At 44.4% G+C, this 144,179-nt stretch overlaps 1 protein-coding gene across 1 annotated transcript; it reads left to right on the plus strand.

Annotated features, from left to right (window-relative positions):
* Nucleotides 1–4,790: 4,790 nt before the first annotated feature.
* On the plus strand, nucleotides 4,791–95,788 carry LOC144500915 (nucleophosmin-like). Its single transcript, XM_078224418.1, has 10 exons — nucleotides 4,791–4,877; nucleotides 7,351–7,433; nucleotides 17,008–17,127; nucleotides 25,477–25,570; nucleotides 31,926–32,047; nucleotides 34,268–34,407; nucleotides 36,320–36,407; nucleotides 90,726–90,836; nucleotides 92,436–92,510; nucleotides 94,178–95,788. The coding sequence occupies exons 1-10, from the start codon at nucleotides 4,820–4,822 to the stop codon at nucleotides 94,226–94,228; spliced, it is 942 nt and encodes a 313-aa protein (XP_078080544.1). The 5' UTR covers nucleotides 4,791–4,819; the 3' UTR covers nucleotides 94,229–95,788.
* The last annotated feature ends 48,391 nt before the right edge of the window (nucleotides 95,789–144,179 follow it).

Here is a 144,179-nt window from a genome sequence, read left to right on the forward strand (position 1 = left end):
CCGGATCATCGACACGGATGCCATCATCTCACGTGAGAACACCATCTACCAGGTACACGGTACCTACCCTTGCAACTCGGCCAACGTTGTCTACCTGATACGCTGCAGGAAAGGATGTCCCGAGGCATGGCACATTGGGGAAACCATGCAGATGCTACGACAACGGATGAACGAACACCGCTCAACAATCACCAGGCAAGACTGTTCTCTTCCTGTGGGGGAGCACTTCAGCAGTCACGGGCATTCGGCTTCTGATCTTCGGGTAAGCGTTCTCCAAGGCGGCCTTCACGACACGTGACAGCGCAAAGTCGCTGAGCAGAAACTGATAGCCAAGTTCCGCACACATGAGGATGGCCTAAACCGAGATGTTGGCTTTATGTCCCACTATCAGTAACCCCCACAGCTTGCCCCCTGGACTTGCTGGCTGTCCTGTCTGGAGACAATACACCTCTCTTTAACCTGTGCTTAATGCTCCCTCCTCCACTCACATTGTCTGTATCTTTAAGACCTGGTCGGCTGTAGAGATTTGCATTCTAATCAATATTCTGTAACTTGATTTTGTGTCTCTGTGCACTGTTTGAGAGCAAATTTCCACTCCATCTGACGAAGGAGCAGCGCTCCGAAAGCTAATGGTATTTGCTACCAAATAAACCTGTTGGACTTTAACCTGGTGTTGTTAAAACTGTTACTGTGTTTACCCCAGTCCAACGCCGGCATCTCCACATCATGACTGATATCAGCAAGCATCATTGCAGGCAGGACGGGAAAATTTGAAGAGTCATGCCCATCGCTGGCAGAGCTGGTAAATCCCTGCCAGAGTTACTGGATTGGTGAAACCTTTTGATTTCAATGGAGTAAACCTCGGTTGGGGCGGTGAAGCCAGACTTCCTCCCCTTCATGGGATATAGGCATACCCATCCCTGATTGACTGATTTGATTTGATTTATTATTGTCACATGAATTGGTATACAGTGAAAAGTATTGTTTCTTGTGCACTATGCAGACAAAGCATACCATTCATAGAGTACATGGAGAGAAGGAAAGATATGGGGCCCAAACCTGCTCATAATACTCCAAATATGTCCTGACCTGGTCTGGTCTATGTGTGACTCCAGATCCACAGCAATGTGATTGAATCATAACTGATCTGGCAAGTCACTCAGTTCAAGGAAAGTTAAGGATGGGAACAAATGCTGGCCTTGCAACATTACATAATAGAATAAACTTTAAAAATGAAAGAATGTGCAGGCTTACAGGGAGACGGTGATAAGTGAATTGCTAATTTGGGAAACTGGTATGGATACAATGGGCCGAGTGGCCTTCTTCTGTGCTCTAATAATTCTGTGAATCCTCAGGTGTTGCCTCACCTACTGTGCATTTCCAACATTTTCTGATTTTGTTTCAGATTTCCAGAATCCCCATTACTTTACTTGTGTTTTCAACAGACATCTTTTCTGGGCTCAATGTCAAATTGTGTCTGATAATGTGTCCGTGGAACAGCTTGAGATATGAGGCACCGTTGCGTATTTTTAAAAAATTCCTTTTTTGATGAGTTGTGGGTATTGCTGGCAAGGTCAACATTTGTACTCGACTCAAGAACAGCTTCTTTCCTGCTGCCACCAGACTTTCGAATGGACCTACCTCGCACCAAGTTGATCTTTCTCTACACCCTAGCTATGATTGTAACACTACTTTCTGCACTCTCTCCTTTCCTTCTCTATGTATGGTGTGCTTTGTATGGCATGCAAGAAACAATATTTTTCACTGTGTACTAATACATGTGACAAGAATCGAGGGATTGAGTTTAGGAGTCCGGGGATAATGATGCAGCTATATAAGACCCTCGTCAGACCCCACTTGGAGTACTGTGCTCAGTTCTGGTCGCCTCATTACAGGAAGGATGTGGAAAAGATTGAAAGGGTGCAGAGGAGATTTACAAGGATGTTGCCTGGATTGAGTGGCATGCCTTATGAGGATAGGCTGAGGGAGCTCGGTCTTTTCTCCTTGGAGAGACGTAGGATGAGAGGAGACCTAATAGAGGTATATAAGATGTTGAGAGGCATAGATCAGGTGGACTCTCAGAGGCTTTTTCCCAGGGTGGAAATGGCTGCTACGAGAGGACACAGGTTTAAAGTGCTGGGGGGTAGGTACAGGGGAAATGTTAGGGGTAAGTTTTTCACACAGAGGGTGGTGGGCGAGTGGAATCGGCTGCCGTCAGTGGTGGTGGAGACAAACTCAATAGGGATTTTTAAGAGACTCCTGGATGAGTACATGAGACTTAATAGGATGGAGGGTTATAGGTAGGCCTAGAAGATAGGGATATGTTCGGCACAACTTGTGGGGCCGAAGGGCCTGTTTTGTGCTATAGTTTTCTATGTTTCTAAGAATAAATCAAATCAAAACAAATCAGAATCAAAGCCAACTTCCCTTTAACTTAGTGGCTTGCTAGACCAATTTCAGAGGGCACTGTTGCTGGAATCACATGTAGGCCAGACCAGCTAAGGGTGGCAGATTTCCTTCCCTAAATGCTATTCGCGAACCAGGTGGATTTTGAACAATAATCGATAATAGTTGTCACAGACTCACAGAATTGTTACAGTGCAGCAAGCCATTCGGCCCATTGTGTCTGCACCGGCTCACCGAATGAGCAACCAGCCCAGTGCCAATCTTCTGCTTTCACGCTGTAATCCTGTACGTTCTTCCTTTTCAGATAACAGTCTAATTGTGTTTTGAATGCTTCAATTGAACATGCCTCCACCACACTCTCAAGCAATGCATTCCTGACCTTAACCACTGTCTGTGTTAAAAAAATTCCTCAAGTCACCGCTATATCATGTCATCATGAGACAAGCTTTCAATACAGATTTTATTCATTTGAATTAAATTCCACCAGCTTCTGTGGTGGGATTTAGTCCCCTGTTCCAAGAGCATTAGACTCGCCCAAGAAGAATCATATTGGATCATATTAGCCCCTTACTATACTCCTTATACACCTATGAATGTGTGGCCAAATTTCCCTCCAACTCGATTTTCAAGTTTGCTGATGACACCACCACAGTGGGTCGGATCTCAAACAATGATGAGACGGAGTACAGGAAAGAGATAGAGACTGGGCTAATCAACTGGTCCAACGACATTAATCTCTCCCTCAATGTCAACAAAACAAAGGAGATAGTCATCGACTTCAGGAAACATAGTGGAGAACATGCCCCTGTCTACATCAAGGGGGATGAAGTAGAAATGGTTGAGAGCTTCAAGTTTCTCGGTGTCCAGATCACCAATAACCTGCCCTGGTCCCTCCACGCCAATGCTATAGTTAAGAAAGCCCTCCAACACCCCTACTTTCTTAGTCGGCTAAGGAAATTTAGCATGTCCATTACGACTCTCACCAACGTTTACAGATGCACCATAGCAAGCATCCTTTCTGGTTTTTTTTCACAGCTTTCGTATGGCTCCTCCTCTGGCTCCCACGCACCCCGGACATACTCTCTTCCACCTTCTTCTGTCGGGAAAATGATATGGAGATGCCAGCGTTGGACTGGGGTGAACACAGTAAGAAGTCTCACAACACCAGGTTAAAGTCCAACAGGTTTATTTGGTAGCAAATACCATAAGCTTTCGGAGCACTGCTCCTTTGCACTGTTTGAGAGCACATTTCCACTCCATCTGACGAAGGAGCAGTGCTCCGAAAGTTTATGGTATTTGCTACCAAATAAACCTGTTGGATTTTAACCTGGTGTTGTGAGACTTCTTACTGGGAAAATGATACACAGGTCTGAGGTCATGTACCAACCGACTCAAGAACAGCTTCTTCCCTGCTGCCATTGGACTTTTGAATGTACCTTCAGTTGATCTTTCTCTATACCCTAGCTATAATTGTAAAACTACATTTAGCACCCTCTCCTTTCCTTCTCCCCTATGTACTCTATGAACGGTATGCTTTGTCTGTATAGCATACAAGAAACAATACTTTTCACTGTATCCCAATAATAAATCAAACCAAATCAAATGGACTTGAAACGTTAACTCTGCGTTTCTCTCCACAGATGCTGTTAGACCTGTTGGGTTTTTCCAGCAGTTTCTGGATAAAGAGTCCAGAGATAGGCGGCATGGTGGCACAGTGGTTAGCAGTGCTGCCTCACAGCTCCAGAGACCTGGGTTCGATTCCCAGCTTGGGTCATTGTCTGTGTGGAGTTTGCATGTTCTCCCCATGTCTGCGTGGGTTTCCTCCGGGTGCTCCGGTTTCCTCCCACACTCCAAAGATGTGCGGGTTAGGTGCATTGGCCACGCTAAATTGCCCCTTAATGTCCCGGGATGCGTAGGTTGGAAGGATTAGCGAGGTAAACGTGTGTGGCTACGGGGATAGGACCTCGGTGGGATTGTTGGTGCAGACTCAATGGGCCGAATGGCCTCCTTCTGTGCTGTAAGGGTTTCTATGATCTATGATTCCATAGCAGCCCTACACAATGCTTCCTATTGCATAACCCAAAGCAATGCTGCTTCTTGAGCGTTTGCACAACTTGTCAATCAAATATATGATTGACAGGTGTTTGGCACGCGCTGATTGGACAATCCTGCCGTCAATCACATGATCTCGCGCAGGCCGGTGCCGCCCGTCCCTCCGCTGGGTGAAGCTCACCTATTGGTCAGCGCCGCTGTCACTCAGACACGAGGACCCGCCTCCAGCGCTCAGTCTCGCCGCCCATTGGTGAACTTGCGGCGGCGTCGCCCGATTGGCCGGTCTGGCGGAGCGGCGAGGGGATGATTGGCTGCGGCGGTTGTCAGTCATTTCTGGGCGGCGGCGGAGCGCGAGCGGCTGATGGAGGAGCGCAAGGTGTCGGTGTCGGAGCTGCTCAACTCCAGCGTCTACCTGTTCGGTAAGAGGAGGAATGGAGCAGGGGCTTGGCATCATGGCTGGTCACCAACCCAATACTCCCCCTGGCAACCCCACCAAGACCCCTCCCACCTAGGCCAACAGGCCAAACACTCCCCGGGGTCAACAACCCACCCCCTCAGGCCAACAGGCCAAACACCTCCCCCCCCATAGGTCAACAGCCCAAACCCCCCACCACCAGGTCAGCAGGCCAAACCACCCCACCCCAGCCCCCCAGGATCAACAACCCACCCCCTCAGGCCAACAGGCCAAACACCACCCCCCCCCCCCATAGGTCAACAGCCCAAACCACCCACCCCCACCACCAGGTCAGCAGGCCAAACCACCCCACCCCTTTTTTTGCAGGTCAGCAACCCATCTCCCCCCCCCCCCCCAATAGGTCAACAGGCCAAACCACTCCCTGCCCTGAGGTCAACAGCCCAAACCCCCACCCCCACCACCAGGTCAACAGCCCAAGCCCCCCACCCCCACCACCAGGTCAGCAGGCCAAACCACTCCCTCCCTCCCTCCCTCCACCCCCCCCCCCATCCACCTTTTGCAGGTCAACAGCCCAATCCCCTCCCCCCAGGTCAACATACCAAACCTCCCCCCACCCAGGTCAACAGCCCCCCCACACCCAGGTCAACAGCCCACATTCCTCCCCCCCCCCCCCCCATCACTGCTCAATTTCTCTATGGTGGCACGGTGCACAATGGTTAGCACTGCTGCCCCACAGCACCAGTGGCCCTGGTCTCGATTCCCAGCTTGTGTCACTGTCTGTGTGGAGTCTGCACGTTCTCCTTGTGTCTGCGTGGGTTTCCTCCAGGTGTTCCGGTTTTTCCTCCCACAGTCTGACAGACGTGCTGGTTAGGTGCATTGACCCAAACAGGTGTTCGTCGGAGTGTGGCGACGAGGTGAACTTCACAGTAACTTCATTGCAGTGTTAATGTAAGCCTTACTTGTGACTAATAAATAATAAGTAAATTTTTTACAACGTAACTCATTTTAGGTGGCCTATAAACATCCACAAATGATATCTTTCCTACTTGGCTTTATCCAAAATGAGCTAAGATCATTTCCCATTACCGTACTAATAACATTCTAATTAACAGAGCTTCCCCATTTCTTTTTACTAGCTTCCAAGCTTTTCAAATACCTTTTAATAGTCATGTCCCAGACTTGGTCCCCTTGTAACCACGTGTCTGTGACTACTATAAGGCCATGTATGTTTTACTTCTCTAAGCCATCTACTCTATTTTGTGATGAATGCTGTGCATATTCAGATACCGAGTCTTTTACGTTTGTCTTTGCAATCTCCGGCCTTATCTGTTGATGCACTCTTCAGTTTTATCAATGTCTCATCCTGCCAGGCTCTGGTTATTTTTACAAAAAATCGGTAATCTGCTCCATTACCTCAGTTGTTCCCTGTAATTTACCACATCTTCTCTCACCTGATCTCTTCCTCCTCCCGACATTGAGTGTGGAGCAGGAAGCAACTGCTGCAACCGTAGTTATACAACTTGCAAGAACACTTGATGCCAGCACAATTCAGATGAACATTGTGCCAACAGTGCAGTTCCCACTTTGCCCAGTTTTGGTGCCAGTTGAAAAAGTATGGCATGTGACATGTTTTACTTTATGTCGCGTTATTGGTAGCAGTACCATATTAAGTCTGAAGACACACCCTGACATACCTCTTTGAATCTTCCTATGTTCCTCAAATTGTTTCTCACACACTGAGTACTCCAAGCCAGACTTCCACCAGAATAGCATATCTGGGGGCTCCTTGTTCCTTAAATCACATAGTCCCATCAGTCCTGTTTCCTTTACAAGCATCCTGCTCGGATGTTAACACAAACAAGGATCACCCTGCTCTTCTTCGCAGTGGCTGCTTCCCACTCCACACACTAGTGAGTTCTTTGTCTCTGTCTCCCTCGGTCTTACAAAGCAACTGCCCCAGGTGTGAACCCTGGTACTTGATTTTAAGTAGATTTTGGTTACAGATCACATGGGCTTGTCTCCTTTCATGTCTTCCTTGTCAGCATTGGCTTAGTTACAGCTTGAATGTAAAGTGACTCACTTGTCCTCGCTCATAAAAGTTCCCATGGCACTATTTTTAAGAAAAGCAGGAAATTTCTCCCCGTTTACCTCGTCAACATTTACCTCTCATCCACCATCATCACGCTGCTTTTTGTGAAATTAGCTGCCATGTTTCCCACCTTGCCATGGTGACTACACTTCAGAAATTCTTCATTGGCTAGAAAACGGATTGTACTGGGGTTATGACAGGCACAATAGAAAGGCATATTTATTTTTGCGAAACATTTACACAAGCAACGTGTAAATACTTAGCCTGTGATTTAAACATGTCCATCTGCTTTCCCAACCCCCCCTCAAAGTTTTGGAATCAGCAAAAACATTTTGCATGCATGTTGGAAATGAGTTATCAAATTTAATTTTCCTGTTTGATTATTCAGGATGTGTGTTGGAGGAAGGAAAGAAGGAATACAAATTCCAGCTACATGATGATAAGATGGTGCACCAACTTATCCTGAGGACGGTGAGTAGAAACGTCGAAGATAGGAGGAGGCTATTCGGCCCTTCGAGTCTGCTCCGCCATTCATTACGATCATGGCTGATCTTTCCAACTCAATAGCCTAATCCTGCTTTCTCCCCATAACCTTTAATCCCATTCGCCCCAAGTGCTATACCTAGCCATCTCTTGAATACATTCAATGTTTTGGCATCAACTACTTCCTGTGGTAATGAATTCCACAGGCTCACCACTCTTTGGGTGAAGAAATGTCTCCTCATCACTATCCTAAATGGTCTACCCTGAATCCTCAGACTGTGACCCCTGGTTCTGTACTCCCTCACCATCGGGAACATCCTCCCTGCATCTACCCTGTCTAGTCCTGTGAGAATTTTATAAGTCTCTGAGATCCTCCCCCTCATTCATCTGAACTCCAGCGAAAACAATCCTAACCTAGTCAATCTCGTCAGTATCCTGCACTGTTGTGTATGTTGTACGTCTAGCCCTGTACAAACTCCTGCAGTGGGTGCTCTTAAAACCCTGTCACGGCTGGGGAACTCTTTAAAACCCTGCCATGCTGGTAGACGTATGCTGCTAGTTTCACTGCAACGGGACACTGACAACAATTCTGAAATGTGATGCAATGCATAGAATTTTAATCTGGTGCCGTTCGGCCACTGTACTTGAACCTCGCGTTCGTGCCATGTCGGTCCAAGGTATGTGCAGCTGGGACTAGGCTGTTGCTCGCCCTCACTTTGTCTAGGTTGTTTTCTGTTGCTCCTTTTCTCCCTGCTGCTATTCTGCAGGCCACTAGGTTTCTCTGCTGCTGCTCTAGGCACATTTTGTCTTCCACCAGGAATATTGCACAGGAACCATTCAAATTGCTTAATTAGAGACTTCAAGTCTCTTTTTTGCACTTTGTTATCTTTTAGCCAGAGGCTGTTTGTGCCATTTTTCTGGCTAGACGTTAACAGCTATTGATATTCTGACTCACCATCTCTCACTCTTGAGACCTTAAATTTGCAGCAGACTCTTTAATTTTATATGATTTTAAAGATGCCTTTGGATAATGAAGGGAAATGTGTGTAAATCGTGCACTTCAAAGATGATATAAACACCATTACAGAAAATAAAACACTGCTCTCATTCACCTTTTAGAGGTTGTTTTTAACTTTTAACTGTTTCCCAAAAGCTTGCCACGTATTTTATTTGTAAAAATAAGTTTTATAACAATTGCACTTCCTGTTGAAAATGACACGAGACGTTTTGGAGGGAGAAGAAACGGTTGAGCCAGAGGAGGAGATATTAGATCAGGTGACTTCATATAATCCCTACAGCACAGAAGGAGGCCATTCGGCCCATCGAGCTTGCACCGACCACGATCCCATCCAGCTGTTATCCCTGTAGTCCCACATATTTACCCTGCTAGTTCACCTGACACTAAGGGCAAGCTGGCATGGACAATCCACCTAAGCTGCACATCTTTTGAGTGTGGGGGGAAACCAGAGCACCTGGAGGAAACCCACGCAGACACGGGGAGAATGTGCAAACTCCACACAGACAGTTGAACTCGGGTCGCTGGTGCTCTGAGGCAGCAGTGCTAACCACTGTGCAACTGTATAAGCTCAGTCAGGGTTAAGTTTTGGGAAAGAGTCTTGGAGGAGGAGGGAATGGGGCTTGGTGCAGGTTGTGATTTGCAGAATAAAGTTTTAGACGAGCTCAAGTTTATCGAGCAATAATATTAATGGTAATGTTATTGATCATGTTTAGTTTTTTCTGTTTCACGGTTTTGCTTTGTTGGTTATTCTTAGCCATATGCTATGGTTTTGATATGGCAAGTCCTCAGCTCCTTTCCCTTCTGTAACAGAATGAAAATGTTGGGAATTCCTCCTTTTGTTATGCCTAAAATCATTATTGAAAAGTCTAACAAGGATCAATAGACTAGCCAACAGCAGAGCCAAAATGAGGAGCAAACAGAAGTGGAGCAATATAGTGGCTTCAACACATTATGGATGCACTGAAGGCCTTGAATGCTACAGTATTTGTGTGAAGGAGCTGGATCACAGTGGCATAAGGGATTAAAAAAGAACTTTGTTAACTTCTAACTCAGAGAGTGGTGAGAATGTGCAAATCAATATCTTCTGAAGTATTTGAAGCAAATGGTCTGAATGCATCTGAGAGAAAAGAATGGAAGGATATGCCAGTGGGGTTAGATGAAGTAGGAAGGGATGAGGCAGATATGCAGCATCAGTGCTGGCACCTACTGGGCTGAGTAGCCTGTTTTGTGCTGGAATTCTATGCAAGGGGATTGCAATTCTGTCAAAACCAGATGTTCTGACAGATCAGTGACCTGAGCAGAATAGCAAGTGTTGAAGGACGGTCCTTTTCAGTTATTGGTGGTGAGGTTATAGGTGTATGGTCACACTACATCCATAATACAGCTTGTTCTTGAGGGAGGAGAAGCACTCCAGGCTTGAAATATTGAAACTCTCCATTGTGAGCTGAAGACCTTCCTGATTAAAGAATTCCACATTCAAGAAGCTGATTGCCTCTCTGACTAGTGTCTGCTAAATAATGATCAGGGTGCATTTCATGGAGTTATTGGAAATTGTATTGCTGCTTTATTGTCTGAGGTGTGTGGCTACACTGAAGCTGGGAAGTGTCTGTCTATCACTGGTGTCCAATAAATAAAGGAGGATAATGTTGCATTTTTGGACAATCATAAAAAAGTTTAAAGTTTGTTTATTTATTAGTCACAAGTAGTCTTACATTAACATTGCAATGAAGTTACTGTGAAAATCCCCTAGTTGCCATGCTCCGGCGCCTGTTTGGGTACACTGAGGGAAAATTTGGCATGGCCAATTCATGTACATCTTTGGAGTGTGGGAGGAAACCAGAGCACCCGGAGGAAACCCACGCCAGACACGGGGAAAATGTGCAAACTCCACACAGTGACCCAAGCCAGGAATCGAACCCAGGTCCCTGGCGCTATGAGGCAGCAGTGCGAACCACTAGGAGTAGGGCCTGGGTGGGATTGTGGTCGGTGCAGACTCGATGGGTCGAATGGCCTCTTTCACATGGTCTGGAATGGGGGGGTGGGGGTAAGTTAATAGGTTGTAATGAACAAAGCATCGTAGCTGTGAGGGACAGCTCGGTGGATAGGATATTGGTATGTAGATAGGCTGGAAAATTGGGCGGGGATCCTGGATTCAGGATTCAATCCTGGACCGGGGAGCGGCGCGGGCTTGGAGGGCCGAAGGGCCTGTTCCTGTGCTGTATTGTTCTTTGTTCTTTGTTCTTTGTTGTTCTGTACTGTAGGGTTTCTATGATTTCTATCAATCATGGTGTTCATTAGGAAATTATTAGTTGCTACCAGATCTAATTCTGGTCAGCTAGATGACACAATGAGGTGCCATTCCAATCACTTGGAATAAGAAAGGGCGGCACGGTGACACAGTGGTTAGCACTGCTGCCTCTCAGCATTAAGGACCTGGGCGCAAATCGTGGCTTGGGTCACTGTCTGTGTGGAGTTTGCACATTCTCCCCGTGTCTGCATGGGTTTCCTCCGGGTGCTCTGGTTTCCTCCCACAGTCCAAAGATGTGTGGGTTAGGTGGATAGGCCATGGTAAATTGCCCCTTCGTGTCAGGGGCAAATGCATGGGGTTATAGGGATAGGACCTTGGTGGGATTGTGGTCGGTGCAGACTTGATAGTCACTGTAGGATTCTATGAACCTAAACTTTTCTCCTATCCCAGTGAAATTGCCATAGTCTCAGCTATTTACAATCTAGAATGATGACTTGGACAAAGAGTTTGCTGACGATACAAAATTAGGTGGAAATGTAAGTTGAGGAGGACATGGAAGTGTGAAACTTAAAAATCTTGTTCCGAGAGACTTTGGTATGCTCATTAAAGGAACTCGAGTTAGCATGCAGGTACATCAAGCAATTAGGGAGGCAAATGGCATGTCGGCCTTTATGGCACAGGGATCGGAGTACAGGAATTCCACCCCCAACCAGGGGAAACATCCTTCCTGCCAAGCCCTATAAGAATTTTTTTACACTTCCATGAGATCACTTCCAATTTTTCTAAACTCTAAACCATGGATCACGATCTCTCGAGGGAACGAGATTTTGGGGTTGCAAGTTCCCAGAGCATATTGATAGCTGTGGAGTGAAAACTCTGCCTACAACTGGTTTCGAGATCCCATGATGCACACAGCCAATCTCCCCCACCCAGGCTCATGGTTCGCTAGAAGGGAGTTACCAAGTGTCCCAACAGGCATCCACATCGGCTTTGATGGGACAGTACATTAGGGAGAGAGGATATGCTACAGGGTTAAGAGTTATTTTGGTGATTACCAGCAACTTGCAGTTCACACTGGAGGAATTGTTTAATAAGAGCTTCGACATCCAGCGATGAGATTTACTAGACTAGTACCAAGAACAGGCGAGTTTACATCAACGGGGATGAAGTGGAAATGTTTGACTTCAACGGTTGATACGTGATCTCAGACTTTGTATCTTTTTCCTGATGGAAGAAAATATGTCTGGGGTGCTTGTTTCTGCTGGCTGCTTTTCAGGGGCAGTGTCAACGGGCGAGAGGCTGGTTTGCGTGATGGACAGGTTCAAGTTTCTAGGTGACCTGATCGCCAACAACCTGGAGTGTGGTGACATGGGGATTTTCACAGTAACTTCATTGCAGTGTTAATGTAAGCCTACTTGCGACAGTAATAAACTTAAAAACACTCAGAACCCAGATGGGGCGCATATGGACCCCTGGCTCAGGTTGCCCACCACTGCTCTGAAGTTACATTTCTTGTGTCTAAAGTGCAGACCTTCCACTCGCCTGTGAACTCTACTTTTGCTCATTCACTTACAGACTAGAACCCTGTCGATATTTTTATTCTCCCCTCCTCGCCTGAAGAGGAGTGACTACTTGAAAGGGGCTTGGCCTAGGGGACCATCTCCCTGTGCTGCCACGTCCAACTTGGCTCAGTTTGTGGCATTTTTCTCCTGCATGTGTTAGAGGACTGTTAGCTCCAGTTGCTGTACATTGGCAGACTGTTAATGACCAGAGAGTTGCATTATCAAGAGCTACCTGTCTCAAAACCCTGTGTTTGTAAGCATGAAGTTAGAAGTATAACATCGACTTCAGGAGGTGCAGTGGTGGACATGCCCCTGTCTGCATCAACAGAGATGAAGTGGAAATGGCCAAGAGCTTCAAGTGTCCAGATCACCAACAACTTGACCTGTTCCTTTCACGCCAGTGCAATATTTCAGAAAGCCCACCAACGCCTCTACTTCCTCAGGAGGCTAAGGAAATTTAGCATGTCTGCTACAACTCTCTCCAAGTTTTACAGATGCACCATAGAAAGCATTTTTTCTGGTTATATCACAGCTTGGTATGGTTCCTGCCCTGCCCAAGACTGTAAGAAACTACAAAGGGTCATGAATGTAGCCCAGTCCATCACTCAAACCAGCCTCCCATCCATTGACTCCTTTGATACTGCCCCGGAAAGCAGCCAGCAGAAACAAGGACCCCACACACCCCAGACATATTTTCTTCCGTCAGGAAAAAGATACAAAAGTCTGAGGTCACGTACCAACCAACTCGAGAACAGCTTCTTCCCTGCTGCCATCAGACTTTTGAATGGACCTACCTCCCATTAAATTGATCTTTCTCTACACCCTAGCTATGATTGTAATGCATTCTGCATTCTCTCCTTTCCTTCTCTATGAACAGTATGCTTTGTCTGTAAAGTGTGCAGGAAAGAATACTTTTCACTGTATACAAATATATATGTCAAATGAAAAAAATCTTATGAGGAAAGGTTAGGTCTGTATCCACTGGGATTTAGAATAGATCAAAACTGTTAAGATCCTGAGGGGTATTGGCAGGGTGGATGTGGAGAGGATGTTTCCTCTTGTGGGAGAATCCAGGACAAGGGGTCACTTTCTAAAAATAAAAGGTCGCTGTTTAAAATCGAGATGAGAACAAAGAACAATACAGCACAGGAACAGGCCCTTCGGCCCTCCAAGCCCGCGCCGCTCCCTGGTCCAAACGAGACCATTCTTTTGTATCCCTCCATTCCCACTCCGTTCATGTGGCTATCTAGATAAGTCTTAAACGTTCCCAGTGTGTCCGCCTCCACCACCTTGCCCGGCAGCGCATTCCAAGCCCCAGGCCCCCACCACCCTCTGTGTAAAATACGTCCTTCTGTCTCTCCTCATAACTAAGTCCTTCCATACCAGGCAACATCCTGGTAAACCTCCTCTGCACTTTCTCTAAAGCCTCCACGTCCTTCTGGTAGTGTGGCGACCAGAACAGGGCGCAGTATTCCAAATGCAGCCGAACCAATGTTCTATACAACTGCAACATCAGACCCCAACTTTTATACTCTATGCCCTGTCCTATAAAGGCAAGCATGCCATATGCCTTATTCACTACCTTCTCCACCTGTGACGTCACCTTCAAAGATCTGTGGGCTTGCACACCCAGGTCCCGCTGCGTATCTACACCCTTTATGGTTCTGCCATTTATCGTATAGCTCCCCACTACGTTAGTTCTACCAAAATGCATCACTTCGCATTTATCTGGATTGAACTCCATCTGCCATTTCTTTGCCCAAATTTCCAGCCTATCTATATCCTTCTGTAGCCTCTGACAATGTTCCTCACTATCTGCAAGTCCAACCATTTTCGTGTCGTCCGCAAACTTACTGGTCACCCCAGTTACACCTTCTTCCAGATCGTTTATATAAATCACAAACAGCAGAGGTCCCAATACAGAGCCCTGCGGAACACCACTAGTCACAGGCATCCAGCCGGCAGAAATCTTTTCTCTGAGGGCCGTATGTCTCTGGAATTCTGTTCCTCCAAAAGGCAGTGGAAGCAGAGTCTTTGAATATTTTCAAGACAGAGCTAGCTGGAATCTAGCTCTGTTATCCGAGGGAGGCAAGAATGTAGGGATGAAGTTGAAATGACCTTATTGAATGGTGGAGCAGGCTCATAGGGCCTGGTGGCCTTATTCTCTCCTAGTTCATATGAAGAGTTTGACAGTTACAAGTGAAAAGCAAGAAGGTAAAAAGTGTTATAAATACAACAAAGCTTCCCTTGAGGGCAAGTTCAGGACCATTTCAATCAAATCTGAAGAAAAGCTAAAATGCCTCACTCATTGCTGCCCAGCGAAAGCATGAAGCCAAATAAGTCGAAGTGACACTTGGAGACCGTTCGCAAGGAATGCATTGGGAAACCACCGTAATTTTTCCACCCTCAAAGGTGAGCTTTCACAGCAACAATTGAACTGTATGAACGCCTTGACCATCTCTGAAAAAGCTCAGTGTTTTGAGGTGAGCTTTCTGATTGCACAGGTCAAGAAGCCTCACCAATGCCTCTACTTTCACAGAAGACTAAGGAAATTTGGCATGTCAGCTATAACTTATAGTCACAGAGGTTTGCAGCATGGAAACAGGCCCTTCGGCCCAACTTGTCCATGCTGCCCTTTTTTAAAACCCCCTAAGCTAATCCCAATTGCCTGCATTTGGCCCATATCCCTCTATATACCCATCGTATCCATGTAACTGTCTAAATGCTTTTTAAAAGACAAAATTGTACCCGCCTCTACTACTATCTCTGGCAGCTTGTTCCAGACACTCGCCACCCTCTGTTTGAAAAAATTGCCCCTCTGGACACTTTTGTATCACTTCCCTCGCACCTTAAACCAACTTTTACAGAGGCACCATAGAAAACCTTCCTTCTGGTTGTATCACAGCTTGGTATGGCTCCTGCTCTGCCCAAGACCGCAAGAAACTACATAAGGTTGTGAATGAAGCCCAGTCCATCACGCAAGCCAGCCTCCCATCCATTGACTCGGTCTGCACTTCCCGCTGCCTCGGAAAAGCAGCCAGCATAATTAAGGATCCCACGCACCCTGGACATGCTCTCTTCCACCTTCTTCTGTCGGGAAAAAGATACAGAAGTCTGAGGTCATGTACCAACTGACTGGAGCATGCAAGAAACAATACTTTTCACTGTAAACTAACACGTGACAAATCAAATCAAAGATGATCACAGGAACTTAATTTTACCTGCACAAATCAAAATGGTAATAATGTTTGCAACAGTCCCCTTCTCAAACAACATTGAGGCAATTGCAGCTGATCAGAAATCCATTCTGCAACTCCTGAAATACATTGTCATTTTTTATGTTCTTTTGTTTTAAGATGGGACCACACCAGGAAAATTTTGGGAAGCACTGATCTGAAGTGACACTTCCAGTGCAGTACCGACAGAAGAGAGGTATCCGCTCAGGTGGATGTAACAGATTCATTGATTTTTCCAGTAAACTGCCTGTCTTTTCTCCCTTAACCAACGCCACCAAAAATCTTGGGCTGCACAGTGGTTAGCACTGCTGCCTCATAGCACCAGGAAGCCGAGTTCAATTCCGGCCTCTGGTGACTGCTTGTGTGGAGTTTGCACGTTCTCCCCGTGTCTGCGTAGGTTTCCTCCGGGTGCTCCGGTTTCCTCTCACTCTGAAGATGTGAGGGTTAGGTGGATTGGCCATGTTAAATTGCCCCATGGTGTCTGGCGGATTAGCAGAGTAAAATGGTGGACTGCACCTGGTTTATCACTTCTGTATTGATCAACATCTGTTGTGGCTATAGAGAAACCGATTGGTGCATAGCAGCCCTTTCCGCAGCTGGCACTGATGAATGGCATTGGTGTTTTCCTTCCAGAAGGTTGGCTTTTATTTTACTGATGTCGTAACTAAATGACACCACTAGATGGTGTCTTGTACACAAGTTTGGGCAATTTAAATAAATAATGAAATAAATCGACTGGAGATCGTCTGTTTTGATCTTGTGCCTGGAATATTTCTTTTGTCTCCAAAGATGAACTTGGAAGAAATGAACTGGTAGACATCATTTGAAATATCTTTATTGCTTGTCAGTGGAAAGTCAGTGTCATAGGGTCATAGTGGTTTACAGCATGGAAACAGGCCCTTCGGCCCAACTGCTGCCCTTTTTTTAAACCGCTGAGCTAGTCCCAATTGTCCGCGTTTGGCCCATATCCCTCTATACCCATGTAACTATCTAAATGCTTTTTAAAAGACAAAATTGTACCCGCCTCTACTACCACCACTGGCAGCTTGTTCCAGACACTCACCACCTTCTGTGTGAAAAAATTGCCCCTCTGGACCCTTTTGTATCTCTCCCCTCTCACCTTAAACCTATGCCCTCTAGTTTTAGACTCCTCTATCTTTGGGAAAAGATATTGACTATCTAGCTGATCTGTGCCCTTCGTTATTTTACAGGCCTCTATAAGATCGCCCCTCAGCCTCCTATGCTCCAGAGAAAAACGGTCCCAGTCTATCCAGCCTCTCCTTTATAACTCAAACCATCAAGTCCCGGTAGCATCCTAGTTCATCTTTTCTGCACTCTTTCTAGCTTAATAATATCCTTTCTATAATAAGGTGACCAGAACTGTACACAGTATTCTAAGTGTAACTTTACCAATGTCTTGTACAACTTCAACACAATGTCCCAACTCCTGTATTCAATGTTCTGACCAATGAAACCTCGGTTTATTTTCTGGTGGCAGGTATGTGTGGGTCCCGAAACGAAGGATGAGCTGCACGTCATTGAGTTGGAGGCGATGAACCCGAATGGGAAAATGATCAGGGTTCCTTTGACATCTCTGAAACCATCCATTCTAACTACAGTAAGTGCCTTCATATTCGCTCAGGCAGTTGCATTGAAAACAATTGGGGTTAGGAGATGGGATGTTCGCAAAGGCAAACAAATTTGTGGGGAGGGGAAAGTTTGTCCGTCGTCTGATATTTGTTCAACAGTAACTAATTACAGTGAAACTGAGCACGTCAACAGTTAGGTTTGCCACCTCAGGAACCCATTCGATATCTGTGGTGAGTGAATAGGTTAAATGTAACTAAAGCATATTGTTCACTTGGCTCAGTCATCGCACCTTCGCCTCTGAACCAGACGGTAATGGATTCAAACTCTACACGAGCTATGATACAGACTGATGATTCAATGCATCCCGTCGGGAGTACTGCATCATTGGGCAGAATTGTCTGATTGCTCAGATAGCAAGATCTTTGGTGAACAAGGCTAGGAGAGTTTTTGTGCTGTTCTGGCCAATTAGAACCATAGAACCATAGAAAATTACAGCTCAGAAACAGGCCTTTTGGCCCTTCTTGTCTGTGCCGAACCATTTTTTGCCTAGTCCCACTGACCTGCACTTGGACCATATCCCTCCACACCCCTCTCATTCATGAACCCGTCCAAGTTTTTCTTAAATGTTAAAAGTGACCCCGCATTTACCACTTTATTCGGCAGCTCATTCCACACTCCCACCACTCTCTGCGTGAAGAAGCCCCCCCTAATATTCCCTTTAAACTTTTCTCCTTTCACCCTTAACCCATGCCCTCTGGTTTTTTTCTCCCCTAGCCTCAGCGGAAAAAGCCTGCTTGCATTCACTCTATCTATAACCCATCAAAATCTTATACACCTCTATCAAATCTCCCCTCAATCTTCTACGCTCCAGGGAATAAAGTCCCAACCTATTCAATCTCTCTCTGTAACTCAGCTTCTCAAGTCCCGGCAACATCCTTGTTAGCTCTAATTAACGAGTTATTCATTCTTTTATTGCTTGTGGGGTCTTACTGTATGAAAGCTGACCAGGTTTTCTGTATTAAAAGTACTTAGTGGCACAGTGGTTAGCACTGCTGTCTCACAGCGCCAGGGACCCGAGTTCAATTCCAGCCCCGGGTCACTGGCTGTGTGGAGTTTGCATGTTCTCCCCGTGTCTGCGTGGGTTTCTTCCGGGTGTTCCCGATTCCTCCCACAGTCCAAAGATATGTGGGTTAGGTTAATTGGCCATGCTAAATTAACCCTCGTGTCAGGGGGATTAGCAGGGTAAATGTGTGGGATTACAGGAATAGGGCCTGGGTGGGATTGTGGTCGGCGCAGACTCGATGGGCCAAACGGCCTCCTTCTGCACTGTAGGGATTCTATGTGACTTCTGTGTGCTGCCTCATAGCACCAGGGACCCGGGTTCGATTCCCAGCTTGAGTCACTGTCTGTGCGGAGTCTGCATGTTCTCCCCTGCGTGGTTTCCCCCGGGTGCCCCGGTTTCCTCCGAAAGGCGTGCTGCTCAGGTGCATTGACCATGCTAAATTCTCCCTCTGTGTACCCAAAACAGGTGCTGCAGTGTGGCAATTAGGGGATTTTCACAGTAACTTCATTGCTGTGTTAATGTAAGCGTGTTTGTGACACTTACAATGAACTGGGGTTGTCAAAATGGGGGTGGGGGAGGGGTGGGGCACTGTCACTGGACGAATGACCCAGAAGCCCAGGTTGATGCCCTGGGGCCACAGGTTTAAATCCCACCACAGCAGCCGGTGGAATTTCAATTTGATTAAGAAACCTGGAATTAAAAGCTATCCTCAATAATAGTGACCGCGAAACCATTGTTGTAAAAACCCACTTGGTTCAGCGGTATTAAGAAAACCTGCTGTGCTTACCTGGTCTGATCCACGTGTAACTACCCACAGCAATGTGGTTGATTCTGAAATGGCCCAGCAAGCCACTCAGTTTTGATTTGATTTATTATTGTCACGTGTATTAACATACAGTGAAAAGTATTGTTTCTTGCGTGCTATGCAGACAAAACACACGATTCATAGAGAAGGAAACGCGAGAGTGCAGAATGTACAGTCTCAGCTAGGGTGTAGAGAAAGATCAACTTAATGCGAGGTAAGTCCATTCAAAAGTCTGACAGCAGCAAGGAAGAAGCTGTTCTTGAGTCGGTTGGTACATGACCTCAGACTTTTGTATCTTTTTCCCGAAGGAAGAAGGTGGAAGAGAGAATGTCCGGGGTGCGTAGGGTCCCTAATTATGCTGGCTGCTTTTCCGAGGCAGTTGGAAGTGTAGACAGAGTCAATGGATGGGAGGCTGGTTTGCGTGATGGGATTGGGCTACATTCATGACCTTTTGTAGCTGTATCAATTCATTACAGAAAAGCTAATGTTTTTTATGTATTCGTGGGACATGGGCATCGCTGGCCGGCCAGCATTAATTACCCATCCCTAGTTGCCCTTGAGAAGGTGGTGGTGAGGTGACGTCTTGAACCGCTGCAGTCCATGGGCAGTGGGTTGATCCACAATGCCATTAGGGAGGGAATTCCAAGATTTTGACCCAGCGACTGGGAAAGAACAGCGATATATTTCCGAGTCAGGATGGTGAGTGGCTTGGGAGGGGAACTACAAGTTCCCCTCCATGCAGATACATGGGTGTTCACATGTATCTGCTTGGAGGGGAACTGCCCTGTAATCATCTGTTGCCCTTAAAGTAAAGTAAAAGTAAAGTTTATTTATTAGTCACAAGGCTTACATTAACAGTGCAATGAAGTTACCGTGAAATTTCCCTCGTTGCCACAGTCCAAAATCTGTTCAGATCAATGTACCTAACCAGCACGTCCTTCAGAATGTGGGAGGAAACCGGAGCACCCGGAGGAAACCCACGCAGACACGGGGAGAAGGTGCAGACTTCACACAGACAGTGACCTAAGCTGGGAATCGAACACCGGTCCCTGATGCTGTGAAGCAGCAGTGCTAACCACTGTGCTACCGTGCCACCCTCAGTTATGTCAACACATTACAGAAAAGTTAATTTTTTAATGCATACCTGGCACATGGGCGTCGCTTGCTGGCCAGCATTTATTGCCCATCCCTAGTTGCCCTTGAGAAGTTGGTGAGCTTGTCCTTCTAGGTGGAAGTGGTCATGGGTTTGGAAGATGAATATAGAATTAAACTAGACTGGACACTTGATTTTTGACTTGGGCACCAGAAACAACAATGATACACCAGCACCATCGACCCTGTAAAGTGTTCCTTATTGACGTCAGAGAACTTGTGGGGCGGGACGTGAATGTGTGTGGAAGGGATGCCAGTCAAGTGGGTTGCTTTGTCCTTTGTTGGAGCCGCACTCATCCAGGCAGGTGGTGAGTATTCCATCATCGGGGGAGTTGGGTAGCTCAGTTGGCTGGATGGCTGGTTCGCAGTGCTGGTTCAACTCCCGTACTGGCTGAGGTTATTCAAGAAGGTCTGCCTTCTCAACCTTGCCCCTCACCTGAGGTGTGGTAATCCCCAGGTTAAAATCACCACCTGTCAGTTCTCCCCTTTGACGGGAAGAGCAGACTCTGGTCATCTAGGACTATGGTGATTTTAGTTTTACTTATTCCATCGTACTCCTGACTTGTGCCTTTATAGTGGACAGCTTTGGGAAGTCAGAAGGTGAATTACTCGCTGCAACATTCCTGCCTCCGACCTTCACTTGTTGTATTTATATGGCGAGTCCAGTTCAGTTACTTGTCAATGGTAACCCACAAGATGTTGATAGTGGATGTTGCGGGGTTCTCTGAAGACTAGGTATCACCAAAATCTTCAGCCAATACAAAGACTCACGAAAGCCAATGTCCTGATTAAACACTTATCTTTATTCACCAATGATCAATGGGAGAATGAGCATTGGGTAATCCAACAAAACAAAGGAGATTGGCATCAACTTCAGGAAGCGTGAAGGAGAACATGCTCCTGTCTACATCAATGGGGGCGAAGTGTCCAGATCAGTTGTATCGCAGCTTGGTATGGCTCCTGCTCTGCCCAAGACTACAAGAAACTACAAAAGGTCATGAATATAACCTAATCCATCACGCAAACCAGCCTCCCATCCGTTGACTCTGTCTACACTTCCCGCTGCCTCGGCAAAGCAGCCAGCGTAATTAAGGACCCCACGCACCCGGGACATTCTCTCTTCCATCTTCTTCCGTTGGGAAAAAGATACAAAAATCTGAGGTCACTTACCAACCGACTCAAGAACAGCTTCTTCCCTGCTGCCATCAGACTTTTGAATTGACTTAGCTTGCATTAAGTTGATCTTTCTCTACACCCTAGCTATGATTGTAACACTACATTCTACATTCTCTTGTTTCCTTCTCTATGAATGTTATGCTTTGTCTCTATAGTGCGCAAGAAACAATACTTTTCACTGTTAGTACATGTGACGATAATAAATTCAATCAATGCTTCTACAAGAGAAGGCCTTGGGCATTCCAACACCACTCTGAGGTTACTATGTAAGAGTCAATTATACATTTCTCAAGTTTACATTTCCCGCCTTCTGTTAGTTATGAGGCTGGAAAGCTCATTTCCAGTGAATCTAGTCTCTAAATCATAGACTGTCGCCCATTTTACCTTTCATTTCCTTCGATTTTTCACTTTCCTCAAACTATTTAGTACACATGAAGGAGAAATGATGCTCACTATTGTCATATGCCCCTTTTGGGACACAGCTTTCCACAACAGAGTAACTTTCATCATCATCTTCATCCCATATTAATTGAGAAATTACAATTATAATAATGTATAGTCATCTTGGATTTCAAAAAAGAAAATCTTGATTAATCAACCTCATTGAATGCTATTTTTATTCTTTCATGGGATGTGAACTTCGCTGTCGAGGCCAGTGTTTTTATTGTCCATCCCTAATTGCCCTCAAGGCAGTTGTGAGCCACCACCTTGAACCGCCAAACAGTCGGGTAACAGAGTAGACAGTGACAGTGCAGTTGCTGGATTTCAGAAAGCTTTAATAAGGCTCCCCGTAAGAGACCACTGAATAACGTCAGATAATGTGGAGTCGGGGGACAAGTGATGGAATGGATGGCTTAATTGGCTTGAAGAAAAAAAGCAGCATTAGTGTAAAACAATGCTTCCCAAACATTTTTTTCTGCTGTGATCCCATTTTCAGGCTTCACACTTAGTGCAATCCCAGAGTAAAAATTGTCTGAAGAGGGTAGAAGAGTTGTTGAGTGGGGTAGGGTTTCATCACCAGGGATACAGGCACAAAAAAGTAACTAAGTCGCCTTCCATTTTATAATTTCATAAGTTCATAAGATCTAGGAGCAGAATTAAGCCATTCGGCCCATCGAGTCGGCTCTGCCATTCGATCATGGCTGATATGCTCCTCATCCCCATTTTCCTGCCTTCTCCCATAACCCTTCAACCCATTACCAATTAAAAATCTGTCTAACTCCTCAAATTTACCCACTGTCCCGGCATCCACCACACTTTGGGGTAGCAAATTCCACAGATTCATAACCCTTTGGGAGAAGTAGTTTCTCCTCAACTGTTTTAAATTTGCTACCCCTTATCCTAAGACTATGACCTCTCTTCCTAGAATGCTCCATAAGAGGAAGCATCTGCTCCACATCTACTTTATCCATACCTTTTATCATCTTGTATACCTCAATTTGATGATCTCTCGTTCTTCTAAATTCCAGAGAACATAGGCCTCAACTGTTCAATCTCTCTTCATACAACAAAACCCTTATCCTGGAATCAATCTAGTCAACCTCCTCCTGAACTGCCTCCAATGTCACCACATGTTTCCTCATATGGGGTCCAAAACTATGCACAATACTCTAGGTGCATGTCTTGTATGCAAGCTCTGGTGTTGGCAATTGGGCCTTGGAGCTCAGTGGATTACACCATGTCCAGAGGCAACAATAAGTGCGCATATTTAAAAGAGCCTTGTAGCTGATCCCAAGACTGTCATATCTCTATCTCTGCCCGGGGGGGGGGGGGGGGTGGTGGTGGCACGACCCACAGTTTGCGAACCCCTGGAATAAAGGGTATTTATTCAGGATGGCAGAAGATGGGAAATTAAATTTGACAGGGATCAGTTCTGTTCACAATTGACATTAATGGGAACACAATTTCTAAATCTGCAGATGAGATCAAATTGGGGTGGGTTGTACGGGGGTGGTCATGGAAGGGTTTAGCCAATATTGAGGAGTACTGCAACAAATTATATGTGGACATCAATAAATTTTCAGAATGGACAAATAATTGGCTAATGAAGTTCAACACACAGATGTGAAGCAGTAGATTTTCGTAGGAAGAATAGGGATGTGACTTATTGTTGGGAATGTGCAAGTCTAGGTAGGGTCGAGAAACAAAGGGATGTTGGGTGCATAAATGCGTCACGAAAAGTTCCAATCACAGGTAACCAAGGCCTTTAAAAAAGCGCAGTAAGAAGTCTCACAACACCAGGCTAAAGTCCAAAAGCTTGTAATTCCAAATAAATCCGTTGGACTTTAACCTGGTATTGTGAAACTTCTTACTGTGCCCACCCCAGTTCAGTGCCGGCATCTTCACATGACAGCTACCATTGATACTTTAAAAAAGCAAGTCAAATACTAAACTTTAGTCCAGAGGATTAGAATTGTAAAATAGGCAGGTTATGCTAAACCTATGTCAAATCTTGGTTATTCCATGCTTAGTTCTGTGCATAATTCCTGTTGCCATATTATAAAAAGAATATCGAAGCATTGAGAGAGGGTGCAGAGAAGATTGACAATAATGTTACCAGAAATTGTATGCATATCTGTAAAGGTCAAATCCGTTCCCTTTTGAGAAAGGAATGATCTAATAGAGGACTTTAAAATTATGAAAGCGTTTGAGTGGATATGGGGAGAATATTTCCTCTTGTGCGGAATGAGAAAACTGGAGGCCGTCCATATCAGTCACCAAGAAATCCAATTGGGAATTTAGCAGCAACAGTGATGAGAATGTGGAACAAGCTACAACAGGGAATGGTTGAAATGAATAATGTAAATGCATTTAAAAGGAATATAGATAAGTATATGAGGGAGAAAGGAACAGAGGATTATGCTGGATTTAATGGAGGAAAGATGGGAGGAGGCTTGAGTGTGGCATAAATGAACTGGTTGGTCAAATGACCTGTTTCTGTGCTGCATATCCCATGTAACCATATGCATATGACAACTCTGGATTTCTCCCCACACTTCAGCTCACATGCTAACTGCAGTCTTTCTAATCTTGCTATAGTTGAGGTCGGTTAACTTGACACAAGTTCAAATTTCAAGATCAAATTTGGGAACCTCCTGCTTTGTAGCCTGCAGAGGAAGTTATGTCGGCTTGTGATGAGCATGGACCTCATTAGGTGCAGAGTAATAAATACTTGAATGCATATTATAAGCGTGCATTTACCCTAATTGCTCTTGATATGGTTACTGTTCAAGGCAGTGCATCAATGTGAATTTAGCGGTGAGCCTGAAGGGAATGTGCAATGGTGGTACATTGGGTAAATGAACAACCGGTTGAAACACAAAATGCTGAGCACCCTGTTCGGGATCTTGATCAATTGGGCCAATGGGCTGACAAATGGCAGATGAAGTTTAATTTAGATAAATGCGAGGTGATGCATTTTGGTAGATTGAACCAGGGCAGGACTTACTCAGTTAATGGTAGGGCGTTGGGGAGAGTTATAGAACAAAGAGATCTCTGGGTACAGGTTCATAACTTCTTGAAAGTGGAGTCACAGGTGGACAGAGTGGTGAAGAAGACATTCGGCATGCTTGGTTTCATTGGTCAGAACATTGAATACAGAAGTTGGGATGTCTTGTTGAAGTAAGGCCACACTTGGAATACTGTGTACAGTTCTGGTCACCATATTATAGAAAGGATATTATTAAACTAGAAAGAGTGCAGCAAAGATTTACTAGGATGTTACCGGGACTGGATTGTTTGAGTTATAAGGAGAGGCTGGGACTTTTTTCTCTGGAGCGTAGGAGGCTTAGGGGTGACCTTGTAGAGGTCTATAAAATAATGAGGGGCATAGATCAGCTGGATAGTCAATATCTTTTCCCAAAGGTAGGGGAGTCTAAAACTAGAGGGCATAGGTTTAAGGTGAGAGGGAAGAGATACAAAAGTGTCCAGAGGGGCAATTCTTTCTCAGAGGGTGGTGAGCGTCTGGAACAAGCTGCTAGAGGTAGTAGTAGAGGCGGGTACAATTTTGTCTTTTAAAAAGCATTTAGACAGTTACATGCATAAGATGGGTATAGAGGGATATGGGCCAAACGCTGGCAATTGGGACTCGCTTGGGTTTAAAAAAAGGAGTGGCATGGACAAGTTGGGCCGAAGGGCCTGTTTCCATGCTGTAAACCTCTATGACTTGTCTTATATTCCAGACTGTTCTGGGAGGATTTGAGGTGACTCCTCCGGTCTGTTTACGTCTGAAGACTGGTTCTGGTCCTATCTACATCAGCGGAGAGCACATTGTTGGTGAGTTTCCACATTGGGCAGCTTTGAAAACCATCATAAACTTCCGTAAGATTGAATAATCTTTGAACTTTGTCTCTGCATAGTAGATACTGAATGAGCTGAACATTTTTGAAACCTGCATGTCTGTTATATATTGAATGTTTGTTTGGACTAAGCATGAGATTATGGTCCTCAAACGAAATAAAATGCTTAATTTATTTTCTGTCTGCTGGCTGTCTTAAATGCCGTTTCAATAACTTGATGAAATGGTGGAGTATTCTCACTTGAGCAGTGGATTAACAGTTAACCTGTTACCCATGGAACATGCTTAAGATTCCAGCACAGATTGATTTAGGATGAAAGTCTTGTCGTTCGACCTCCAGGCTCAAAGAGACGCTGTAGGACCAGGACCCTTCACCTCAAGGCCTCTGTACACAAGGAGAGCTTCACAAAACTGAGACCCTGGGGGGAAATCTTGCCTCAGATATTGATAGTATCAGGAATAATCTTGGTAAGTGTGTCTGCATGTTTATGTATCTATCGTAAACTATTCGAGTATGTAACTTCATGATAGTACAAGAAAGCTTTGTACAACCAAAGCCTATCCATTTATCTGTCAGTGTGAATGTCAATCAAGCAATACATGCCTTTGTAATGTAAGTTCATGGTGTAATTGTTGACTTTCATTTTCTGGCTACAGATTGGCCTGGATGTGATGCAAACACGTCTTGAGGAACAGTTGGCCCCAGTGCATCCGCCATACCTAGCACCATTGCTGGAGAAACTTACACCAGTCTGATCTACTTCAACACAAGCACTTAAAGTTATGAGGATGAGCCATGCACAATGGGGAAACTGGTGTGATTCAGCATCTTTTACGATCTGAAGGGCCCTTGCACAGGTGACGATGAACTGGTTTGCGGAGAAGGATTTTGAGCCATCGGTGGGATCTCAATACAAGCTTTAGAAAACTTTATTGTGTCCAAGTATTGGTAAACTGCACAGTAAGGTGCTTGCTGAAGAATGCAAGAACTGCCAGATATCATAGGAGATGGAGCTGTAAAATCAAACCTAGCAGGATCTTGTTCTGCTTCCACAACTGACACTGGGGCCCATAACGGGCATAGGTTTTATGTGTTGGGTATCTTTCAGGTTTTTCTCAGAGTTGTACTTCAAACGACAACAGAGAGCCTGAAAGCAACACGACTACTCTAGTATCATCTCCAAGCCATGTATTTATTCGACTGAGCAGAAGAAAAGACAAGTACCCCAGAATCTATTATACAGCCATTGTGGAGATGAAGTCCGTTTTCTGCTATATCACTTAATTACAAGGAACATAAAAAGAACCAATTGAACACTAACTCAGTGAGTGCATTGACTTTGAAGCAGAGGTCTAAAATATGTCAAAATATTTGTAAATAAACATAATTGCACTAAATATTCTGATGGTTTCATTATTCTGTAGAATTGGTTCAAACTACTTTATGTGCAGAAAACATGAATTTTTGAGGCAATTTTCTATTCCACTGTCTCAATAGATACAAAGTGCCATATATATTAAAGCAGACTAAAATAATTTATCTAATCCATTTGAATGCAAAAAGCATTAAACCATATCCTGGTGGATATGGGAGTATTTCCTGCATCAGGATGAGGTGTTTGGTAAATTTGAGGTTTCGGTGCAGTACAATCAGGTCCTACCTTTCACCTGAACTGATCCAGGACAGGAGTGCTGAAGTTCTCCCGAATGCATGTGCAGAATCCAACATCCTAGGAATGTCTCAAAGGAAAGAGCTGGTTGTACGTTAAGTAGTAGAGGAACAATTCTTTCTTGTTAAAGTTTTTGGATGATGAGAAAAGGAGAGCTCTTTAATAGGAAAAAGAATTAAAAGGGTTAGTTGTAAAGATAAAAGCAAAATACTGCGGATGATTGTTTAATTGAAACAAAAACAGAAAATGCTCTGACGAAGGGTCATCCTGACTTGAAACGTTGGCTCTATTCTCTCCCCACAGATGCTGTCAGATCTAGTAAGATTTTCCAGCATTTTCTGATAGGGAGAAGTAATGTCTGGAATGCTCTGCCTGGGGAGGTGGTGGGAGTGGGTACGATAGTGGCATTTAAGGAGCAACTAGATGAATACATGAATATAAAATATTCTATAAAATAATGAGGGGCATAGACAAGATAGATAATATCTTTCCCCAAAGGTAGGGGAGTCTAAAACTAGAGGGCATAGGTTTAAGATGAGAGGGGAGAGATACAAAAGTGTCCAGAGGGGCAATTTTTACTCAGAGGGTGGAGAGTGTCTGGAACAAGCTGCCAGAGGTAGTAGTAGAGGCAGGTACAATTTTATCTTTTAAAAAGCATTTAGATACAGTGCAGCCCCGTTTTAACGTGATGGTTGGGGTCCATAAAATGTTATCGCAAATGTTATCGGGGTTGCGCTAAATCACTCAACCGGAAATAGCAAAAAAAGGGTCCATCGCGCGATCGCGTCATATCCGATTTCACGCTAAATTGGGGCGCGTAAAATTGGGGTTCCACTGTAGTTACATGGGTACGATGGGTATAGAGGGATATACCCATATATGGATCAAATGCGGGCAATTGGGATTAGCTTAGGGGTTTTAAAACAAAAGGGCAGCATGGACAAGTTGGGCCGAAGGGCTTGTTTCCATGCTGCAAACCTCTATGACTCTATCTGTGAATAGAATGGGAATGGAATAATGCAGACTCTTAAGTGCATACGGTTTTAGTTTAGGCAGGCATCATGATCAACGCAGACTTGGAGGGCCGAAGGGCCTGTTCCTGAGCTGTTCTTTGTTCTGTTAGTTGTAAAGATGCTTTTTGACAGAGAACTTTGCATTGACGTCTTCTCTGTGTTGTGGGGGGCCGGGGGGAGAAAGAGAGAGAAATCAAAATCACTTCCAGCTGCAGAGACATATTGTGAAGTACCTGTATAGTCAATTGTAATGTAAATGAAATTTGGCAGCCCAAATGCACACACTAAGATCTCACTTGGTATCTTATTAATGGCTGTTGGTTGTAAGAATAATGGACAAGACCTTGCGTAGTGCCATTTGGCTTTATGATGACCTGGGTATACTTATGTGGATATATTTTGTTGTATGCTTTAGCTTCTCAGTTTTGCATTGCCTTTCTTAATGTAATTCTAATCTTTGACCATCACCTTGCTGCTGCCAATCTTTAATTTCCTTCAGCACTAATGTCAAATGTTATGTGTTTGCTGATCTATGAAGTGCCTTGGGTTACTTTATGCTGAAGGTGCCAGATATAGATACACATGATTGCAAGACTACTTTTGATATCCTAGCTTGTATCCTGTAATGGGTCTTGAGAATACGATCTTTGATCTCGTGATTGCTACCAACTGAACCAAACTAGCAGATGCATGTAATATACTTAAGCGCAATGGTATTTTAAAATTCAGGAATATGGGTAGAAAGGACAATGTTACATAAAGGTCGTTACAGTACTATAAGTATATGTTGTGTTTCAGCTTGAGATGAACCTTCTTGCCTTGAAGATGCATCGTCTGTGCAGTAGATCATATAGGGTAGACAATGGCCTAGTTGTATTATCACGAGACTATTAATCCAACTAATGTTCTGGGGACCCGAGTTCAAATCCCACCATGGCAGATGATGGAATTTGAATTCAATAAAAAAAATCGGGAATTAAGAATCTACTGATGACCATGAAACCATTGCCGATTGTCCGAAAAACCCATCTGGTTCACTAATGTCCTTTAGGGAAGGAAATCGGCCATCCTTGCCTGGTCTGACCTACATGTAACTCCAGAGAGACAGCAATGGGTTGACTGCTCTCTGAAATGGCCCAGCAAGCCACCCAGTTCAAGGGCAACCAGGGATGGGCAATAAATGCTGGCCAGCCAGCGATGCCCATGCCCCACGAATGAATAAAAAATATATAGATCATAGATGTTTTGAGTAGTATTCTTCAAGGTCAGTGTATTTGTGTGTTGTGCAGAAGCTTAAGAATTACAAATGAATTGATTGTATTGCTCCAGGCAAATTGCTCACTACGGTGAGAGATTCAAGCACCAGGAAACTCGTGTTTTTTAAAATGAGGAAACTAGGAGTAAGTAGGTGGAACATTTTCGCAGAGTATGGAGGGAAGGTGATTGAAACTATTTCTTCGGCATATTTGCATAATTAGAAGCTATTTCGAGAAGAGCTGTAATTGTGGAAAGTGTAGTGATGTGTTTATTTTCAATATTCTCATAAATTGGGCACCATTAAGGCCAATCCTAGTTAAACTCAAAAAAGTGTAGAGTCTTGCAACTACTGCGGTCTGCATGGTGAAGGTACTCCTGTTGATGCTGGTTGGTAGGGAGTTCCAGGATTTTGATCCAGCAATGATGAAGTAATAGTGACACATTTTGAAGTCTGAATGTGTGGTGCTATTCTCATACGAGGCACTGGCCTAGTGGTATTATCGCCAGACTATTAAGTCAGAAACTCAGCCAATGTTCTGGGGACCCGGGTTTGAATCCCATTCAGGCAGGTGGTAGAATTTGAATTCAATAAAAAAAATCTGGAATTACGTATCTGCTGATGACCATGAAACCATTGTCGATTGTCAGTAAAAGCTATCTCGCTTACTAATGTCCTTTAGGGAAGGAAATCTGCCACCCTTACCCGATCTGGCCAACATGTGACTCCAGAGCTACAGCAATGTGGTTGACTCTCAACTGCCCTCCGAGGGCAACTAGGTGTGGGCAGTAAATGCTGGCCAGCCAGCGATGCCCAATTCCCATGAATGAATTTTTAAAAACTGCTTCGCTTGTTTTACAGGTGGTGGAGGCCACTGGTTTGGGAGGTTTTTATTTTACACAGCGAGTGGTTAGGATCTGGAAAGCACTGGCTGAGAATGTGATTGAGGCAGGTTCGATTATGTGGCTTTCAAAGGAAAATTAGATAACTTTGTAAAGAGAAAAAAAAAGGATTATGGAGAAAAAGGTTGGAAAGTGGGATGAGGTGAATTGTCCTTGCTGAGAGCCAGGACCAGAGAAGTTGGCTCTTGATTAGCTCCTGATGCAGAGATGTTCATGCAGTTCCTTTCCTCCGCCAGTTTAAATACATAAACTACCCCTGAATGGCAGGGTTAATCTTTGTGGAATATAGAAAACAGATGAATCACAAATAATCAAATAATACACGTGATAGATTGTCAGGGAAGAGGTTCTGAGAAAGAGTAAAACAAGTGATGCTCATTTGGAGAGCCAGTGTAGACACAATAGGTCAATTGGCTTCCTGCGTCGTCATAATTCTAGGATTCACATAGAATTTACAATGCATAAACAAGCAATTGAGCACCAGGGACCTGGGTTCAATTCCCGGCTTGGGTCACTGTCTGTGTGGAGTTTGCACGTCCTCCCTGTGTCTGTGTGGGTTTCCTCCGGGTGCTTCGGTTTCCTTCCACATTGCAAGGTTGTGCAGGTTAGGTTGAATGGCAATGCTAAATTGACTCTTCGGGTCGGGTGGATTAGCAGGGGTTACAGGAATAGGGCCTGGGTGGGATTGTGGTTGGTGCAGGCTCGATGGGTCAAGTTGGCTCCAAATGGTGTTTCTGCTCCCCACAAGCCTTCTCTCACCCTACTTTATCTAGTCCTTTGGTGTACCCTTCTAGTCGTCTTTGTTCATCTAACATCCCTTTAAATGCAGCTATGCTATTTACCTTAAGTATCGAATTTACCATTCGGTAAAGAAATCTATCCCGAATCCCTTATCAGAGCCATTCATCTTTGGGGCTTCTAGCTTCGGACACCATCATAAGTGGAAACATTTTTTCTATGTCTACCGTACAAATCCCTTTGTAATTTTAAAGACTTCAATCCGGTCACCTCTCGGCCATCCTTTTTTTCTCCTACAGGAAAATACTCCAACCTGATGATGATGGTGGCACGGTGGTTAGCACTGCTGCCTCAGTGCCAGGGACCCGGGCTCAATTCCAACCATGGGTCACTGTCTGTGCGGAGTCTGCATGTTCTCTCTGTGTCGATGTGGGTTTCTTCCGGGTGCTCCGGTTTCCAGTCCAAAGATATGCGGCTTAAGTTGATTGACCATGCTAAATTGCATGGATTATACATGGAGTTATGGGAATAGTGCCAGGATGGGATTGTTGTCGGTGCAGGCTTGATGGGCCGAATGTCCTCCTTCTGCACTGTAGGGATTCTATGATAAGTCTAACTTCTCAATTGTGGTATTACCCTTGTAACTTTATTTCAAAATAGTGCAGCTGTGCTTTGAATGATTTTGTATTGCATAGATCTCAATATTTAAATACGCACATACATATATATATATATATATATTTTAATATTTGCAGGTTCACCTGACTCTGACTCTGATTCCGAGTCTGAATCTGAAGACAATCATCAGGTAAAATCGCCTGTGAAGAAGCAACCTGCTGTGCTTGCGTCATCTCCCACCATACTGCACCCTGCGAAGGTATGGAGCAAAGGAGAATTTAGGAATATGTTTGGAGCCTCGTCTGGTGATGCAATGGTAAATTTTCATAGTAACTTCATTGCAGTGTTAATGTAAGCTGACTTGTGACACTAATAATAAATAAAAAATAATAAAAATATCAAAGCTCTAGATGCGAGATCTGAACTTGTCAGTGATTTATAAATGCAATCTCAAGACCTACAAACCTTAGTACAATGTTGTTTACTGAGAGGCTACTACCTGTGTGGGATGAGCAATGGCATTGGTTTTTGGTTAAATTCCAGGATGTTTCATGTGTCCCGGGAGTTTTAAATGATGTTTCATAGAATTATCCATCACTGGGGGAGGCCATATGGCCCGTTAAATCTGTGCTGGCTTAGGAAAGGGTTGACATACCTGCACACCTCTACTGCTGGCCCCTTGAACATCATCTGTTTTAATCCCTCCGTAATTGGTGGCCATGCCTTCAGCTACCTGGTTCCTAAATTCTAGCATTCACTCAGTAAACCTTCCCTACCCCTCTCTTCCTCTCTTCTCCTTTTGATCAAACTTTTCGTCACCTTCCCTAATATCTTTAGCTCAGTGTTAAATTTTGCTTTATAACACTCCCTTGAAGTGCCCCTTGAATTAGAACAAAGAAAATTACAGCACAGGAACAGGCCCTTCGGCCCTCCAAGCCTGCACCGACCATGCTGCCCGACTGAACTAAAGCCCCCTACCCTTCCAGGGACCATATACCTCCATTCCCATCCTGTTCATGTATTTGTCCAGACGCCCCTTAAAAGTAACTGCTATCTGCTTCCACTACCTCCCCTGGCAGCGAGTTCCAGGCACCCACCACCCTCTGTGTAAAAAAAAAAACTTATCTCGTACATCTCTTTTAAACCTTGCCCCTCGCATCTTAAACCTGTGCCCCCCAGTAATTGACTTTTCCACCCTGGGAAAAAGCTTCTGACTATCCACTCTGTCCATACCCCTCATAATCTTGTAGACTTCTATCAGGTCACCCCTCAACCTCCATAGAAATTGTTTTATTGTGTTAAAGGTGCTATATGTTGTATGTTGCTGTGTCTCTTCCCACCTTCCTTTGGGGACGTGATGGCGCCGTAGTATTTCCATTGGACAAGTAATCTAGATTGCAGGGCAAGATCTGGGATCCAGGTTCGAATCCCACCATGGCAGATGGTAAAATCTGGAAGTAAAAGTCTAATGATAACCATGAAACCATTGTCGATTGTCATAAAGACCCATCTGGTTCACTGATATCCTTTAGGGAAGGAAATCTGCTATCCTTACCTGGTCTGGCTTACATGTGACCATGATGTGAAGATGCTGGCGTTGGACTGGGGTAAACACAATAAGAAGTCTCACAACACCAGGTTAAAGTCCAACAGGTTTATTTGGTAGCAAATACCATTGGTGTTGTGAGACTTCTTACTGTGTTTACATGTGACCCACAGCACTATGGTTCACTTTCAAATAACCGTATAAGCATACCTTCTATTCCTTTTTCCTTTCTGAAACTATCTAGTTTCCTTTTAAATGCATCCATAATACTCATTTCAACTACTCCATGTGGTAGCAAGATTACTTATCACACACCGGGTAAAGGCATTTCTCCCAAGCTCCTTAATGGATTTATTCATCGGTGCCTTATGTTCTTGGTCCCCTTCAACCGCACCATCCAAACCCTCTACTCCCCAGAAGGACAAGGGCAGCAGATGCATGGGAACGCCACCATCTGCAAGTTCCCTCCAAGCCCCACACTATCCTCACTTGGAAATGTATCACAGTTGCTTCACTGTTGGTGGATCCTGGTACTCCCTTCCTAACAGTGGGTAGTTCAAGAAGGCAGGTCACCACCACATTCTCGAGGGCAATTAGGACAAATTAAAAATGCTGACCTACCCAGTGATGCCCATTTCCTGTGAAAGAATAAAAGTGGCAACAATTCTGTCTGTACTATCGAACCCCTTCATAATATTAAAGATTTCTGTTAGGTGACTTTTAAATCTTTTTTGAGAGAAAATAACCCGACTGTTCGGTCTACCAAATGAGATGTAATTTTTTTATTTAATTAACTCTGTTTATGAAGCTGCCATGGACCTTGACTTTCTCTCTCATTCTTCTCACCCAAAACCCAGATATTTTCCATTTAATACTTTGTCCTGTTCTTGAAGCTGCTGCCAGCTCTGGCTGTCATCTCTTTTGTGTTTGTAGAAAAAGGCAAAGTTAGAAGAGTTAACAAAAGACAAGATGAACGATAAAGGTAAAACTGATGAAGATGATGATGATGATGACGCAGATGATGAGGATGAAGATGATGATGATGACGATGATGATGACGATGACGATGATGAGTAAGTTGTTCACCCCTTCCTCCATTACTAACCAAACTGAACTGATGTGGCTCGTTTCCGATGAGCAGCAGTTCAAACACTAGCCTATAATATTATTATTGTGGGGAGACTAGTACATTTATTATCAAGAGGACAATTATTCTGAGGTGTATAGTCCTGCAGCGTTCTATTGTTGGCCATTGCATTGGTTCGCACATGTAGACATATGGTCAACATTCAGTGGCCAGTTTCAGCACCTTCGCTATCTGCTAATGAGTTTGAATAGGTTGTTTACAGATTGAATAGATACCACAGGAGTGTTGTGAGCCAAAATCTAATTGAATGTTTTCCAGTTCTGAACATACGAGTATACTAAATTGACACAGGCCAGCTGATCTGGGCACAGAATTCTTACAGAAGTCTGACCAGCAGCCTGTTCATATTTAGAATGCATTGAATTCTCAGGATAAAGAAATTGAATTGGCTCCAATGGGGGATTTGACCAACTCCTATTTTGTGCAAGATAGAAACATGAGCAGATTTGCAGATTCCTTCTGAACCCCAAGACTGGAAGTAGCTCCTTTTTAATTATTATTTTGAATGTGGCGTGATACATCTGACAGTCTTATCCTTCTGGGCATTTGTTCTGTGCCTGGAAACTGCAAGGAGCAAGGAAACAAGAGGCATGATTTTATTTCAGATGGATACAAAGTAATGTCTGAGTGGTGTTTAATTATTAAATGGCAATAGCTTTTGATTTGATTTATTATTGTCACATTAATATACAGTAAAAAGTATTGTTTCTTAAGCGCTATACAGACAAAGCATACCGTTCATAGAGAAGGAAAGGAGAGAGTACAGAATGTAGTGTTACAGTCATAGCTAAGGTGTAGAAAAAGATCAAGTTAGTGCATGGTAGGTCCATTCAAAAGTCTGATGGCAGCAGAGAATAAGCTGTTCTTGAGTCGGTTGATACATGACCTCAGACTTTTGTATCATTTTCCTGACAGGAGAAAGTGCAGGAGAGTATGTCCAAGGTGCGTGGGGTCCTTAATTATGCTGGCTGCTTTGCTGAGGCAGCGGGAAGTGTAGACAGAGTCAGTGGATGGGAGGCTGGTTTGCTTGATGGATTGGGCTACTATTGAGAAAACTATTAATAATTATTGAGTAAAATAGGTGGAGTGTGCTATCGCAAGTGGATTAATCAAGAAGTGAGGAATTCCACACTAAAAACAGAAAATGCTGGAAAAAACTCAGCAACATCTGCGGAGAGAGAGAGAGTTGACGTTTTGAGTCCATATGACTCTCATTATAAGTTCTGAAGAGGTCTTAAGGACTCGCAACGTTAATTCTATTTCTCTCTCCCCAGATGCAGCTGGACCTGCTGAGTGTTTTCAGCATTTACTGGTTATATTTCAGATCTCCAGCATTGACAGTATTTTTGCCTTTATTTGCGGAACTCCTCAGTTTTGAGAACTTGAAAGGAAATGACGTAGAGTCAGGAGACAATATCAAGAATTTGGGGTTGCATTTTGTTGGACCAAAAGTACTGGATGGTTTCAACACTGAGACGGTAAGAAGGAACGTTAGAGGAATTACATGAGGTTTGCTGAAACAAACATTGTGTAAAGCTGCTAAACAAAAAGTAAAGTTCTGTGGATGCTGCAAATCTGAAATGAAAATGGAAAGTGTTGGAAACATTCAGCAGATCAGGCAGCTTCTGTGGAGAGGGAAACCATGTAATATTTCAGTTCTGAGGATATTCATCGACCTGAAACATTTCTCTCCGCATCGATGCTGTCTGATCATCTGTGTTTCTCCAGCATTTTGTTTTGTTAATAATTCCATGTAAGCAGTACTGGAGCTTCTAAATGCAGTATGTATTAGGTATTATTTACTGAACTTTGCCTAAATTTTACATGTTGTGTTCCAGGGAAGAGGAGGAGGAAGATGATGACGACGACGACGATGATGATGAGGAAGATGAGATTACAAAGACTCCCGTGAGAACATCAGTTAAAGTGAGTTAAAATCACACTTTATGTGGTCTGTTTAATATAGGTAATTGTTGCTGCTTCTACCATCAAAGGAAAGGTTGAGGAAAAAGAAAGATTGAGGATTGCAGTGATTGAAGCACAGCTTTTGCCAACTTCCTGTCCTCCTCCTCATTATGGAGTGCCGGGGCGGCACACAGCGCCAGGGACCCGGGTTCGATTCCCAGCTTGGGTCACTGTGCGGATTTTGCATGTTCTTCCCATGTCTGCATGGGGTCTCCGGGCTAAAGGAGCCACACTCAAATGCAGCCAAACTATTGATGATGTGGCTGGACTTGAGGCACCTTGAACGTGGCAGGGGACAATTTTTTCCAGTTGGTGCAGAATAGATCATTTTTGGATCCGATTTTTAAAAGATTTATGGGATGTGGGCGCTGCTGACTCGGCCAGCATTTATTGCCCATCCCTAGTTGCTGCCTTCATGAACCGCTGCAGCCCCTGAGGCAGTGTAACTCCCACAGTCCTTTTCCAATTGCTCAGGATTGTGAAGGGGCTTGACGGAATTGATCCAGGTGCATTACGTTCACTGTGGTTGAAGGGTCGAGACGCAAGGAGGCACAATTGTTTTTTTTTAAGAAAATGTAAAGTTTAAAATTTGTTTGTTCGTGTCACAAGTAGGCTTACATTAACACTGCAGTGAAGTTGCTGTGAGAATCCCCGAGTCAACACAGATGGAGATTTACAAGGATGTTGCCTGGATTGAGTGGCATGCCTTATGAAGATAGGCTGAGGGAGCTCGGTCTTTTCTCCTTGGAGAGACGAAGGATGAGAGGAGACCTAATAGAGGAGTATAAGATGTTGAGAGGCATAGATCGGGTGGACTCTCAGAGGCTTTTTCCCAGGGTGGAAATATCTGCTACGAGAGGACACAGGTTTAAGGTGCTGGGGGGTAGGTACAGGGGAGATGTTAGGGGTAAGTTTTTCACAGAGGGTGGTGGGCGAGTGGAATCGGCTGCCGTCAGTGGTGGTGGAGGGGAACTCAATAGGGTCTTTTAAGAGACTCCTGGATGAGTACATGGAGCTTAATAGGATGGAGGGTTATAGGTAGGTCTAGAAGGTAGGGATGTGTTCGGCACAACTTGTGGGCCCAAGGGCCTGTTTGTGCTGTAGTTTTTCTATGTTCTAACACACTCCAGCGCCTGTTCGGGTACACTGAGGGAGAATTTAGCATGGCCAATGCACCTAACCAGCACGTCTTTCGGACTGTGGGAGGAAACCGGAGCTCCCGGAGGAAACCCAAACAGACGTGGGGAGAACGTGCAAACTCCGCACAGATAGTGACCCAAGACACAATCAAACCGGGGTCCCTGGTGCTGAGAGGCGGCAGTGCTAACCACTGTGCCACTCAATATGTAGGTTGTTCCTTAAGTGTGTGTTTAGGGAGAAAATGAACAAGATTTGCAAACTTAGCCAGTCATTTTATTTATAACTTTAACCACAAGGAAACAACTAATTTGATATCATTGGGCTTAATACTTGATTTTCAGTATACTGTTTTGCACCATGCTGCCACTAGGTGGGGAGGTATGACTCTGAAACCACCATGTCTGACTGGAGATCTAGAAGTGTGTGTGACATCAGGAAATTTCTGTAAAGCCTTTTTGGGGATCTGAATTGGGATCAGTCAATCTGCTTGAACTTGTTTGAATTTGTTCAGTCTGGGTCACTTAGAAATTTGCATAAACTTGCTTTTTTCTCCCTTTCTGCCCACGGGCAGTACGGTGGCACAGTCTCACAGCGCCAGGAACCTGGGTTCGATTCCCGGTTTGGGTCACTGTCTGTGGAGTTTGTGCATTTTCCCCGTGACTGCATGGGCTTCCTCCGGGTGCTCCAGTTTCCTCCCACACTCTGAAAACTGTGTTGGTCAGGTGGATTGGCCATGCTAAATTCTCCCTCAATGCACCCGATCAGTGTGGCAACTAGGGGATTTTCACAGTAACTTCATTGCAGTGTTAATATAAGCCTACTTGTGACTAATAAATAAATAAGCTTTCTCTCCCTTTCTCTTCCATTCCCTGATTATTTTAATAACTTTATAGGTCAGATTATTATTAAGGTGGACACATTGGAGGGCCCAAGGGCCTGTTCCTTTGCTGTACTGTTCATTGTTATGCAACCGCCCTGAAAATGTATGTACTTAACACCCGGTAATATATTTTGCTGCCCGTGTGCATCATTTGCCTGTAGTGGCTCAGTGAGCGGCACCCTGAACTCTGATTCAGAAATCTGTGGGTTTAAGCCCCATTGCAGAGGCATTATTCACGTTGACTCTCCGTTGTAGCACTGAGGGAATGCAGAACTGTCAGAGGTTCTGCTTTTCAGGTGAGATGTTGCACAGGAGTTCCTTGTGCCTTTTCAGATAGCCATAAGATCCCTTGGCGACATTTCAAAATAGAGCAAGAGTTCTTCCCCTGTGCTCTGGCTGATTATTTATCGTAAGAAGTCTCACAACACCAGGTTAAAGTCCAACAGGTTTATTTGGTAGCAAATAAACCTGTTGGACTTTAACCTGGTGTTGTGAGACTTCTTACTGTGTTCACCCCAGTCCAACGCCGGCATCTCCACATCATGATTATTTATCATCAAATAATCTGTTTTATTATCACATAACTGTCTGAGGGGCTATGTTGGGCACAGGATGGCTGTCACGTCTACTACAGCAGAATAGTGACTGGTAGGTTGGCTCTGAAACTGATTGGGATGTCCTCAGATTGCGAAAGACACTATATGAATGCAAGTCTTTTATTTTTCTTTTGATTGGGGGATAGTCGGAAATCATGTTCTAACCACTTGCTGTTTAATTTGCATCCCTTCTGTGGAGAAAAGTAACTATTTGAGCCAGCAGATTTTTGTTTCCGCTTACTGTAGTCTATTACACAAATGTCTACGTTGTGTGGCCACCTCACTTTTTCGAATCCCTCCCTCTCCATCCCACCATCAGTACCCTTCCTTCCTGTGGGAAATTAGCTAGCCTCTACTGTGTGTAGTCACTTATCAGTTGGCCTGATCGCTACCGTCTTTTCAATGTCTATGTCATACGGATACAATGGATGTACCGGCACTGCCTTGTGCACCACAGAAAAGGCACAAAGGGCCAGTCTGGTGTTCCCTGTATTGCGAACGTTGAGCTTCATTGCATGATGATTTTTCAACTCTGGTTGCAGAGAGGAGAAGCACGTTTTGTCATGCGCGCACCTCTTGGGAAGCAATGTGATCATCCATTGTTGGAGGATGTGTCGAAGGGAAAGATGGGAAATTCGCTGTTGTGGGATTTGAGCACATGCTGATCTCTGGACGAAGAGTAGGGAGGGAAACCTCAGCTGATGGTGCATTCTGAAGTTATTGCGAGGGGAATTTAATACCAAAGTAGAGAAGTTAGACTTCAGTATGCGGGGCATTGCTGAAACTACACCTGGCGTGCTGTGCATGGTATTGGTCTCCTTATTTAAGGAAGGTAAATAAGTGCATTGGAAACGATTCCGAGAGAAGGTTTACCAGATTAATACTTGGAATTGGTGGATTGATTTATGAAAAACGGTGGACAGGCTAGGCCAGGCTGGAGTTCCAAAAGGTCAGCGGCGACTTGATTGGAACATGTAAGGATAGTGAGGGGTTTTACAGGATGGTGTGGAAAGGATGTTTCCTCTTCTGGGAGAATTTAAAAATAGGGGGTTGCCCATTTTAAGACAGATGAGAATTTTTTTTTCTCCAATGGCTGAGAGTCTTTGGAACTCTTTTTTCCTCAAATGGTGATGGAAGCATAGTCCTTGAATATTCTGAAGCAGAGCTGGATAGATTCTTGAAAAGGGGGTGAAAGGTTATCTGGGCTAGGTGGGAATGTGGAGTTGAGGGGGGAGGGTGCGGTGGGCAACCAGGAGAATAACCAAATTATTCCACAAATTGGAAAGAGTTGGAGATGGTGAATAAACGAAGGTGCATCAAATAGTGATTTAAGTAATGCCAAGTGGTGATATGATTATTCGCATTGTTTAATTTAATTTTCTTTCCGAGGTAGGCAGGGAGCTTCATTATCTTAGATTAAGAAACCTGTAGGTTGTGACAAATGCATGATGGAACAGTCTGGCTGTTCCATAGGGTCTTTTGTTTCCTTGTTTCCTTTTAGACTCATGTTCTTGTGTAAAGCTTTGGTGTTATATGTAAGAGAAAGCAAAGATGTAGTGAGAGTGGGGGCTCAGCAGTGTAGAGGTCCTGGCCTCAGCGGCCCAAAGTCACTTTGCAAACAAATAATTATTTTTGAAATGTGACCAGTGTTGCAATGTTAGAGACATGATGGTTAAACATGATGGACAGGAAGGTCTCCGAAGCAGCAATGGAATAATTGACTCATGACCTTGTTTTTAATTGTTGGTTGAATGATGCTGTGGAATCTTTAATGCGTAAGGAGGCAGATGGGGCCTGAGCTCAACATCCTATCTGAAAAGCAGAACTTCTGGCATGTGGCAGTACTGCATTTGAGTGTTGGCCTGGGTTATGTTCTTGAGTCTCTGGAAGGGAGGAACGTATGATCTTGTGACTCAGACTAGAGGTGCTACCTGTGAGTCGAGCCTGGCACCTGAATTAGAGTCGGAGGGAGTGGCGTCAGTCTCAACCAAGTGTGACGGAAGCGTATGTGGGTTGAAACACTTGGTGCTGAGGATCAACAAGACAGGAAAGCTCAGATGAGCACCCAACGTTACTGTGTCAATAAGAGAGGTGAGAAAAGCTTATTGCTCATCTCTCTTAAGCTTTGCCATTCTTCTGAAGCTTCACAGTGACCCTGGTTCTCAGGCTGAAACATGACTCCAGAAACATCCAGGGCGATTATATAATGAATAAGCGTAGCGCTTATGTTTGCAGCTTCTGTTTCCCTCCCTTATCCCTCCACTCGCCCAAAAGATGGAATCCCGCACACAAACAAATAAGAGGGGTCGCAGGGAGCGCTTTGATCTAAGGTTGGCTCTGCTGCAACACAGAACACCTTTTTTTCCCCCCCTCTTTCTGCTACATTCGTGCGTTAATCTCTTGAGTTGAAAATAAAAAGCCCAGGTGCACAGAGAGGCCAACAAAAGCACCAGTTGGAAGTGAATGTAGCCATGTCATCAGCTGGGGAGAAGGAAAAGAAAACATCCTTTGTTCAGGTGGACCTTTTTTTTTCTTGGCATGGCGAACTACTGAGGAATTACTGACTGAAAGCAAAGGAGAGATTACAAAGCTGGGCCCATATGATTAAATTCAAAACCACATATTTCAACAGGTTGAGAGCTTGTCTCAAGTTAAATGATTGAAACATACAATTTAGACTCGGCAGGACATGCTATTAGCTTTTTTTCTTCACATGCTCTAATAGCCGTTTCTTGCGCTCTACCTTTTACTTCAGACATTTTTAAAAATTAAACTGATAATAATTTAACTTTAATTTACTCTTAGCTTTGTTATTTATGAATCCGTAAAGAGAGCATTAATTTGCGTTTAAATCACACTTTTCACCACCTCACAATGTCCCAGACACTTGCAGCCAGTGAAGTACTTTAGAAGTGTAGTCACTATTGTAATGTAGGAAATGAGTTAGCCAATTTACACACAGCAAGCTCTCTCAAACAGCAATGCAACGATGGAGAATTTCCCATCACTTTTTCAAATAATGTCGTAAGATCCTTTACATCCATATGAGAGGGTAAATAGGGCATCCCGTTTGTCTTATATGAGAGAACGGATTCCCTGTACTGGGAGAGCGTGCCTAGATTTTGTGCTCATTAATAAACTTTTATCAGTAAAAATATTTTATTTGTCTTGGTGTGATTGATGCACTTTAGTGGGTGAGTGGGGTTGGCAGGCTCTTTAACAGAAAGTGTCTCCCTTTAAGGTTTGCGGGGCAGTGGTGTAGTGGTATTGTCATTGGACTACTAATCCATAGACCCAGGGTAATGTTCAGGGGACCCAGGTTTAAATCCCACCATGGCAGGTAGTGGTATTTGAATTCCATAAAAAATCTGGATTATCACGGATGACCATTAACCCATTGTCGTAAAAGCCCATCTGATTCACTAATGTCCTTTAGGGAAGCAAATCTGTCATTCTTACCTAGTCTGACCTATGTGACTCCAGATCCACAGTAAAGTGGTTGACTCTTAAATGCCCTCAGAGGCAGGCAATAAATGTTGGCCCAGCCAGCAATGCCCACATCCCACAAACAAATAAAAAAGAACTTGAATCTTATACAGTTAGATTCAAGAGTTGCGAAGCTCCACATCTGGCTTCATGATTCTGAAGCATTCTGATTCTTGACCTTCAAACTAGGGACAGGTTCATTTTTGGCTCACTTTCTTCCCTTTTCTCTTGGTTATTTCTGCCATCTTCTCAAAGCACTGATTGATTCATGGTGTGACTGATGCCAACCAACCTTGTTCGGCCAAGTACCTGTTGCTAGCTATTCAAAAGAAAGAGTGATGGAGTCCGACCCTCTTGTGTTCTGGGCAACATTGACCTTATTACAGTGAGCTTGAACAGTGGATGTTGGTGCATTGTTCCACTTTGGATAGCATCACACCCAACTTAATGTTTTACAAAGGTGTATTTTATAGATGGGCTCACTTGGCAGCAAGCAGAGGATGGAATCCTGGCTCCCAGCTAGCCTGAAAATGCTGCAGCCGTCCTATTGCTACTCCTGTTAGGGTCAGCCAGCTCACTGATAAAACTTGGCCTCTGAAATGCATGATTTAGTACCACACCAGGCGATGCATTTGTTAATAATTGCCGTTTTTTAATTCATTCTGGTAGGACCAGCATTTATTTTACATCCCTAATTGCCCTTGATAGATGTTGGTGAGATGCCGCCTTGAATTGCTGCAGTCCGTATGGTGTAAGTACACCCATAATGCTGTGAGGAAGGTAATTCCAAAATTTTAATCCACCGACAGTGAAGGAACGGTGATATAGTTCCAAGTCAGGATGGTGTGTGGTTTCAGAGGGGAATTTGCAGGTGGTAATTTACCATGCATCAGCTGCCCTGGTCCTTCTAGATGATATAAAGATAATGGGTTTAGAGGATGCTGCTGAAGAAGTCTTGCTGTGTCACTACAGTATATCTTGATTTGATTTATTATTGTCATGTATTAGTATACAGGGAAAAGTATTGTTTGTGCTATACAGACAAAGCATACCGTTCATAGAAAAGGAAAGGGGGCAGAATGTAGTGTTACAGTCCTAGCTGGGGTGTAGAGAAAGGTAAACTTAGTGTGAGGTAAGTCCATTCAAAGATCTGATGCAGCAGGGAAGAAGCTGTTCTTGAATCGGTTGGATTGTGACCTCAGACTTTTGTATCATTTTCCCAACGGAAGAAGGTGGAAGAGAGAATTTCCGGGGTGTGTGGGGTCCTTAATTATGCTGGCTGCTTTACCAAGGCAGCGGGAAGTGTAGACAGAGTCAATGGATGGGAGGCTGATTTGAGTGATGGATTGGGCTACATTCACAACCTTTTGTAATTTCTTACAGTCTTGGGATGAGTGAAGTTCCTTGTAATGGAGAAAATCTCCATTACAAGGGAGGAAGTGTTAGGTTTTTTAGGGAATATAAAGACTGACAAATCCCCAGGGCCTGATGGAATCTATCCAAGGCTGCTCAGGGAGACGAGAGATGAAATCGCTGGGCCTCTGACGCAAATCTTTGTCTCGTCACTGGACATAGGTGAGGTGCTTACCCCAGTCCAACGCCGGCATCTCCACATCATAGGTGAGGTCCCAGAGGATTGGAGGATAGCTAATGTGATCCCGTTATTTAAGAAGGGTAGGAAGGATAACCCGGGAAATTATAGGCCGGTGAGCTTGACGTCCGTGGTCGGGAAGTTGTTGGAGAAGATTCTTCGAGATAGGATGTATGCGCATTTAGAAAGGAATAAACTCATTAACGATAGTCAGCATGGTTTTGTGAGAGGGAGGTCATGCCTCACTAACCTGGTGGAGTTTTTTGAAGAAGTGACTAGAATGGTTGACGAGGGAAGGGACGTGGATGTCGTCTATATGGACTTTAGTAAAGCGTTTGACAAAGTCCCTCATGGTAGGTTGGTGCAAAGGGGTGGATCTCATGGGATAAAGGGGGAGGTGGCTAGATGGGTGGAGAACTGGCTTGGTCACAGAAGACAGAAGGTGGTAGTGGAAGGGTCTTTTTCCGGCTGGATGCCTGTGACTAGTGGTGTTCGCAGGGCTTTGTATTGGGACCTCTGCTGTTTGTGATTTATATAAACGATCTGGAAGAAGGTGTAACTGGGGTGATCAGTAAGTTTGCGGCCGACACGAAAATGGCTGGACTTGCTGGAAATTTGGGCAAAGAAATGGCAGATGGAGTTCAATCCAGATAAATGCGAAGTGATTCATTTTGGTAGAATTAACGTGGGGGGGAGCTATACGATAAATGGCAGAACCATAAAGGGTGTAGATACTCAGAGGGACCTGGGTGTGCAAGTCCACAGATCCTTGAAGGTGACATCACAGGTGGAGAAGGTAGTGAAGAAGGCATATGGCATGCTTGCCTTTATAGGATGGGGCATAGAGAATAAAAGGTGGGGTCTGATGTTGCAGTTGTAAAGAACGTTGGTTCGGCCGCATTTGGAATACTGCGCCCAGTTCTGGTCGCCACACTACCAGAAGTACGTGGAGGCTTTAGAGAGAGTGCAGAGGAAGTTTACCAGGATGTTGCCTGGTATGGAAGGGCTTAGTTATGAGGAGAGATTAGGTAAACTGGGGTTGTTCTCACTGAAAAGACGGAGGATGAGGGGTGACCTAATAGAGGTGTATAAAATTATGAAAGGCATCGATAAGGTGAACGGTGGGAGCTTTTTCCCAGGTCGGTGGTGATGTTCACGAGGGGGTCATAGGTTCAAGATGAAGGGGGGGGGAGATTTAACATGGATATCAGAAAGACGTATTTTACACAGAGGGTGGTGGGGGCCTGGAATGCGCTGCCAGGCAAGGTGGTGGAGGCGGACACACTGGGAATGTTTAAGACTTATCTAGATAACCACATGAACGGAGTGGGAATGGAGGGATACAAAAGAATGGTCTAGTTTGGACCAGGGAGCGGCGTGGCCTTGGAGGGCCGAAGGACCTGTTCCTGTGCTGTATTGTTCTTTGTTCTTTGTTCAAGCTGTGATGCACCATAGAAAGCATTCTTTCTGGTTGTATCTGTAAAAGTTGATGAGAGTCGTAGCTGACATGCCAAATTCCCTTAGTCTTCTGAGAAAGTAGAGGCGTTGATGAGCTTTCTTAACTATAGTGTCAGCATGGGGGACCCGGACAGGTTGTTGGTGATCTGGACACCTATAAACTTGAAGCTCTTGACCATTTCTACTACTTCTGCATTGATGTGGACAGGGGCATGTTCTCCACTACACTTCCTGAAGTCGATGATAATCTCCTTCATTTTGTTGACATTGAGGGAGAGATTATTTTCACCACACCAGTTCACCAGATTCTCTATCTTGTGGATGATGCACACTGCTGCCACTGTGGACTGGCATTGAAAGTAGTGAATGGGGTACAAATCAATCCTTCTTCCTGGTCCTGGATAGTGTCAATCTTCTTGAATCCACAATTTCTAGTTAAGGGAATTGAATATGTATTCGAAAAATAACATTTGAAGGGCAGGGATATGGGCTGGGGAATGAGATGAAGTGGAATTTTTTTTTTTGAGGTGGTACAGACATTACGGATTGAATGATCATGAGTTCCTCATAATTCTGATTCTAAAGCAGCTGCTGTAATTTTTTTAATATGCCCACTCAGTTTTGTAATGTGTGAATTTTTGAAAACACTGACGACATTTCAAAATATTTTATTGCAGTAAAGTGATTTGGGATTTCCTAAGGCATGAAGGATTCTAGATGTTTGCTCTTAATGCAATTGTAGATTCTGTCTTTAAATGAGGGATTTATCCTTTCAGTTCATTTACCCAGTTTGGGTATCTCTATTATTGTCCATCCCAATTTTTAAAAAATTCTTTTACTGGATGTGTTTTGCTGGCTACACCAGCATTTATTGCCCATCTCTAATTGCCTCTTAGAAGGCTGTTCATAGTGCTGTCAGGGAGCGAGTTGCAGGATTTTGACCCAGCGACAATGGAGGAACAGCAATATATTTCCAAGTGAGGATAGTGTGCTGCTTAGAGGGGAACCTTCAGATGGTGGTGTTCCCATGTATCTGCTGCCTTTGCCCTTTGGAGTGGTAAGAGGCCGCAAGTTTAGAAGGTGTTTTCGCAGCAGCCTGTGTGAGTTGCTGCAATGCATCTTGTCGATGATCCACATTGCTACCTCTGTGTATCAGTGGTAGAGCGACTGAATGTTTTCAAGTGATGGTGGGGTGTTCATCAAGCTTGGATTGTGGTCGGCTTCTCGATGTTAGAGCCACACTTATTCAGGAAGAGGATTTTCCATCACACTCCTGATTTGTGCCTTGTCAATGGTGGGCAGACTTAAAAAATCTGATCTATAAGATTAGAAAAGGTTACGTTTCCCCTGAAAAATCAAGCTTGGATGAATTCAGCTCCAACAAAATTCAAGAAGCTTGACACCACCTAGAACTAAGCAGCAAGTTTGATTGGCACCCCATCCAATTAATCGCTGTAATGGCGGGATTGTTGTATGAGGAGAGATTGAGGAGACTGGGCCTGTATTCCCCAGAAGTTTGGCGAATAAGGGCAATCTCATAGAAACTTACAAAATATCTATAGAATATGGATATGATGTTTGTGAGTCTAAAACCAGGATAAAGGTTAAGCCATTTAAGACTGAGATGAGGAGTTTGTTCACTTGGAGGATGAAACATAGAAGATAGGAGGAGGCAATTTGGCCCTTCGAGTCTGCTCCACCATTCATTACGATCATGGCTAATCATCCAACTCAATAGCCTAATCCTGCTTTTTCCCCATAACTTTTGATCCCATTCGTCCCAAGTGCTATATCCAGCCACCTCTTGAATACATTCAATGTTTTAGCATCAGCTACTTACTGTGGTAATGAATTCCACAGGCTCACCACTCTTTTTGGGTGAAGAAATGTCTCCTCACCTCCATCCTAAATGGATGATGAATCTTTGGCATTCTCTACCCCCAGAGGGCTTTAGAAGCTCTATCATTGAGCATGTTCAGACAGAAATCGATAGATTTCTAGAGTCTAATGACATCTAGATATGCAGAGAGTGTGGGAAAGTGACTTTGAGGTAGATGATCAATCATGATTTAATTGAATGGCGGAGCAGGCTTGAAGGGCTAAATGGCCTACTTTTTTCTGTTCCTATATTCCTATGTTTCATCCACTATGTTAAATATTTATTCCCTCCACTGCTGATGACGTTGAAAAGGTGATGATGAGCTGCCTATTGAACTCCTGTAGACCGTGTGAAGTTACACCCACAGTGCTATTGGATAGGGAGTTTCAGGATTTTGATCGATGGGTGATGTATTTCTAAGTCAGGTTGGTGTGCAACTTGGAAAGGGACTTGCAGGTCGGGGTGTTTATATGCCGTTAACCGCTCTTGTCCTTCTAGGTGATAGAAGCATTGGATTTGGAAGGCGGTGTCGGAGGAACCTTAGCAAGTTGCTGCAATGCATTCTGTCGATTGTAAATCCTACAGCTATGGGGCACCAACATGTACCAATGGTGCTATAAGCACAAGTAGCAGCGATGTGGTGATAATGGTGATGAGTGGGTGCTTTAATATTCAAGAATTGAAAGTGTTCAGAAAAGATCAGAAAGAAGGAAAAGGAAGATGGATGCCAGTACTAATTAAGGATGGCATTAAAGTGTTGGAAAGAGGGGAATCCTCAAGGGGGTAAGGGAAAAATCTAGTTGGTCACAGTTGGGAAGCAAAAAAGGTTACAATCGAACGACTGATTAGTAATATATCGACCTCCAAATAGTAAGAGAGAAATAGAGCAAATCTACAGAGAAATCAGATGTGCCAAAAACTAGTGGTGATATTACAATAAAAGAGAAGGCGATGGCCTCAGTGGTATTATCCCTAGACTATTAATCCAGAAACTCGACGAATGTTCAAGGGACCTGGGTTTGAATCGCGCCACAGCAGATAATAGAATTTGAGTTTAATAATAAAAATCTGGAATTGGTGATCTACTGGTAACCATGAAACCATTGTCGATTGTGGGAAGAAACCATGTCCTTTCGGGAAGGAAAACTGCTGTCCTTACCTGGTCTGGCCCACATGGGACTCCAGAGCCACAGCAATGTGGTTGACTCTCGACTGCCCTCAAATGGCAGCTAGGAATGTGCAATAAATGCTGGTCAGCCAGCTATGACCATGTCCCATGAATAAATAAAAAAGAAATATTGACTAATAGTCCAAATATTAAATGGGGTAATGTTAAAGGGTGAACGGTGGAAGGAATATCTGAAATGTGTTCAAGAGACCTTTCTTGATGACTGCCACCTTGGTGCAACGGAAAAGAGGCATTGTTGGACCTGGTGCTGGAGCATGAGGTGGACCAAAAGCCTGTGAGGGAGCACTTGCGTAAGAGTGATCATTGTATCATACCATAAGTTTTAGATTAGTAATGGAGAAGAGCAAAGAACAATCCAATATAGAATTTCTAAATTGGAAGAACTGGATAATTTCAACAGAATGAGTAGGGATCTAGTCAGGATAAAATGGAAGCAGAGACTGACAAGAAAAGATGTAACAGAACAGTGGATGAACTTTAAGGAAGAGATGCTTAAGGTACATTCCTGCAAGGGTGAAAGATATGGGAGCCAAAAGCAGGGTTCCTTGGAAATGAGGGAGATTGTGATAAAACAAAAAAAGAGGGTGTGATGCATGTCAGGTGAATTCTTCAAGAGAGCCAGTTCAAGCACGGTAGGTTGTGAGAAGAAATGAAGAGGAATAAGACTGGCAAAGAGAGAATATGAGAAAATGGCAGTGAGCATAAAAGGAACCAAAATTCTTCCCCCGGCATGTCAACAGTAAGCAGGTAACGTTCGAGACAGAGGGCAGAGCAAAACTAAAATACTTGCTGAGTTCTTTGTATCGGTATTTACAAAGGAAGAAGAATCTGGTACAATATTGGTCGAAGCAGAGATTGTAGAGTTGATGGGGTAAACGTTGAGAGGTGGGAGGTACTGGAAAGGCTGGCAATGATTCAAGTGGATAAGCTACCTGGTCCGGGTGGCTTGCATCCCAGGTTGTGGGGCTAACGGAAGGACTTGCCATAATCTCCCAATCATTTCTAGATATGGTGGAGGTGCCAGAGAATTGGAGAGTGGCAATGTGGCATCCTCACAACTACAGGTTAGTTATTTTAGCATCAATGGTGGTTAGGTTTTTGAAAACATTAATCGGGGGAAAATTGATACCCATTTGAGAGATTTCAGTTAGCTCATTAATTGAGCTGTCATAGATTTAAAAGGTAGATCATGCTGGTCTAATCTAATTTAATCTAATAGGATTTATAATCACCTAGAAAGGAATAATTTGATTAGGGATAGTCAGCACGGTTTTGTGAAGGGTAGGTCATGCCTCACAAACCTTATTGAGTTCTTTGAGAAGATGACCAAAGAGGTGGATGAGGGTAAAGCAGTTGATGTGGTGTATATGGATTTCAGCAAAGCGTTTGATAAGGTTCCCCATGGTAAGCTTTTGCAGAAAATCCGGACACATGGGATTGAGGGTGATTTAGTGGTTTGGATCAGGAATTGGCTAGCTGTAAGAAAACAAAGGGTGGTGGTTGATGGGAAATATTCATCCTGGAGTTCAGTTACTAGTGGTGTATTGCAAGGATCTGTTTTGGTGCCATTGCAGTGTCATTTTTATTAATGACTTGGATGAGGGCGTGGAAGGATGGATTAGTAAATTTGCGGATGACACAAAAGTCGGTGGAGTTGTAGACAGTGCGGAGGGAAGTGGCAGGTTACAGAGGGACATAGATAAGCTGCAGAGCCGGGGCTGAGGTGGCAAATGGAGATTAATGCGGAAAAGTGTGAGGTGATTCACTTTGGAAGGAGTAACAGGAATACAGAGTACTGGGCTAATGGTAAGATACTTGGTAGTGTGGATGAACAGAGGGATCTGGGTGTCCATGTGCATAGATCCCTGAAAGTTGGCACCCAGGTTGATAGGGTTGTTAAGAAGGTGTACGGTGTGTTAGCTTTTATTGGTAGAGGGATTGAGTTTCGGAGCCAGGAGGTCATGCTGCAACTGTACAAAACTCTGGTGTGGCCGCATTTGGAGTATTGCGTACAGTTCTGGTCGCTGTATTATAGGAAAGATGTGGAAGTGTTGGAAAGGGTGCAGAGGAGATTTACCAGGATGGTGCCTGGTATGGTGGGAAAATCGTCTGAGGAAAGGCTGAGGGGCTTGAGGTTGTTTTCGTTAGAGAGAAGAAGGTTAAGAGGTGACTTAATAGAGGCATACAAGATGATCAGAGGATCAGATAGGGTGGATAGTGAGAGCCTTTTTCCTCGGATGGTGATGGCTAGCACGAGGGGACATAGCTTTAAATTGAGGGGGTGAGAGATAGAGGACAGATGTTAGAGGTAGGTTCTTTACTCAGAGAGTAGTAAGGGCGTGGAATGCCCTGCCTGCAGCAGTGGTGGACTTGTCAACGTTGAGAGCGTTCAAGTGGTTCTTGGATAAACATATGGATGATATTGGAATAGTGTAGATTAGAGGGGCTTTAGATTGGTACCACTGGTCGGCGCAACATCAAGGGCCGAAGGACCTGTACTGCGCTGTAATGTTCTATGATACAAAGACTAGGGCACACCGATTTAAGATTTTTGGCAAGAGGTGCAGGGAAAATCTTTTACGCATCAGTTAATAATGACTTGGAACCAGTCGACGAGGGCGATGGAAGAAGATACTGTCAGTGATTTTGCATGGAAATTGGATGGTACTTGAAGGAAATAAATTTGCAGAGTGCAAGGATAGAGTCGAGGAATGGGACTGCCTGGATTTGCTCTATGGAGAGCTTGCATAAACTCAACGGGGCAAAAGGCCTCTGCTGTGTTGTAAACGACCATGTGATTCTATGATTTTACCTTCCAAAGTGGATGTGCTTTGCTTTTTCCAGCATTCTTAGCAAGTTGAACTAACTAGATTGATTCTGTGCGCTGTCTGGAATATCCAAAATCAGCTGCCCAGGGTATTCGTTATTCCACATGTCTACTTTCCCACAAAAGCAACAGAACATGGATTCCATCATTTACTCCCTTTAGGAAAGGTTTGCCGATACCCCTAATCAGACAAGACTCCAGAGTCTGCACATTCCTGCTGTTCAAGCCTACCCTGCTGTTCTGCACAGACAGCCTTGATGCATCAGTTCCAGCACCAAAGCAATTCTCACTCGGTTTTCCATTAGCCAGATAGTGTGTGATGTGGGATATGAACCAACAAATTATTCAAAGTCTTGGAATATTTAGTCTCAACAGCATAAAGATTTATTTAATCTAAAAAGAAAGTGGATTTCCAGAGATGCATGGAGCTATTAGATTACAGTAAAAGCGTTAGCGCTGGACAATAAACAATGTACATATCATCATGAAACGTCACAATTTTCATTCAGTAGATCTTGATCATTTTACTGTCAATGTCTAGGTGTTTAAGATAAAACATCTTTAACGTGGCATGTTTCGAGTTTAAATTTAACCTAGTTTGAATTTTACAACAGCACAAAAATTTACTCATCTCTTTTCCTTTCTTCGTGCACAACCCATCTCGCTTCCTGACACAGGCTAAGGGTCAAAGCTCATTGGGTAGGACACAATAGATTGAACAGAGTAGGAGAGAAGGGAAACTATGTCAAGCAGCAGCCCTTGGGATACCAAGGTTGCATTCTGTGGAAGAGTCTGGCTGCAGCAGGGAGGAAAACCTGAGGATGGTAAGGCATGCCATTGTTTTGTAGTCCTGAGGAATACAGTTCCTGAATTTTGACACTCCAGTGAGTTAAAATCTCAGCTGTTAGAGTAGAGCAGGAGATGTGCTCATCATGATTTCTAATTGGTGGATGCAGGGAGGATCAAAGCAAGCCAGGAAATAAAAGCACAAATAGTGACTGAAAGTAGAATAAAAATTAAACAAAGTCATGCAGCACAGAAAAGGCCCATCGAGCCTGCACCGTCAAGAACTAAAGTCGTATTAATCCCATTTTCCAGCACTTGTCCCAAATCCTTGAATGTTATTAACCCCTCAAGTAAGGATAACAGCTGCTTCCTATTCACCCTGTTCATACCCCACATAATTTTATACACCTCCCCTTAGCCTTCCCTGCTCTTACAAACATCTTGATCTCAGGATATCCCAAAGTGGTCAAAATTAATGAATTAGCTTTGTAGTGTAGTCATTATCCTGCAGACAAATGCACAGTGATTAGCACTGCTGCTTCAGCGCCAGGGACTGGGTTCGATTCCCGGCTTGGGTAACTGTCTGTGCGGCGTCTGCACGTTCTCCCCGTGTCTGCATGGGTTTCCTCTGGGTGCTCCAGTTTTCTCCCACAGTCCGAAAGACGTATTGGTTAGATGCATTGGCCATTCTAAATTCTCCCTCCGGTAAACTGAAGAGGTGCCGGAGTGTGGCAACTAGGAGATTTTCGCAGTAACTTCATTGCAGTGATAATGTAAGCCTACTTGTGACACTAATAAAATAAATTTTAAACTTGACAGCCAATTTGTACATTGCGGGATCGCGCAGATAAATGATCAGTTTATCTGCTTTAATAATGTTCACGGTGAGACATGTGTCGCAATAATAAATTCAACTCTCAGGCTTGCAAGTGACGAATGGCTAGTTAGATGCAATGCTGCAGGCGTGTCCCAGCAAAGAGTCAGTATGTTGAAGGGAGGAGCAAAGGGGAGAATATCATCAGGCGTTCTCCATGCCTTCACCCTTCCCTATCTCTCTAACCTTCGACAACCCCCAAGCTCCTTCAATTTTGACTCTTCTACATCCCTGATTTTTTTCTTTCTTCCTTTGCACTAATGGAGGAGCATTCAGCTGTCTTGCTCCTAAGCTCTGGATTTCCCTCCTTAAATCTCTCTGCCTTGCTACCTTTCTCTTGTCCTTTAAGACTCTCCTTAAACCTGCCTCTTTGATCAGGGCTGTTTTCTTTTGTGGATTGGTGTCAAACTTTAACACTCCTTTGAAGTGCTTTGGGATGTGTGATTATGTTTGTTCCGCTATTTGTGGAGAATTTTTAAAAATGAGGTTAGAAATCTGCACACGTTTAGACTTTAGTTTCTGTCTCTGTCCTCTCTGTCAAACTCTTTAATTTTGTTAAGAAAAACAACTGGGGTCTATAAATGTACAGTACACTATCTGACATCCGATCCACCTCATGGCTACTTTGACAAATCCATTCTATTCAATGCAGATTATAGCCCAAGTAAATGAGAGAGGAGGGTTTATAAACACATTTTTATGCTTCGTGAAAGTATTTCAAAAATATCTAGTTATAAAGTTAATCCCCACACAAGTGTTTGCAGTAATCCACCTTTCTACCACCCCCTCCCCCACAAATGCCAAAAAAGGTGTTTTGATCTTTTTATTTTAATCTTCTTTCTTTTCAAATGAAATCTTTCTAAAGGAGATACCAGCAAAGGTCAAAGCTGAGCCTAAGCTTGATTCGAAACAGAATAGTACACCTGGGCAGGCAGGCACACCCACTGTCAAGGCACAGCGCTAGGTAAATGCAGTAGAATTCCCTAATTTTCATCCCTTTTTTCTCATGTTTTATGTTTTTGTCACTCCTCATAATCACCCCTGGTGAACTTCTCGAGGAATTCTCATTAAGATGGGTATAAACCAAAGTAAAGTTTATTTATTAGTCACAAGTAGGCTTACATTCACACTGTAATTAAGTTACTACGAAAATCCCCTAGTCGCCACAGTCCAACGCCTGTTCGGGTACACAGAGAATTTAGCATGGCCAATGTACCTAAGCAGCGCGTCTTTCGGACTGAGAATAAACCGGAGCACCCATGAGAAACCCACACAGACACGGGTAGAATGTGCAAACTCCACACAGACAGTGACCTAAGCCAGGAATTGAACCCGGGTCCCTGGCGTTGCGAAGCAGCAGTGCTAACCACTGTGCCACCTTGCCGCCCCAAAAGCCTTCGTGCTTTTCTGCGATCTTGTCGTTAACCCTCATATTTTGATTTGATTTATTATTGTCACATATATTGGGATACAGTGAAAACTATTCTAGGTAGTGTAGCATACGCAATCAGACACAAATGCCAGAATTCTACCACCCAGCCCGTCACATAACAGGAGCGGGCGAGGGGTGGACAGTAGATTTTCCGGTCTCTGGTCAAGCGAGGTCGTAAAATTCTGTCCAAAGTATCCCAGGGGAAATTAAATAAATATTTATGTTTGCTCATTCTTCTTTTCTTCTCCCTCTCCTCTCTTTCCACTTCCTCTGTCAATTCCTGACTTTTGTTGAGAGTACAGTTCCACAGGCACTGCCAAGTCTTTGGCAAATTAATGAATGCCGAATCTTTATAAGCAAGCTTGAAACCATAGTGATGTTGAGTAATTGTTTTTTGAGGTTACCCTCTGTTATCTTACTCGAGCAAACATTGTTCACTGGTGAGCTTTGACGGTAAAATGTTCAGTGTGTTTCAATATCAACAAAACAAAGGAGATTGTCATCAACTTCAGGAAGCGTAAAGGAGAACATGCCCCTGTCTACATCAAGGGGACGAAGTAGAAAGAGTTGAGAGCTTCAAGTTTTTAAGTATCCAGATCGCCAGCAACCTGTCCTGGTCCCCCCATGCCGACACTATAGTTAAGAAAGCCCACCAACACCTCGACTTTCTCGGAAGACTAAGGAAATTTGCCATGTCAGCTACAACTGTCACCAACATCTACAGATGCACCATAGAAAGCTTTCTTTCTGGTTGAATCATAGCTTGGTATGGCTCCTGCTCTGCCCAAGACCGCAAGGAACTACAAAAGGTCGTGAATGTAGCCCAATCCATCACGCAAACAAGCCTCCCATCCATTGACTCATTCTACACTTCCTGCTGCCTCGGCAAAGCAGCCAGAATAATTAAGGACCCCATGCACCCCGGACGTTTTCTCTTCCACCACCTTCCATCAGGAAAAAGATACAAAAGTCTGAGGTTACATACCAACCAATTCAAGAACAGCTTCTTCCCTGCTGCCATCAGACTTTTGAATGGACTTACCTTGCATTAAATTGATCTTTCTCTACACCCTAGCTATGACTGTAACACTACATTCTGCACACTCTCGTTTCCTTCCCTATGAACTTATAGCGCGCACGAAACAATACTTTTCACTGTATGTTAATATATGTGACAATAATAAATCAAATCAAAATAAAAGGACATCGACTCAGACAGGTTGGCAACAAGTACAGAAGGCCCTCTTAACAGAACTGCAGAAACATGATTAAAATACATTTCATAAAGGCACATAAAGGAATAATAGTAAAATGGACTATTATTTAAATTGTTTCCTTCTCTATGAACGGTATGCTTTGTCGGTATAGCGCGCAAGAAACAATACACTATGTTAATACATGTGACAAATCAAATCAAAAAAAAAATCCCTGTCTCCCACCCAAACCCCGTGACCTGTTCCGGATCCCTTCCCCCTTTCTCAGAATCTGTCTGAATGCCACATCAAACGAGGCAGGTAGCCCAACATTAAGATCGCCGTTCGAGTGAGCTGCCTGTTGAAGTGAGATCAGCAACTTGTATGTGCATCAGGCTTGAGCAATTTTCATTGTTCCTAAGGCCTTTCAGTTCAGGTGCTTGCTGGTTGCACAGTAACCAGTCTGGGTACAGTCTAATTTCTGGGCCCAAGTGCCAGTCGGACATTTTGAACTTTGCGAATGTCACAGCTGAACCTGATTCTGTTCTTCCCCCAACAACAATATTCGCATTATCCAGCAGTAAAGTCAGGGGTGCAAGAACAGGTAACCTGGCTGATTTTTACTCGGACCTGCTTGATTTTAATTCTCACTGCAGTCAATCCACAATGTCAATTCTAAGCCCAGTCTCTTTGATTGTGTTTGTATTTTAATGCTGAAACTTGAAGGAATTCTCACCAGAGTTCCTGTTATCCGGACTGACACTGACACTACAGTGCAGTGCTGAGGCGGTGCTGCACTTTCCAAGGTGCTGTCTTGCAGATGAAATATTAAACTGTGGCCCTGTCTGCCCCCTCGGGTAGACAGAAAAGATCTCGTGCCACTCTCTTAAAGAAGATGAGGCGAGTTTCCCCAGATGTCCTGGCCAATGTTTGTACTTCAACTGGCACCACTAAAACAGATTGTGACTTGTTTGTGGGATCTTGCTGTGACCAAATTGGCTGCTGAGTTTTGTATATCTCAGCAGCACCGCCTACACTTCGAAAGTACTTAAATCCAGGGCTTGGTTACGTAAATGAAGACTGGCACGCCCATACTTGACTGAAGGAGAGGTGCATTATCAGAAGTGCCGAATTTCAGCTGAGTTGTTAAAGCAAGGCCCCATCTGCCTGGTCGATGCATTGCGCTACTTGAAAGAAGAGCTGGGGTGTTATCACCGATATCCTGGTTACCCGTCGATCAAAGTCTGCTGGTTGTTTTCAAAAAAAGTGTTATATAACTGCAAGCCTTTTTCCCCTCTAAATAACTAACACATTTTGGAATGTCCAGAGGTCACAAAACGGTACCATGTAGATGCAAGTGTGTGTTTTTATAATGTTTAAGATAGCATTGATATCTGGTGGGTGCTGTAACTTTAAAATAAGGCAGTGGCTCGTGCGATGTGTCATCGAGTAACAACTAAATACGTTACAGGGTTGTGATTGCCAGCCGGCATTTAATCCTGTTTGAAAAGTGTTTTTTTTGTGTGTCTGTGGAGAAATTGTGGGAAGCTGGCTGCAGGCGAAACCATGTGTTGACTGCTCCGAAGTGTCTCTAAGCTGCCTGAAAGCCACAGAAAGAAAAGAATAATTACCATGACTTGGAAGGACAGTGTTATAGTGAACCTGTTTTATTTTTTAAAAAACTAGTTTAATGGCAGGTAGGAATATTTAAAGTTTAAATTCATGCTCGCATTATTTTGCATATATTTTAAGGTGATTTTATTTTAAAAAGAAAGGCTTCTCTTTATACAGTGTCTTTCACAACCTCAGCATTGCGAAACACTTCGCGGCCAATTATATAGTTTTTCAAAGCATAATCACTGATGCAATGTAGGAGACACAGGAGACAACAATTTGCAAACAGCAAGGCCCCATAAACTAATGAAGTAATCACCAAATAATCTTTGTTGGTGATACCAGTTGAGGTAAGTATTGATAGGGCACAGGGTTTAATGTCTCATTCGAAAGACAGCACCTCCGACAGTGCAGCACTCCTTCAGTACCGCATTGGCAGAGTCAAGAACAAAGAACAATACAGCACAGGAACAGGCCCTTCGGCCCTCCAAGCCTGTGCCGCTCCCTGGTCCAAACTAGACCATTCTTTTGTATCCCTCCATTCCCACTCCGTTCATATGGCTGTCTAGATAAGTCTTAAACGTTCCCAGTGTGTCCGCCTCCACCACCTTGCCTGGCAGCGCATTCCAGGCCCCCACCACCCTCTGTGTAAAATATGTCCATCTGATATCTGTGTTAAACCTCCCCCCGCCCCTTCACCTTGAACCTATGACCCCTCGTGAACGTCACCACCGACCTGGGGAAAAGCTTCCCACCGTTCACCCTATCTATGCCTTTCATAAATTTATACACCTCTATTAAGTCTCCCCTCATCCTCCATCTTTCCAGGGAGAACAACCCCAGTTTATATGGATTTCAGTAAGGCATTTGACAAAGTCCCACATGGCAGGTTGGTTAAGAAGGTTAAGGCTCATGGGATACAAGGAGAAGTGGCTAGATGGGTGGAGAACTGGCTTGGCCATAGGAGACAGAGGGTAGGGGTCGAAGGGTCTTTTTCCGGCTGGAGGTCTGTGACCAGTGGTGTTCCGCAGGGCTCTGTACTGGGACCTCTGCTATTTGTGATATATATAAATGATTTGGAAGAAGGTGTAACTGGTGTTATCAGCAAGTTTGCGGATGACACGAAGATGGCTGGAATTGCGGATAGTGAAGAGCATTGTCAGGCAATACAGCAGGATATAGATAGGCTGGAAAATTGGACGGAGAGGTGGCAGATGGAGTTTAATCCGGATAAATGCGAAGTGATGCATTTTGGAAGAAATAATGTAGGGAGGAGTTATACAATAAATGGCAGAGTCATCAGGAGTATAGAAACACAGAGGGACCTAGGTATGCAAGTCCACAAATCCTTGAAGGTGGCAACACAGGTGGAGAAGGTGGTGAAGAAGGCATATGGTATGCTTGCCTTTATAGGACGGGGTATAGAGTATAAAAGCTGGAGTCTGATGATGCAGCTGTATAGAACGCTGGTTAGGCCACATTTGGAGTACTGCATCCAGTTCTGGTCGCCGCACTACCAGAAGGACGTGGAGGCATTGGAGAGAGTGCAGAGAAGGTTTACCAGGATGTTGCCTGGTATGGAGGGTCTTAGCTATGAGGAGAGATTGGGTAGACTGGGGTTGTTCTCCTTGGAAAGACGGAGAATGAGGGGAGATCTAATAGAGGTATACAAGATTATGAAGGATATAGATAGGGTGAACAGTGGGAAGCTTTTTCCCAGGTCGGAGGTGACGATCATGAGGGGTCACGGGCTCAAGCTGAGAGGGGCGAAGTATAACTCAGACATCAGAGGGACGTTTTTTACACAGAGGGTGGTGGGGGCCTGGAATGCGCTGCCAAGTAGGGTGGTGGAGGCAGGCACGCTGACATCGTTTAAGACTTACCTGGATAGTCACATGAGCAGCCTGGGAATGGAGGGATACAAACGATTGGTCTAGTTGGACCAAGGAGCGGCACAGGCTTGGAGGGCCGAAGGGCCTGTTTCCTGTGCTGTACTGTTCTTTGTTCTTTGTTCTTTACCCAATCTCTCCTCATAACTAAGCCCCTCCATACCAGGTAACATCCTGGTAAACCTCCTCTGTACTCTCTCCAAAGCCTCCACGTCCTTCTGGTAGTGTGGCGACCAGAACTGGACGCAGTATTCCAAATGCGGCCGAACCAACGTTCTATACATCTGCAACATCAGACCCCAACTTTTATACTCTATGCCCCGTCCTATAAAGGCAAGCATGCCATATGCCTCCTTCACCACCTTCTCCACCTGTGACGTCACTTTCAAGGATCTGTGGACTTGCACACCCGGGTCCCTCTGCGTATCTACACCCTTTATGGTTCTGCCATTTATCATATAGCTCCTCCCTACATTATTTCTACCAAAATGCATCACTTCGCATTTATCAGGATTGAACTCCATCTGCCATTTCTTTGCCCAAATTTCCAGCCTATCTATATCCTTCTGTAGCTTCTGACTATGCTCCTCACTATCTGCAAGTCCTGCCAATTTTGTGTCGTCCCCAAACTTACTGATCACCCCAGTTACACCTTCTTCCAGATCGTTTATATAAATCACAAACAGCAGAGGTCCCAATACAGAGCCCTGCGGAACACCACTAGTCACAGGCCTCCAGCCGGAAAAAGACCCTTCCACTACCACCCTCTGTCTTCTGTGACCAAGCCAGTTCTCCACCCATCTAGCCACCTCCCCCTTTATCCCATGAGACCCAACCTTTTTCACCAGCCTACCATGAGGGACTTTGTCAAACGCTTTACTAAAGTCCATATAGACGACATCCACGGCCCTTCCCTCGTCAACCATTTTGGTCACTTCTTCAAAAAACTCCACCAGGTTAGTGAGGCATGACCTCCCTCTCACAAAACCATGCTGACTGTCGTTAATGAGTTTATTCCTTTCTAAATGCGCATACATCCTATCTCTAAGAATCTTCTCCAACAACTTCCCCACCACTGACGTCAAGCTCACCGGCCTATAATTACCCGGGTTATTTTTCCTACCCTTAAATAACTTGAGCAACTTGAGCACGCAACCTTCTGACTCACAGCTGAGCTTGTTGGCCAGTGAGCCACAGCTGATACTCTTGAATGGATCTTGGAGCTCTCCACCAATAAAGGTAACCAAGCTTTAACTTTTCAAAACTCAGATCCAGGAAATTCAAACAAGACAAGAAGAATGAAAAAACAATAAGACCTGGAACTGACTGATACTGGTCTGAACTGGAGTTCCATTTGAAGGCCTGCGGGACCACTACCAGTCATTTCCAAGTTTTACTGATTTTCTTTCCTTCAGTGTTGTGTAGCGAATAAGAAGTAAGGTGCAACTATGGCAGTGGTTTGGGGGGCTAGTTTTTTTTATTTGTGGAACATCGGCATCGCTGGCTGACCACCGTTATTGCCCGTCCCTAGTCGCCTTTGAACTAAGTGGCTTGCGAGGCCATTTCAGAGTGCAGTCAAGAGTCACGTAGGCCAGACCAGATAAAGATGGCAGATTTCCTCCCCTAAAGGACATTAGTGAACCAGATGGGTTTTTCTGACAATCGACAATGGGTTCGTGGTCATCAGTAGATTCTTAATTTCTGATTTTCTTTTAAATTGAATTCCAATTCCACCATCTGCCATAGCGGGATTTGAATCTGGGTCCCCAGAATATTAGCTGAGTGTCTGGATTAATAGTCTAGTGATAATGTCACTAGGCCAGCACCTCCCCTGAGGCACAATCTCAGTTCACTGGTTAAAAGAAATATTGTGACAGCAAAGAAGTAATTGCTGGTTAATGTTATACCAGTTGATCACAGTTAGGGGCAGCATAGCAGAATGGATTGTTTGGGTGCCTGGTTCCAATTTATGGAATAAGTAATTATAACATGGTGTTCAACTATTGGTTGTGAATAGTTTGGAAAGATGGGTTTTTTGTAACATTCTGAAAAGGTATTAAAACATCGTCCCCAGTTCTCCTCTTAGACAGTCATGTGTTGCAGACCAGGAAGTCCCACTTTCAGTTTTGGTCTGCGTTGATCTATCTGCCCTCACATTGTTCAGTTAAGACCTAGAAAGCAAAAAATGATGGAAATGCTGTGAGCCAGGCAGCATCTATGGAGAGAGAGGACAATGGAATTGGCCCCAACTCATCTGGGACTAGGGAAAGTGATTAAAAACTGACTCCACTCTTGCCCCTGATTACTATCTCATGATTTGTGTCCCTGTTTGTGTGGTTTTCAGTCTGTGTTGGTCAGGTTCAGATGTGACAACTTCCGCAGTCAAATAGTCTCAGCATTGAGTGCACAGCTTCACATGAAGGAGCATCCCACTCAGGCATCTGCAATGTTAATTCTAAGCCAAGTCTCCTTGCGCTCTTTGAGAGATTGGGGATGGAGGGAACTTGTGTGGGGTGGGTTGAGAGTAAGCAATGTATATATTTACAGCATTTGACAAAATTAATGCAAGAATTATTACACTGTCAATTTCTATATTCCCAATGAATCAGTTCCCAACTAATGACCAATGATGGCAACTGTGACAAGGAAGTATATCATCCTTGCCCAGCCTGATCTACAGGTGACTCTAGACACCCAGTGATATGGTTGACTTGAGGTTGCCCTCTGAAATGGCCGAGCAAACACTCTGCTGTATTCAAGAAGGCAGCTTGCTACCACCTTCTTGGCAATTAGGGATGGGCAATTAACATTGGCTTTGTCAGTGACACCCACAGCCTGTAAATGAATTTTGTTTAAGAAGTACCTTGCAAGTGAAAAGATTCTTCAGGTTTGTTTGGAGAAGCCTCGCTGGCTGTGACGAGGCACTTGCCGTGCAGTAAGTTAAACTCAATGTGCTTCCTTGACCCTTATTAACCTTTTGACAAACATTACTAGGTCTCTGTGACTTGTGCAGAGTTTGATGTGTGGTTCGGGTTGTGGTGACCTGTAATCACTCATGGTTCATTCATACATGGCTCTCGGTTACAAAGATGGAGCAGATCACCGTGGTTAGGGTCTGCTGTAGAATGCATTCCATTCTTCAGATTCATCTAGTCGTGGGTCGCCCCTTCCCCAAAAAAGAAACAAACAAAAAAAGCAGCCTGACTTGCACAAAAAGGCTTTGAAAAGTGTCTCTTCCTCCCTTTCATTCATAGTAGAAACCTTACAGCGCTGAAGGAGGCTGTTAAGCCTATCATATCTGTGATATCTCTTGAAAGAGCAATTAAGCTACAATCCCACATCTCTGCCTTCTGGTCAGCTTGTGTGGGTGCCGCATTTAAGAACCATTGCTAAATTGACCCTAGTGTCAGGGGGATTAGCAGGGTAAATGTGTGGGGTTACAGGAATAGGGCCTGGGTGGGATTGTGGTCGGTGCAGACTCGATGGGCCAAATGGCAGCCTCCTTTACTGTAGGGATTTTATGAGCTTACTTTTTAAAATTTTCTATGGAAAAGTTTAAGTTTATTGATTAGTGTCACAAGTAGGCTTACATTGTAATGAAGTTACTGTAAAAATCCCCTAGTCACCACACTCCGGCGCCTGTTCGGGTACACTGAGGGAGAATTTAGCATGGCCAATGCACCTAATCAGCACATCTTTCGGACGGTGGGAGGAAACCGGAGCACCCGGAGGAAACCCATGCAGACACTGGGAGAGTGTGCAGACTCCGCACAGACAGTGACCCATAAGACATAGGAGCTGAATTAGGCCACTCGGCCCATTGAGTCTGCTCCACCATTCAATCATGGCTGATATTTTTCTCATTCCCATTCTCCTGCCTTTTCCCCATAACCCCTGATCCCCTTATTAATCAAGAACCTATCTATCTCTGTCTTAAAGACACTCAATGACCTGGCCTCCACAGCCTTCTGCGGCAAAGAGTTCCACAGATTCACCACTCTCTGGCTGAAGAAATTCCTCTTCATCTCTGTTTAAAGGATCGTCCCTTTAGCCTGAGGTTGTGCCCTCTGGTTCAAGTTTTTCCTGCAAGTGGAAACATCGTCTCCATGTCCACTCTATCCAGGCCTCGCAATATCCTATAAGTTTCAATAAGATCCCCTCTCATCCTTCTAAACTCCAAAGAGTACAGACCCAGAGTCCTCAACTGTTCCTCATACGGCAAGCTCTTCATTCCAGGGATCATTTTTGTGAACCTCCTCTGGATCGTTTCCAAGGCCAGCAGATTACATATGGGGTCCAAAACTGCTCACAATACTCCAAATGGGGTCTAACCAGAGCCTTACACAGCCTCACAAGTACATCCCTGCCCTTGTATTCTTGTACCCAAGCCAGGAATCGAACCCTTTCGCCATCCTTTTAGATAAAGCGTCCAGATCCTGAGTATTTTCTGTTTCTCAAGTCGAGTTGTAATCGATGGCCCTGTGGTTGAAACACTGCAGCGAGTTAAACCAAATCTAAACGGGTAACGTAGCTGACATCAGCTACTTGAGTGGGTGCTGCATTTAAGAACCATTGTGCATTTTTTTAAATATACAACCCTATGGAAAAGGAGACAAAGCCTGTGCTTTACAATACTTTAGAATTTCTTTGTGAAGTCTGCATTTTAATTGGGGGTAGAAAAGGTGCTTCCTGGCTGCTTAGTGCATAAAGGTAGCTACAGTGCTGAGTCATACAAAACAGATAGTCTCTGCTTGCTTGCGCAGTTGAGGTGCAACCGTTCATCCCTCAATGCATAAGTACATAAGAAATAGGAGCAGGAGTAGGCCATCTAGCCCCTCGAGCCTGCCCCGCCATTCAATAAGATCATGGCTGATCTGATAGTGGTTTAGTTCCACTTACCCGCCCGCTCCCCATAACCCTTAATTCCCTTATTGATCGGAAATCTATCTACCTGTGTCTTAAACATATTTAACGAGGTAGCCTCCACTGCTTCAATGGGCAGAGAATTCCAGAGATTCACTACCCTCTGAGAGAAGAAGTTCCTCCTCAACTCTGTCCTAAACTGACTCCCCCTTATATTGAGACTGTGTCCTCTAGTTCTTGATTCCTTTCTAAGTGGAAAGAATCTCTCTGCCTCTACCCTGTCTAGCCCCTTCATTATCTTATATGTCTCTATAAGATCTCCCCTCAGCCTTCTAAACTCCAACGAGTACAGACCCAATCTACTCAATCTCTCCTCATAAGCTAACCCCCTCATCTCCGGTATCAACCTGGTGAACCTTCTTTGTACTCCCTCCAAGGCCAATACATCCTTCCGCAAATAAGGGGACCAAAATTGCACACAGTACTCCAGTTGTGGCCTCACCAGTATCTTGTACAATTGCAGCAAGACCTCCCTGCTTCTATACTCCATCCCCTTTGCGATAAAGGCCAACATTCCATTTGCCTTCTTAATCACCTGCTGCACCTGCAGACTGAGTTTTTGCGATTCATGCACAAGGACCCCCAGGTCCCTCTGCACAGTAGCGTGTTGTAATTTTTCACCATTTAAATAATAGTCCATGAACTGATGAGTAGTGTTATCAGCTACTATTTTCAACCGGGCTCATTAGCAGTTAATTGTGCAAAGGCTTAAAGCCATAAGGATAGTTTTAAATTCACCAAGACGATGCCAGGGTTTGAAAACTAGTTGAGAAGTGATCTATGGCACCATAGGACTACTTCCAAAACCGAGAAGGCTCATGCTCAGAATGTATTTGCTAAAGTTTCTCCTTGTTACCAATGTCAAAAACTGATTATATATTTGTATCACATTCCTGTGTTTTGGTACTTGCTATGCACATAGCATAGCTGTTGCTTTTGCCTACAGTGCAAAAGAAAATACTTCATTTACTTTGAGGTAGTTTGGAATGTCCTGAGGTTTTTTTTATCGTTTCATGGGATGTGGACATCACTGGCAAGGAAGGCCAGCATTTATTGCCTATCCCTAATTGCTCTTGAACTGTGTGGCCATTTCAGAGAGCATTTATATTGCTGTGGATCTGGAATCACATATAGGCCAGACCAAGTAGTGTAGGTAAAAGGTGAAGTCGCCATAGTCCCAGATGACCAAAGGCTGCTCTCCCCTTTAAGGGGGAGAGCTGACTGGTGGTGATTTAACCTGAGAGTCACCATACCGCAAGGAAGGGCAAGGTTCATGAATAACCTCAGCCGCTACGGGAATTGAACCCGCGCTGTTAGTGTCACTGCATCACTAACTAGCCTTTCAGCCAATTGAACTAACCGACTCCCCAACCTACCAGGTAAGGACAGCAGATTTCATTCCCTAAAGGACATTAGTGAAGCAGATGGGTTTTTAGATAGTTGCCATGGTCACCATTACTGAGATCAGCTTGTTGGTTTGGCCTCCATTTCTGTATGACATCAATAACTGCACTGAGTGCTGAAATGCTTTGGTTATTTTATACGTATGCATTGGTCCATAGTCTTGACAATAATAGAAGATAAACAGAGGGAAAACTCATGTTTCTACTCACTTGATGTCTAATGATTCCACCCATATGACATGGTCTGCATGCCACTACAGATTATAAAAAGTGATACAAGTACATGATGCCTTGTCACAAAAAATAGAGATGTTTTTGGTCTTTGGCCACTAATTTTCTGTCCATTTTGTCTTGGGCCACTCTCAATGTATTGCGCGTGTTAAATATCTCATGACACTATTTGAAGAAGAGTAATTGGTTTTCCCAATGCCCTGCCTCTGCCAAAACAAATGAACTGATCGTTTACTTCAATGCTGTTCGTGGGATCTTGTCATGTGCAAGGTGGTCTGTTGTACTGGCCTACGTAACAACGGTTGAAAAAAGGTAATTCCATTGTGAAGCGCTTTAAGATGTTTCTGAGGGGAGAGATAAGGTAGCATATAAAGGAAAGTCAGTCTGTCTCCTGGAAACCACTTTGAAAGAATGAACCCAGGAGTGGATTATGCTCCATCCAGCAATCTCTAACCCCAGAGATCAGACTGTCTGGAAGAGTGCAAGTGATTGCAGCTCACTAAACTTGACTGCCTACTGGGTCTCATTTATTCAGGTAGAACTGTGTTATTCACCAGCTTGAGGAGAGGTCGGGGCTGTAATTATACCTGAATTTTCAGAAGACACTTGGAAAGGTTCCTGCCTGAGGCATCTAAACAAGGTAAAGGTGCAAGGAATTAATGACAGATTAGCCAGCTGTGTTAAAAATGGGCTTGGTCGCAGATATCAGAAGGATATGATAGGCATGTTAAACTTGACGTTGAAGAGCAATGATGAGTGAAAGTTCACGGGCACCTCTATGGGGATCTTTATCCCTTTACTCTGTCTCCTAAATGATACAAAACGAGGGCACATAGCTTGTTTAATCAGTTGAACCCCATCAGGTTCAGTGTGCTGAGTTGGTTCATCTTCACAATCACGGGGAGGGAGTAACAATTCACCTGGCCACTGAACAAAGGAAGACGGAAACATAGGCCAAGGTTCCTTTTTTGGGTCTCCAGCACGGTGGCATAGTGGTTAGCACAGCTGCCTCACAGTGCCAGGGGCCTGGGTTCGATTCCCGGCTTGAGTCACCGTCTGTGTGGAGTTTGCACGTTCTCCCCATGTCTGCGTGGGTTTCCTCCGGGTGCTCCGGTATCCTCCCCCCACAGTCTGAAAGATGTGCTGGTTAGGTGCATTGGCCATGTTAAATACTCCCTCAGTGTACCTGAACAGGTGCTGGAGTGAGGCGACTAGGGGATTTTCACAGTAACTTCATTACAGCGTGAATGTAAGCCTACTTGTGACTAATAAATAAACTTTTTAAAAAGCCATTGTGCGAGGGAAGAGTGAGGAGAGAATCAGGCTTGAACTTGCTCCATTACTGTTTAAAAGTTTGAAGTTTATTTATTCGTATCGTAAGTAGGCTTACATTAACACGACAATGAAGTTGCTGTGAAAATCTCCGGTGCCCATTCGGGTACATTGAGGGAGGATTTAGCATGGCCAATGCATCTAACCATCACGCCTTTCAGATTGGGGGAGGAAACCAGAGCACCCGGAGGAAACCCATGCTGACACGGGGAGAACATGCAGACTCCGCACAGACAGTGACCCAGGCCAGGAATCGAACCCGGGTCCCTGGCGCTGAGAGGCAGCAGTGCTAACCACCGTGCTGCCCCACTGGGTTGAATATTGCCGATTCTTATGGTCCTTGAGTTAAGGGGGCTCTCTCTGTCCTTGCAACCTGTTTTAAACAGTGCAAGACAGTCTGTACCTGACACGCTTCCTGACTCCCTTCCCAGACGTGGCTGCACTGAAATACAAAACCAATCAACAGTTTCCTCCCTTTTCATCTTGCATTCCTCATGGTTATTTTATCTGCTTTCCTTCAGCATCCCTAATCTCACCTGGATGCTGAAACATCTTCTAAATCCCCCGATTAGTGCCTGATCTTCCCAAAGTGAGTGTGGACACTAGAATTTCAGTAAAGGGTGATGATGGGAATTTCAGTAAAGGGTGATGATCGGGGTACAAATGTTTTGTACCTTGACCACTTTAAACTGTGGTAAAACAGGTATTAAAAGAAAATGTGCCCAAGCTTGTACAAGATAGATTTTGTTCCTTCAAACCTGGGCTGGAAAATCTGTAGCTTTATAATGCCAAGATGCAAGATGGTAATTGCAGGTCACTCAGTGGGGATTTGAATTAAATACAGGCATCACACGAGAAGGATATTGTGCCTGTTAAATCATACTGGTTACAAGTGTGATCTTCTGTTAACCATTTGCTGCGTAATCCTGACCAACGATCGAAGTTGCATTTATGGATTCATTGCTGATAGTTAAAGTTCAAGTAATATTTTTAAATTATTTGAAAAAGAAATTGGATGGGCATTTGAGGGAAATGGACTTCTCGGGCTTTGGGGAGGCGATGGAGTGAAGGAATGGGACTTAATTTCATAGAATCCCTACAGTACAGAAGGAGGCTGTTCGACCCATCGAGTAAGTACCGACTGTCTTACTGACTGTATCTTACCCAGGCCCTCTTTTCCCCCCCTTTCCCCGTAACCCAGTGCATTTACCATGGCTAATCCACCTAAGATGCACGTCTTTTGGACTGTGTGGGGGAAACCGGGGCACCCGGGGAAAACCCACGCAGACACAGGGAGAATGTGCAGACTCCGCACAGACAGTGACCCAAGGCTGGAATCAGACCTGGGTCCCTTACGCTGTGAGGCAGAAGTGCTAACCACTGTGCCACCAGGACTGAATAGATTGCTCTGAGATCTGACATAGACTGAATGGCCTCCTGTACCGTATTGACCATGACTCCACTTAAGCAATTTGTAAGAGCTTCTGGTATTCAAATTGGCTAACACTTATCCTACGTTACATCACTAACTACACTTCAGAAAGTACTTAATTGACTGTAAAGTGCTTTGGGATGTAGTGAATTCATGAAAAGTGCTGCATAATTGCAGATACAAGTTATTTCCTTAAATCTTTGAAAGCGAAGAATATTGCCATCTATTTACAGTATGTTGCTGGAGCAGATTGGTTGTTGTATATGTTTCCTGCACTCCAAAAGAAACAGAATTTTGGAGAGCGTTCAACTACAGCTTATGTATAAATATAAGTACCTTTACCTTTAATTCGCGTGACAAGTTATTTTTTGAACAAAGATTCTGCTTTGTCCAACAATCGACAGCTTTTAAATGGAAGATTTTTTTTCAAAGCTGTTCTTAGAGTAGCAGAATGTTTCGCTGCCCACAAGCTGTCCTGTCATTATCTAAAAGTATACCCCCCGTAATCAGCAAACATCTGCTTCCGCCTGCAAATCACAAGCGCCTTCTCTGTCTGCAGTTCCGTCCTTAGAAACCCATCCTTCGCAGGTTCACTCTATTCTGTCTCCAAATTCCCATAACATATCCCCCCCACCCCACTCCCCATGCCAAGTTCCTACTCAAAGCGTGATTCCATACCACATTTGAAGAACACCTGAATTTATAGAAAATAGTTCCTTTGAAATGGCAAATGTGCAATGTTGTGAATTTGTCTAATTAACCAGAAACATTACTGATCGTTGCTATGTGATGCAGATGAAAGACTTCCTGATTTTTGCTTTAGTTGCTGCAGAATTTGGCAAAAACCTTGTTTTCTTTTCTCTGCCTCCTGTCATCAAGCTTACTTTATATATTGTATCTATGTGTGTGAGAGATAATGTACCTACACTGTAGGACATCGCAAAGTACTTCACAATCAATGAAGCACTTTAAAATATAGTCACTGTTGTAAGCAAAATGGAGACGTGCTATATGAAGTGTGTCATTTCCTTCTTTGTAGTCACAGGTCCTAGACTCATCATTTGCTCATCCTCCATGAATAGTGTGGAAGAGATGACAATTGGGGCATTGCTGCTTTAATGGATAAGAATCCTAATAAGTGCATAGGTACAGGAGCAGGTCGTTCAGCTCCTTGGCCCCTTCCTACCTTTCAATTAGACCATGGCTGATCTGAATCTCAAACTCCATCTACCTTCCGCTCTGATGAAGGGTCATCTAGACTTGAAACGTTGGCTCTATTCTCTCTCCACAGATGTTGTCAGACCTGCTGAGATTTTGCAGTATTTTCTGTTTTTGTTTCAGATTCCGGCATCTGCAGTATTTTGCTTTTATCTCCATCTAACTTCCCTGGCTTCATAGCACTTCGTGTCCTTGCCTAACAAGAAACCATTGGAATAAAAACCAAAAATGCTGGAAACACAAGCAAGTCTGGCAGCATCTGTAAAGAGACAGAGTTACTGTTTCATAGAATGGTTACAGCACAAGAGATTTGATTTATTATTGTCATGTATTGGAACACAGTGAAAAGTACTGATTCTTGCGCACTATATAGGCAAAGCATACCGTTCATAGAGTACATAGAGAAGAAGGAAAGGAGAGGATGCAGAATGTAGTGTTGCAGTTACAGATAGGGTGTAGAGAAAGCTAAGCTTAATATATGGTAGGTCCATTCAAAAGTCTGGTGGTAGCAGGGAAGAAGCTGTTTTTGAGTCGGTTGGTACGTGATCTTTTCCCCGACGAAAGAAGGTGGAAGAGAGTATGTCCGGGGTGTGTGGATCCTTGATAATGATGGCTATTTTCCCGAGGCAGTGGGAAGTGTAGATGGACTCGATGGATGGGAGGTTGGATTGCGTGATGGACTGGGCTACGTTCACGACCCTTTGTAGTTCCTTGCAGTCTTGGTCAGAGTAGGAGCCATACCAAGCTGTGATACAACCAGAAAATATGCTTTCTATGGCGCATCTATAAAAGCTGGTGAGAGTCGTAGCTGGCATGCCAAATTTCCTTAGCCTCCTGAGAAAGTAGAGGCGTTAGTGGGCATTCTTAATTATAGCATCGGCATGGGGGGACCAGGACAGGTTGTTGGTGATCTGGATACCTAAAAACATGAAGCACTTGACCATCTCCATTTCATCACTGTTGATGTAGAAAGGGGCATGTCCTCTACTACGCCACTCAATCCTTCATGTTCTTGCCAGCTCTCTGCAAGAGGAACTCAGTTAATCCCATTATCCCACCCTTTACTCGTAGCCCTGTATTTTTTTTCCCCTTCGCATAATTATCCAATTCTTTTTTGAAAGCCACCTTCCTCAGCCACACTCAGGCAGTTTATTCCAGGCCCTAACCAGGCAAATTCACTCTTGCCAATGACCATGCTATCAACCTCCTCCCGATTACCAGTAATGTGATTGCATAAGGAAACAATAAGTTGCATATGACTCTTCAGAAAAATCCATTGACCTCAGTGTGGAAAATTTCAATGAGCCCAGAGTCTCAGCAGCCTCTCAGAAGAGAATTCCTGACTTCCTCTAACCTGAGTGTGAAGAAGTGCTTTCTGACATCACCCTGCTGAATGGGCTATCTAGAAGACCATGTCCCATTCTTCGGCCTTTAGCTTTGGCTGTATTTCCCTGTTATGGTCTTACTTCAAGATGTTTTTTTCCCCTGTTATCAATAATATATCCAAGGATGGTGCCACTAGTTTTCAATATTCTCTTTGCCGGACATGTTTGATTTCCCTTGCTGGAAATATCCAAAGATTTATTTTTTAAAAAGCTTCCTTTTTAATCTTCAATATCACCGGCACACACAATCTAGTGCCAATTGAAATGACATTTTTTTGGATGCTCTACTTTAGTTGTGGAAACTGTCCCTCTCACTCTTCCCTTTTGAGGCCATCATCTTCCACCATCTATTTTTACAATACAGACCTACTCCAAATTCAAGATTGAATTGTGAATGGTTTCTCATGAACCTCGACACAATGATTTCCAAGAATGGTCCCAAAATTGAGAGGCTGCAGTGATCAGGAGAAATTGAATGGGTTGAGACATTTTCTTTAGAAAAGACTTTGCAGAGACTTGAATGGGTTGAGACATTTTCTTTAGAAAAGACTTTGCAGAGACTTGAGAGCAGCGTGACTGCGGTGACGTTGTTAGGAGTTTACTATAGGCCCCCAAATAGTAATAGAGATGTGGAGGAAGAAATTGCTAAGCAGATTATGGATACGTGTGGGGGTCACAAGGTAGTTGTCATGGGGGACTTTAACTTTCCAAATATTGATTGGAACCTTTGTAGGTCGAATAGTTTGGATGGGGCACTTTTTGTGCAGTGTGTGCAGGAGAGTTTCCTGACACAATATGTGGATAGGCCGACAAGGGGTGAGGCCACATTGGATTTGGTACTGGGAAATGAACCGGGCCAAGTGTTAGATTTGGTTGTGGGAGAGAACTTTGGAGATAGTGACCACAATTCGGTGTCTTTTGTTATTGCAATGGAGAGGGATAGGGCCATACGGCAGGGCAAGGCTTACAATTGGGGGAGAGGTAATTATGATGCGATTAGGCAAGAATTAGGGGGCATAAGATGGGAACAGAAACTGTCAGGGAAAGGCACTGATGAAAAGTGGAACTTTTTCAAGGAACAAATACTGGGTGTCCTTGATAGGTATGTCCCTGTCAGGCAGGGAGGAAATGGCCGAGTGAGGGAACCGTGGTTCACAAAAGAGGTGGAATGTCTTGTGAAAAGGAAGAGGGAAGCTTATGTAGGGATGAGGAAACAAGGTTCAGATGGCTCGATTGAGGGTTACAAGTTAGCAAGGAATGAGCTGAAAAAGGGGCTGAGGAGAGCTAGGAGGGGACATGAGAAGTCCTTGGCGGGTCGGATCAAGGAAAACCCCAAGGCTTTTTACTCTTATGTGAGGAATAAAAGAATGACCAGGGTGAGGTTAGGGCCGGTCAAGGACAGTGGTGGGAACTTGTGTATGGAATCAGTAGAGATAGGCGAGGTGATGAATGAATACTTTTCTTCAGTGTTCACCAAGGAGAGGGGCCATGTTTTTCAGGAAGAGAAGGTGTTACAGGCTAATAGGCCGGAGGAAATCCATGTTCGGAGGGAGGATGTACTGGCAGTTTTGAATAAACTGAAGGTCGATAAGTCCCCTGGGCCTGATGAAATGTATCCTAGGATTCTTTGGGAGGCGAGGGATGAGATTGCAGAGCCTTTGGCTTTGATCTTTGGGTCCTCACTGTCCACGGGGATGGTGCCAGAGGACTGGAGAGTGGCAAATGTTGTTCCTCTGTTTAAGAAAGGGAATAGAAATGACCCTGGTAATTATAGACCGGTTAGTCTGACTTCGGTGGTTGGTAAATTGATGGAAAAGGTCCTTAGGGATGGGATTTACGACCATTTAGAAAGATGCGGATTAATCCGGGATAGTCAGCACGGATTTGTGAAGGGCAAGTCGTGCCTCACAAATTTGATAGAATTTTTTGAGGAGGTAACTAAGTGTGTTGATGAAGGTAGGGCGGTTGATGTCATATACATGGATTTTAGTAAGGCGTTTGATAAGGTCCCCCATGGTCGGCTTATGATGAAAGTAAGGAGGTGTGGGATAGAGGGAAAGTTGGCCGATTGGATAGGTAACTGGCTATCTGATCGAAGACAGAGGGTGGTGGTGGATGGAAAATTTTCGGACTGGAGGCAGGTTGCTAGCGGAGTGCCGCAGGGATCGGTGCTTGGTCCTCTGCTCTTTGTGATTTTTATTAATGACTTAGAGGAGGGGGCTGAAGGGTGGATCAGTAAATTTGCTGATGACACCAAGATTGGTGGAGTAGTGGATGAGGTGGAGGGCTGTTGTAGGCTGCAAAGAGACATAGATAGGATGCAAAGCTGGGCTGAAAAATGGCAAATGGAGTTTAACCCTGATAAATGTGAGGTGATTCATTTTGGTAGGACTAATTTAAATGTGGATTACAGGGTCAAAGGTAGGGTTCTGAAGACTGTGGAGGAACAGAGAGATCTTGGGGTCCATATCCACAGATCTCTAAAGGTTGCCACTCAAGTGGATAGAGCTGTGAAGAAGGCATATAGTGTGTTAGCTTTTATTAACAGGGGGTTGGAGTTTAAGAGCCGTGGGGTTATGCTGCAACTGTACAGGACCTTGGTGAGACCGCATTTGGAATATTGCGTGCAGTTCTGGTCACCTCACTATAAGAAGGATGTGGAAGCGCTGGAAAGAGTGCAGAGGAGATTTACCAGGATGCTGCCTGGTTTGGAGTGTCGGTCTTATGAGGAAAGGTTGAGGGAGCTGGGGCTGTTCTCTCTGGATCGGAGGAGATTGAGGGGAGACTTAATAGAGGTTTATAAAATGATGAAGGGGATAGATCGAGTGAACGTTCAAAGACTATTTCCTCGGGTGGATGGAGCTATTACAAGGGGGCATAACTATAGGGTTCGTGGTGGGAGATACAGGAAGGATATCAGAGGTAGGTTCTTCACGCAGAGAGTGGTTGGGGTGTGGAATGGACTGCCTGCAGTGATAGTGGAGTCAGACACTTTAGGATCATTTAAGCGGTTATTGGATAGGCACATGGAGCACACCAGGATGGTAGGGAGTGGGATAGCTTGATCTTGGTTTCAGATGAAGGTCGGCACAACATCGTGGGCCGAAGGGCCTGTTCTGTGCTGTACTGTTCTATGTTCTATGTATGAATGGTTGGGCAGGATAGATGCTGAGGAAGCTTTGCGTGTGTGCAGCAGACTCCAAAACTAGGGACCATAAATACCAAGATATTAACTGATAAATCTAACCGATAAACAAGAAGAAATATCCTTACTCTGGTTAAAATGTGGATTTGATTTGATTTATTGTCACATGTATTACTATACAGTAAAAAGTATTGTTTCTAAAGTATTGCTATACAGATAAAGCATACCGTTCATAGAGAAGGAAACGAGAGAGTGCAGAATGTAGTGTTATAGTCATAGCTAGGGTGTAGAGAAAGAGCAGCTTAATAGAACATAGAACATAGAACATAGAAAGTCACAGCACAAACAGGCCCTTCGGCCCACAAGTTGCGCCGATCACATCCCCACCTCTAGGCCTATCTATAGCCCTCAATCCCATTAAATCCCATGTACTCATCCAGAAGTCTCTTAAAAGACCCCAACGAGTTTGCCTCCACCACCACCGACGTCAGCCGATTCCACTCACCCACCACCCTCTGAGTGAAAAACTTACCCCTGACATCCCCCCTGTACCTACCCCCCAGCACCTTAAACCTGTGTCCTCTCGTAGCAACCATTTCAGCCCTTGGAAATAGCCTCTGAGAGTCCACCCTATCCAGACCCCTCAACATCTTGTAAACCTCTATCAGGTCACCTCTCATCCTTCGTCTCTCCAGGGAGAAGAGACCAAGCTCCCTCAACCTATCCTCATAAGGCATGCCCCCCAATCCAGGCAACATCCTTGTAAATCTCCTCTGCACCCTTTCAATGGCTTCAACATCTTTCCTGTAATGAGGTGACCAGAACTGCGCGCAGTACTCCAAGTGGGGTCTAACCAGGGTCCTATAAAGCTGCAGCATTATCTCCCGACTCCTAAACTCAATCCCTCGATTAATGAAGGCTAGTACGCCATACGCCTTCTTGACCGCATCCTCCACCTGCGAGGCCGATTTAAGAGTCCTATGGACCCGGACCCCAAGGTCCTTCTGATCCTCTACACTGCTAAGAATGGTACCCTTCATTTTATACTGCTGCTCCATCCCATTGGATCTGCCAAAATGGATCACTACACACTTATCCGGGTTGAAGTCCATCTGCCACTTCTCCGCCCAGTCTTGCATTCTATCTATGTCTCGCTGCAACTTCTGACATCCCTCCAAACTATCCACAACACCACCTACCTTGGTGTCGTCAGCAAACTTACCAACCCATCCCTCCACTTCCTCATCCAGGTCATTTATGAAAATGACAAACAGCAAGGGTCCCAGAACAGATCCCTGGGGCACTCCACTGGTCACTGACCTCCATGCAGAGAAAGACCCCTCCACAGCCACTCTCTGCCTTCTGCAGGCAAGCCAGTTCTGGATCCACAAGGCAACAGCCCCTTGGATCCCATGCCCTCTCACTTTCTCAAGAAGCCTTGCATGGGGGACCTTATCGAACGCTTTGCTGAAGTCCATATAGACCACATCCACCGCTCTTCCTTCGTCAATGTGCTTGGTCACATTTTCAAAGAACTCAACCAGGCTCGTAAGGCACGACCTGCCCCTGACAAAGCCGTGCTGACTACTTTTGATCATACTAAACTTCTCTAGATGATCATAAATCCTGTCTCTCAGGATCCTCTCCATCAACTTACCAACCACTGAGGTTAGACTCACCGGTCGGTAATTTCCCGGGCTGTCCCTGTTCCCTTTCTTGAATATAGGGACCACATCCGCAATCCTCCAATCCTCCGGAACCTCTCCCGTCTCCATCGACGATGCAAAGATCATCGCCAAAGGCTCCGCAATCTCCTCCCTCGCCTCCCACAGTAACCTGGGGTACATCCCATCCGGTCCCGGCGACTTACCAACCTTGATGCCATTCAATAGTTCCAACACATCCTCTTTCTTTATGTCCACATGCTCGATCCTTTCTGTCCTCCGCAATCCAGCAGTACAACCACCCAGATCCCTTTCCACCGTGAATACCGAGGTAAAGTATTCATTAAGCACCTCCGCCATTTCTAACGGTTCCGCACAAACTTTTCCCCCTTCACCTTTTAAGGGTCCTATGCCTTCACATCTCATCCTTTTACTCTTGACATATTTGTAGAAAGCCTTGGGATTCTCCTTAATCTTACCCGCCAAGGTCTTCTCATGACCCCTTCTCGCTCTCCTAATTTCCTTCTTAAGCTCCTTCCTACATCGCGTATACTCCTCTACATCCTTAACACCTCCTAGCTCTCTGAACCTTCTGTACGCCTCTCTTTTCTTATTTACCAGGTTCATCACAACCTTCGTGCACCACGGTTCCCGTACCCTACCAACACCCCGAGGTAGGTCCATTCAAAAGTCTGACAGCAGCAGGGAAGAAGCTGTTCTTGAGTCGGTTGGTACGTGATCTCAGACTTTTGTATCTTTTTCCCGACGGAAGAAGGTGGAAGAGAGAATGTCCGGGGTAGGTGGGGTCCTTAATTATGCTGGCTGCTTTTCTGAGGCAGCGGGAAGTGTAGAAAGAGTCAATGGATGGGAGGCTGGTTTGCGTGATGAATTGGGCTACATTCACGACCTTTTGTAGTTTCGTGCAGTCTTGGGCAGAGCAGGAGCCATATCAAGCTGATGTACCAAATGTGGAACTACTGCCATAGGAAAATGTTGGAGCATATAGCTTATATGCTTTCAAAAAGAAACAGGGCAAGTCTGAGAGAAAAGTGAATAGAAAGATATGCTGAAAGACTGAGATTTTAAAAAAATAGTTCAAAGGATGTGGGCTTCACTGGCTGGCCAGCATTTATTATACACCGCTAATTGCCCTTGAGAAATTGGTGGTGAGCTGCCGCCTTGAACTGCTGCCGTCCACGTGGTGAAGATTCTCTTCAGTTAACAGGAGGCAACAATGGATCAAGGATCATTCGTGTGGTATGCCAAAGATGACCATGGACATGGAAGCTGCACATCCTGGGAATTCAGAACCTGTCGGGCAATAGGTGATATTCACTGGACGGAGTCAATTCCTGGAAATAAGTTCTGTGATGCAACTTCAAATTTGGACCCAGAGTCTTTGTCAGAGTTTAGTTGCACATTCTCCACAAGACTATTATCCAGTAAGGTTTGAGATTTGCTTTTAAAAGATTGGGGTTCCTGATAAAAATAATAGCATAATTATTTTTAGTTATTTTAGGAAATAATCTGATCACCATTGAAAACTTTCAAGATTGTACAGCCTACATGCAGTCAGCTCCAAGCAAGAAGTGATGCTAAGTGTTGATGAAGAGTACAGATCCCTGTGTTGTTGGCTGCAGTTGATCTTATACTGGATGCAAGATTCCTTTAGGCAGTGCAGTTAGCATTTGTACTTGTGATGGCTTTTGTTAGCCAAAACCTGAGGCTGTTGACACAAAGTGTTTTAAATGACATAACAGAACAAATCATATAGCTGCACTCTGTCTCACATTGCGTGCGGCTACTTCCTTTGCAGAATCTTCTCTTTGATGGGGTGCAAACCAAAAGAGACTGGCTACAAGAAGAGACCTCTGGGCACTTAAAGCAGTGGTTCCCAACCATTGTGCCATGGCACGAAGAAGATTCAAAACTCATGTAATTAAACCAAAACTAACCTTCCAGCTCTGTGGCTGGCATCTCCAAGACCCTGATGAATCTCCCGTGTGTACGTCAGCTGAGAAAGAGCCACACATCCATGGTTTAGATTTTTTATGTTGATCAAGCCCGTGCACATGACCAACAGGACTTGGAGCTTCCACAAAAACTGAAAACTCAGAAAGGGCACGAAAACCTCAGGAGAAACGAGAGAGAGGCGGGGAGAGGTTAAAAAAATCTGGTGAGAAGTCCAAAGTGAAGTTCCTAGTAAAGGAAGAAAGCAGAGAAAATAGGAAGCGTGCCTCAAAATCCTGTTTATAGTATAGAGTGTGGCACGGTAGCACAGTGGTTAGCACTGCTGCTTCACAGCACCAGGGTCCTGGGTTCGATTCCGGCTTGGGCCACTGTCTATGTGGAGTCTGCACGTTCTCCCCGTGTCTGCGTGGGTTTCCTCCGGGTGCTCCGGTTTCTTCCCACAGTCTGAAAGATGTGCTGGTTAGGTGTATTAACTTGAACAGGTGCCGGACTGTGGCGACTCGGGGAATTTCACAGTAACTTCATTGCAGTAAGCCTTACTTGTGATGAATAAATAAACTTTAACTTTAATATAAAAATTTGGGAACCATTGACATAGAGGCGCTGGCTGACAGCACTGTCGTAAGCTTTTCTGTGTTCAAGAAACAAATTACAACAATTCATTGAGAAATTGGACAGTCTGCATCACAATGCAGATTCGTAAACAAGGTGGAATGTAATCTTAATCTGCATTTCAGTGGCAAACGAAGGTGGAATTGAGATCAACACAATCTCTCAATCTTGTCTGCTTCACACCTACCTGAGATGCATAATGTTTACAACATCCTCTGCAGGGATAAAGTTGAGCCATGTGATTGACTAATCAAATCTCTTGACAAACGAGGTTAAACAGAAATAGATCTAAATCCACCCTTTCAGAACAAAAGACCTGGATGCTGTGAAGGCAGTCATATTTAAAACATGAAGTGACCAGTGTGCCTCATCATCACATCTTTCCAAATCAGTTAATTTTTATAAATGTAGGCAAATGGTGAAAGCCAGATGTGCACAGTAAGAGCCCACAAACATCGAAGTAGGTACCGTAGCTAAATTTGCACTAAAGTAGGTGGGATAGTAAGTTGCGATAATGAAATAAGAAATTTACGAAAGGATCTGGATAGGTTAAGTGAATGGGGCAAAATTTGGCAGATGTTTAACTTGGATAAATGTGAGGTTATCCATTTTGGTAGGAAAAATTATTTGGTAGGCAAATTATTTTCTAAATGGAGAGAAGCTTCGGAGTGCTTCAGTGCAGAGGGATCTGAGTGTCCTTGTGCATGAATCACAGAAAACTAGTCTGCAGATACAGCAGAAAGTAAGGAAGATAAATGGAATCTTGGCATTTACTGCTACAGGAATAGAATATAAAAGTTGTGAAGCATTACTGATGCTGTTCAAAGTATTAGTCAGATCGCACTTAGAATATTGTATAGAGTTTTGGTCCCCTTGAGGAGGGATGTGGTTGCATTGGAAGCAATTCAGAGAAGATTCACGAGATTGATTCCAGAGATGAAGGGTTTGATTTATGAAGAGAGATTGGGCAGTTTAGGCCTGAACTCTCTGGAGTTTAGAAGAATGAGAGGAGAGATGGGAAGGGGGATTGACAAAGTAGAGGATGTTTCCTCTTGTGGGGCAATCTAGGACAAGAGGTCGTGGTTTTAGAATAAGGGGTAGCATATTTAAAACAGAGATGAGAAGAAATTACATCTTTCAAAGGATTGAGAGTCTGTGGAATTCACTACTCCAAAGCATGGTGAATGCCAGGTCTTCCAGTAAATTTAAGGAAGAGGTGGACAGATTTTTAATTAGTGAAGGTTTGACGGGCTGTGGTGAATGGGTAGGTTAAGTTGAGTCCGAGGTGAGATCGGACATGATCGTATTAAATGGCAGAACAGGCTCGAGGGGCTGACTTGCCTGCACCTAGTCCTTGTGTATCAGTGAGATGAATGAGCAGATTTTTGTTTTGTGTAGTCAAGGGAGAGCTATTGCCCAGGGCATCCGAAATAACCCTTTACACTCAATTAACACATCATCACCATGTTGGCTAAGAAACTGTGCTGGTTGGATTGAAGCCTTGAATGCACAATCCCCTAACCCTGACTGGAGATGTGGAAACCGAGATTGGTGAAAAGGTTTAAATGATCCCAGCATCTCAGGGGCTTAGAAAGTACTGAAGATTAGGTATGCTAAAACTTTTCTAGTTTGTAAAGTGGCAAGTATCAGAAATCCTCAAAAATGTAATGCTCATAAGTGTTGCCTGAAATATATTCCACTAAACCAAAGAGCTTCTATCGGTATGTTAGGAGCAAAAGGATAGTGAGGGATAAAATTGGTCCCCTTGAAGACCAGAGTGGTAGACTGTGTATGGAACCAAAAGAGATGGGGGAGATACTAAATGTTTTTTTTGCATCCGTATTTACTGAGGAAACGGACATGGAGTCTACGGAAATAGGGCAAACAGGTAGGGAGGTCATGGAACCTTTACAGATTAAAGGGGAGGAGGTGCTCGCTGTCTTGAGGCAAATCAGAGTGGATAAGTCCCCAGGACCGGACAGGGTATTCCCACGGACCTTGAGAGAAGCTAGTGTTGAACTTGCAGGGGCTCTGGCAGACATATTTAAAATGTCAGTATTCACGGGGGAGGTGTCGGATGATTGGAGGCTGGCTCACGTTGTTCCGTTGTTTAAAAAAGGTTCCAAAAGAAATCCGGGAAATTATAGGCCAGTAAGTTTGACGTCGGTGGTGGGCAAGTTATTGGAAGGTGTGATAAGGGATAGGATCTACAAATATTTGGATAGACGGGGACTTATTAGGGAGAGTCAACATGGCTTTGTGCGTGGTAGGTCATGTTTGACCAATCTATTAGAGTTTTTCGAGGAGGTTACCAGGAAAGTGGATGAAGGGAAGGCAGTGGATGTTGTCTACCTGGATTTCAGCAAGGTCTTTGACAAGGTCCCTCATGGGAGGTTAGTTAGGAAGGTTCAGTCGCTAGGTATACATGGGGAGGGTAGTAAATTGGATTAGACACTGGCTCAATGGAAGAAGCCAGAGAGTGGTTGTGGAGGATTGCTTCTGAGTGGAGGCCTGTGACTAGTGGTGTGCCGCAGGGATCGGTGTTGGGTCCATTGTTGTTTGTCATCTATATCAATGATCTGGATGATAATGTGGTAAATTGGATCAGCAAGTTTGCTGATGATACAAAGATTGGAGGTGTAGTGGACAGTGTGGAAGGTTTTCAAAGCTTGCAGAGGGATTTGGACCAACTAGAAAAATGGGCTGAAAAATGGCAAATGGAATTTAACGCAGACAAGTGTGAGATATTGCACTTTGGAAGGACAAACCAAAGTAGAACGTACAGGGTAAATGGTAGGACTCTGAAGAGTGCAGTTGAACAGAGGGATCTGGGAATACAGGTACAGAATTCCCTAAAAGTGACGTCACAGGTGGATAGGGTCGTAAATAGTGCCTTTGGTACATTGGCCTTTATAAATCGGAGTATCGAGTATAAAAGTTGGAGTGTTATGGTAAGGTTATATAAGGCATTGGTGAGGCCGAATTTGGAGTATTGTGTACAGTTTTGGTCACCTAGTTACAGGAAGGATGTAAATAAGGTTGGAAGAGTGCAGAGAAGGTTCACAAGGATGTTGCCGGGACTTTGAGAAGCTGAGTTACAGAGAGATTGAATAGGTTGGGACTTTATTCCCTGGAGCGTAGAAGATTGAGGGGAGATTTGATAGAGGTGTATAAGATTTTGATGGGTATAGATAAAGTGAATGCAAGCAGGCTTTTCCCACTGAGGCGAGGGGAGAAAAAGACCAGAGGGCATGGGTTAAGGGTAAAAGGAGAAAAGTTTAAAGGGAATATTAGGGGGGGCTTCTTCACGCAGAGAGTGGTGGGAGTGTGGAATGAGCTGCCGGATAAAGTGGTAAATGCGGGGTCACTTTTAACATTTAAGAAAAACTTGGACGGGTTCATGGATGAGAGGGGTGTGGAGGGATATGGTCCAAGTGCAGGTCAGTGGGACTAGGCAAAAAATGGTTCGGCACAGACAAGGGCCAAAAGGCCTGTTTCTGAGCTGTAATTTTCTATGGTTCTATGGTAAACCCTATTCAGAAATTCTTTTTAACTGGGTCATGGTCACTATTATGATTAATGTGGAACTTATTTTCTCAAGTGTTCTTTCAGCCAGCTTTATTTCTCCTGATATCCTGAAGGCATCAATTTCTTCAATATTTTAAAAGCTTTTCTTGAGATATAGGTGATACTGACCAGACCCAAATTATTGCTCATTTCTAGTTGCTTGGTATTGGTGACATTCTGGGTCCTTCAGAGTCTGTCATGTGACATTTAATTGGCGTTGCATCTGAGTGATCGGGTATAGTGCTTCCTAAAAATCTATTAGTGAATAACTTCTCAAGAACGTTATGCAGTGCATAAATGTAGTGTACTCGGTTGGGAATTCCAGCAAGATCAAAATGTGGGCAAGATGGTGGCACAGTGGTTAGCACTGCTGCTTCACAGTACCAGGGACCCGGGTTCGATTCCCGGCTTGGGCCACTGTCTGTGGGGAGCCTGCACGTTCTCCCCATATCTTGGTGGGTTTCCTCTGGGTACTCCGGTTTTCTGCCACAGTCCAAAAGACGTGCTGGTTAGGTGCGTTGGCCATGCTAAATTCTCCCTCAGTGTACCCGAACAGGCGCCGGAGTGTGGTGATTTTCACAGTAACTTCATTGCAGCTTTAATGTAAGCCTACTTGTGACACTAATATAATAAACTTAAGATAAAAGCAAAATACTACGGTTACCGGAATCTGAAACGAAAACAGAAAATGCTGGATAATCTCAGCAGGTCTGACAGCATCTGTGGAGAGAGAATCGAGCCAATGTTTCGAGTCTGGATGACCCTCCTTCAGAGCAGAAGTACTAGTGGGAATTCTCATCCCCCCCCCCATTTTATGCAATGCAATTGACATCAGCAACCAAGGTAAATGAAACCAAATGTAGGCAAAATAAACCCAGATATGAAGGACTATTCCGTAAAACTTCACTGCTCCACAGGATAAGGCAGCAAAATCTACTTGAAAATGCAAGAATCTTTTAAATTTGCAATGGTGGCTATTGTGTCTACCATGTGTGGTAACTTCATGACGATGAGTACAACCACGAATGCAACCTTGCACTGACTGCACGAGCACAGCATTCTGAGCAATGCGGTTTCTGTCTTGTACATGCACTGTTGCCAAATTCTCCCCATGCCAATTTGGCGCATTCAACAGCAACAGGTTACAGAACTGTTTCAAACACATGAAGTTTATAGAAGGCCATCTATTCATGCATTTCATCTTCCACTTAGCTGCAGTATCTGTCATCCCTGTTTGCTGGCCTTGGCATATTCCCAGTTATTTATTTATAGAACTTTTTTTTTTATTGCAGCTAAAACAGATTAGCAGAGAAGAAGACGTCATGTTTTTTACAACACATGCAAGTTTGTGTTATAGTTTTTAAATCCCTTGTTAAGTCAGCTATTTTGTTTCTCGCAGAAGAGAAATATTTCATGGCAAGCAGGGGTGTATTCGCTGAACAAGAATCAACTGTATTGAATTACTACTTACATGGGCTTACATCACAGTATTTAGCCTTTTACCACATGAAATGAATTCCAGCCTTTCGCATCATGTAATTAAGTTTGGCATGATTATGCGAGACAAATTGCGGAATAATGCTTCTTTTAGTTCCCAAACCACAGTGTTCAGATGTCTCTTACCTTAATAACTATGTACTAATCAGAGCGTGACTGCCTGGTTAGTCTTGCTACAGGGGGGGCGGAAGATTGCCTTTCAGAGCCACTGTAATAGTATGTGGAGTTTCAGAAACTGTGGCCAAGCCAGCACACAATCGCAATATATAATAGGCCAGCCATATTACAGTGCAAAATTTTCTGCAGCTCAAGTTTGGAGTGTGCCATTGCGCCAGTGTAAAAGCAAAAAAGATAGTCAATATTTTTTTCCTAATTTTTTTTCTCTTTACTGGCCTGTGTGATGGACTGGGCTATGTTCACAACCCTTTGTAGTTTTGTGCAGTCTTGGTCAGAGCAGGAGCCATGCCAAGCTGTGATACATCTGGAAAGGACATTTCCTATGGTGCACCTGTAAAAATTGGTGAGAGTCGGCATGGACATGCTGAATTTCCTTTGCCTTCTTAGAGAGTAGAGGCATTGGGCTTTCTTAACTATAGCGTCTGTATGGAGGGACCAGGACAGATTATTATGATCCGAACACCTAGACACTTGAAGCTCTTGACCATTTCCACTTCATCACAGTTGATGTAGACAGGGGCATGTCCTCCACTACGTTTCCTGAAGTCGATGACTATCTCCTTTGTTTTACTGACAGTAAGGGAGAGATTATCATCTCCCCATTCATTTCACCAGATTCTCGATCACTTTGCTGTACTCCGTCTTGTCATTGTTTGAGATTCGAGCCACTACAGGCAACTGAAGGGACAATCACCAATGAAGAAGCAATTCAAAACAGGCCAGACTAGAGGAGTGCAGATATCTTGGCGCGTTGTGGGGCTGGAAGATATTCGAGATAGAGAGGGGTGAGGCTGGGGAGGGGTTTGAAATAAGAATTTGAAAATCAAGACGTTGCATTTCGGGGGGGGGGGGGGGAAATGTCGTTCAGTGAGATGATAAGGGACAGGACTTGTTGAGAGTTAAGATATGCACAGCAGAGTTTTAGACAACTTCAAGTTTATGAATGGTGGGATGTGGGAGTGCACAGGAATAGTCGAGTCCAAACATAACACAGGCAGAAATGTGGATTTAGCAGCAGGTGAACCAAGATGGGTAAATCAGGTGATGTCATGGAGGTGGAAGCAGATGGTTTTAGTGATGGCTCAACTATAAGGTCAGAAGTTCATCTCTAGATCATCTGCCGAGAAGGTTGAGAGCAGTCTGGTTTAATCTCAAACTCTTGTCAGGGAGGGGATAGAGTCAATAGCCAGGGAATGGAGGTTGGAGCGGAGACCGAAAAGGATGGCTTCAGTCTTCCCAGTATTTAATTGGAGGAAATTTCTGTTCATCCAGTGCTGGATGCCTGATAAGCAGTCTGATGTGGAGAAAAGCGAGGTAAAGCTGGATGATATCGACCTCAATTTGAAAATTAACATGGTGCCTTCAGATGTTGCTGAGGGGCAGAATGCAGATGGGAACAATGGGAGCAGGAGCAGGCCATTCGGTCTATCAAACCTGCTCCGCCATTCAAACAGATCATGACTGATCATGAATTATCCCCACTATTTCCATCGACTTTGTCATTACGTTCCAGAAATCTTACCGATTTCTGTCTTGACTATGCTCATTGACCCAACCTCCACAACTCTGTGATGGGGATGAGAAAGAGGGGCCAGGGATTGATCCCTGGGGGGACACCAGAGGTACTGGTGAGGAAGTAGGAAGAGAAAACATTGTATGTGATTCTCTGGCTAAAATTAGATAGATAAGAATGGAATCAGGTGAGAGCAGACCCACCCAGCTGGATGTTAGTGGAGAGGCATTGGAGGAGGATCAGAGAATCATACAAACGCTCCAGTGCAAAAAGAGGCCATTTGGCCCATCGAGTTTGCACCGACATCAATCCCACCTTGACCCTAACCCTGTAACCCCATATGTTTACCTCACTAATCCCTCTAACCTACGCATCCTGGGACACTAAGGAGCAATTTAGCATGACCAGTGCACCTAACCTGCACAACTTCGGACTGTGGGAGGAAACCGGAGCACCCGGAGGAAACACATGCAGACATGGGAAGAATGTGCAAACTCCACACAGTAAGGAGTCTAACAACACCAGGTTAAAGTCCAACAGGTTTATTTGGTAGCAAACGCCACTAGCTTTCGGAGCGCTGCTCCTTCGTCAGGTGAGTGGGAGATCTCCTACTCACCTGATGAAGGAGCAGCGCTCCGAAAGCTAGTGGCGTTTGCTACCAAATAAACTTGTTGGACTTTAACCTGGTGTTGTTAAACTCCTTACTGTGTTTACCCCAGTCCAACGCTGGCATCTCCACATCAAACTCCACACAGCCAGTGACCCAAGGCTGGAATTGAACTCGGGTCCCTGGAGCTGAGAGGCTGCAGTGCTAACCACTGTGCCACCATGCTGCCCCACTGATCGTGTGGCGGCACGGATGGTGTGGTCAACAGTGTTAAAGGCTGCACAACAAGTGGAGAAGAATGAGGAGGGAAAGTTTTTTTCACTTGTATAAGGATATCATGAAAAACTCAAAGCATCTATGAGTTATCAAAAAAAAAGTTCCTTTAAGTGCTCTTCAGTAATTCACTCAAGTAGGCCCAAATAGTGAATGTCAATGGACTCGAGGTGCCATGGCGCTGTATTTGGATACTCTCAGCTCTTTAAGAGTGAGAATCATTACCATGCTTGGGCAAAGCAAATGTTCTAAAGAACACTAATTGGGGTACAGTAGCATCGTGGTTTTGTAACTGAGCTGGTAGTTCGGGGAGTAAACGCAAAATACTGCATGATGCAGGAAATCTGAAATAAAAACAGTGTTGTAAATACTCAGCAGGTCTGACAGCATCTGTGGAGAGAGAAACAGCGTTAACGTTTCGAGTCACATTCTTCTTTGGAACTATTCTGAACTCCAGTTCTGAAGAAGGGTCACATTTGACTCAAAACATTAACTCTGTTTCTCTCTCCACAGATGCCAACAGATCCGCGTATTTCCAGCACTTTCTGCTTTAGTTTTGGTAATTCAGGGCCTGGGCATTTAGGTTCAAAATCCCACTGCAGCAGCTGAAGAATTTAAATTCACTTGATTAAATAAATCTGCTATTAAAAAGCTGGTATTGGTAATGGTGACCCTGTAACATCCAGATTGTCATAAAAGCTGATCTGCTTTATCGTTGGGTTTGTTGTCTTTACCAAGCCTGGCCTATATGTGACTCCAAATCCACAGCAATGTAGTTGACTCCTAATTGTCCTCTGAAATGGTCTAGCAAGCTTTTCTGTTGTATTCAAGGCATCTCACCACCTTTTCAAAGGTAATAAATGTTGGCCTTGCCAGTCACACTCGCGTCCCATGAATGATTTTTAAAAATCTGACCAAGTTAGTTGATTTTCTTTTCTCTTTGCCCTGCCTCCTCTTTTATATATTTTTTACCCTCACTGTCTAGAGGTTCTGTTAACTTGCATTTTGCTTTGGAATCTGACACAAGTCAGAAGGTGCGTTTCCCAATGTGAATTGGCAAGCACAACAACCCTGCTGTGAGCATCTTCCCTGCCCTAAGTTTGAGTAATGCGTTTGGCTGGTAGGTGACACAGCTGTGAGTTGGCAGTTCTAAGACTGACTGGAATTTTGAGTTGTTTGTACGCTGAACCTGTGACCCTCCACTCTTTGCTAAATAGGTCACTTTTTTAACCATTTTGCACGATACTGGCTGTAATCTGAGCAGGAATCGAGTTGAATGGTTTCGTTAAAATAGCCATGGACCAAAGGCACCCACTTTGGTTCAGAGTTTCCCTTCAGCCCTGTGAAGAGCAGAATCGCTCTACTTTTGAAGCCACTTTCAGAAAGAGCTGACTCTTCATCCTTCCCGTGGCCCAACCCTCAAGATGGTGCATCATGTAAATAGAAGCCTTTTGAAGATGAAAAGTAGGTCCCATATCTAAACACACAATCGGTTTGGATCTTCCCCACAAAAAACAATCAGGTTGTGGCCTGCCAACAAGGTTTCCAGCACTATCGGGCTAACAGGTGCCTTCTTCCCCCCCCCACCCGTAAACATTACTGTGCAGCCACACAGCCTTCCCATGTATCTCTCGCAGTCCGTGCTGGGCAATGGAAGTAGAGGAAATCCGTGCATAACAGCCAGGATCCTGGGATAGCGGCCTGTGGACTTTTAACCAAAAAGCCTTGACCTTCCACAGATCATCTGCCAGGCGGTGGAATCCTGAAGAGACAAAGCAGGGGAGCATTGCAAGGAGCTTGAACCCCTGTGGAAAAGCAAAAAAAAACTATTTCTGTTGGTCATGTAGCGGTCCATGTCGCAGTTCTTTGAAGAATCAAAATCTACCGTTCTGGCCATAAGCCAGCTTCCAAGGGATTTGAATGTGGTTTCTGTATCCTATAATAACATTGCCTTTGATCTGACTGATGTAAGAAGACATTGATGTGATGCATTCATTTACAACTGGAATTTTTTTTGTTGTTCATTCTCAAGGCTCTCCATTACTCTAGTATTTTTTTTAAAAGGGAAAGCATCATTAATTCACTCGTTCAGGTGAGTGATGACCATATTAGGGAATGGAATGCCTTTTGTCTCCTTGCATCCAGTGATGAGAGTTTTTGCTGGGTCAGGTATAATACGGGCCACAATGAATTGCAGACTTGCTTCTAAAACTCCAAACATAATAAATGCGTTTCTTTCAATAAATTATTATGGAGAAACTCAGATGAAGGGCTCGAGGGCAGTGGTGCAAGGCTTGAAAAGAACAGCAGAGAGTATGTCAGAGTTTATTGATACCAAGTTTGAGATTTGGTGTAGATTGTACCAGGAAGGCAGGAGGTAAGCACCGAAATCTTGAGATACTTGGGAAAAAAAGTAGAAGGAATTTTGAATTTTTTATTTCAACTCTTGAGGGTCACTGGAAAGGAAGAATTATTGTCTTTGGAACTTAAGAGGGTAAGGGGTGAAGGAGGAATGACTAAGGTAGAATTGATAAAATAGAGAGCAATTGATGCTATAGAAAGACCACTACATGCCCTAATCTACATGCTTCTGGGACTTGCCAGACATGAATAGCAACAAATAGAATATCTTGAATACCTAGAACATAGAACATTACAGCGCAGAACAGGCCCTTCGGCCCACGATGTTGCACCGACCAGTTAAAAAAAAACTGTGACCCTCCAACCTAAACCAATTTCTTTTCGTCCATGAACCTATCTACCTTGATCCATGCTGTGTATCTTTGGCTGTTTACAACATCTTATATTTAAGTGCCTTTAGTGATGAAACAGGGGTGGTCCTCCTATAATGCTGATTCTAGAATTGCACACTATATTCCAAGTGCGGTCTAACTAAGGTTCTATAAAACTACAACATGACTTGCCAATTTTTAAACTCGGTGCGCTGGCCGATGAAGACAAGCATGCTGTATGCCTTCTTGATTGCCTTCTCCACCTGCGTTGCCACTTTGTGACCTGTGTACCTGTACACCCAGATCTCTCTGCCTATCAATACTCTTAAGAAACCTTGGTGTGCATGTACACTGGTCCCTTAAGGTAGCAGGACAAGTGGATAAAGTGGTTAAGAAGGCATATGGTATACCTACCTTTATTAGCCGAGGCATAGCATTTTAAGACCAGGGTAGTTATGCTGGAACTATATAAAACGTTGATTAGACCACAGCTAGAGTATAGTGTGCAATTCTAGAATCCGCATTATAGGAGGGATGTGATCGCACAGGAAAGGGTGCAGAGGAGATTCACCAGAATGTTGCCTGGGCTGTAGAGTATTAGCTATGAAGAAAGATTGGATATAGTGGAGCTGTTTTCCTTGGAGCAGAGGAGATTGAGGTGCGGGCGTGCTTGAGATGTATAAAATTGAGGGACAAAGATGGAGTAGACAGGAAGAAACTTTCCCCCTTGGTGGAGGGATCAATTACCAGGGACGTAGATTTAAGTTAAGGAGCAGGAGATATCGAGGGGATGAGAGAAAAAACATTTCACCCAAAAGGTGGTGGGAGTCTGGAACTCGCTGCCTGAAACATTTAAGAAATATTTAGGTTTGCACTTGTGATACCTGTGCATCAGTCACTGAAAGTAAGCACGCAGGTACAGCAGGTAGTAAAGAAGGCAAATGGTATGTTGGCCTTCGCAGCAAGAGGACTTGAGTATAGAGATGATTTACTGCAATTGTAGGGGGTGTTGGTAAGGCCACACCTGGAGTATTATGTACAGTTCTGGTGTCCTTATCTGAGGGAGAATATCTTTGCTATAGAGGGAGTACAGTGAAGGTTTACCAGGCTGATTCCTCGGATGGCAGGTCTGTCATATGAGGAGAGACTAAGTCGTTTAGGATTGTATTCATTGGAGTTTAGAAGAGTGAGAGGGAATCGTGTGGAAATGTATAAAATTCTAACAGGATTAAACGGTAGATTCAGAAAGAATGTTCCCAATGATGGGAAAGTCCAGAACTTGGGGTCATAGTTTGAGGAGAAATTTCTTCACCCAGAGGGTGGTGAATGTGTGGAATTCACTACCACAGAATGTAATTGAGATCAAACTGTATGATTTCAAGAAGGAATTAGATGTAGCTCTTGGGACTAAAGGGATCAAGGATATGAGGGAACGGGGGATCAGCATATTGATTTTGATGATCACAATGAATGGTGTGCACATGGGATGCTAAGAATTAGAATAATTGGGTGGTTTGTCTTTGATCGTTGCATATGCGATGGATCGAAGGGTCTTTTTCTGTGCTGTAGACCTCTATGACTGTATTGCTCAGTTGTGATTTTGGTTTTATTGTGGCTGGTTACAAATTTGGCACATTCTGGCTGATGCATTTAGAAAAGCAGATAGCAAAAAGAACAATGCTTCAGATGAATTCAGTGATGCATGGTAGCTTATCTGTAACCATGTGAAGTAAAGCAATGCAACTTACCTCTTCCTTTGGCAGACGCCAGGTAAAAATGGAAAGCAAGATGACAGATCAACGGCACCGAAGCCCACCAAGGTAGCACCCACTGTAGATGAAATAAAAGCCAGACTGAAGACCATGGTTGAAAAGGTAACCGGTTGTTTTATTCAAATGTGTTATTGGTGCAAAAGGTTAAATCTCACGGAATCAAAGGTGAACTAGCTAGATGGGTACAGAACTGGCTTGGCCATAGAAGACAGAGGGGAGCAGAGGAGGGGTCTTTTTCTGATTGGAGATCTGTGACTAGCGGTGTTCCGCAGGGCTCTGTACTGGGACCTCTGCTGTTTGTGATATATATAAATAATTTGGAAGAAGATGTAGCTGGTCTGATTAGTAAGTTTGCAGACGACACAAAGATTGCTGGAGTTGCGGATAGTGATGAACATTGTCAGAGAATACAGCAGGATATAGATAGGCTAGAAAATTGGGTGGAGAAATGGCAGATGGAATTTAATCCAGATAAATGCGAAGTGATGCATTTTGGTAGATCTAATGCAGGGGGAGCTATACAATAAATGGCAGAACCATCAGGAGTATAGACACAGAGGGATCTGGGTGTGCAAGTCCACAGATCCTTAAAGCTGGCAGCACAGGTGGAAAAGGTGGTGAAGAAGGCATATGGCATACTTGCCTTTATTGGACGGGGCATAGAGTATAAAAGTTGGCATATGATGTTGCAGTTATATAGAACGTTGGTTAGGCCACATTTGGAATACTGCGTCCAGTTCTGGTCGCCACACTACCAGAAGGGCGTGGAGGCTTTGGAGAGAGTGCAGAGAAGGTTTACCAGGATGTTGCCTGGTATGGAGGGTCTTAGCTATGAGATGAGATTGAGTAAACTAGGGTTGTTCTCCCTGGAAAGACGGAGGTTGAGGGGTGACCTAATAGAAGTTTAGAAAATTATGAAGGGCATAGATAGGGTGAACAGCTGGAAGCTTTTTCCCAGGTCAGAAATGACAAACACAAGGGGTCACTAGTTCAAGGTAAGGAGGGGCAAGGTTCAATACAGATTGCGGGGGACGTATTTTACACAGGGTGGTGGGGGCCTGGAGTGCACTACCAAGCAAGGTGGTTGAGGCAGACACACTAAGATCATTTAAGACTTATCTAGATAACCACATGAACATACTGGGAATAGAGGGATACAAACGGATGGTCTAGTTAGGAACACATGATCGGTGCAGGCTTGGAGGGCCGAAGGGCCTGTTCCTGTGCTGTATTGTTCTTTGTTTTGTGGAAATCAGTAACCTTCATATAAAAGCAAATACTGTTGGTGTTGGAAACCTGGAGTGAAAACAGAAGATAGTGGAAAATCCCAAACTGTTAACTTTTTTCTCTCTCCACTGATGTTGTTAGACCTGCTGAGTATTTCCAACACTTTCTGCTATTATTTTCCATGATGCTCATGTCTCATGTTGGATAGCATTTCTCTTTGTATTTTCTCGTGCATTTCCTTCCTCAGGTTCACTTTGATGCTGCCTCCACGATGCACGCACGCACGCACGCACACACTCTCACGTTCACTGTACCATCCCTCCAAGTTTCCTGCCCACACATGCACTATGCAACTTTCTCCTTTTCTTGATTAAGTACATATCGTCGGATTATATTTTAATATAAATCTCGTGTCATTCAGTAAAATTTAAAGAAAACTTGGCCACACTGAGCTGGTGTATTCTTACTTCCTAGGGGCAGCAGCTACCCAAGACAAAACAGAAGTTTCAGAACTTTATAAAAAGCTCATTACGATTTGATGACGTAAAAGTGAGTATCTGAAGCATTTGAATGAAAGTTTGAGTCCCAAAGCTTAACCATGGATTCCTGTGTATTAGCTAATCATGGTAAGGGTACAGAGTGGAGGGGAAGCAAACTTGGACTCAGCAAGAGGAAAGTCAGCCTATGTCCACACTCCTAAACCATAATGTACAGACAGCAGAGGAGGCGATGGCCTAGTGGTATTATCACTAGACTATTAATCCAAAAACTCAGCTAATGTTCTTGGGACCCAGGTTCGAATCCCAACATGGCAAATGGTGGAATTTAAATTCATTTAAAAATATCTGGAATTAAGAATCTACTGATGACCATGAAACCATTGTCGATTGTTGGAAAAACCCATCTGGTTCACTAATGTCCTTTAGGGAAGGAAATCTGCCGTCCTTACCTGGTCTGGCCTACTTGTGACTCCAGAGTCACAGCAATGTGGTTGGCTCTCAACTGCCCTTGGGCAACTAGGGATGGGCAAGAAATGTTGGGCAGTCAGCCAAACCCATGTCCCATGAACGAATAAAAAAAGCATTTTGATTGTAATGCCTCCTCTCATTAGGCCAGAGAGCCTAATAATGCTCACTGTCTTGTCTGACGCAAAGAATGGACATGAGCAAGGTTCCAGATTGGTGCTGGTGTTTTTATTTCCAATGGCAATCAGTTCCGTAAGGTGGAATGGGGAGACAATTTGGCCCATCAATGAAATATCTCCTGTGGGTAAGTAACTTACCTTATCACTAGGTATCACACATTGAGTTCCCCCTGTCCCATCACTGACAGGTGCTGACCCAGAGAGTTCCCCATGTCCCATCACTGACAGGTCTTAGTGGAAGGGACCATCTACCCTAACATACTCTTGAATAATTGTGCATTTCTCAATCAAATCACCCCTCATTCTTTTAAGCGCTGGCAAATATAGACCCATTCTACTCAATCTCTCTCTTCTGTGAAAAGATTTCTTATTCCCAGGAACCAATCCAGCAAACATTCATCGCACCCCCTCTACAAGAACTGTATCCCCTTATCCTACAATGAAGCAGTGATCACGAGCTCAAACATGGGCACCACTCACTCATCTCTGCACGCTTGGGACAAATACATTTCTTCAGTCTATTCTCCTCCCTCAGGTACCCTGGTGATGAGAAGGCAGCCCTATTGTTTTTTTTCTGCAACTCAACTGAGCAGAATTCAAGATGCGTCTCCACAGTACACTGTACAGTTTAAGCACGAGTTATATCGAATCTCTTGCACTCTACCACTGTAGGCTCTATAGCTCAGCATTCGATTTGCTCTATTTCCTGTGCAGTGATTGGACATGTTAATATCTTAATCTCTGAGCTCTGCTCTTAGCGACAATAGTTCAGAATCATAGAATCTCAACAGTGCAGAGGAAGCCCATTGAGTCTGCACCAAGTCTCCAACAGAGTATCTGACCTCGGCCCTCACGCCCACCCTATCCCTGTAACCCCACACATTTACCATGGCTGATCCATCTAACCTACACATCTTGGGGACGCTATGGGGAAATTTTTACCGTGGCCAAACCACCTAACTCCGTGTAGAAACATGCTGAGTTTGCTGTCATGTGCTGTACTTCGCACCAGTGAATGCGGAAGATGATGTGGCATGCATTTCTACTTTAACATCATTCTCTTTGCTTGCAGATGACTGGAGAACTCTGGGTCTGGGGACAGGCGCTGAAGCAAACCAAATGAAGGGCACCTGGGAGCTGCCAGTGGGTTTTTCTAGTGGATCATTTGGAGCAGTCGGTGGAATTTCTTTTCCCTAAAAGTTGTTTATTTTCTTGTCAGGTCTTCTGAACGCATTTTGTTTCGAGTTGACGGTCTCAAATGTTTTTCACTTTAAGAAGGTGGATGACAGCATAGTATGAGGTTGGGTAGATAGCGAGCCTGCACGCAATCCTTTTTTAACAAAAAATTGCCTTGATCGCATCCATTCATAACGACTTGAAACCCAACAACACTGGGAAGATACAGCAGGTGTGTAGTGTGTGTAATGTGGTAATATAACATTTCAAACATTTGGAGAAGAATCTACACCCAAAGCATTGACCTCCTTTCTCTCTCCTGTGAAAGCTGACATGCCTACTGTGTTTTTTCAGCACTGTCATTACAGATGTACAGTATTTGGGAGTTTTCTTTCTTTTTAATCTCATTGGTTATGTAATGCAGCGGCCAATAAAATCCACAGAACCAAAGATTAAGTTCCAAGTAACTTTTTTTTAAAATTAATGTCTTCAGAACTCCACCAGCCCTTAAGACTTCCTCCCCGTCATCATTCTAATTCTCTCAGATTGCCCAGAGTGGCGCAGAGGGATGAGCCCCAGATTTGTGAACCTGGTCTGTTGGTTTGGTCGATCTGTGCTGTGTTGCAACAAATGGCCTTCACTATGGGATCAAGAGAGGGCAATAGTTGTCCCATGTTCCTGCTGTTAACTGGCTACCCTTAAAAGATGTGGATGAGATTTTTCAAGTGGATTGTTAGCCATCTCGGAATAATTGGAACTTTTATTTCCTCCCCAAAAAACAAAGTAGCTTGTTGTAGGATCTCCTGTCAAACATATTTTATCCTTGAGAAAACGCCAATGTTTCTGCTTCAGGAAGATTGTAGGTGGATGAGAAGCCGGTGCACTCCTTTCTTAACATAGCTTCCATAGAGGTCGCGAATGGCACTATATTAATGCAAGCCCACCCTGGTTAGCACTGCTGCCTCAGTGCCAGGGACCCAGGTTCGATTCCAGCATTGGGTCACTGTCTATGTGGAGTCTGCACATTCTCCCCGTGTCTGCGTGGGTTTCCTCCTGGTCTCCGGTTTCCTCCCACAGTCCAATGATGTGCGGGTTAGGTTGATTGGCCAGACTAAATTGCCCCTTAGTGTCAGAGGGATTATCAGGGTAAATATGTGGGATTACAGGGATAGGGCCTGGGTGGGATTGTTGTCGGTGCAGACTCGATGGGCTGAATGGTCTCCTTCTGCACTGTAGGGATTCTATTCTATGATTCTCCCTTCATCCATGTCATGCTGCACAGTGTATGCGTGTGTCCGTTGATTGAGGATTGGATCTGCGTCACCTTTGATACTTCCTGCGGTGGGTGGAAGCAAAAATCAAAGGCCTGGCGCCTGGGATATTCTCCTCCATGTTTTGAATTGTACCACTTTAAATGTCATTGAGAGTTTTCATCCCTTTCTTTCATTCTCATCCCCTCCTCCCTGAAGATAATAAAGGATACTGTTCCTAGAGACCGGAAACCCTCCAGTGCTTGTTCCAAATGAATGTTCATTTTTGCATCTGGATGGCATCATTGATAGGCTGTTCAACTGTAGGGGGCATCATACGGGAACTAAAATTTCCCCTATCCTAACCTGAGCTTTGCACATGGACACCTTTTTGGCATGGGCTATCACATGGTTGTCAGACACAGAAGTCTGCACCTTAACGCAGGGACTGTAGTTAAGGTGCAGCTGATATCAGCTGACTTGGCAGTGACCATTGGGTTGAACCCTGGACCATCCTGGTCTTTACAGCTGAGCAACTCCATACCATGTGAAGCAGTTTTTGATTCAGCTATAAGTATTTTTCTTTCAAAGTAACCTTGAGGAGAGGGTAATGTTGAGGATACCGTTCCTTTAATAGTTGGAGACAGCCTGTGTGGCATCTTAATGCCAGGACAAAGAGTAGTTAAGCTTGTCTGATTACTGTGCTTTTGCATGGTAAATCCTCTTACTTTATTGAGAATAATTACTTCAAATTAGCATTTCTTTTTAAAAAGCGAAGACGACGATCAAATTACCAGGCAGCCCCTCGAAAGATTTTGATACAGAAGAACATCACAGAATGAGGAATGTGTCCAGAACAAATCGTTATGTTTCAAAGCCAACGGTGTAGCATAAATAAGTGAGAATCGAGGTAATTGGGTTTCAGACAACAAAGGGGGGTCACAGTCTATCTCTGCCCTTTCCATTGACCCCTTCCCCAATTCTGACAGGTCTGCAGCATGTTTCTAATGTTCTCATTTTTTTGTTAAATTTCAAGCTCGCCGCTTTTTTTCTTTCTACGTCATCGCTGTGCTATCTTCGCCATACAAAATTTTGTCTGCCAGTCGTTGTGCTTAAGTGAATTGCAGGTGATAGCAATGGTGTAACGAGCAATGTCAGAGGGCATCCCATAATGCAGTTCTGTTGCTGCCCCCTCAGGTAGAAATAGAGAGATCCCATGGCACTGTTTAGAGAAGAGCAAGAGAAGCCTGGCCAATATCCATTCCTCAACCAGTATCACTGAAACGGGTTACCTGGTCATTTATTTTACTGCGGTTTGCTGGGACAGGGCTGTGAGAAATTTAACCTCTATTTGTTTACACCACTAAAATAATCAAACTTCAAGAGTCCACGATTGGTTGTACAGCAATTCAGGATATAGCGAAAGGCACTTTTATTAATATTAAGTTGGTTCTTTTCAGATAGGCAGAGAATAGTGATGTTGGATAATGGAGACTTTAAGGGAAGGGAAATCCGGGTCTCCAATCCATCTGCCCACCATCTTCACATTGGAATAATCTACCGCACTCCCATTTTCCTGTTCTTCCACCAATCCTTTAATAATTTTCCTCTTCAGACACCTATTTTCAGTAGATACTATTTTCCCTTTGTATGGAAAGCATATCTTGCAGCTGCTCCCTTTATGATGTGTATAGTAACAGAACTAAGAAATAATTCAGTAGGTGCAGCTAGTTACTGTCCTCTCACTATAGGGTAATGGAGTGAAAGACTCTTTTCAGTATTGGTTAGAAGATCTCCCAAGTGAAGTGTCAGCTATATTCTAGTGAACTGCACACTCCCAACATAGAATGCCAATAGTTGGGCATGATTGGTGCGTTCTGTTCAAGAGCTGGTGTGAGAATGGTTTCATATTTTTTCTTTGCTGTGGTTACCCAGTGACACATTTTCTTCCCCTCCCACTTTGAACGTATTGGCCGACCTGCAGGGGCTTTGTTTCTGCAGGCACCCTTTGCCTCTTAATATCTCATCCAAATCGCCACTTGTCATGTCCGAGCTTAGATTTTGATTGCTGGCAGTCATGATTTGGCCATGAAGGCAAAATAGCATCGCAACCAAGCCTAGTCGATCAGATGAGCTTCCCTGCCTACGATCCAGAGGTAGGAAGGATTTCCCTTCTCCAGCAGCCTCATACTAATGCAAGGACTATGTGCCAGAGAGCTGCTCCTCTGATGTTTAAATCTGATCAGTAGGAACTGGAGTGTAGGAATGGAAGTAGCACATTCATCCACTTGATCTGTTCTACCATTCTATTAGATGGATCTATAAAGTTAAAATAGAACCTCTGCTGAAATATCCCTCCCTGTTTTCCTCATAGAATCACAGAAGGCCATTCGTCCCAGCATTTCTATGCCAGCCCCGTGAAAGAGCTATCCGATTCATTTCAAAAAAATTTTTCACATACAAAAACTATTCACAGGCCATTAATATGCAAAGAGGCAGTAAGGTACTGACTGTACAAAGACCAAATCAGCTAGTTGGTGAAAAGACATTAAAGTGGACTCCAGAAAAATCTATAATTAAGGGGCATGAAGTGAAAATGTTTGCGACCATTTTGACTTGTCCCAATTCTAATACTTTCCTGTTTCAGTTATTCCTAAATTATTGCTCTTCTCTTTAGGGCTTTGGATGGAGCTACTGTAATATTTTTAGGCTTTCATTTATATGTCTGTTCACTGACAATACTTGTCTATAATTTAAATACCTTCAATGCCAAGCATAATATGAGTGATTTAAAAGGGGGTAAAAAGGTAGGTCACAGCTGGAAATCTGAAATCAAGACCAGAACAGAAGATTGGCTCAGTTTGTCAGTAAGAGAAGGAAAACTAAAAAGTTGAAAACGTGCAGTAGGTCAAATCCATATCTTTGAAGAGAAAGAGCAGGCCGTCTAAAGTTTGCATGTGTACCCTTCGTCAGAATGAATTATTAACAGTTAAGGTAGAACCTTCCTCCAGACTCCTGTGCTGAAGGTTATGGAAATGCCTTCAACTGTAGAGTAGAACAACCATGGTATATAATGTTGGCAATATCCCGATGGTGTCATTTTGTGCCTCTGTCAGTGCAGTTTCCAGGATCTCCTCAAAGTCGCATCCCACCTCGAGAGGTGACTTGACATTAATTTTTTTCTCCTTCAATTTATTTAAAGACATGAAAAGAGTCAGGAATTGAGCCTAACTAGAGCCAGCTCAGGTGCAATGGGCCAAATGCCCCCACTCTGTGCTCTAGTTATTCCATGGTTCTGTGAGTAAAGTATTGTGAGTACCTCTACAAGGACGATGGTGAGTCTGAATTTGAAGCCAAGTTGAACATGAGCCTCTTCCACATTCGAGGTGGGGTACAACGAGCCATTCATCAGATGGCCAGCCATAAAGCCATAGGCCAGAATTATATACCAGCAGAGCTACTTGAGAATGGAAGAGAATGAGTAGTGGACAGGATGTACCGAATATTTGTGGCACGGTAACAGGTAACCTCAAGAGTACCTGTTAAATGGAGACATTCAACCTACATGCAATGTTTATGTTAATGCTGAAATAAATATTACAATACTGTTTAAATGACTGGAGAACCAGCAACAGAACCAAGAGAATGTGGTTCTCTGATAGTGCTGGCTGTCACGTCTGTAAATGGTTTTACCCATATGCACTGCTCCATGTCTGAATGCAAGGTATCTTTGTAAATAGGAAAACAAGTTTTATTCCTGTATGTGGTTCAATGAATAAAGACAAACTTGTTTACTTAGAATGTGTTCATTTCTGTTTATGCAGTCACACACCAGCCTAAAATCTGTTCAGAGTAGAATGCATATTGTAGAGTTATCTATGCAATTTTAACTCCTGTGGAACATTTTTCTGATGTGGAGATGCTGGCGTTGGACTGGGAGAAACACAGTAAGAAGTCTAACAACTCCAGGTTAAAGTCCAACAGGTTTATTTGGTAGCAAAAGCCACTAGCTTTCAGAACAGTCTGTTCCTTCGTCAGGTGGGTGGGAGTCCTGATGAAGGAACAGTCTGTTCCGAAAGCTAGTGGCTTTTGCTACCAAATAAACCTGTTGGACTTTAACCTGGTGTTAGAACATTTTTCTCTCAGGGGCCTATTTCTGTGCACGTGCCTGTGACTCAATTTTGCCTAAGGCCACATTATGTATCAAACTCTGCCTCTTTTTCCTTCTGCAACGGCCTTGGGACCAATTCATGTCAATCACAGGTAGCCTTCATAGGATTTCCATCAGCAGTGCGCCCATGGAATGTGAAACCAGTTGATTTTTGTTCCCCCAGAGACTCTTTTATGAATTCAGCAGTTTTTAACTTTGAGTTCAAGGGGACTTAATGAGTAATGTCATTAAAGCTGTAAGTCACCCAGTGAATGAACTTTTAGAACACTTCATCAAGTTTCAATAGAGAAGTGAATGAGGTGACAGACAGCATGGTTTTGTAAGAGGGAGGTCGTGCCTTACAAATTTGGTGGAGTTTTTTGAGGAAGTGACAAAAACGGTTGATGAAGGAAGGGCCGTGGATGTCGTCTATATGGATTTCAGTAAGGCATTTGACAAAGTCCCACATGGCAGGTTGGTTAAGAAGGTTAAGGCTCATGGGATACAAGGAGAAGTGGCTAGATGGGTGGAGAACTGGCTTGGCCATAGGAGACAGAAGGTAGTGGTCGAAGGGTCTTTTTCCGGCTGGAGGTCTGTGACCAGTGGTGTTCCGCAGGGCTCTGTACTGGGACCTCTGCTATTTTTGACATATATAAATGATTTGGAAGAAGGTGTAACTGGTGTAATCAGCAAGTTTGCGGATGGCTGGACTTGCGGATAGCGAAGAGCATTGTCGGGCAATACAGCAGGATATAGATAGGCTGGAAAATTGGGCGGAGAGGTGGCAGATGGAGTTTAATCCGGATAAATGCAAAGTGATGCATTTTGGAAGAAATAATGTAGGGAGAAGTTATACAATAAATGGCAGAGTCATCAGGAGTATAGAAACACAGGGACCTAGGTGTGCAAGTCCACAAATCCTTGAAGGTGGCAACACAGGTGGAGAAGGTGGTGAAGAAGGCATATGGTATGCTTGCCTTTATAGGACGGGGTATAGAGTATAAAAGCTGGAGTCTGATGATGCAGCTGTATAGAACGCTGGTTAGGCCACATTTGGAGTACTGCGTCCAGTTCTGGTCGCTGCACTACCAGAAGGACGTGGAGGCGTTAGAGAGAGTGTAGAGAAGGTTTACCAGGATGTTGCCTGGTATGGAGGGTCTTAGCTATGAGGAGAGATTGGGTAGACTGGGGTTGTTCTCCTTGGAAAGACGGAGAATGAGGGGAGATCTAATAGAGGTGTACAAGATTATGAAGGGTATAGATAGGGTGAACAGTGGGAAGCTTTTTCCCAGGTCAGAGGTGACGATCACGAGGGGTCACGGGCTCAAGGTGAGAGGGGTGAAGTATAACTCAGATATCAGAGGGACGTTTTTTACACAGAGGGTGGTGGGGGCCTAGAATGTGCTGCCAAGTAGGGTGGTGGAGGCAGGCACGCTGACATCGTTTAAGACTTACCTGGATAGTCACATGAGCAGCCTGGGAATGGAGGGATACAAACGATTGGTCTAGTTGGACCAAGGAGTGGCACAGGCTTGGAGGGCCGAAGGGCCTGTTTCCTGTGCTGTACTGTTCTTTGTTCTTTGAGGTGTGAAACTCCACCTTGGCTACTGTTGTACTATAGGTACTCTATTGAACAAGGTGCAAAGTATGGTGTCTGGTTCCTTATGCACTGTATAATGTCAGCTGTTCTCTTTTTGCTGCATGATAGTGTGAATATTGTGAGTACCTTTACAAGGACGATAGTGAGACTGAATTTAAAGCCAAGTTGAACATAATTCACATCGAGCTGAGGTACAACGAGCCACTCCTCAGATGGCCAGCTGTAAACCATAGGCCAGGGTTATCAGCAGAGCTACTTAAGATGGGAAGCGAATGAGTAGTGGGCAGGATGTACCGAATGTTTGTGGCATGGTGGAAGATAGATAATTTGCTCGGGAACTGGACTGATTGTACCTTCACTGGTCTTCCAAAGAAAGGTAAGTTGAAACCGTGCACAAATTAAGGAACAATTGCTTTGATCTTCCAGGCTTGTAAAATTTTGCTCTGCATCATCCTGGAACAGATCCAAAACAAAGATGAGGATGAAGTTGCTGATGTGCAAGCTGGCTTTCAATGTGGAGGCGGAACCAAAGTTTTCAAGTCATTAATCTTAGAATCATAAGTGGTTAGCACTGCTGCTTCACAGCGCCAGGGACCTGGGTTTGGTTCCCAGCTTGGGTCACTGTCTTCCTGGCGTTCGCACTTTCTCCCCTTGTCTGCGTGGGTTTCCACTGGGTGCGGCCAAATTCCCCTCCAACTCGATTTTCAAGTTTGCTGAGAACATCGCCATAGTGGGTCGGATCTCAAACAATGATGAGACAAAGTACGGGAGTGAGATAGAGAATCTGGTGAACTGGTGCGATAACAATAATCTCTCCCTCAATGTCAATAAAACGAAGGAGATTGTCATCGACTTCAGGAAGCGTGGAGGATAACATGCCCCTGTCAACATCAACGGGGACGAAGTAGAAAGAGTTGAGAGCTTCAAGTTTTTAAGTATCCAGATCACCAACAACCTGTCCTGGTCCCCCCATGCTGACACTATTGTTAAGAAAGCCCACCAATGCCTCTACTTTCTCAGAAGACTAAGGAAATTTGGCATGTAAGCTACGACTCCAACCTTTACAGATTCATCATAGAAAGCATTCTTTCTGGCTGTATCACAGCTTGGTATGGCTCCTGCTCTGCCCAAGACTGCAAGAAGTGACAAAAGGTCGTGAATGTAGCCCAATCCATCACGCAAACCAGCCTTCCATCCTGACTCTGTCTACACTTCCTGCTGCCTTGGCAAAGTAACCAGCATAATTAAGGACCACACTTGCCTCGGACATTTTCTCTTCCACCTTCTTCTGTCAGGAAAAATATACTAAAGTCAGGTCACGTACCAACTGACTCAAGAACAGTTTCTTCCCTGCTGTCATTAGACTTGAATGGACCTACCTTACATTAAGTTGATCTTTGCACCCTAGCTATGACTGTAACACTACATCCTGCACACTCGTTTCCTTCTCTATGAATGGTATGTTTTGTCTGTATAGTGTGTAAGAAACAATACTTTTCATTATGCTAATACATGTGACAATAATAAATCAAGTGGTTGTGTACATTGCCATGCTAAATTCTCCCTCAGGGTACCTGAACAGGTGCCAGAGTGTGGCGACTCGGGGAATTTCACAGTAACTTCATTGCAGTGTTCATGTAAGCCTACTTGTGACACTAGTAAATGAACTTTAAAAAAAACCTAAAAGCAAACTGCTGCAGATGCTGCAAATAGAACAAAAAACAGTACAGCACAGGAACAGGCCTTTCGGCCCTCCATGCCTGTACTCAATGCCCCAATCTGAAATAAAAACAGAAAATGCTGGAAAAACTCAGCAGGTCTGGCAGTATCTGCGGTGAGAGAAACAGTTAACATTTCGAGTCCATATGATTATTCAATGTTGCTTTGAATGATTTAATCATAATGCACCAAGAACATGAGCAGCCAATATACATATGCCTCATTGATTTTGAGATTGCATTCGATTTGGTCTCGCGTGCAAAACTCTTGCTGTCGATATGAGATACTCACTATATCTGCTGGAGGTAGAGTTGTCGGCACCCTCAGAATGGTGCAGAGTCAGAAATGGTGTTAGGTGTGTGTTCTCTCGCCATATTCAACATCGAGGCAGAAATGGTTCTGAGATAGACACTTGATGGATGCAAAGATGGGATATGGAGTGGTGAGTAGGGAGTTTTGAATCTTTAATATGCTGATGACATTATCCTACTCGCTAACTCAGTGCTGGAGCTACAATAGCTGGTGAATAGTCTTTATCAAGTTAAGCAGAAATACGGTCTCCTGAATAATGTTGACAAGACAAAGGTGATGGGGATGGGTGGAAAGACCTGCAAGATTCTGACTATCACAACTTCAACATGGGTCACTCATCACACAAGATACGGAATCTACCAAAGACTTTCAGGCTAGGGGCAGCACGGTTAGCACTGCTGCTTCACAGCGCCAGGGACCCGGGTTCAATTCCAGCCTCGGGTCACTGTCTGTGTGGTGTTTGCCCATTCTCCCCATGTCTGCGTGCTTTTCCTCCGGGTGCTCTGGTTTATTCCCACAGTCCAAAGATGTGCAGGTTAGATTGATTGGCCATGCTAAATTGACCTTAGTGTCAAGGGGATTAGCAGGGTAAATATGTGGGGTTATGGGGATAGGGCCTGGGTGGGAATGTGGTTGGTGCAGACTCGATGGGCCAAATGGTTTCCTTCTGCGCTGGAGGGATTCTAAATGATGTAGACTAAACAAGGGTTAATACTTTGTGAACTCAGAGTGTAGAGTGCCACAGCACAGAATCTCTACAGTGCAGAAGAGAGCATCCAGCCCATTGAATCTGTACTAACTCTCCGAAAGAGCTTCCCCTCCCCTAGTGCATTTCTAAGTAATTGAAGCAGGGAGTGATGGACGCATTACAGAAAAAAATATAGATGAATATTCCAATGAAAAAGAAAGATTCTAAAGGAATGAAATGGCATTTGTGGGTAACTAACAGAGTTAAAAATAGTATCAAATTGAAAGAAAAAAGATAATTCTGCAAAAATGAGTGACAGGTCAGAGGATTGGATTGTATATAAAGAACAAAGAAGATCACGGAATTTGATTTTGATTGCCCTTGCAAAGAAATTAAAGCTAGTATCAAATTGAACGGAAAAAAAACATATAATTCTGCATAGATGAGTGACAGATCAGAGGATGAGACAGTGCCATTTTCTTGGTGATTTGTAATTATTTTAAGTTGCTCTCCCCACACAGCACCACCGCCCCCACCCACCCCCCTTCATCTCCTGATTCACAATTCCGATGCTGCTTGTATCCTCTAAAGTGAAGACAAATGCAATATATCTGTTCAATTCATCTACCCTTTCCTTATCTTCCAATATTACTTCCCTGGACTCACTCTCTAGAGGACCAACATTTACTTTATTTGCTCTGATCTTTTTTAAGTACTTGCCAAAACTATATTTTTATATTTCTAGCTAACTTTCTCTCGTACTCTAATTTCTCCCTCCTTATTAATCTTTTAGTTATTCTTTGTTCTTTATATACTATCCAATCCTCTGACCTGTCACTAATTTTTGCAGAATTATCTTCTTTCTTTCAATTTGATACTATTTTTAACTCTGTTAGTTACCCACAAATGCCATTTCCTTCCTTTAGAGTCTTCCTTTTTCATCGGAATATATGTTTTCTGAGTATTCTGAAATATCTCCTTAAATGTCTTCCACTGCATCTCTACTGATCTATCCCTAAACCTAATTTTCCAGTTCACTTAAGACAGCTTTGTCTTCATGCCCTTAAAATTGCTCTGATTTAATTTTAAAATACTAGTCTTAGATCCACTCCTCATTCCCTTGAACTGAATATGAAATTCAGTCATGTTATGATCACTGCTACTTCAGGTGCCTTTACAATTAATCTGTCTCATTGCACATTTCCAGACTTAGTGTCGCCTGCTCTCTGGTTGATGCTAGAATGTGCCACTCTAAGAATCTTGACCCAAAACACTCAATGATCTGATCATCCAGGCTATCTTTGTCTGTCTGATTTGTTCAATCAATATAGTCGATTAAAATGGCGCATGCTTGTCACAAGCCCTCATTACATCTTCCTGTTTACTCTGCCCTACAATTTGGTTCCTATTAGGGGGGCCTATAAGCTACTTCCACAAGTGACTTCTTTCCTTTACTATTTCTCATCTCTATCCAAACTGATTCTACATCTTGATCTCCGTAACTAAGGTAATCTCTATCGTTCTTTTACCAATATCATCCATAATTAACAGAGCTATGCCTCTACCTTTTCATCACTCCCTGAGCTCCCTAAATGTCCTGTACTCTTCAGGTCCCAGTCCTTGTCATTATGCAGCCAGGTCTCTGTAATGTTTATCAAATTTGTAAATTCATCTGTCTTATTATGAATGCTATGTGCATTCAGATACAGAGCCTTATGTCTGTCTTTTTATGTCTGTCTTGAAGGTTGCCATGCCTTCAGTTGCCTAAGTCCCAAGCTCTGGAATTCCCTCCTTTACCTATGCCTTTCCACCTTGCTTTCCCCAGTTAAAGCACTCCTTAATCCTCCCTCTTTCTTAGAAATTATATCTTAGAATCCCTACAGCACAGAAAGAGGCCATTCGGCCCATCGAGTCTGCACCGACTACAATCCCACCCGGGCCCTACCCCCATATCCCTACATATTTACCCACTAATCCCTCTAACCTACACATCTCAGATCACTAAGGGGCAATTTTAGCATGGCCAATCAACCTAACCCACACATCTTTGGACTGTGGGAGGAAACCGGAGCACCCAGAGGAAACCCACACAGACACGAGGAGAATGTGCAAACTCCACACAGACAGTGACCCGAGCCGGGAATCGAACCCAGGTCCCTGGTGCTGTGAAGCAGCAGTGCTGACCACTGTGCTACCGTGCCACCCAGGTATTAATATTTTACAAGGAAAATGTGCCATATGTGTCTTTTGTGACCTCAGGACTTTACCACAAAGTTAATACCTTTGCAGAGTAATCAATATTTCTAAACATGGTTTCTAATTTGTACACTGCAGGTTCCTACAAACAGCACCCTGGGAGTTACCTTTGACCAGAAACTTAACTAGACCAACGACATAATTACTGTGGTTGTAAGAAAAGGTCAGAGACCGAATTCTGCAGTGAGTAACTCACTTCTTGACTCTCTAAAACATGTCCATCATCTACAAGGTGCAGTTAAGCCAGGAAGGTGATGAATAATCTTCACTTCCTGGACGAGTGCAATTCCAACAACATTCAAGAAACTCAATACCGTCCAAGACAAAAGCTGACCTCTTGATAGGCACTATCCACTATAAACATTCACTCTCTCCATCAGCAGAGTGTACATCTACAAGATGCACTGCAGTAACTTGCCAAGCCTTTAAAAGCACCTTCCAAACCTGTAATCCCTCTGAAGGGCAACAGATGCATGGGAACAAGACCACCTGCAACTCTTCCCCAAGTCAGGCACCATCCTGATTTGGAACTATATCACCATTCCTTCATTGTCACTTTGTCAAAATCCTGGAAGTCTCCCCCTAACATTATTGTGGGTGTACCTACACCACATGGACTGCAGTGGTTCATGAAGGCAGCTCCCCACCACCTTCCCAAAGGCAATTAGGGATGTGTAATAAATGCTGGCTTTTCTCACATCTCCAATCGCTGGATAATCTATTTTAATGATTAAAAAAAGCAAGATATTGCAGATGCTGGAAATCAGAAAGATAAACAAAATGCTGAAAAACTCAGCTGGTCTGGCAGTATCTGTGGAGAGAGAAGCAAAGTTAGCACTGGAGTCGAATATGATTCTTCAGCACTCTTAGTTTAGTGATTTTTAAAATTTTATTTATTGGCGTCACAAGTAGGCTTGCATTAACACTGCAATGAAGTTACTGTGGAAATCCCCCAGTCACCACACTCCAGCGCCCTGTTTGGGAGAATTTAGTATAGGCATTGCATCTAACCTGCACATCTTTCGGACTGGGGAGGAAACCGGAGCACCCAGAGAAACCCACGCAGACACACGGAGAATGTGCAGACTCCACACAGACAGTGACCTAAGCTGGGAATTGAATCTGGGTTCCTAGCACTGTGAGGCAGCAATGCTAAGCACTGTGCCACCATGCCACTATATAAATGCATTTTGTTTTTGTCTTTTTCAAAATGCATCAGTCTGATGATTCTTTCTTGACCGTTCCAAAATAGACCTTCAGAGTCATAGAAATTGATTTGAGGCCATTCAGCCCATTATGCCCTTTGTTAAAGCAATCCAAAACCAATGTTTTGCATTTTCCTTTGCTCTGTATTTTCGCATGCTTCAAAGGTTTGTCCAATTTTACCTTGGAAAATTCGTTGGTCTCTGCCTCAACTCTTCCCTCTTGTGAAACTTTCCATGTTTCAAACAATCCTTGGTGTAAACAAATTTTTCCTCATTTCCCTCCACAACCTTAATGTCCACTGGTGGGCTCTTGTCGTTGACTCTCCAACTAGGTGCATTGGCCACAATAAATTCTCCCTCAATGTATCTGAACAGGCGCCGAAGTGTGGCGACAAGGGGATTTTCATAGTAACTTCATTGCAGTGTTAATGTAAGTCTACCTGTGACGAATAAATAAACTTAAACCAGTGGATGTGCCAAAGCATTTAGTTTCGTCACTGCTCCAACGTAGAAAACACAGCAGCCAATTTACGCATAGCAAGCTCCAGCAGCAATGTGGATAATGACTCGGCCACCTTTCTGCATGGCTGATGGAGGGATAAATATTGTCCATGACGCCAAAGTCTCCCCTCTTTACAGTAGTGCCATGAGATCTTTTACATCCACTTGAGAGAGCAGATATATCTCAGCTGAAAAATCATACCTCTGATAGTCCAGCAATCCCTCAATACTACAGTGTTAGCCCTGATGTTTGTGCTGAAGTCCTGGAGTGGGACGTGAATCCGTAATCTTTTGAGGCAAAAATCCATAACTTTGAGGCAAAATGCTACCAACTGAGCCACAGCTGACAATCTTTAGTAATGATAGATGTAAGACTTAAATAAGACTCCAGCAAGTACGCATTAAAAATGACCGTCCATTCTTGCTCTAAAGTTCCAGGTGTTTCCTCCATAAAAATTAGGAATGCTTAAGATAGATTACAGGTTGGATTTTATTACAAAAGTTAAAAATACAATTAGATATATATCTCTTTAAAATTCATGTTGCATTTGTCATAGCTCTCTGGTGTTGCATATCATCCAAGTCAAAGCAGCCCTCTTGACTGGCACTTCATTAGCCACCTCCAATACCCACTCCCTCCACCACTGATGTACGGTAGCAACAGTATGCGGCATGGTGGTTAGATGCATTGGTCTTATTAAATTCTCCCTCAGTGTATCTGAACAGGCGCCGGAGTGTGGCAACCAGGGGATTTTCACAGTAACTTCATTGCAGTGTAAATGGGAGGATACAGAGGGGTGTAGAGCAAGTGAGGGACTTTGGAGTAAGTGTCCACAGATCCCTGAATGTGGCAGGACAGGTCAGTATGGTGGTTAACATAGAACATAGAAAGCCACAGCACAAACAGGCCCTTTGGCCCACAAGTTGCGCCGATCACATCCCCACCTCTAGGCCTATCTATAGCCCTCAATCCCATTAAATCCCATGTACTCATCCAGAAGTCTCTTAAAAGACCCCAACGAGTTTGCCTCCACCACCACCGACGTCAGCCGATTCCACTCACCCACCACCCTCTGAGTGAAAAACTTACCCCTGACATCTCCTCTGTACCTACCCCCCAGCACCTTAAACCTGTGTCCTCTCGTAGCAACCATTTCAGCCCTTGGAAATAGCCTCTGAGAGTCTACCCTATCCAGACCTCTCAACATCTTGTAAACCTCTATCAGGTCACCTCTCATCCTTCGTCTCTCCAGGGAGAAGAGACCAAGCTCCCTCAACCTATCCTCATAAGGCATGCCCCCCAATCCAGGCAACATCCTTGTAAATCTCCTCTGCACCCTTTCAATGGCTTCAACATCTTTCCTGTAATGAGGTGACCAGAACTGCGCGCAGTACTCCAAGTGGGGTCTAACCAGGGTCCTATAAAGCTGCAGCATTATCTCCCGACTCCTAAACTCAATCCCTCGATTAATGAAGGCCAGTACGCCTTCTTGACCGCATCCTCCACCTGCGAGGCCGATTTAAGAACAAAGAACAAAGAACAATACAGCACAGGAACAGGCCCTTCGGCCCTCCAAGCCCGCGCCGCTCCCCGGTCCAGGATTGAATCCTGAATCCAGGATCCCCGCCCAATTTTCCAGCCTATCTACATACCAATATCCTATCCACCGAGCTGTCCCTCACAGCTACGATGCTTTGTTCATTACAACCTATTAACTTACCCCCACCCCCCCATTCCAGACCATGTGATCTCCAGGGAGAGGCGAAAACCCAGAGTGAAAAACCCCAGGGCCAATATGGGGAAAAAAAAAATCTGGGAAATTCCTCTCCGACCCCCTGAGGCGATCGAAACGAGTCCAGGAGATCACAATGGCCCCGATCGGAAAATGCTTCCCAACCCTAGTCATTTCCACAAATGAGTCCTATGGACCCGGACCCCAAGGTCCTTCTGATCCTCTACACTGCTAAGAATGGTACCCTTCATATTATACTGCTGCTTCATCCCATTGGATCTGCCAAAATGGATCACCACACACTTATCCGGGTTGAAGTCCATCTGCCACTTCTCCGCCCAGTCTTGCATTCTATCTATGTCTCGCTGCAACTTCTGACATCCCTCCAAACTATCCACAACACCACCTACCTTGGTGTCGTCAGCAAACTTACCAACCCATCCCTCCACTTCCTCATCCAGGTCATTTATGAAAATGACAAACAGCAAGGGTCCCAGAACAGATCCCTGGGGCACTCCACTGGTCACTGACCTCCATGCAGAGAAAGACCCCTCCACAGCCACTCTCTGCCTTCTGCAGGCAAGCCAGTTCTGGATCCACAAGGCAACAGCCCCTTGGATCCCATGCCCTCTCACTTTCTCAAGAAGTCTTGCATGGGGGACCTTATCGAACGCCTTGCTGAAGTCCATATAGACCACATCCACCGCTCTTCCTTCGTCAATGTGTTTGGTCACATTTTCAAAGAACTCAACCAGGCTCGTAAGGCACGACCTGCCCTTGACAAAGCCGTGCTGACTACTTTTGATCATACTAAACTTCTCTAGATGATCATAAATCCTGTCTCTCAGGATCCTCTCCATCAACTTACCAACCACTGAGGTTAGACTCACCGGTCGGTAATTTCCCGGGCTGTCCCTGTTCCCTTTCTTGAATATAGGGACCACATCTGCAATCCTCCAATCCTCCGGAACCTCTCCCGTCTCCATCGACGATGCAAAGATCATCGCCAAAGGCTCCGCAATCTCCTCCCTCGCCTCCCACAGTAACCTGGGGTACATCCCATCCGGTCCCGGCGACTTACCAACCTTGATGCCATTCAATAGTTCCAACACATCCTCTTTCTTTATGTCCACATGCTCGATCCTTTCTGTCCACCGCAAACCAGCAGTACAACCACCCAGATCCCTTTCCACCGTGAATACCGAGGTAAAGTATTCATTAAGCAGCTCCGCCATTTCTAACGGTTCCGCACAAACTTTTCCCCCTTCACCTTTTAAGGGTCCTATGCCTTCACATCTCATCCTTTTACTCTTGACATATTTGTAGAAAGGTTAGGAAGGCATATGGAATCCTTTCATTTATTATTAACCAAGGCATAGAATATAAGAGCAGGAATGTTATGCTGGAACCATATGAAATATTAGTTAGGCTACAACTTGAGTACCTTGTGCAGTTCTGGTCACCTCATTACAAAAGGTAACACTACATTCTGCATTCTCTCATTTCCTTCTCTATGAATGGTATGCTTTGTCTGTATAGTGTGCAAGAAACAATACTTTTCACTATACTAATACATGTGACAATAATAAATCAAATCAAATCAATAAGTATGTAAGCCTGGTGTACCAGGGCGACACGGTAGCACAGTGGTTAGCACTGCTGCTTCAGGAAGTTAAAACTAGAGGACACAGCCTCAAAATAAAGGGGGGTCGGTTTAAGACAGAGTTGAGGAGGAACTTCTTCTCCCAGAGGGTGGTGAATCTCTGGAATTCTCTGCCCACTGAGGTGGTGGAGGCTACCTCGCTGAATATGTTTAAAGCGCGGATGGATGGATTCCTGATCGGTAAGGGAATTAAGGGTCATGGGGATCAGGCGGGTAAGTGGTACTGATCCACGTCAGATCAGCCATGATCTTATTGAATGGCGGGGCAGGCTCGAGGGGCTAGATGGCCTACTCCTGCTCCTATTTCTTATGTTCTTATGTTCACAGCGCCAGGGACTCGGGTTCAATTCCCAGGTTGGGTCACTGTCTGTGTGGAGTTTGCACATTCTCCCCGTGTCTGCATGGGTTTCCTCCGGGTGCTCCTGTTTCCTCCCACAGTCTGAAAGACGTGCTGGTCAGGTGCATTGACCCGAACAGGCACCGGACTGTGGCGACTAAAGGAATTTCACAGTAACTTCATTGCAGTGTTAATGTAAGCCTTACTTGTGACTAATAAATAAACTTTAAACTTTAAAAAAAAACTTTGATGACCTCAATGAGGCCCATAAGGTGGACGTCTTGGAGTATGAGCTCCCTGATTGAGGTAATGATTGCCTGCCCAATCAGGAGCCTCACCCGTATATATATTGAGGAGTGTCAGGGCTATTGACACTCGAATTCTGACTTTGTACCTGAAGCCCTCTGAGGAGTGGAATTGAGTTTGTAAATAAAGGGAATCTGGTGAAGGGACACCGGCCTCTGAGGAGTTATTTCATCAGGAGTGACAAGTAGACCAGACCAGCAAATTTCTTTTCCCTAAAAGGGAGGAACAACAATCATAAATCAAATCAAAAATCACTGATAGCTTCATGGCCATCATTTCTAAGGATAGCTTTCGATTCCACATTCATTTATTGAATTTGCTACAGTGGGATTTGAACCCATGCTCCCAGAGCCTGAGCCATTGGATTACTAGCTTCGCTATATTACCATTTTGCCACCATCTCTTACATGTGGCCCAGCCATATTCAGTTGATTACAGAGAGCAGAATCTCTCCTGGCTTGTAACCTACCTCCTTCACCAAGTCAAGGATTGGAAGATAGCTAATGTGGTCCCGTTATTTAAGAAGGGTAGGAAGGATAACCCGGGAAATTATAGGCCGGTGAGCTTGACATCCGTGGTAGGGAAGTTGTTGGAGAGGATTCTTAGAGATAGGATGTATGCGCATTTAGAAAGGAATAAACTCATTAACGATAGTCAGCATGGTTTTGTGAGAGGGAGGTCATGCCTCACTAACCTGGTGGAGTTTTTTGAAGAAGTGACTAGAATGGTTGACGAGGGAAGGGCCGTGGATGTCGTCTATATGGACTTTAGCAAAGCGTTTGACAAAGTCCCTCATGGTAGGTTGGTGCAAAAGGTTGGATCTCATGGGATAAAGGGGGAGGTGGCTAGATGGGTGGAGAACTGGCTTGGTCACGGAAGACAGAGGGTGGTAGTGGAAGGGACTTTTTCCGACTGGATGCCTGTGACTAGTGGTGTTCCGCAGGGCTCTGTATTGGGACCTCTGCTGTTTGTGATTTATATAAACGATCTGGAAGAAGGTGTAACTGGGGTGATCAGTAAGTTTGCGGACGACACGAAAATGGCTGGACTTGCAGATAGTGAGGAACATTGTCAGAGGCTACAGAAGGATATAGATAGGCTGGAAATTTGGGCAAAGAAATGGCAGGTGGAGTTCAATCCAGATAAATGCGAAGTGATGCATTTTGGTAGAACTAAAGTAAGGGGGAGCTATACGATAAATGGCAGAACCATAAAGGGTGTAGATACGCAGAGGGACCTGGGTGTGCAAGTGCACAGATCCTTGAAGGTGACATCACAGGTGGAGAAGGTGGTGAAGAAGGCATATGGCATGCTTGCCTTTATAGGACGGGACATAGAGTATAAACGTTGGGGTCTGATGTTGCAGTTGTATAGAACGTTGGTTCGGCCGCATTTGGAATACTGCGCCCAGTTCTGGTCGCCACACTACCAGAAGGACGTGGAGGCTTTAGAGAGAGTGCAGAGGAGGTTTACCAGGATGTTGCCTGGTATGGAAGGGCTTAGTTATGAGGAGAGATTGGGTAAACTGGGGTTGTTCTCACTGGAAAGACGGAGGATGAGAGGTGTCCTAATAGAGGTGTATAAAATTATGAAAGGCATCGATAGGGTGAACGGTGGGAAGCTTTTTCCCAGGTCGGTGGTGACGTTCACGAGGGGTCATAGGTTCAAGGTGAGGGGGGGGAGGTTTAACACAGATATCAGAAGGACATATTTTACACAGAGGGTGGTGGGGGCCTGGAATGCGCTGCCGGGCAAGGTGGTGGAGGCGGACACACTGGGAGCGTTTAAGACTTATCTAGATAACCACATGAACGGAGTGGGAATGGAGGGATACAAAAGAATGGTCTAGTTTGGACCAGGGAGCGGCGTGGGCTTGGAGGGCCGAAGGGCCTGTTCCTGTGCTGTATTGTTCTTTGTTCTTTGATCACAAGAAACTACAAAAGGTCGTGAGTGTAGCCCAATCCATCACGCAAACCAGCCTCCCATCCATTGACTCTGTCTACTCTTCCCGATGCCTTGGCAAAGCAGCCAGCATAATCAAGAACCCCAGGCACCTCGGGCATTCTCTCTTCCACCTTCTTCCGTCGGGAAAAAGATACAAAAGTCTGAGGTCCGTAGCAACCGACTCAAGAACAGCTTCTTCCCTGCTGCAGTCAGACTTTTGAATGGACTTACGTCCCATTAAGTTGATCTTTCTCTGCACCCTAGCAATGTCTGGTACACTACCTTCTGCACTCTCTTCTTTCCTTTTCTATGAACGGTATGCTTTGTCTGTATAGCGCAAGAAACAATGCTTTTCACTATGTACTAATATGTGACAAGAATAAATCAAATCAAATCATCTCTCCCAGTATTTCCTTCTATAGTGTCCAATTTTATCTGAAAGGTAACAATCCTGTTGAAGTCCCTGTACACATTGTACTAGATTAAATGTGGTCCTGCTTAACAAACTTTAAAAAGGCTGTTTATTGTTTATTTATTAGTCACAAGTAAGGCTTACATTCGCACTGCAATAAAGTTATTGTGAAATTCCCCTAGTCGCCACACTCCGGCGTCTATTCGGGTCAGAGAACCTAACCAGCACATCTTTCGGAATGTGGGAGGAAACTGGAGCACTCGGAGGAAACCCACACAGACATGGGAAGAACGTGCAAACTCCACGCAGACAGTGACGCAAGTCGGGAATCGAACCCGGGTCCCTGGCGTTGTGAGGCAGCAGTTCTAACCACTGTGCCACCCCCGCTGCTTTTAATTGCTGTGCAGGCCCATTGCACGTTGCTGTAAATAACATCCCCCGCTGGTCATTTTTATTTAGCTCATTGTCGACAGCCTTCATGCACAGTGCTCGTTTTAAAAGCAGATTAGCAATGTTATTCTCAGCCCTTTCCAAATGTTAACCAAATATTTCTTCTCAAACAACGTGAGGGATGTCAGTGGTTTGGAGTTCTTTTTAAATGTTAATCTGTTAAACCAACCTATTTAATCTAAATAGTTAACATATTCGAGAGACTATCCAGTGTTAAATAGCCTGCAATAAATTCTTTCATTGTGCTAAATGTTTAGTACAAATCTAAAGTATGTCCCAAGATTTTTTGGATGCCTGTTGCTTATCCTGTAAATAACATCCCCCCCTTCAGATCACTTTTATTCAGTTAATTGTTTCCATTCTTCATGCACAGTGCTTGTTTTAAAAACAGATTAACAGTCCCATTCTCAGCCCTTTCCAAATGTTAATTTTAATATTTCATAGAATCCCTACAGTGCAGAAGGAGGCCATTGAGCCTGAGTCTGTATTGACCACAATTCCACGCAGGCCATATCCCCATAACCCCACATGTTTCCCCAGCTAATCCCCCTGACACTTGCGTCAATTTGGCATGGCCAATCAAACTAACCTGCACATCTTTGGACTGTGGGAGGAAACTGGAGCTCTCAGAGGAAACCTGCGCAGACACAGGGAGAATGTGCAAACTCCACACAGACATTGACCCGAAGCCAGAATCGAACTCAGGTCCCTGGCGCTGTGAGGCAGCAGTGCTAACCACTGTGCCACTGTGCTGCCTTCAGTCAAGGTGAGGGACATCAGTGCTTGGAGCTCTTGTAAAAGTTAATTTGTTAAAGCAGCCCATTTAATGTGAATACTTAACATATCCAGTGTTAAAAAACCTGCAATAAGCTCTTTGTGCTAAACTTTGAGTACCATTGAGTACAGGGATAGAAGTCTACAAAGTTATGAGAGGCATAGATGGCCTCGTGGTGTTATTGCTAGGCTATTAATCCAGAAACTCAGCTAATGTTCTGGGGACCTGTATTCAAATCCTGCCATGGTAGATAGTCAATTCAAAAATAAGTCTGGAGTTAAGAATCTACTGATGACCATGAAACCCACCTGGTTCACAACTGTCTTTAATACCATCCTTTATTATTTATTTGATTTATTATTGTCACATGTATTAACATACAGTGAAAAGTATTGTTTCTTGTGCTATAGTCGACAAAACATACCGTTCATAGAGAAGGAAATGAGAGAGTGCAGAATGTAGAGTTACAGTCATAGCTAGGGTGTAGAGAAAGATCAACTTAATGCAAGGTAAGTCCATTCAAAAGTCTGACAGCAGCAGGGAAGAAGTTTTTCTTGAGTCGGTTGGTACGTGACCTCAGACTTTTATATTTTTTCCCAAAGGAAGAAGGTGGAAGAGAGAATGTCCGGGGTGCGTGGGGTCCTTAATTATGCTGGCTGCTTTGCCGAGGCAGCGGGAAGTGCAGACAGAGTCAATGGATGGGAAGCTGGTTTCCTTCCTTCAGGGAAAGAAATCTGCTGTCCTTACCTGGTCTGGTCTACATGTGACTCCAGAGCCACACCAATGTGGTTGTGACTCAACTGCCCTCCATGGGCAACCAGGGATGGGCAATAAATGCTGGCCAGCCAGCGACGTCATGTCCCACGAATGAATTTTTAAAATGGGATGGATAGTCAGAGGCTTTTTCTCAGGGTGGAAAGGTTAACTACAAGAGGGCACAGGTTCAAGGTGAGAGGGGGAAGTTTTTCACACAGAGGGTGGTGGGTGCCTGCAACGCATTGCCAGTGTAGGTGGTGGAAGCAGGCATGTTCGCAGCGCTCAAGATGTATCTTGATAGACACATGAACGAGAGGTGAACAGAGGTATAGAAACCATGCATAGGCAATAAGTAGTGGGTCTAGATAAGGATTAGTAATTGAATCATAGAAACCCTACAGTGCAGAAGGAGGCCATTCGGCCCATCGAGTCTGCACCGACCACAATCCCACCCAGGCCCTACCCCCACATATTTACCCGCTAATCCCTCTAACCTACGCATCTCAGGACTCTAAGGGGCAATTTTTAACCTGGCCAATCAACCTAACCCGCACATCTTTGGACTGTGGGAGGAAACCGGAGCACCCGGAGGAAACCCACGCAAACACGAGGAGAATGTGCAAACTCCACACAGACAGTGACCCGAGCCGGGAATCGAACCCGGGACCCTGGAGCTGTGAAGCAGCAGTGCTAACCACTGTGCTACCGTGCCGCCCAATTGGTGCAGGCTTGGTGGGCCAAAGGGCCTGTTCCTGCGCTGTTTTGCTCTTTGTTCTATATCTCAGGATTTTTTGTTTTTGTCCTTTAAACCAACTCGTTAGTAAGTATATACTCTGGTTAAAGTTCGAAGCAAACAGTAAGAAAGTATTGATGCTCGATTAACACAGTGAGCACATACGGCATGCTTGCCTTCATCGGTTGGGGCATTGAGTATAAAAATTGAATTTTAGGCCTCATTTAGAAGATGGTGTACAATTCTGGTCACCACACTACCAGAAGGATGTGGAGGCTTTGGAGAGGGTACAGAAGATATTTAACAGGATGTTGCCTGGTCTGGAGGGTATTACCTATGAGGAGAGGCTGGATAAACTCGGTTTGTTCTCACTGGAACGACGGAGGTTGAGGGGCGACCTGATAGAAGTTTACAAGATTATGAGTGACATGGGCAGAGTGGATAGTCAGATGCTCTTTCTAGGGTAGAAATGTCAAGTTCTAGAGGACATAGGTTTCAGGTGAGTGGGGAAAAGTTTAGAGGAGATGTGCGAGGCAAGTATTTTACACAGAGGGTGCTGAATGTCTGGAACGTGCTGCCCGGGGGACGGTGGTGGGAGCAGGTATAATAGTGGCATTTAAGAGGCATCTGGATGAATACATGAACAGAATGGGAATGGAAGGATACACACTCCGTATGTGCGTACAATTTTAGTTTAGGCAGGCATCATGATCGGCTCAACCTTGGAGGGCCGGGGGGCCTATTCCTGTGCTGTACTGTTATTTGTTCTTTAGTTTAAATATCCGTTCCCTCCACCATTGACGCACCATGTGTGCTTTATCTACCGGAAGCACAGCAGCAACTCGCCAAGACTGCCATGGCAGTACTTTCCAAAACTCGTTTACCTCGTTTACAACATTCTTGCTGTAAAAGAACCTTCAGGGATGAGTGATTATAATATGGGAGAAATTTACTTTATGTTTAGAAGTGAGAAAGTTCAATCTGAAGCCAGGGTGTGAAATTTGAAGAAAAGGAAATTATTAAGGAATGAGGGGCAAATTTGCTGAGGTGTGTTGGGAAAATGCATTAAAAGGTATGATGGAACAGAGGCAATGAGTAGTCATCAAACTATTATTACATAGTTTGCAGCAACTAGACCTTCCTTCAAGGCACCAAAACTCAAGGAGAAAAGTCAATCAACTGTGGTCAACAAAGGAAATTAAGGATTGTATAAGATTAAAAAGAAAATGCCGATAAAGTTGCGAGAAATTGTAAGTAACCTGATGATTGGGGTGGAGATGCCGGTGTTGGACTGGGGTGGGCACAGTAAGAAGTCTCACAACACCAGGTTAAAGTCTAACAGGTTTATTTGGAATCATGAGCTTTCAGAGCGCTGCTCCTTCATCAGGTGAGTGGAGATAGGTTCACAAGCACGGCGTATATAGACAAAGACACAATTGCAAGACAATTACAGATTGGAATGTGAAGAATTGGTTGGAATGCGAGTCTTTACTGGTAATCAAGTTTTTACAGGTGCAGACAATGTGAGTGGAGAGAGGGATAATCACACGTTAAAGAGGTGTGCATTGTCTCAAGCCAGGACAGTTAGTAGGATTTTGCACGCCCAGGCCAAATGGTGGGGTCACAAGTAGTGTGAAATGAACCCAAGATTCCGGTTGAGGCCGTCCTCATGCATGCGGAACTTAGCTATCGGTATCTGCTCGGCAAAAGAGCACCAAGAAACTGATCCAGATAATTACAGGCCGGTGAGCCTTACATCAGTGGTAGGGAAATTATTGGAGAGGATTCTTCGAGACAGGCTTTATTCCCACTTGGAAATAAGTGGACATATTAGTGAGAGGCAACATGGTTTTGTGAAGGGGAGGTCGTGTCTCATGAACTTGATCGAGTTTTTTGAGGAAGTGACGAAGATGATTGATGAGGGTAGGGCAGTGGATGTTGTCTACATGGACTTCAGTAAGGCCTTTGACAAGGTCCCTCATGGCAGACTGGTGCAGAAGGTGAAGTCGCATGGGATCAGAGGTGAGCTGGCAAGGTGGATACAGAACTGGCTTGGTCAAAGAAGACAGAGGGTAGCAGTGGAAGGGTGCGTTTCTGAATGGAGGGCTGTGACAAGTGCTGTTCCTCAGGGATCAGTGCTGGGACCTTTGCTGTTTGTAATATATATAAATGATTTGGAGGAAAATGTAACTGGATTGGTTACTAAGTTTGCGGAAGACACAAAGGTTGGTGGATTTGCGGATAGCGATGAGGACCATCAGAGGATACAGCAGGATATAGATCAGTTGGAGACTTGGGCGGAGAGATGGCAGATGGAGTTTAATCCGGACAAATGTGAGGTAATGCATTTTGGAAGGTCTAATACAAATAGGAAATATACAGTAAATGGCAGAACCCTTAAGAACAAACAAAGAACAAGACAGCACAGGGACAGGCCCTTCGGCCGTCCAAGCCCGCGCCGCTCCCTGGTCCAAACTAGACCATTCTTTTGTATCCCTCCATTCCCACTCCGTTCATATGGCTGTCTAGATAAGTCTTAAATGTTCCCAGTGTGTCCGCCTCCACCACCTTGCCTGGCAGCGCATTCCAGGCCCCCACCACCCTCTGTGTAAAATATGTCCTGATATCTGTTAAACCTCCCCCCTTCACCTTGAACCTATGACCCCTCGTGAACCGTCACCACCGACCTGGGGAAAAGCTTCCCACCGTTCACCCTATCTATGCCTTTCATAATTTTATACACCTCTATTAAGTCTCCCCTCATCCTCCGTCTTTCCAGTGAGAACAACCCCAGTTTACCCAATCTCTCCTCATAACTAAGCCCCTCCATACCAGGCAAGAGTATTGATAGGCAGAGGGATCTGGGTGTACAGGTACACAGGTCACCGAAAGTGGCAATGCAGGTGGAGAAGGTAGTCAAGTAGGCATATGGCATGCTTGCCTTCATCGGCCGGGGTATTGAGTTTAAAAATTGGCAAGTCATATTGCAGCTTGAAAGAACCTTAGTTCGGCCGCACTTGGAATATAGTGTTCAATTCTGGTCGCCACACTACCAGAAGGATGTGGAGGCTTTGGAGAGGGTACAGAAAAGATTTACCAGGATGTTGCCTGGTATGGAGGGCATTAGCTATGAGGAGAGTTGGAGAAACTTGGTTTGTTTTCACTGGAGCGACGGAGGTTGAGGGGAGACCTGATAGAAGTCTACAAGATTATGAGAGGCATGGACAGAGTGGATAGTCAGAAGCTTTTTCCCAGGGTGGAAGAGCCAATTACTAGGCGGCACAGGTTTAAGGTGCGAGGGGCAAGGTTTAAAGGAGATGTACGAGGCAGATTTTTTACATAGAGAGTAGTGGGTGCCTGGAACTCGTTGCCCGGGGAGGTAGTGGAAGCGGATACGGTAGTGACTTTTAATGGGCATCTTGACAAGTACATGAATAGGATGGGAATAGAGGGATATGGTCCCCGGAAGGGTAAGGGGTTTTAGTTAAGTCAGGCAGCATGGTCGGTGCAGGCTTGGAGGGCCAAAGGGCCTGTTCCTGTGCTGTAATGTTCTTTGTTCTTTGAAGGGAGAATCAAAAATTAATGTAAACTAGCAAAAAATATAAAAATGGACTGTTAATGCTTCTGTAGGTGTGTAAAAAGGAACAGCTTGGCTAAGACAAATGTGGGCCCATTACAGGCAGAGTCAGGGGAATTTATGAAAGGGAATAGAGAAATAATGGAGGAGCAAAATGATTACTTTTGCCGGAATTTTTCAGTTGTTCACGCCAGTGGGATCTTCCGGCCTAGCCAATGGCGCACCCCCACTGCGGGCTTCCCCATGGAGAGGGGCACATTCAAATCCCATTGGCAATGGCAGGGCCAGAGGATTCTGCCATCGGTCAATGGCGGGCTGCCTCCACCACCGCGAAACGCACAGAGGTTTGCATGGAATATCCTGTCCTTTGTGTCTGTCTTCCTGAAGGAAGATACCAGAAAACCCCCAGAATTAGAGATCCGAGGGACTAGGAAGAATGTGAAGTTGAAGGAAATAAGTATTAGTAAGAAGGTTTTATTGGAGACATTAATGGGACTGAAGGATGCTAAGTCCCTGGGACCTGGTACTCTACATCTCAGAGTGTTGAAAGAACGATTGAGACAGTGGATGCATTGGTGATCATCTTAGAATCTTAGAATCCTTACAGTGCAGAGGAAGGCCATTCGGCCCATCAACAACAATCCCACCCAAACCCTATCTCCAAAACCCTACATTTTTTCCTTGCTAATTCCCCTAACACTAAGGGGAATTTAGCATGGCCAATCAACCTAACCCGCACACCATAGAATCATAGAAACCCTACAGTGCAGAAAGAGGCCATTTGGCCCATCGAGTCTGCACCGACCACAATCCCATCCAGACCCTACCCCCATATCCCTACATATTTACCTGCTAATCCCTCTAACCTACGCATCTCAGGACACTAAGGGGCAATTTCTTTTTAGCATGGCCAATCAACCTAACCCGCACATCTTTGGACTGTGGAAGGAAACTGGAGCACCCGGAGGAAACCCATGCAGACACGGGGAGAATGTGCAAACTCCGCACAGGCATCTTCCAAATCTATAAATTCTGCAGGTTGGAAGTTAGCAAATATTGCCCAACTATTTAAGATGGAAGGGATGTAGAAAATGGGGAACTACAGACCTCTTAGCCTTACATCAGTAATATGAAAAACACTGGACTATGTTATAAAAAATGTGGATAGGAGAACAAAATGTAGTATTTCCAAGTTCATGGATGACAAAGCTAAGTGAGGATGTGTAATTGTGAAGAAGATGCAAAGCGGCTTCAAGAGGATTTGGACAGACTTAGTGAGTGGACAAACACATGGCAGATGGAATGTAATGTGGAAAAATGTGAGACTATCTACTTTGGTAGTAGGAACAGGTATGCAAGAGTATTTTTTTAAAAGGTTAATTTATTAGTGTCACAAGTAGGCTTACATTATCACTGCAATGATGTTACCATGAAAATCCCCTAGCCGCCACACTCAGCGCCTGTTTGCATACACTGAGGGAATGAGATAGAAAATCTGGTGAACTGTTGCAACGACAATAATCTCTCCCTAAATGTCAACAAAATGAAGGAGATAGTCATCGACTTCAGGAAGTATAGTGGAGAACATGCCCCTGTCTGCATCAATGGGGATGAAGTAGAAATGCTTGTTTTTAGGTGTCCAGATGGTTCCCCTCATGCCGACACTATCGTTAAGTAAGCCCACCAATGCCTCTACTTCCTCAGAAGACTAAGGAAATTTGGCATGTCAGCTACAACATTTTACAGATGCACCATAGAAAGCATTGTGTCACAGCTTGGTATGGCTCCTGCTCTGCCCAAGACCACGAGGAACTACAAAAGGTTGTGAATGTAGCCCAATCCATCACGCAAACCAGCTTCCCATCCATTGACTCTGTCTACACTTCCCACTGCCTTGGAAAAGCAGCCAGCATGAAGGACCCCATGCATCCTGGACATTCTCTCTTCCACCTTTTTCCGTCGGGGAAAAAGATACAAAAGTCTGAGGTCACGTACCAACCGACTCAAGAACAACTTCTTCCCTGCATTAAGTTGATTTTTCTCTACATCCTAGCTATGACTGTAATATTAGATTCTGCACTCTCTACTTTCCTTCTCTATGAACGGTATGCTCTGTCTGTATAGCGCGCAAGAAACAATCCTGTATACTATTTCCTGTGACAATAATAAATCAAATCAAAAATCAAATCAAAAATCAACAGTAGATCAATGCCAATAAAGAACAACCAGTGAATCGGGATAATGGCTGGGGAACACTAACTGATCACAACCGTTTCATTGTTTCTTCCTGAAAACATCAAGCAAAATACGTTCAACAGAATTAAGGCATGGACGATGTTGGAGAATTTTGGAGAGCCTGCCATAAATTTATTCTGAGTACTAAGCATGCTCGATCGTGCCTCTGCCATTCAGCAGCATTGGACGCTAGGGGGCAGTAACAGCACACCCCACTATCAGATTAAACAGTACAAAAGATCAGTCTGAAAGGCAGAAGCTGCCAAATTCTGAATTTTAAGAACGAGTGTTCTCCAAGCAGGGTTGGGCTTGCACATTGGAAAATCTCAGGAGTACCTTCCTAAATCAATGATGAGTTGGTACCAGTGAAGAATGACCCCCAACACTGTCAGATTGTGATTATAAACTCAACTGGTTTTCCAATTTCCATTATTTTCTCTATGTTGCAATAGCGCCAACACTTGATTGTCCACAAAGTGCTCTGGGACATCCTGTGGCCATCTTCTCTTTAGGGAAGGACATCTGACATCTCTATCTAGTCTGGGGCCAATTTGTGACTTCAGTCCCAGATGAATACAGTTCCAGTAAAGCCTTTGACCAGGTATCTCATGGTAGACTGGTACGAAAGGTGAAGTCACATGGGATCAAAGGAGAGTTGGCAAAATGGATACAGAACTGGCTTGGCCATAGAAGACAGAGGGTAGGAGTAGAGGTGTGCTTTTCTGAATGGAAGGCTGTGACTAGCGGTGTTCACAATGAGAACACAGCTGGGCGGCACGGTAGCGCAGTGGTTAGCACTGCTGCTTCACAGCTCCAGGGTCCTGGGTTCGATTCCCGGCTTGGGCCACTGTCTGTGTGGAGTTTGCATGTTCTCCTCGTGTCTGCGTGGGTTTCCTCCGGGTGCTCCGGTTTCCTCCCACAGTCCAAAGATGTGCGGGTTAGGTTGATTGGCCAGGTTAAAAATTGCCCCTTAGAATCCTAAAAAATGCATAGGTTAGAGGGATTAGCGGGTAAATATGTGGGGGTAGGGCCTGGGTGGGATTGTGGTCGGTGCAGACTCGATGGGCCGAATGGCCTCCTTCTGCACTGTAGGGTTTCTATGATTTCTATGAGAAGTTTAACAACACCAGGTTAAAGTCCAACAGGTTTATTTGGTAGCAAAAGCCACACAAGCTTTCGGAGCTCCAAGCCCCTTCTTCAGGTGAGTGGGAATTCTGTTCACAAACAGGGCATCTAAAGACACAGACTCAATTTACATGAATAATGGTTGGAATGCGAATACTTACAGCTAATCAAGTCTTTAAGATACAAACAATGTGAGTGGAGAGAGCATCAAGACAGGCTAAAAAGATGTGTATTGTCTCCAGACAAGACAGCCAGTGAAACTCTGCAGGTCCAGGCAGGCTGTGGGGATTACAAATAGTGTGACATGAACCCAATATCCCGGTTGAGGCCATCCTCATGTGTGCGGAACTTGGCTGTCAGTTTCTGCTCAGCGACTCTGCGCCGTTGTGTGTCGCGAAGGCTGCCTTGGAGAATGCTTACCCGAATATCAGAGGCCGAGTGCCCGTGACCGTGACTGATAGCCAAGTTCCGCACACATGAGGACGGCCTCAACCGGGATATTGGGTTCATGTCACACTATTTGTAACCCCCACAGCTTGCCTGGACCTACAGAGTTTCACTGGCTGTCCTGTCTGGAGACAATACACATCTTTTTAGCCTGTCTTGATGCTCTCTCCACTCACATCGTTTGTATCTTAAAGACTTGATTAGCTGTAAGTATTCGCATTCCAACCATTATTCATGTAAATTGAGTCTGTGTCTTTATGTGCCCTGTTTGTGAACAGAATTCCCACTCACCTGAAGAAGGGGCTTGGAGCTCCGAAAGCTTGTGTGGCTTTTGCTACCAAATAAACCTGTTGGACTTTAACCTGGTGTTGTTAAACTTCTTACTGTGTTTACCCCAGTCCAACGCCAGCATCTCCACATCATGACTAGCGGTGTTCCACAGGGATCAGTTCTGGGACCTTTGTTGGTTGTGGTGTATATGAATTATTTGGAGGAAAATGTAGGTGGTCTGATTAGTAAGTTCACAGATGACACAGAAATTGGTGGAGTTGTGGATAGTGAAGAGGATTGTCAGAGGATACGGCAAGATATGGACTGGTTGGAGATTTGGGTGGAGAAATGGCAGGTGGAGTTTAATCCGGATAAGTGTGAGATAATGCAGTTTGGAAGGTCCAATGCATGTAGGAATTATACAATGAAGGAGTATTGACAGGCAAAGAGATCTGGGTATACATGTCCACCAATCACTGAAAGTGGCAACGCAGGTGGAGAAGGTAGTCAAGAAAGCATACGGCATGCTTGCCTTCATCGGTCGGGGCATTGGGTATTAAAATTGGCAGGTCATGCTGCAGCTGTACAGAACCTTAGTTAAGCCTCATTACGAAGATGGTGTACAATTCTGGTCACCACACTACCAGAAGGATGTGGATGCTTTGGAGAGGGTACAGAAGAGGTTTTCCAGGATGTTGCCTGGTCTGGAGGGTAATAGCTATGAGGAGAGGTTGGATAAACTCGGTTTGTTCTCACTGGAACGACGGAGGTTGAGGGGTGACCTGATGGAGGTTTACAAGATTATGAGCAGCATGGACAGAGTGGATAGTCAGATGCTCTTTCCTAGGGTAGAAAAGTCAAGTACGAGGGGACATAGGTTTAAGGTGCGTGGGGAAAAGTTTAGAGGAGATGTGTGAGGCAAGTTTTTTACACAGAGGGTGGTGAATGTCCAGAATGCGCTGCCCGGGGAGGTGGTGGGAGCAGGTACGATAGTGGCATTCAAGGGGTAACTAAATGAATACATGTATAGGATGGGAATGGAAGGATAAAGACTCCATAAATGCATACGGTTTTAGTTTCGGCAGGCATCATGATCGGCACGGGCTTGGAGGGCCGAAGGGTCTGTTCCTGTGCTGTACTGTTCTTTATCCTTTGTCTTTGTTCTTGAACGTGATTGAACCTTAACCTCCTTCTTGAAGTAGCCTGGCAGGCCACTCCGTGGGATCAAATCACTAATTATTACAGCGCTTCAAGATGAAATCTCTCCAGTTTCCCAAGGCAACAATGGATGAGAAATAAACTTGCTGATGACTTTAAAAGAAAGTCCCTGACATGCTAAGTCACCATGGTAGGAGCAAACTCAAAGGGAAATTAAACACACTATCTTTCAGAAGTTTTGTCGAGGTTCTTATTGTCGCCCTCACTCAGCTCTCAATTTTTTTATTCATTCATGGGATGTGGGCGTCGCTGGCTAGGCCAACATTTATTGCCCATCCCTGAGGGCATTTAAGAGTCAACCACATTACTGTGGTTGTCATATGAGGAGCGGTTGAGGAGTCTGGGTCAATACTTGATGGAGTTTAGAAGGATGAGGGGTGATCTAATTGAAACTTACAGAATACTGAGAGGCCTAGATAGAGTGGACATGAAGAGGATGTTTCCACTTGCGGGAGAGACTAGAACTCGAGGGCACAGCCTCAGAGTCAAGGGACGCTCCTTGAAAACTGAGATGAGGAGGAATTTCTTCAGCCAGAGGGTGGTGAATCTGTGGAACTCATTGCCACAGAGGCCAGGTCATTGCGTCTTTAAGACAGAGATAGATAAGTTCTTGATTAATAAGGAGATCAAGGGTTACCAGGAAAAGGCAGGAGAATGGGGATGAGAATCATATCAGCCATGATTGATGGGCCGAATGGCCTAATTCTGCTCCTATATCTTATGTTCGTATGGTCTTATGGCTCTAGAGTCAGATGTAGGCCAGACCAGGTAAGGATGGCAGAATTTCCTTCCCTGAAGTGAACCAGAAGGTTTTTTACAAAATCCAACAATGGTTTCATGGTCATCATTAGACTTTTAATTCCAGATTTTTATTGAATTCAAATTCACCATCTGCATTAGAGGGATTCGAACCCGGGTCCCCAGAACATTGCTCTGGATTATTAGTCCAGCGACAATACCACTCCGCCACCATCTCTACTTAATCCTTTCTCCCCTGCCACAGAAGAAAATATTTGACCCTTTCCTTTACACTGGTGTCTTTTCGAAAGCTATCAATTGTCAGGCCAGACCTTTGGTTAAACTTCTCAAATGCCTCCATGAAATCATCAGCCTCCCAATGCATCATGGGTTGGAGCTGTCCGTTCATTCCTGTGGTGTCGGCCATTTCATTTTTGCAGCATTCACTCAGTTTCTCCCTCTCTCTGGCACTAACTTAGATTGATTTTTTCAGCATTAAATCCATTTTAAACAGGTTAGTCTGCTTTTGAACTCTCTCTGTGTCTGGAAACCTCACGCCGATGCTTATCCCATGGAGCCTTAGCTCAGTGGCTGAACTCTTCATCTAAATACAACCGCCTCACTCCAGAGACATGAGTACATAATCTATGCTGGCATTAGGGGAGGCGATGGCTTGGTGGTATTATCGCTAGCCAATCAATCCAGAAACTTAGCTAATGTTCCGGGGACCTGGGTTCAAATCCCGCCACAGCAGATGATGGAATTTGTATTCAAAAGAACAAAGAAAATTACAGAAAACAATAAAAGATATCTGGAATTAGGGATCAACTGATGACCATGAAAACCATGGACGGAAAAACTCATCTGGTTTACTAATGTCCTTAAGGGAAGGAAATCTGCTGGCCTACATGTGACTCCAAAGCCACATTGCCATGGCAATAGTTGACTCTCAACTGCCCTCAACTAGGGATGGGTAATAAACATTGGCCAACTAGCAACGCCCAAGTCTCATGAATAAAAAAAAAATTCAGTACTGAGAGATTGCTGCACTGTCGGAGGTGCCACCTTTTGGATGAGCCATCAAACTGAGACTTCTGGATATTGTTGGATATTGGATATCTGGGGAGGCAATGTGTTGTGACAATAACACTGTCCTGGTAATCCAATGACCCAGCGTAATGCTCTGGGCACCCGGGTTCACATCCCACCATGGCAAATGTTAAAATCTGAATTCAATAAAAATCTGGAATTGAAAGTCTAACGATGACCATGAAATCATTTTCAATTGTTATAAAACCCATCTCTTGAGGGAAGGAAATCTGCCATCAGAACACAACATTGACTCTGAAACACCCTCTGAATTGGCTTGGTGAGCTATTCAGAGCAATTAGGGATATGCAACAAATGCTGGCCCAGCCAGCGATGCCCATATCCCATGAATGAATTTAGGCAAAGGGTGGATGTAAAAGATTTCATTAAGAATATTTCTCCATGAATTCAGGAAAACAGATGAATAATTCTGAAACAGAGCCCTCGCATTTTCATGTAAGCCACCCCTCACCCCCACCCCACCAAGCTGCTGGTTGGTTGGCAAGTTGACTTTGATTGGTCAAGGTGCTGGCATGGAGAATGCACCAGGAAACTATTGTGCCTCCGGCTTTTGTTTAATTTGAAAGAGGTGCAATGCCTGGACATGTTCCTTTTGCCTGCAGAGGGCAGGTTCTTGTGCCTGAATATGTGTAGCTTTTAACAAGTATAACGGAGCCATGTTGTAAGTCCGAATGATAACACGATTTTTTTCAGCAATACTCAAGTTCTTGTATATATATATTAAAAAGACACAGGCCCTTGTGAGATATGGACAAAAGCATACATTGCTGTCAGCACCTTGAAATCTTTCAGTTTTAGTGGGGGTCAACTCCTGAAAACAGTGGAGCAAATTCATCTGCACTTAACATACTCCATCACACCTAACAGGAATGTACATATCAACACTTGAAGCCAACCTACTCATGTGTGGGCTGGTGAAAAGACATGAGCAACTATCAGGATCTCCAACTGAACTGGCAACGTCAGGAAATAGTAAAATGGGCAGAAATAAATTGGCCAACAGGTGATTTAATTTATTATTGCAACATGTATTAACACACAGTGAAAAGTATTGTTTCTTGCGTGCTATACGGACAGAGCATGCCGTACATAGAGAAGGAAAGGAAAGTCTGCAGAATATAGCATTACAGTCATAGCTAGGGTGTATAGAAAGATCAACTTAATGCAAAGTAGATCCATTTAAAAGTCTGATGGCAGCAGGGAAGAAGCTGTTCTTGAGTCAGTTGGTACGTGTTCTCAGACTTTTAAATCTTTTTCCTGACAGAGGAAGGTGGAAGAGAGAATGTCTGGTGTGCGTGATTATGCTGGCTGCTTTTCCGAGGCAGCAGGAAGTGTAGACAGAGTCAGTGGATGGGACGCTGGTTTGTGTAATGGATTGGGCTACGTTTCACGACCCTTTGTAGTTTCAACAGGAGCCATACCAAGCTGTGATACAACTGAAAAGAATGCTTTTTGTGGTGCATCCGTTAAAATTGGTGAGAGTCGTAGTGGACATGCCAAATTTCCTTAGCCTCTTGAGAAAGTAGAGGCTCCACTTTTAACAATTAATCCTGTATCCAGGTTTTATACCTCCCTCTTCAGGACATATTTATCAGTACCAACTGTTCACGATTGCTTTAGTTATTGATTCCCAGACTTGATTTAGATGACATTAAACTTTTGATTTACCTCTGAAGTCTGCTTTCCCACCTCAAATCTGATTTCCTGCAACTGTCCCTTTAACTCAGAACACTTTGTTTACTTTTCTCCTTGAATTCTCCTGAACATTACCTTGATCTCTGGTCTCTTCAGTCTTCTTCAGAGGAACCAGGAAAGGTGGTTGGTGACCTGCTCACCTAAAAACTTGAAGCTCTTGAGCATTTGCACTTCATCACCATTGACGTCGACAGGGGCATGTCTTCCTGAAGTCGATGACAATCTCCTTCACTTTACTGACATTAAGGGAGAGATTATTGTCGCCGCACCAGTGCACCAGATTTTCTATCTCTTTCCTGTATCACACAAACCAACCTCCCGTCCATTGACTCCGTCTACACTTCCCACTGCCTTGAAAAAGCAGCCAGCATAATCATGCACCCTGGACATACTCTCTTCCACCTTCCTCCATCAGAAAAAGGATGCAAAAGTCTGAGAACACATACCAACCAACTCAAGAATAGCTTCTTCCCTGCTGCCATCAGACTTTTGAATGGAGCTACCATATATTAAGCTGATCTTTCTCTTCACCCTATCTGTGACTGCAACACTATATTCCACACCCTCTCCTTTCCTTCTCCCCATGTGCTCTATGTACAGTGTATTTTGTATGTATAATGCGTAAGAAACAATACTTTTCACTGTATCCCAATACATGTGACAATAATAAATCAAATCAAATCAAACATACTTGATGTCCCAATTCTCTGGTTATCTGGACTGTATCTGGTTCTTTGAGAAGACTGCCTCATTGAAGCTCTCTTGTTCTGTCCAGTGTTTCTTCTGGCAGAGTTGAGAGATGTTCACTCCCCAGTGTCCTTCCTTCTACTGTCAATAAATTCAGCTAAACTAAGAACAAAAAACCTTCCCACCTTAAAAGGCCCCCATTTGCTAAGCAAACACTGCTATTTCTGCCGGCCCATTTACTCTTCATGTTATAGACCTCTCTAAGCACAAATTGGAGCTGACACCAAAGAACTGAACAAAGAACAACACAGGAACAGGCCCTTCCACCCACCAAGTCTGTGCCAACATAGATGCCTCTCTAATCTAATATTTTCTTGCATCGACATGGTCCATATCCCTCTATTCCCTGTTTATTCATGTATCTATGCCTCTTGCACAATGTCATAGAATCTGCTTCCACCATCTCCTCTGGCAGCCTGTTCCAGACATTCACCACCCTCTGTGTGAAAAACTTGCCCCGACATCTGTTTTAAACTTTCCCCCTCTCACTTTCAACCTCTGCCCCCAAGTATTGTTTCCTGCGCACTATGCAGACAAGAGAAGAATAGGAGAGGGTGCAGAATGTAGTGTTACAATCACAGCTAAGGTGTAGAGAAAGATCAACTTAATATGATGTAGGTCCATTCAAAAGTCTGGTGGCAGCAGGGAAGGAGCTGTTCTTGAGTCGGTTGGTTCGTGACCTCAGACTTTTGTATCTTTTTCCTGACGGAAGAAGGTGGAAGAGAGAATGTCCGGGCTATGTGGGTTCTCTGAAAGTTGTGCATGTTTGGAACTCCTTGCCACAAAGAGCTGTGGGGGCAGAGACCTTGCGTATATTTAAGGCTGAGATAGAGAGATTATTGATCAGTTAGGGAATCGAGAGTTACGCGGAAAGGACAGGAAAGTGGACGTGAGGAATGCCGGATCAGCCACGATCCTATTGAATGGCGGAGCAGGCTTGAGGGGCTGAATGGCCTACTCCTGTTCCTATTTCTAATGACGTTATGGTGTAAAAGGCTGTGGATACCAGAGATCTATTGGATCTTCTGAGGCTGAGATCAGTAGATTTTTTCTGGGTAAGGAAGGAAAGCAGAAAAAAGAATTGTGGTGCAGATCTAAATTGAATGGCAGAGCTGGCTCGAGGAACTGAATGGCTGGCTCCTGCTCTTATCCTTTTAATGTTTCTATATTCCTCTGCACTGCCAGATATTGTGGAAATGACCATGGCAATTTCTCACTCACTTAAAAAGGGTTAAGGTCTACCTGTACTCAAGCAGTCCACTCACGCTATGTAGGTACAAAAGCTACCTGCAGAGTAGCTAACTCTGATGGCCGTGCCGACATCTGTTTCTTGTTAACGGGAAAGAATTCATTCCATTTTAGGAATGTGCCAAATTAGAAATTTGCTACAGTACCTGCCGAATAACAGCTGGTCGGGGGAGTGAATTCCCAGCAGAATAATGGATGGTCAGCCAGGAGATTACAGCCGTGTGCAATCTCAGAATGTAGCTTTGGGGTTCTCGGAGATTGGTACAAGAATTGGAGTGGTGCAAGTGGGCCGTACCCCAGATCAACTCACCCCGTCAGCTCTAAGCCCCCTTCCAAGTCACACGGCATCTGGACTAGAATGTGCATTGCCCTTCCTACATCTTCCCTGAGTTCAAATTCTGAGCATTGAATGGCATTCGGGGGGCACCTTCACCACACTGACTGCCGCAGTTCAAGAAGACGGCTCACCAGGACTGATCTGACATTCCTCACATCCACTTTTAGCACTGCGTCTCACGGCGCCAGGGACCCGGGTTCGATACCCGGCTTGGGTCACTGTCTGCGGAGCCTGCACGTTCTCCCTGTGTCTGTACGTTTCCTCCAAATGCTCCAGTTTTCTTCCACAGTCCAAAAGACGTGCTGGTTAGGGCCCATTGGCCGTGCTAAATTCTCCCTCAGTGTACCCGAACAGGCGCCGGAGTGTGGCGACTAGGAGATTTTCACAGTAACTTCATTGCAGTGTTAATGTAAGTCTACTTGTGACACTAATAAATAAACTTTAAATTTTTCCCGTACAGATCAAAAATCTACCTCTCTCAGCCTTAAATATGCACAAGGACTCTGTGCCCAACAGCTCTCTGTGGCAAGGAGTTCCAAAGACTCACAACTCTCTGAGAGAAGAAATTCCCCCTCACCACCGTCAACCAGAGTTGGGTGGTGAATGCTGGCCTTGCTAGCAAAAGCATTATATTCAAAATGAATCAAGAAGTAATCCCCACTGTTGGAAGACTCTAATGAGTAAAGAATGGGGGATAAATTGAAATAAAAAGATATTATCCATCCAATTTTTCTCAACTTCATGCAGACTCGGGTCCAATTCCATGGGTATTGGCTTCTCTGTTGGTACGTCGATTCAATTGGCCAATCATTTTTGATTCAGGAGGGTGAATCAGCAAACTGGTTGATCAGGAGGGGAGGGGGATTGTAGACTTGAGCACCCAGTCAGAATGACTGTCCAATAGGTCCTTCTGTATCCAGTGAGGTGGGAACCTTGTGCAATGTTTCCCGATCTCCATGTGGGTTGAGTGCTGAGGTTAATTATTGCATTCCTACCGGCACCCTAGCTGAGCCCAGCTCGCAATGAGCAGAGAGTGCAGATAAATTCTATGGTACCTTTTTGGTTCACACTACTTGGCTCCTTTCCAGGGTCTGTCAGTTGAGCTCCCAAGAGAACAAATGTAACACTTTACTTCCCATGTCCCAGCTTTCCTCTCTGTTGTTAAGTTTATTTTCCTTCTTTCACAGGATTTGGGCATTGCTAGCAGGGTCATGATTTGTTGTTCATCCCTAATTGACCCTTGAACTGAATGGTTCGCTAGGACATTTCAGAGGGCAGTTAAAATCACCGTGGATCTGGAATCACATGTACACTAGACTGGGTCAGGATGCTGGATTTCCCTCCATAAGGGACATTAGTGAACCAGATGGCTGTTTGCAACAACAGAGTCCTTGTGCATCAGAGCAGAAAGTAAGCGCGCAGGTACAGCAGGCAGTAAAGAAGGCAAATGATATGTTGGCCTTCATAGCGAGAGGATTTGAGTACAAGGATAGGGATTGTTTCAGGCGTTGGTGAGGCCACACCTGGAGTATTGTTTGCAGTTTTGGTGTCCTTATCTGAGGAAGGATGTCCTTGATATAGAGGGAGTACAGCGAAGGTTTACAGGCTGATTCCTGGATGGCAGGTCTGTCATATGAGGAGAGATTAAGTCGTTTAGGATTATATTCACTGGAATTTAGAAGGGTGAGAGGGGATCGCATAGAAACTTATGAAATTCTTACCGGAGAAAGAATGTTCCCAATGGTGAGGGAGTCCAGAACTCGGGGTCATAGTTTGAGGATAAGGTGTAAGCCTTTTAGAACTAAGGTGAGGAGAAATTTCTTCACCCAGAAGGTGTGAATGTGTGGAATTCACTACCACAAAAAGCAGTTGAGGCCAAAACGTTGTCTAATTTCAGGAAGAAATTCGATATAGCTCTTGGGGCTAAAGAGATCAAGGGATATGGGTGGAAGGGGGATCAGGATATTGAATTTGATGATCAGCCATGGTCAAAATGAATGGCGGAGCAGGCTCGAAGGGCCGAATGACCTCCTCCTGCTTCTAGTTTCTATGTTTCTATGATTCGAAATCAAATCAATTTTCATTAATAGGAGGGGTAGAGACTGTAATGAAAACAGAAATCATTGGAAATACTCAGCAGGTCTGGCAGCATCTGCAGAGAGAAGAACATACTATTTCAAGCTGAACGTGACTTCTTCAGGACCGAAGGGAGGTAGAAATGTGATGGGTTTTGAAAGGGTGGAGTGAGAGGAAGAACAAAAGAGAGGGTCTGGGATGGGACAGAAGGCGAGAGAGATTAAATAACAAAGATGTCATGGAACAGAGGGCAAAGGGAGTGGTATTGATTGGATAGAAATAAAGCATTGATCGAAAGTGGGTGCTCGTGGCAGAATAATGAACAAGTCTGTCTGTAAACAGAAATATGGAAACAAGATACAGGCACTTGGCAAAAAAAACCAAATCTAACTAAGGAGGAGAGAATTGGTGGTCTTAAATTGATGACTTCAATATCGAACTCCCCTTTTCAACATAACTGTATTTGATACAAAACCTTTACTTTGTTTCTATCTCCACAGAGGCTGCCAGAACTGCTCAGTACAACCAGCATTGTTTGTTTTTATTTCAGATTTCCAGCGTCCGCAATACTTTGCTTATATTTTATGGTTGCAGTGATTGAATTCCTCCATAACGCACAATGGGGTGGGACATTATTATAGGGTGTCAGGGATGCTATGATGGGGGGATGGTTGTGTTTCACTGCCTTTGGCACTAGCTTTGTCGCTAAAAGAACAGGCGCACTTTGTTCCCTGATCCACAATTCTGTCTGTCTCTCATTTCTCCAGCGTAAAATCACAAGCACTATCCCAACCCTTTGTGAAATTTCCTATTTCCGATTCTCCATCAGACTCCCTGAACCCGACCTAATTCTCTCTGATTCACTAAGTTCAGTTGTCCCTCAATCCTACAATCTTTGTCATTACGCCGATTCTTTGGGCTGAATTCTCCCGAAAAAAAGTGGCACAACAGCGAGAATAATGGAGTGATCTGTGCCAGTCTCTCAGGCACGCTTTGCACCACAACCCTCCCACACTCTGTCACTCTTTTGGAGATTTGGGAGTTTCACGGTGGGATGGCTAAACAACCCGGCCACCCAGGATCTTCAATGGCCTCTGAGCCCCCAGACATGACCATCGTGCCAGGTCTACGCTGGTGAACATGAGAAGTGATTCTCGCCGTTATAGTGCTGCATCCAAAGGCCGGAGGATTCCATGCACTGGGAGTTGAATGGGTTGTGCACATTTAAATGCCAGTTTAAATATGCTCATCAGCCTCGCGTCCTTTCTGGGCGTTACCCAGTTCACACCGTTAGAAAGGGCAAGAATTGCAAACTGTTTTACACTGGGCGCAAAACTAATTTTTAAGCCCACACACTATTCCCTGAGGTTGGCGCGATCTGCATCAGGCACGGTGAGGTCGGAGAATCACTCCCTCTATTCCAGATCCTTCTTCTAATTCTCCCAAACTTTCTGCTAACTCTGCAAATCCAAACTTTTAAGTTCCTTAATCAAACAATTGGTAACACAAAGTTTGAATGTTGTCGACCAACGCTGAGTGCATTAAGGGGAGGCAATGGTCTAGTGGTATTATCACTAAACTATTAACCCAGAAACTCAGCTAATGTTCTAGGTACCGGGTTCCAACCCCTCCATGGCAGATAATGGAATTTGAATTCAGTTAAAAAATATCTGGAATTAAGAATCTACTGATGATCCATGAAACCATTGTCGATTGTCAAAAAAACCTATCTGGTTCACTAATGTCCTTTAGGGAAGGAAATCTGCCGTCCTTACCTGGTCTGGCTTACATGTGACTCCAGAGCCACAGCAATGTGATTGACTCTCAACTGCCCTCGGGTAACTAGGGATGGGCAATAAATGCTGGCCAGCCGGCAACACCCATGTCCCAAGAGTGAATTTAAAAAACCTACCTAAAAGCCATTTTAAGATAGACAAATTTATACCATTTCTCATTTACACCTGCTAGAAGCAAGATATATTCATCTGCAGAGACAAGTTCACTGCAAACAAAAAGAATACGTGCAAGCCTTGCGCCTTTTTTGAATTAGTTGGGAAGTTATTTCCCCATTGCTTTCTCCATGGCAACACCTTGGCCAATCAGAGTTGGCCTCTAATCGATCAGCATCCCTTTCTCCTGTAGTATAAATTGTTGTGATTGTTTGGGATTTGGCATTCTTGCATTTGTCCTGATACGTGTCAGATGGAAAACTTTGACAAAGTGTCTCTCCTATCGGCAGTGTTCAAAATCTCTTACCATTGGTGGAAATCGGCCAAGCTGGGAACTGGAGCAGAGGTTGGCTGCCTTGGTCGTGCAGGTGGCACAGAGGAAAGGGAACTGAGGAAATTTCTATTTGAGAACCAACATAAAAGAGGCATGGCTGGATTATCGTGAAGAGTTAATTAATCTCATAGACGTGGGAATCAATTCACAAAGGTTTTCCATGAGAGTTCACTAAAGGGCATCCAGCACAAGAGAAGGAGGACCTATACTATGCATGAACCAAGTAGTCATGCCTTAGAGTGACACCAGGCTGAAATTGCAACTTGTAAAACACAATCACAATGTCTTCGATTCCTTCCTTGCCGTGTGTGTAAAGCTACGGCTTCAACTTGCCAGCAGATGAAAACTGAGTTTCCTTTTTGTCGCCTTGTTGTATGTTTTCTCACCTTCCCAAGTTACTTGCATGTGTCCTATTCCTCCCTTCACAACAGTGGGCATGAGGCTGTACCTCATTCTATTTTCTAACACTGCATGTATCTGGTCTATTTCTCATGAACAAAGCAGCCCACTATACCTTGGGAGACAACCAGCACCAAGAGTGGACCACTGCACACCCATTTCAACTTCATAGAATCATAGAATCCTTACAGTGCAGAAGAGGCCATTTGGCCCATCTAATCTGCACCTGCTCTCTGACATAGTATATTACCCAGGCCCTCTCCCCATCCTATTCCTGTAACCCCACACATTTACCATGGCTAATCCATCTAATCTACACATCTTGAGACACCAAGGGACAATTTAGCATGGCCAATGCACCTAACCTGCACATCTTTGGAGCGTGGGAGGAAACCGGGGCACCCAGAGGAAACCCATGCAGACACGGGGAGAATGTGCAAACTCCACACAGTCACCCAAGGTCGGAATTGAACTTGGAAAACCATTTTTAATTAGTTCTCAGGAACGGGGTTTTGAAGAGATGTAACAAATGTCACCAAGGGTTGACTTGAAAATCTGCAAGGTGCATCTCTTGGTTGGAAGGTGGGCCCTGATTGGTAGAGGCACTGCCATGGAAAATGCACCAGATGATGGTAACAGACAGTTAACTACCAAGCATTTGTGGAAAACTTAAACGGGGCAGCTTGAATCTGATTGGTCAAGACATTCCCTTGAGGAATGAACAAGTGAATGTTTATCACTTTGTTTAGCTGAAACAGGCACAATGTGTGTACCTGTTCTTTCTGTCTGCAAATCTGTGTATTAATATATGTAGCTGTCAATACACATCAATGCATCACACTGCGAGCCCAATGGACCATCTTAAATTGGTTGTCAGCGTAATTATTTAGCAAATGTTGTCCAATTGCAGAATCACATCTAATATTGGACTCTGTGTTTTGAGTTTTGCAAGCACGGGCTGATTGGGTACAGTCTGTAACTTGCCCGTCACAAACAGCGGAAGGGACATACTGTTTGATCTGCCAGTGGAAATGGAGTGAAATTAATTGGGTAGCTCTTTCAAAGAGCCAGCATAAGCTTGGCTTGGCCGATCGACCTCTTTCTGTGCTGTGAGCGCTCACAGTTGATATAAAAGACATTTTTGAGTTGGCTTCCACCTGTCAAAAGATGACAGTGCATGAGTGCCAGGTTATTGTTGCAGACACTGGTGACTGGTAGTGATTCATGTTTTGCTCCATCTGTACATGGAGGACCCAGGGCTCATTTAGTCGCTGAAATACATTTGCGGTGAGGCATGGGCAATCTGTGCTATTTAAAATAAGTATAGGGTATCTCGCCAGCGATGTTGCTTCACAGCTGTTCTTGCAGGGTTGTGAGAGACCCATAACTCACGGAAGCCGCAGGCACGGGCAAGGTTTAAAGCTCTTTCTCACGCTTTAGGAGAATAAAGAGGATTTCAGTGCGCATCCGCGCCATCCCATACTTTTCGTTTCTCAAATCTTTCTCCGATGACTACCTCTGGGATTTTGTTCCTCGGCTGCTGGAGATGCTTTGATTCCTGACCGAAATAGCCATTCATTCTCTGTGACCAAGGGTCGTTGGACGATTGGAACGGGAGTGGGCCATTCAGCCGCTCAGGCCTAATCTACCATTTTATCATGGTGTGGGAATCTGTATCCCAACACCAGTTACCTGCCCTTTGATCCATATTGCTTGATCCCCTTGTCTAACAGCAGTCTGCCAATCTCAGTCTTGAACCTTTCCAGTGACCCAGTATCCACACCCTCGTTGCCGGGAATTCCACTTTTTACTTTTCCCCGACCCTTGGAGTGAAAAATATACACGTTCCTTTTGTCATGTTTATTATCAATGGCTCAGGGAAAAAAGGAGTTGGGTTGGTAACTGCACTCTCTGGTGTGAAACTGAGTCATGCAAACCAGGAATGGTTCACAGTCAATTGTCATCAGTGCAGAGTTAGATAGTCTCACTCAATGGAGATTCAGTGCAGAGATTTCTGTTGGTCTCTTCAGATGGCAGAACAGAAAACCTCACCTGGGTGCCTGATCCTAATCCCCACATAGTGAGTCCTTCCTCTTGTCCACTATTCTTTTATCTCCATGGTTGATTTTCTCACTCACCTAGAGAGAAAGCCAGCTTGTCTTTGGCTCATAATGTTCCTCCAACTCCAACATAGAATCATAGAATCCCTATAGTGCAAAAGGAGACTATTCGGCCTATCGAGCCTGTACTGACCACAATCCCACCCAGGTCCTATCCCCATAACCCCACACATTTACCTCTAGCTAATCCCCCTGACACTAAGGGGCAATTTAGCATAGCCAATCCACTTAACCCGCACATTTAGATGTTCTTTTGGTGAGGAACCTCCTTCTCTTGCTCCATTCTACACTTTCTCAGGAGGCTAAGGAAATTTGGCATGTCCACGACAGCTCTCACCAACTTTTACTGATGCACCATAAAGAGCATTCTTTCCGGATATATCACAGCTTGGTATGGCTCCTGCTCTGACCAAGACAAGAAATTACAAAGGGTCGTGAATGAAGCCCAGTCCACCACGCAGACCCATCCATCCCATCCATTGACTCTGTCTACACTTCCCGCTGCCTCGGAAAAGCAGCCAGCATAATTAAGGACCCCATGCACCCTGGACATATTCTCTTCCACCTTCTTCCGCCGGGAAAATGATACAAAAGACTGAGATCACGCACCAACCAACTCAAGAACGGCTTCTTCCCTGCTGCCATCAGACTTTTAATGGACCTGCCTCATTAAAAAAAAACAATTAAATTCAATTCAATTCAATTAAGTTGATCTTTCGCTACACCCTAGCTATGACTGTAACACTACATTCTGCACCCTCTCCTTTCCTTCTCTATGAACGGTATGCTTTGGCTGTATAGTGTGCAGGAAACAATACTTTTCACTGTATACTAATACATGTGACAATAATAAATCAAATCAAAATCACTTTGTAAATCTGAGTTTTTCTTTTCAGTGGTGAGTTTAGCTTGTGGGGTACTATCGCCCCACTTTCGAACCCTCTTCAATTCTAAGCAGCTCAACATTGAGCCTTGCCTCATGGAATGATTCCCAATTCTCTTCATTACACTCGAGGCAAACTCTCCCTTTAATCCTTCAACACCCAAGGCCTCTCTCTCTCCACTGGCAGCAACTATAAATCCCACATTTTGACCATTTTAAAGCTGCCACCAGAACTCTACCAACACTTTTTTGTTCAACAGGTCTTAACTCTGAAAGGAAAAGGCAGTCCAAGTTTAGATTGATTTGGAGAGTTTAATTCAGATACCCATATTCTACAGGACATTTGCAAGAACAATTTGTAATCTAGTAAACAAGATCTTGTGGCACAGTGGGAAGCATCCCTACCTCTGGGCCAAAAGCTCCAGGTTCAGGTCCAGGAGCTGATGGCCATGGAAAGTGTGTTTCTAATGTGGCCAAGCAGCTTGATTATCAGCCTGTAAATCCTTCCAACATGCCTGATGGCAGGTGTTAGGAGTGGGAGAGTGGTCAGCCACGCTGCAGAAGGCAAACCAATGCAGTTCTTGGCCAAGCATAATCATGGACCAATCCAATGGAAGTCCATAGAACATAGAACATTATAGCGCAGTACAGGCCCTTTGGCCCTCGATGTTGCGTCGACCAGTGAAACCAACCTAAAGCCCACCTAACCTACACTATTCCAACATCATCCATGGTTGCCAATACTCTTTTAGAACATAAAGGTAAAGGGATAAACAATCCTTCTCTCACCTGTCTTCAGCCTCTCAAACACCAATGCTATAGCTAAGAAAGCCCCCAATGCTTCGACTTTCTTAGAAGACTAAGGAAATTCGGCATGTCCGCTACAGCTCTCACCAACTTCTACAGGTGCACCATAGAAAGCATTCTTTCTGGTTGTATCACAGCTTGGTATGGCTCCTGCTCTGACCAAGACTGCAAGAAGTTAAAGGGTTGTGAACGAAGCCCAGTCCCTCATGCAAACCAGCCTCCCATCCATTGACTCCGTTTACACTTCCCACTGCCTCAGAAAAGCAGCCATCGTAATCAAGGACCCCACTCACCCCAGACATACTCTCTCCCACCTTCTTCCGCCGGGAAAGATACAAAAGTCTGAGATCACGTACCAACCGACTCAAGAACAGCTTCTTTCCTGCTGCCATCACACTTTTGAATGGACCTACCTCGCACTAAATTGATCTTTCTCTACACCATAGTTATGACTGTAACACTACATTCTGCACCCTCTCCTTTCCTACTGGAAGAGAGTATGTCCTGTGTGCGTGGGGTCCTTGATTATGCTGGCTGCTTTTCCGAGGCAGCGGGAAATGTAGACAGAGTCAATGGATGGGAGGCTGGTTTGCATGATGGACTGGGCTACGTTCACGACCCTTTGTAGTTTCTTGTGGTCTTGGTCTGGGGCTGATTCCCCAGAAGACAGAATTAATGAGAGTTGTGCACTCAGAGGATTGTGTAGCTACATACAGAAACCTCAAATTTGGTGGAATTGTAAAAAATTCATTCATGGCATAGAGGCGCTGCTGGCTGGCCAGCATTTATTGCCCATCCCTAGTTGCCCTTAAAAGGTGGTGGTGAGCCGCCTTCTTGAATCGCTTCATGTTCTGTGGGTTGACCCACAATGCCGTTAGGAAGGGAATTCCAGGATTTTCACCCAGTCACTATGAAGGATCAGCGATATATTTCCAAGTCAGGATGGTGAATGGCTTGGAGGGGAACTTGCAGGTGGTGGTGTTCTCATTTATCTGCTGCCCTTCTACTTCTAGATGGAAGTGGCCGTGGGTTTGGAAGGTCCTGTCTAAGGATCTTTGGTGAATTGCTGCAGTGCATCTTGTAGATAGTACACACTGCTGCTACTGAGCGTCGGTGGTGGAGGGATTGAATGTTTGTAGATGTGCGCCAATCAAGCAGGCTGCTTTGTCCTGGATGGTGTCAAGCTCCTTGAGTGTTGTTGGAGCTGCACCCATCCAGGCAAGTGGGGAGTATTCCATCACACTCCTGACTTGTGCCTTGTTGATGGTGGATAGGCTTTGGGGAGTCAGGAGGCGAGTTACTCGCCGCAGTATTCCTAGCCTCTGGCCTGCTCTTGTAGCCACTGTGTTTATGTGGTGAGTCCACTTGAGTTTCTGGTCAATGGTAACCCCAAAGATGTTGACAGTGAGGGCTTCAGTGATGGTTAGGCCATTGATTGTCAAGGGGTGGTGTTTAGAGTGCCTATTATTGGTGATGGTGATGGAATGACACCTAGAACAGAGCAGCAAGCACAAGAAAGAAACAAAGAAACACCTGACCCGTGACAGACGCGGGAACTGGAAAAATGTTATCTTTCTCAAACTCAGAAACTGTTCTTGTATATTGATGTTGAGGGATGCATCTTCAGCAATCCTAATGTCAGACCAGCAGGGAATATAGAAAAGTTCAAGAATGAACTCTGTGTCCCCAAACAATCAATCATGTATTTACATTTAGGTGGAAGTATCGGTTTACTGATTTGCTGCCATTAGAAACATAGAAAAACTACAGCACAAAACAGGCCCTTCGGCCCCACAAGTTGTGCCGAACATATCTCTACCTTTTAGGCCTACCTATAACCCTTCATCCTATTAAGTCCCATGTACTCATCCAGGAGCCTCTTAAAAGACCCTATTGAGTTTGCCTCCACCACCACTGACAGCAGCCGATTCCACTCGCTCACCACCCTCTGTGTGAAAAACATTCACCTAACATTTCCCCTGTACCTACCCCCCAGCACCTTAAACCTGTGTCCTCTCGTAGCAGCCATTTCCACCCTGGGAAAAAGCCTCTGAGAGTCCACCCGATCTATGCCTCTCAACATCTTATACACCTCTATTAGGTCTCCTCTCATCCTCCGTCTCTCCAAGGAAAAAAGCCCGAGCTCCCTCAGCCTATCCTCATAAGGCATGCCACTCAATCCAGGCAACATCCTTGTAAATCCTCTCTGCACCCTTTCAATCATTTCCACATCCTTCCTGTAATGAGGCGACCAGAACTGAGCACAGTACTCCAAGTGGGGTCTGACGAGGGTCTTATATAGCTGTATCATTATCCCCGCACTCCTAAACTCAATCCCTCGATTGATAAAGGCCAGCACACCATACGCCTTCTTAACCACCTCCTCCACCCGTGGGGCCGATTTTAGAGTCCTATGGACCTGGACCCCAAGGTCTTTTGATCCTCTACAGTACTAAGAGTCTTTCCCTTTATATTGTACTCCTTCATCCCATTTGACCTGCCAAAATGGACCACTATGCATTTATCTGGGTTGAAGTCCATCTGCCACTTCTCCGCCCAGTCTTGCATCCTATCTATGTCCCTTTGTAACTTCTGACATCCCTCCAGACTATCCACAACTCCACCAACCTTCGTGTCGTCGGCAAACTTTCCAACCTATCCCTCCACTTCCTCATTTATGAAAATGACAAACAGCAAGGATCCCAGAACAGATCCCTGGGGCACACGACTGGTGACTGACCTCCATTTAGAAAAAGACCCATCTATACCCACTCTCTGCCTCTTTTGCGCAAGCCAGTTCTGGATCCACAGGGCAACAGCCCCTTGGATCCCATGCCCTCTCATGTTTTCGAGAAGCCTTGCATAGGGGACCTTATCGAACGCCTTGCTAAAATCCATATAAACCACATCTACCGTTTCCCTTCGTCAATGTGTTTAGTCACATTTTCGAAGAACTCCACCAGGCTCGGAAGGCACGATCTGCCTTTGACAAAGCCATGCTGAGTATTCTTGAGCATACTAACCTCTTTAAATGCTCATAAATCTTGTCCCTCAGGATCTTCTCCATCAGCTTACCAACCACTGAGGTTAGACTCACCGGTCGGTAATTTCCTGGGCTATCTTTGCAAAAATATACTTTATTCATATAAAACTGAAACACACACCACAAAACATTTCAAATTGTTGTAACAGTAAAGTACAATGATATTTACAGTTTCTCCAGAGAACACGATGTAATCCGAGATGCTGGAATACTGTGTGCAGTATTGGTCCCCTTATTTGCGGAAGGATATATTGGCCTTGGAGGGAGTGCAGAGAAGGTTCACCAGGTTGATACCAGAGATGAGGGGTGTTGACTATGAGGAGAGACTGAGCAGATTGGGTTTGTATTCGTTGGAATTTAGAAGGCTGAGGGGGGATCTTATAGAGACCTATAAGATAATGAAGGGCTGGATAGGGTAGAGATGGAGAGATTCTTTCCACTCAGAAAGGAAACTAGAACTAGAGGGCACAGCCTCAAAATAAAGGGGGGTCAGTTTAGGACAGAGTTGAGGAGGAACTTCTTCTCTCAGAGGGTGGTGAATCTCTGGAATTCTCTGCCCACTGAAGTGGTGGAGGCTACCTCGCTGAATATGTTTAAATCACGGATAGATAGATTCCTGATCGGTAAGGGAATTAGGGGTTATAGGGATCAGGCGGGTAAGTGGAACTGATCCACTTCAGATCAGCCATGATCTTATTGAATGGCGGGGCAGGCTCGAGGGGCTAGATGGCCTACTCCTGCTCCTATTTC

Source organism: Mustelus asterias, chromosome 1 (genome assembly GCF_964213995.1).
Source record: "Mustelus asterias chromosome 1, sMusAst1.hap1.1, whole genome shotgun sequence".
In the NCBI taxonomy this organism is placed as follows: Eukaryota; Metazoa; Chordata; class Chondrichthyes; order Carcharhiniformes; family Triakidae; genus Mustelus; species Mustelus asterias.

What these genes read in the sequence shown, in the direction of transcription:
- LOC144500915 (XM_078224418.1), top strand. Translation starts at nt 4,820, where the DNA reads ATGGAGGAGCGCAAGGTGTCGGTGTCGGAGCTGCTCAACTCCAGCGTC. An exon ending in AACCATCCATTCTAACTACA is followed by an intron (nt 17,128 to 25,476) that starts GTAAGTGCCTTC and finishes CTTATATTCCAG; the next exon opens with ACTGTTCTGGGAGGATTTGA. An exon ending in TGAAGACCATGGTTGAAAAG is followed by an intron (nt 90,837 to 92,435) that starts GTAACCGGTTGT and finishes CTTACTTCCTAG; the next exon opens with GGGCAGCAGCTACCCAAGAC.